At 46.5% G+C, this 144,179-nt stretch overlaps 2 protein-coding genes across 2 annotated transcripts; one reads left to right on the top strand and one right to left on the bottom strand.

Annotated features, from left to right (window-relative positions):
• The first annotated feature begins 25,619 nt into the window (after nt 1-25,619).
• On the top strand, nt 25,620-40,554 carry Nipal4 (NIPA like domain containing 4). Its single transcript, XM_051167840.1, has 6 exons — nt 25,620-25,847; nt 30,993-31,232; nt 35,360-35,416; nt 35,999-36,089; nt 39,192-39,352; nt 39,773-40,554. The coding sequence occupies exons 1-6, from the start codon at nt 25,805-25,807 to the stop codon at nt 40,399-40,401; spliced, it is 1,221 nt and encodes a 406-aa protein (XP_051023797.1). The 5' UTR covers nt 25,620-25,804; the 3' UTR covers nt 40,402-40,554.
• A 4,613-nt stretch (nt 40,555-45,167) lies between these two features.
• Nucleotides 45,168-133,342, bottom strand: Adam19 (ADAM metallopeptidase domain 19). Its single transcript, XM_051168237.1, is given in 24 exon segments — nt 45,168-47,540; nt 48,254-48,406; nt 51,721-51,903; nt 51,905-51,947; nt 52,184-52,279; nt 53,066-53,204; nt 54,633-54,741; nt 54,851-54,928; nt 55,593-55,806; nt 57,043-57,151; nt 59,796-59,991; nt 63,156-63,245; nt 64,719-64,896; nt 66,483-66,622; nt 68,285-68,369; nt 69,895-70,061; nt 74,091-74,162; nt 77,390-77,455; nt 78,295-78,487; nt 89,410-89,486; nt 96,054-96,132; nt 123,490-123,560; nt 128,810-128,898; nt 133,103-133,342. Coding segments are annotated over 24 exon segments (2,778 nt in total). The 5' UTR covers nt 133,200-133,342; the 3' UTR covers nt 45,168-47,486.
• Between the last annotated feature and the right edge of the window lie 10,837 nt (nt 133,343-144,179).

Below are 144,179 nucleotides of genomic sequence, written 5' to 3'. Positions count from 1 at the left end.
TAGTCCCAGTACTTGGGAGGCAGAGGCAGGCAGAGCTAGGTGAATTCAAGGCCAGCCTGGTCTACAGAGCAAGTTCTAGAACAGCCAAAGCTTCACAGAGAAACCCTATCTTAAAAAACCAAAGATAGATTAAATAATAGATATCTTGATGATAGATAGATAGATAGATAGATAGATAGATAGATAGATAGATAGATCGGTCTGATCTGGGGTCTGGAACATTACTCAGTGGTTAAAAATATTTCCTGAGCCAAGCATGAAGACTGGAGTTCAGATCCACAGAAACTCACAGAAATGCCAGCTGGGAAAAGCCCATCATCCATAATTCCAGCCTCAGGTTGAACAGAGGATCCCCAGAGGAAGGCAACTAGTCCATCTACCATGCCGCTGAGCTCTGGGTTTGATCGAGAGACTCTCTCTCAATAAAGAAGGTTGAAGAGCTATCAGGTATGGTTCCCCTATCAACTTCCGGCCCGCGTATGCACACACTTTTACACATGATCACAAACAATGCATGCATATACACATGCACACCACACACAGAAGTGCACAAAGAAAACAAACATGTGCTTTTTGCTGGGCAAGAGAGGACGTTAACTCCTGCTCTTGGGAAAGATTGTCTCTTTGCAGCTGTAGTTTTGAGAGGAAAGAATGGAAACTAATGTTTGGTGAAGCTTAGTGTATTTAGGTGCTATGCTAAAGCTAACCACTTCTTTAAGCATCTGCCATCACTGTGGGGCACATACTTTATGCACATTTTTTTTTTTTTACAGAAGTATGGGAAACTGTATTTCTTTTCACACAGATACCAAGTAGCGAAGCTGGAATTTTGAGAGAGATCCAAAGCCTGGGATAATCCTCAGACCAGATTCCCCCCAGATTAGATTTGGAAGTTTGTTCAGTGAGCATTCAGGGCTCTAGGGAAGTAAGAGTGACCAGAGTCATATCATGAGGCAGCCCAGCAAACAACTGCCAAGTCCCCAATGCAAGCAGGACTAATTTCTGGAAAGTCATTGCTTTCATCAGGAATGCACTAATTATATAGCAATTAGAAGGATGCGTTTAAACAAGCATCAGGGACTTGGGGACTCACATTTCACAGAGCCCCAGATTCTGGATTCCATAGTAACCATCTATGCCAGCTGCATACAAGAGCCATCAGTGATTGCTTTGTTGCCATGATCTGGGCCAACCTTCAAGCTCTGAGGACCCTGGTTTCCAATCTAGTCCCTTCCAGCTCTCATTCTTCTTTTTTAAAAAAATAATGTGTATAATGTTCGGCCTGCATGTGTGCCTGCAGGCCAGAAGAGGGCAGTAGATCTCATTACAGATGGTTTGAACCACAGTGTGTTTGCTGGGAATTGAACCCAGGTTCTCTGCAAGAGCAGCCAGCCCTCCTAAGCTCTGAGTCATCTCTCCAGCCCCCGGCTCTCGTTCTTAGTGACTTCCCATCCCTAATTCTAGATAGCTTCCCAACTATGTCCTTTGAGGGGGGTCTGGCTAAGAAACACAAAATCCTTCTCACAACTACCTCCAAAAATTGCCCATTTTGTATGGATGATGCCTCATACTGCCACATATTTGAACTAGCATGTTTCCTGCATGGTTATTCTCCAAGAGTTGCTTAGGAGAGGGTAGTTTTCTCAGACTTTCAGGTACCAGTGTAAGGATGCAAGGTTACAAACTCTCAGGAAATCAATGCCACCCACAAAAGAAACTAACGAAGCTCCCATAGATGACCCAAAGAAAGGGGTCAATATAAAGAATTTTTAAAATTCTCTCCAAGGAGTTCAGTGAGCTACAGGAATATACAAATAAAATCATTAAAACAAATGTTGAGAAATACATAAAAAAAAAAAAAAGAAATGGGTTGAAGAGAGAGAGAAAGAGGGAGGAAAGGAGGGAAAGAATGAATGAGAATGTTCTATAAACATTAGAGAAGAGGGGAGGACCCAGACTTCCCTAATCTGAAAAGAGGCAACACAGACACGAGAAATACAGATACCCAAACTGAGCCCCAAAAAGTAGTTCACCAAGACCTAGAACACTCTGTCAAAAATAAAAGCCAGGAAGGAAGAAGGGAGGTGACTTACTCAGCAAATGTTTGCCTCACATGCACGAGGATTTTTGTTCAGGTCTCAAGCATCCCTGTAAAAAGCCAAGCATGGCGGCATCTGCCATCCCCGGGCTGGGGAGGTGGAGACAAAGGGACCTCTAGAGCCTGAGAACTAACTGGCTGATCTGCAGGTTGGAAAGCTCTAGGCTCCATGAGACCTGTTTCAAAAACCATTATGGCCAAGCACGGTGGCACACACTTTTTTTCTTTTTCTTTTCTTTTTTTTTTTTTTTTTTTTGGTTTTATGAGACATGGTTTCTCTGTGTAGCTTTGGCTGTCCTAGACTCACTTTGTAGACCAGGGCTGGCCTCGAACTCACAGAATCCCAGCACTCAGCAGGCAGAGGTAGGTAGCTCTCTTAGTTCAAGGCCAGCCTCATCTACAGAGTGAGTTCCAGAACATCCAGGGCTACACAGAGAGAAAGATCCTGTCTCAAACCAAGGGGGTCGGGGCGGGGGGATGGTGGTTGGGGGAGGGAACTAAGATAAAACATAGCTAAGAAAAACACCTGATATTGCTGTCTGGCCTTCACATGCACATGAGCAAGCTCTCTCTCTCTCTCCCTCTCTCTCTCTCCCTCTCTCTCTCTCTCTCTCTCTCTCTCTCACACACACACACACACACACACACACAGAGAGAGAGAGAGAGAGAGAGAGAGAGAGAGAGAGAGAGAGAGAGATCAAAGCCAAAGGAAAAAAGCTGTGAACAGAAAGATAAGAGAAGCACTACATAAAAAGTCAACAGTTTAATCATCAACAGATTTCTCATCAGTAACTCCTCAGGCCAGAGACAGAGGGATAATATCTTCAATGTGCCAAAGCAAAAATATAATCCTGCTAGCCATAAATGTCTTATCAATTGAGGTTTAAAAGAGGGAAAAATTAATAACGACTCAGCTAAAGTCATCAAGGGCTATATATTGCAGAATGGTGGGAATTCTGATATCAAAGCCTATAGTGTGGGATCGGGGAAAAAACGTATCTAGACATAGGCAATCAATGTTAGGCTGTCCCCAGCTTGGAATAATTCTCACAAAATGATAACCACAAAGCAACAATCTCTACCAGAAACAGAAGAAAACTCAAAAGAATTTCAAAGCTACAAAATGCATCTAAGCACAAAAGAAAGAGAAATAAAGGACTTACAAAAGAACCAGAAAACAGCTAACAAAAGTTTTAGTAGGAAATATTTGCCTAATACTAATTTGTCTTGAATATGCACGGATTAAATTATCCAATAAAAACACAATAGGTGAGCAGAATCTTGTGTTTTGTTTTTTTGTTGTTGTTGTTTTGTTTTGTTTTGAGGCAGCATCTCACTGTGTTTTCCTGGCTAGCCTTGAACTCAAGGAGGCCTTCCTGACTCTCTAGTGCTTGTATTCAATGTAGCCATGTGCCACCATGCCCAGCCCATGGAAATGGATTTTTATTAAAGGCCCAAAGTTGTATGCGTACAAGAGACTCACTTTGCTCTTAAAGACACAGACAGAAAGTGTAGAGAGAAACACACCACACAAGTAGAAACCAAAGAGATCGGGGTAGCTTTATATGACAAAACACATGCACTGTTCAAAGAGATGCCTATTGATTTTACCATAGAGGAACTAGCTACTCAGGACTGTATGCCAATTGTAAATATGTATCCAGCCAACCTCTCAGCCTATAAATATAGAAGCATTAAAGGGCCTGATGGAGAGAGAGATCACAATGTGGCACTACTAAAGCATTGCAACAACCTACTTTTAATGTTTAGACTCCCAAAGAAAATGAAGGAAATATGGGAATTAGGCAATGCTTAAAAAACACCAGACAGATAGATGTTGAGTGTGCTCAGCTGAAAATAGAAAAGCCAACACTGAACAGCAATACAAATCCCCCAAACACATCTTTACAAAATTCTTGCAGCCTTCGATGCCAGAATTCATGAGGTGCCGGCTAGACCCTGAATGGTTGGGTGTGAGTATGCAAATAAGATGGAAAATGTAACCAATCAAGGAAGAGCTACTGAAGCTGGCAGAGGAGGGAAAGAACCCAGATCAGCTAAAAGTTCCTAAAAAGTCTATATCTCTGCAGCGGTAAAGAAACTTGTAAGAAAGTGTGGGTCTGTTACCTTGTTACCACTACTTTTGCAGGTTGACTGCACCCTGCTAGGGTGGAATAAGGGGGTGTGGTGGGGTTCTGCTCTGCAAACAGGCATTAGTCACCCACTGTCTGAAGCTCTTTTGACCTCTAGACTTGAGCCTTCTGGCTGTCACAAAACTAGGACTTGGGGTCACCTGCCCCAAGCAGATACATATACAAGGATGTTGATCAGGTATAGGATGTTTACCTAGTGTGCATGAAGCCCCTAAAGTTGAACCCCAATATTCATCTAAGCCTATGTGGAAGCAGGAGGACCAGAATTCCAAGGTCCTTGACTACTTAAAGAATTTAGGGGGGCTGGAGAGATGGCTCAGTGGTTAAGTGCACTGCCTGCTCTTCCAAAGGTCCTGAGTTCAATTCCCGGCAACCACATGGTGGCTCACAACCATCTATAATGTGATATGGTGCCCTCTTCTGGCTTGCAGGAGTACACGCAAGCAGAACACTGTATACATAATAATAAATAAATTTTTTTAAGAAAGAAAAAAAAAAGAATTTAAAGTTGCCTTTAATCCTAGCACTTGGGAGACAGAGGCAGGAGGATGTCTGAGTTTGAGGCCAACCTGGTCTACAGAGCATGTTCCCGGACAGCCAGGGCTTTACAGAAAAACCCTGTTTCAAAACAAAACAAACTTAAAAAACAACAACAACAACAAAAAAAAAAAACCCAAGAGTTTGAAGGAGATGGCTCTCCTGAACGCTGCCTGGGCAAGCCTGTAACCACAGCACTGACTTCAACCTGAACCCCAGGGTCATGTGTTGCCCACAGACAACAGCACACATCTCCGAATTACTAAGAGACATGGTCATGACTGTGCCTGGGGGTCAGGTGGAACAGGAAAAAAAAAAGACTCAGTAATTTGTGGATCTGCACAAACTTCTCAAACTTCAAACGATTAGTGAAACATGACATTTCACTGTCTGACAACTCTCAGATGCAAAGTGATTCTGCTGACAGCATGCTAACAGGATCAAATTTACACAAGACGGAAAACGCACTAGAAGGGTTAAGAAAACCAACAGACCGCATGCAGCTACATAGAAAAGTGTGGTCTTCAGAGAGAGGGGAATGTTGGGTAGTGATTACTTGGCATAAACTTTTACTCGCTATTGATATTACAAAAACCGAGGGGACACCTGAATGTATCAAATTTACTTTGAAGGGATTTAAACATTTTTAAAAAAAAAATACATACATTTTAGAAAACACCTTCTCTGAAGTGAAAGCAGGTGTGAAATTTACAGAAAGGATGTAGATGAGGGGATAATCTATATTGCCGTGAAATAACCAACAGATTAAGACTTCACTGTGTACAACCAAGAATTACCTTCAGTTCATGCTGCTATATAGACTAGCCTTAGCATAGTTTAATCCAAAACTTGCATGACTGAAAGGTGGCAAGGGAGCCGTTGAGCCCACTGCTGCCTTCCAGAATACATTATGATGTCCCAGAAATGACCATTTAAAAGAACAAGTCAAGAAATATCTATAATTTAGATACTTAAGGAATACTAAAAATTACATGTGCTATTTGTGTAATGCAATAGAAATATTTTGTAACATTTCTGTGATAACAATAGTTACATATGATCATGTCAGTGCAGTCAAATATCACGTGGATGGTCGGCTTGTGAAGCTAAGCACTGTTTTAAAAGTCTTACTGGAATTTGCGAAATTTGTGGACAAATGGACTGAACTAGAAATGATCATAATGAGTGAGTTCACCCAGAAGCAAAAAGGGTCAAGTGGTATATACTCATTTATATCTAGACACTAACCCAAGGGGCATGTCCCATGAAAGTCTTCACTTACCTGGAAAGTGGGTCAGAGAGGAGAACATTCTATTGGGACTTTAGGCAAGAGAAGCATGGGAGAATGGGGAAATAGAAGGATCCAGAGGGTCCTAGAAACCTACAAGAACATTATGACGTGTGGATCTGGGCTCAGGGGTCCTGCTCAGACTATGGCACCAGCCAAGGACAACACATGCAGTAAACTTTGAACCCCTTCCCAGATCTAGCCGATAGACAGGACATTCTCCACCGTTGAGTGGAGAGTGGGGACTGACTTTCACACGAACTCTGGTACACCATTTTTGACCACATCCCCTTGATGGGGAAGCCTGGTGGCACTCAGAGGAAGGATAGCAGGCTACCAAGAAGAGACTTGATACCCTATGAGCATACACGGGGGAGAAGGTCCCCCTCAGTCACAGACATAGGGGAGGAGAGTAAGGGGAAAATGGGAGGGAGGGAGGAATGGGAAGATACAAGGGATGGGCTGACAATTGAGATGTAATATGAATAAATTAATAAAATATTTTTTAAAAAGTCTTACTGGAAACTGTCCCTTATTAAAGCAGAGATTCTTGGAACTGAAATTAATTTTTTAAAAGTCATCCAAGGGCTACAATGACTCAAGGTTGCTCATAGACTATTTTAAAAATCTTAATTATGAGAATATTTGGTAGTGGCATACACCTTTACTCCGAGCACCCAAGAAGCAGAGGAGGGCAAATCTCTGAGCTCAAGGCCAGCCTGGTCTACAAAGTAAGTTCCAGGATAGCCAGGGCTATGCAGAGAAACCTGGTCAAATACAAAAACAAAAACAAAACCACTTGCTGTTCTGTCAACAAACTCAAGTTCAGTTCCCAGCACCCACATCAGATGACTCATAGCTTCCCATAATTCCAGCTCCAGGGGCTCTGACACCCTCTTCTGGTCTCCAAAGGTATTCACACACACACAGATGTGCATACATACACTTACACACTTAGACAAGCACACCCACACCCACATAATAGATTAAATCTCTTTTTTAAAAAACCATTACTAATGCTAACATTATGAAAGAAAACATAGAATGCATAGGAGAATGTAGAATGCATATTTTAAAAATCCAGCAACTCGGAAATATCTGAGGACTATTGTATTTAATTAGCTTGGATTTTTGCCTACTTTGTCGTATTAAAAATGCACGATTTTACATCTACTTCATTTAGTGTAATAAGGTGTCAAGTCTGAATGAAAGCATATTTTATAAATGTATTACTTATACGGAACTTTTAATTACCTAAGAGACTTTCTATATGTGCTACCTTTGCCCTAGTCGCTGGCCCATTGAACGGGATAGAGTCTGTGGTGGAAAACAGATGACACTGCTCACTCGATGTGTGTAGGAGGCAAGTCACCAACTCCCACAGCCAGCCGCCACTCATCCATATGGTTTGATTTATTCTGCTTTTCCTACACAGGCTCCCTCCTGTGTGATTCCCACTGGGTCCCAGATGCTCTGCTGTCTAGTTGGCCCAGGCTTCCTGCAGACAAGGGGAAAGCGGGTGGGATTTCCCTGGGAAAACATGTTGCAGAGTGCTATCAGAACAAAAAAAAAAGGCTGCCTGTGAACTCCACCCTCATTAGTCTGAATAAAAACCCAGGCGTTTCTGCCTTGTGGGGTTTCCGAAGGACAGGAAAAGGAGAAATCAAAGACAGCCAGCTGTATAGCTCTTAAAACACATTCTGGCAGGGAGCCAAGACTCTGGGTGAGCCTGAGAAAGTGAACCAGGTTCAATGCTGTCTGCTGAGCAGGGCTAGGGATGACTACATAAGACAGGGTGCAGCCACCAGCTCCCTACCATATATTCTCATTTATTCCCTGCCCCCCGCACAAATGTCAATACCATCACTCCATTTTATGTACAAGTACCCAAACTCAAAACACAATAGAAGTTTGGCAAGCTCACTACTGGCTTTTCCCAGCTCTTCCTTGCTCCCTGGACCCTCATTACCTGCCCCAGCCTACCAGAAATGTCACTTCTCCTCTCCTAATCTAGAGAGTGAAGTCTTCTGTCATCTGTCAATAACTTCCCTTTCCTTCTGCTGGTCCAAAAGAGGAGTGTCCCCAAGCTCTCTGTCCTTGGCCTTATTCAAATGGGAATTTCCACCCATTCAATAAAAAACAATTCACAAAAGAACCATGCGTCTCTGCCCTCAACACCATCATCATGCCCATGCCTTGGACACTGGGTGACATGGCGCAAAATTCCTCTTGTGTCTCATGAATCCATTTCCCTTGGCCTCCTGTCCCACTCACCCCTAATCAGAAGCTTGCCTTGTACTTGATATCAGGAAGGAACCTGCCTAGAACAGTAGTAGGTGCAAAAGAGAAGAGCAGAGTGGGCTATCTGGTATGCACAAAGGGACTCAGGAAGCAGGGACTGTGAGGAAGAAGATGGAGGCAGGATGGACAGAAACAAACAAGAAAGGAAAAGATGCAGGTGTGGAATCACAGGCCTTTAATTCCAGCACTTGGGAGCCAGGGGCAAGTGATCTCCGCAGATGAGTTACAGGCCACCCAAGGCTACACAGTGAGAGCCTGTCTCAAAAAATAAATAAATGATATAAACAAATATAAATGAATAAACTGGGAGAAGGGAACAGAGTTAGGGTTGAAAATGATGTTCATATTTATTTCTCTTGGAAATACATCCCAGCCAAGAACAAAAGCAATACAGAGCAACAAGCTAGGTTGTTAGAAATTAGTAAGAGTTTTAAATTAGGAAACACTTTTATATAATATATTTTGATAACATTTTCCCCCCTTCAGCCCCTCCCAGATATTCCTCAAACTTCTCTATTCACTCAATTTTGTTTTCTGTACAACAACAATGACTAAAACCAAAAATCGAAACAAAGTGGAAAAACATCAAAACAAAAAGAATTCATTTTGTTTGCTTGTTTTTTGTTTTTGTTTTTTCCAAGACAGGGTTTCTCTGTGTAACAACCCTGGCTGTCCTAGACTCTCTTTATAGAGCAGGCTGGCCTCAAACTCACAAAGATCCCCCTGCTTCCACCTCCAGAGTGCTAGTATTAAAGACATATGCCACTGCACCTGGCAAAAATTCATTTTGTGTTGCTCAGCTACTCCTGGGCAGCCAACCTTTCCTAGAGAGTGCTTAATGTACCCAGCAGCATTCCACTTCTAAAAACTGATTTCCCAAGCCAGGCATGATGGCACATGCCTTTAATCCCAGCGTTCGAGAGACAGAGGCAGAGGCAGGCAGACCTCTGTGGAGTCTACCAAAGCAAGTCCAGGACAGCCAGGGCTGCTACACAAGAAACCCTGTCTCCAGAAAACCAAAACCAAAACCAAAACAAACCCAAACAATTGATTTCCCCTTGGCCAAAGGGTATCTTGCAAATAGTTTCTTGGTTTGGAGTGGGAACCCATGGCCACTTCGCCCTCTCAGTACTGGGAACCCATCTGAGCTGAACTTCTGTATGCTGCCACAGTCTCTGTGTGTCAGTCCTATAGAAGACACTGCTTCTTGGAGTTAGCCATCACCTCTGGCTCTTATCATCTTTTCACCAGCTCTTCTACAGCTCTCTGAGCCTTCAGGTGAAGGGCTTTGATGAAGACTTGTTATGTAAGACTGAGTGCTCCAAAGTCTCTCACCCTCTGCACATTGTCTGGGTCTCTATGTTAATTAAAAAACAAGCTTTTCCAATGAGGCTTGAGTAAGGCCCTGACCCATTGGTATAGCAGTATGTCATTAGGAGTCATTTTATTACTTTTCTTTTAACATAATAATAGTATTAGGTTTCCCCCTAAGGCCCATGACTTATCCAGTCTCAGGTTCTTGGCCACTTTAGCAGCATCAGGTATGGGATCCATTTCATGGAGTGGGCCTTAAATCCAATCAAAATTGGTTGGTTATTCCCATAACATTTATGCCACTATTACAGGAGTGCGTCTTTCAGGAAAGTCACTGTTATAGGTTTCAGGGTTTGTATCTGGGTGATGTTTCTCCTCATGGTAGCATGTAGGTACCTACCAGCACTATGAAGGCTAGTCAGTAGAGAGTGACACTTCTAACTGGGCACCAACTTGCCTTCTCCATTTAGCCACAGGGCATTATCATCAGGTTATGGAGAGCAACCAATAGCCTTAGCAATACTGTGTAATGTCTGGTGGGTCCATGAACCCCCTTCGGCCAAGACTGAACAAGGTGTGACTATTCCTGGCGCTGGAGGTTTTATTTATGACATAGGATATCTAGTTGGTTCATTGCCCCCCACCCCACTGGATGGTGTCCCTATTTTAAAAATACCTTTCATAGCTGTATGTACTCTAGAATACTGCCACAATAGTGTTTTCCATGTGGTTTATTTGTTTGTTTTTTCCCCCAAAGACCTTTAGTGCTAATTGTCCCTCCCCATATTCCTCTCCTTTACTTGGCTCTCCACTCTCCGACCCCCTCCCCTCCTAATCCTCTTCCATTTTAGTCTAGTTTCTCCTTCATATCTCTGTAACCCTATATTCTATTTCACCTTCCTTGGGAGAGCCTTTTCTTTTTCCTGGTCGCTTATGAAGGATCCATTTAACATCTGCGGCTTTCAGACTATAGCACAAACTATGGAAATCTTAAAAGCTAACACAAGAAAAAACATCATTAGCAAGTTCTTATCCTGATGAGCATGTTTGTTTGTTTGTTTGAGATAGTGGGTTTTTTTTTTTCTGTGTAGCCCAGGCTATCCTGGACTTGATTTGTAGATCAGGCTAGCCTTGATCTCACAGAGATCCACCTGCATCCTCAGTGCTCATCTATTTTCTTATCAACAAAGAATAGTAAAGTGACAATAGCTACCTTGTGAGTTACCACAACATTTCAGTGGCACAGGTCTCCTCAAGTCCCTCTTCTCTTTGCAGCCAGGACTTGATGGTCTGTCTTCTTTTCTCCAAGCAGATATTCTACTCAGGACAGTCCAGGGAAGATAAAATTTATCTCTGATACTCTCACTCACTCCAAGATTCTATTCGGTTTGAAACTTTCCCAATAGACTCAAAGACCTATAAAAAAAAGAAACCAGTCAGAGAGTGAAATGGCTGGCCACAGGAGACAGCCTCAGAGAGGACTGTTCCAAGAAGCAGAAGACAGAGGGCAAGTTTCCCCATCCCAGCCTCTCCTTAGCACGCTCTCTTGCTAACAAAAAGGGTCCATATGTTGTTCTTGGGCTCCAAGGCCACTATTCCTTCATTGGACCTTTGGTAAGTACATTCTTGGCCAACAGGTAAGGCAAGCCCAAGCGGGATGAGTTGTTAAGAAAAATGGACTTACCTGTGACTTCAGGCATTTCCCACGCCCCAATTCAACCCAGACCTGGCTTTCTCATGCTTCCTGTCTTCCAGAGGAGGATGTGCAAAACACTAGGAGACAGGTGATGCTATTCCTAGCTGCCTTATCTCAGGTTTCATTTTTCTGTTCTCCCAGATGAGACTGGTACCCTAGATGCTCTGTAGAGATTTCTTGCCCAGACAGTCCAAGATTCCCCAAGCTGAGACTCTGTATGTCCTGGGGGATATGGTGAGATATTGAAAAGGAATTCTCTCAGTGCAGGAGGCCCAGAGCAAGGTTCCAATATCTGTGAACATTCAGAAATAGTAAGATGACAGCTTCTTTAGACAGTCATAGACAGCTTCAGACTCTCCAAGGAAATGCCTGGTGTGCCTGGAAGATTTAGGAAAACAGCATTCACCTACACACTGGGCTGGAGGAGTTGGTGGGGGGGAATGAGAGAAGGCACAGTGTTATACTAATCTCTGCAGCTGACTTATCACGTTACTTTGAATGGAGTCTCTTGAAGCAACACAAACTTACTATCTTATGAAGAGCAAAACAAACAAACAAACAAACAAACAAACAAACCCCATCATCTGGCACAGTCACCAGGCTAACATTGGGGTGTCAGGAAACCTGCTTTTTCTCTAAACGCGTTAGGACAATATCTGTACCTGCTTACTCTTGCTTATCCAGGCTGCTTGGCTGTGGCCACACCCCTTCAGTGAAGGCTTCCATCTTCCTTGACCTTCCCTGATCCTGACCCTTCTGCATCCTTCTTACAAGGATCCCTGTGATTATATTAGGGCCACCTGGAAAACCCAGGCTACTGGCCCATCTCAAGGTACTCAAGGTAAGTCTCACCAGCATGGCTGCTTAAATATGACCTGAATAAAGATGACACCAAGAGACAGGCAGCTCACTGGACAGGGAAAGCTCACAATGCCTCGGCCCTAGACAAGAACTATGTGCAGCAAGAAATGCTGAGAACAGGAGAAATTGTATTCTGAAGGGAAGAGCACATCTATTGGTTAGCCAGTACCCAATAGTCAGTCCTGAAACTATAGCCATGCAAGTAACAGACAGAAGATTGTTTTTATACAGTCAGAAATGTATAAACACACCCAAATATATATATAACAACAATTTAAAGGCCATGAATTTGAAAGAGAACTGGGCAATGAGCGGGTAACATGGGAGTGTTTATAGGGAAAAAGGGAAGGGAGAAATGATCTGATTACATAACAATATCAAATAATAAAAAATATTTTTCAAAGATATTCAACATAATCACACTTACAAAGCCTTTTCACAGTGTAAGGTAACAGGTTCCATCGGTTAAGATTTGGGCATGGGGGAGAGGAATGGTGACATTCTGCTGAACCACAAACCCTTTGGCAAGAATCCAATTTTTAGACAGTTATAGCTTTCAGCCTAGCAATTCCACGTCTAGAGTTTATCCTACGGATATAACTGTAGGCATGTGTAAAGATACACTGCCCAGAGGCTGGGGAGATGGCTCAGTGGATAAAATACTTGCTGAGCCACCATGAGAAGCAGAGTTCAGATGTGCACACTTGAGCACACACACACATGCGCGCGCGCGCGCGCACACGCACGCACGCACACACACGCACACACATACAACGGAGGATGCTTAGTGGCCTGCGGTAGCAGCAGCCATCTGAGACGGGGATCTCTGGGTCAGGCTGCCTAGCTTGTATAGGAGGACCAGTTTTCTCCTACACGTTCAGCCCTTCATGTTTTCCCTGCCTCAGCCCCTCCTGTCAATGAAAGAGGATAGTTAGTATTCAGTGGTAGAACCCTCTGGTCACACATAACTACGATTACCTCCAGGGCCATCAGTGACCAGCTCTGGGATCTGAGACAAGACTCTTACCTTTAGGAAACAAAAAAACCTGGGAAATAGTGAGACTACAACTTACTTATAATGTCCACATGATGGTTAAATTATATCAATACCAACACAATGCTTATCCCACAATGGCTTGGTTCTTATTAATAGCATCTTTTCAGAGAAACCACATGATCCAGAGGTGGTCCTTGACGTAAGCTCAACAGACACACCTCTTATTGGGTGTCTGGCACTTGTGTCAGCAGCATTGGTATTCCCTGCTCTTGGGACTTGTGTTAATAATGCAAGGATGATGAGGCCAGGTCGTAGTGGGGCACACCTTTAATCCCAGAACTCAGGAGGATCTTTGTGAGTTCAAGGCCAGCCTGGTCTACAGAGCCAGTTCCAGGACAGCCAGGACTACACAGAGAAACCGTGCCCCCCAAAACAAACAACAATATATATATATGTGTGTGTGTGTGTGTGTGTGTGTGTGTACACACACACACACACACATATATCAGGAATGAGCTTCCAAGGAGCCTGTCTGCAGTTTGAGAAAAAAAAAAAAGCCACAAAGGTAGTTACTACACAAAAATAAGTCCAAATTTTTTTTGTATGTGTGGGATGTTGATGATATTGCAAAGAATTTTCATGCCTTGCTACATCTTCAGCTACACAGTGAGGCCAAAGCCATCCTGAGCAAAAGGATACAATGCTTCAAACAAACAAATGAAAGAAATCAAATGTTCTTTATGCCATATGAAGGCTGGCAGGGAATTTTACCTGTTTAGTAGTTACAGTCTACACACCTGTGAAAACCCACTGAGCCTCACACTTAACACCTGTCACTGCGGCCTGTGAAGCCATGCCTCCATAAATGTACATTTAAAAATATACCATATGTTTCCCTTTGTCCAAAAGCCAAACAGGCTGAATAAGCTCGTGTTCCCCCATGTACAAAGTAGTGTGTGATGCATCCTTCTAGAGCAAGTGTGGTGATTTGTGTCTTAGAGCTAGGGCCTTCAAAAGGCTAACCTTAAACAGTGTGACTCACTTCCCCCAAATGAAGATGTGTCTCTGGCTCTACCAGAGTTTGGCCAAAGAATAAATAGGCTGTCTGAGAGTGGAAGGCAACAGACACAGAAACACTGATATTTAAATGGACCGCAGCAAATAAACAGTTGCTTTTTTTTTTTTTTTTTTTTTTTTTAAGAGCAAAGTGTAGGTAATTATCACTAGTTGAGTTGAACTGGGCTCGGCGAATGGTTTTTGATTGGTCCACAGCCTCGGTCTGCAGCCAGCCCTCAGGCAGAAGGCCCTTTGATTTGGCCTTGTTGGGGGAACTCTGTGGTCCTGGCCTCCCCCAAGCTGATATGCAGAAGCTTACACCTCACTACTCCCTCATCTGACAAGCCCCGAGGAACTCACGTTCTGGATTCCTGTGCGGTCTCTCACGAAGGTCTGGCATGCAAACCTGAATTTCCAGTGCTGTGACGATGTTAGATGGGTTACTCAGCAATCAGTCAGCCTGGAGTTCTTCCCACTGTGGATTGGCCCGGCGGGTATCTCTCTCCTTGGAGCACAGTAGGCAGAAGTAGACGCTTGGAGAGGAGCTCATCTGGAAAGGCAATCAGATCTCAGTTCAAGCGCCATCACTCCTGGGAGGCTTTTCCCAGCGATCCGGCCATATCTTTCTTTATGTCCCATTATTATATTTGGCTTTGTTTTCTATTTATTGCTCTGCCTAGTTATGTAGCATATCTACCCCTTCTAGAATGTAAGATCTATGAGATCAAGGACCATCCCCGTTGTGACATGAACTGCCCCACGGTTGCTACAACAGGGCCCATAGCACACTGAGTGAATGCCTATGAAATATTAACTAGTGATAACTTTGCCTGTCCCTGCAGGTTTCAGAAGTAGAATTACCCTTATGTAGCAAATGAGAAACGCAGACTAAAAGGAGTTAAGCGACTGGGTCAGAAGCAGACAATTTGGAAGAGTCATGGCCCGAGTCTGATGCCAGGGGCTTCTGGTCAAAAAGCTGATACCCTTGTATGAGCCAGTCTTGCCTACGCCCTGTCTGGTTTCCTAAGCTGGCAACTTCGGCATAGACTCCTCTGTACATAGATGAGGAGGAGAAAGAAGAAACGTGGTTCAGGAAGATGCTGAGGATGCTCTGCTGCCTTTCCATCTGAGGCTGTGGCCACAGAACAGGCCTCCCCAGAGCTGCCCCCTCCCTGCACACCCCAGTGTCTGGCCTCCCTCCATCATGACTCTAGTAGGGCTTGCAACCAAGCAGTAGCCCTGGTCCCCAGTGCCATGGTCATGCAGGTCAACTCCTCCGGGAGGCATGGTGACAATTAACTTCTTGTCTGGTGCCTGGTGCTGGTCTACATATTTCTTTTGTCATTTGCTTAATCAACACATGCGCCTTACTAGGTGTTTACTGTATTATCTGCATATACCTGATGAGCAAACTGAGGCCTGAGAACATTAAGGAAACTGCTCAGGTGCTTCTAACCCTTTACCCTAGTGAAGAATTAGGGATTTGTGTGCAAGAGTAGGTACCGCCAGGGGCCTAGATGGCTTTAAGCAATCCATATGAAATTCTTGGGTGTGGATGACCTCATGGGCATAAAGGGATAGGAATCAACTTCCTCTCAAATGTCTTCTGTAGAACAGGCTGTTGATAGTATGTGGTGACTGGGTGGAATTTCATGACCAATTGGATTTGATGTCATTAAACTAAATTAGCCAGCATTCTCATAGCAAACCAGTTCAGTGCCTTTAATACACCAGTGTGCACTGGGCCTGTTCAAGCCAGGGGAGGACTTTACTTAGCACAGAACGATGCTCTGTTCCTGTTGATAGGACTTCAACTGGGAAACACATTAAAGATACTTGGCTGGGGATGTAGCTGAGTTGTCTGGCAGTCACAAAGTCCTGGCTCCCACCCTTAGCAGCACTGTTGCTAGAATTCCTTCCCCTTGGCAGGGGGGAACAAAATATCTACCCTCTCTTATGGTCTCCACAGCAAAGCAAGGTACAGTTCAAGCAAAGGTTACTTACGAAATAATGCATCTTAAAGCTACCACACTGGAAGGTCTGTGCCTGGCTTAGGTAACAACTCCTCGTAGCTGAAGGTCTGTGCCTGGCTTAGGTAACAACTCCTCATAGCCTCACAAATGGAGTCCCCTCCAGCTCATCCTTTCCCCCTGCTTATATGCTCCAGCTTTCCCAGAGAGCAAGAGGCCACAGACAATTAGGGCAGAATTGCACACAGCTGATTGGGAGGGCTGGCTGAGTACTCAGGCCCTCCCCACCCCTTTCTTCCAACAGGGAATACCAGCAGTCAACAAGCCCAGCTGTGATGCTCTTCGGCAAGCCTAACCAAACGCCTGAAGATGGCGGCAGTTTGGCTCAGAGCTACATAAGTTGGCCATGATAGCAGCCAGGAGGCAAAGGCTGGAGGGTTAGAAGGTCAGTGCCATTCATGCCTACAGAATGAGTTCAACACCAGCCTTGGCTACATGAGACCTTGATCCCTGGAAATGAGATGGTTTTCTTCTTTTTCTCTATTTTTCCCTGCTGGGAATAAGGAGATTTGTAGATACTGGTGGACAGGTTCAGGCCTGTTAGAGCCTTTGTGTGCCTTTAGCATGGAGAGGAGGAAGGAGAACTCGCAGGCTGAACAGCTGTGTGTGTGCCTGTGACTGTAGTTGCCTGTAATTTTTTCTGCAGAATCTCTAGCCAGCCTTTGGGTCAGTTTTTAACTGTAAGAAATCTCAGTGCTGTGGCAGATGAGAGGGAGCCAAATAAACATCTTAGCTTGCCGTCTGATAGCTCTAGCTTTGGGAACATGTGCCCGTTGCCTAACCGTCCTGTGCCTCAGTTTCCCCATTTGTTAGGTTGATAATGTGACACCAACATCACAGAGTCATTGCAAGGAGCTGTTGTCATTAGTGCAGGGGAAGCACAAAGAAGGTACATGTCACTAATATTCAATAAGAGGCTTTTATGAAAATAATAATAATAATAATAATATTATATCATGACTGTCATCCTCATTGTGCAGATAAAACAGTTGGAGTCTTGAAATGGCAAATGACTTGCATAAGGTCATAAAGCAATTGTTAGCCACAAAGGGCTTGAGGCAAGCCCCTTTAGAAGGAAACCCCTATACAAACATGTCTTCAAAGAGTCCTTTTCCTTTCAGTTAAAACTTTTGGAAGAAATCTGAGCATGCTCAGAAGTGTGACTATCTGTGATCTTTATGATGCACACTGAGCATGCTCCCAGGGTGTTCCCATCAATCATTTTATCCTTTGGAACATGTGCTCCCTGACTCCCAATGTGTCCACCATCTTAACTTCTTAAACTGAGCATGTTCAGAAGTATGGCCTCCCACAGTGCCTTGAGCTCCCTATATGGATATATATATAGAGAGAGATTCTGAAATAAAACCTCCAAACTTCCTCTACCCAGGGAAGGAGCATAGCTTTGGAAATGATTTCCTGTGCTCTCCTTCCCTGCTACAGGCAATAATTGTCCACTCTCTTTATTTTTTGCCCAAGGTTGCTTTGGGCTTTGTATTCTGTAAGATGAAATCCTGATTCATTCTGGTTGCTATGAGTGGCTGAGGTGAGAGTCGCACACAGGCACAAGATTGCTCCTCCTCAGAATTCCTGAAGGTGGCTGAATTTGCAGTAAAACACTTTTCCCATAGCAGACCTCACCCCTCACATGCCATTGCAGAGTAAGGAGGAATTCTCCTTTGGGACTCAGACCTCACCACCCAGACAGGAGTATTCATACCCACTTAGTAGCACATATTGGGGTCTCAGGGCCCTGAAAACTGAACCTGGAGAAGTAAGGATGTCCTGAGCCTAAAGCACACTTTCATACACACCTTTCCATGCAGGAAGGCCCTTGGCCGTTCTTCCAAACCCAAACCTTAGAGCACTCCATAAGATCAGGGCCCATTGTGTATGCAGTAGCACACACAAGCCCAGGCATGTCAACCTAGAGGCTTCCAGCTTCCAACAAGCCCTAGCATGGCTAGCGTGTCCGGTCACTGCTGGGGGACAGGTAGTGGGCAGACAACATGGAAACACACGTAATGGTAAGGCCTCAGGGTCTTTTTCTGAAGCAACAAAAAGGCTGATATTGAAGGTTTGTTGTCTTTCCATGTGACTTTCTATTTAAGGGGGAGAATCTACTCTGATTTCACCAAAAAAGAAAGGGCTGACTTTGATAATTCTTCATCTCCCGTGGTCATATACGAGAAACCAAGACCCAATGGAAAGAAATTGCCATAGGTTCCACATGTTAGTGGCAAAGTAGAGACATCATGGTCCCTTTTATGTTCACCTCTCAGACTGCAGAGTCTGCAATGGGCTAAGAACGTGGTTGGAAAATAAAACCACTAATAATGGGAAAAATAATAACCGAAATCAAACTTACAGTTGCTGGTAGAATCTGTCAGATTCTTTCTGCCTCTTGTCTTTTCAAGAAAGCCGTTAAGCTCACTTTCTGTTTACCCAATAAATTGTTTTGTGGGAGAGGGAGCAAATCCTGAGGCAGGTTTGTCATTCCTCGCCAAGCTGGTCTCCTACTGTGGAGTCATTCTTACCCGGTCTGTGCTCAGAGCTCCCTGGGTCCAACATGGTAAGTCCAGCAGGTCCAAACAGGAGAGCAGAATGTGCTTACTGACGCCCACCATTCCCTACCCTGAAATTCCAGGTGACTCAGAAACAAATGGGAAGGAAGAGAAACACACAGGCATAGGCGTCCTGCGAGCCTGCCAAACCTGGGCTTAACTAGTTACCATCCATGCCCACTTTCGCAAGTTCTGCAGCCTCACAGAATCTCACTACCATCAGCTGTAAACATACAGATCACATCACGTAACAGCCAGGTGAGGTGGCTTAGTACGTAAAAGCACTTACTGCCAAGCCTGATGCCCCGGCTTCAAACCCCAGAGCCCATATGGTGAAAAGAGAGAACCAACTCCTGGCCGCCACACTTGCACCACAACATGTGCATCTAACCCCTAGAAAGTAAAACGCAGTTATGTTACCCTAATGTGGTATTAAATAAAGATTAGAGCAATATACACGAGACACCAGTAACAGACTAGTCACACAACAATAACACACTTAGTGACTGTAATGGAACTGCTTCTCCATAAAGTCTGATAGTCTTACGATCTTAAGTGCATTAGGCTCTTTGCACACCCACACTAAGACCAAGCAATGCCAAATTTACAGATGCATGCCTCAGAGTGAGCCCTGCCCTGGGCAGTGATGTCCAATCCTGTCCAATCCTGTAGGTAGATGTTGCAGGAAAGTAATGTGCTCGGCCTAAGAAGAGTGACCGAGAAACATGTTCTAGAACCTGTCTGCTGGTTTTCATCAGAGCTATTGTGTCACTGTAGGAAAGTGACTTCCTGTGAACCTCTGCTTTATTGTTTTTAAACTGACTCCAATAGCCACTCCCAGTGCAGAAGCCTATAGCTTTGAAATGGAATAAAGGGAATAAAAACTTAGCACACAGACTCATCCTTGGAAAATGAGCCCAAAATATTAACTCACAGTTTACCCTCAGCCCTTTGTATCCAAAAAGAAGGAACTGAGGGAAGCAAAAGTGACTGGGGTGGCTTTCAAGTGACTTTAGGTAAAGTGCAGATATTGGTATCAGTTACCCAGGGCATATTGATCATTCCTCGGCTTCTCTATTTGCAAAATAAAGAGGTTGGACTTAGTGAGCCCTTCCAGGAACCTAAGTAAGGTTTGATGAGAAGACAGGCTCTCCCACCACGGCTTCTGTGTGAGTCCTATCTCCCCAGACATCTGGCTCAGTGGATCAGGAAGGAGCTGGGAAAGAAAGAGCTAGCCTCATCAAACCAGTGCCTTCATTAAGAGAACTTTTGGAAGAGAGAAAAATATCCCAGCTCTCTGCATCACTACGCACCCTGGTTAAGTGACTTCGCCTCCCTGAGGTTTTTCTAAGTGAAACTTCAGAGGATACTCAGCTTGTCATAGCCACAAGAGCTAATGTCAGCCAAGGGTTTAGTCCACAGGCAAAGTGGTCAGTAATATAGGGTTGTTTTGATAACCATTATTGAGTACCAGTTGTATGTAGACCCCCATTGTTTGACATAGCCCTTCTTACAGCCGGACCGTGCACATGTGTGTCTATTCCAGGCAGTATTTCCAATGACAAAGTCCCTTTGAGAGCAGAAGCCATACGGTGGAAACAACTAAAAAACCATAGGCCAGTCTCAGCATTCCAAAAGTTTACCTTCCCGTGGTGACACCAGCCCTTGCCACGAAGACCAGCTTTGCAGAGCTGGTGAAGACTGAAGACTCTGTAAGAAGGAAAAGGCGAAGGCACCTTCCCATATCTCACTGGTTCTGGACCTAGAGCTCAAAGGCACTGTGCATTGGACTGAAGAATGTCTACATTTGAATCTCGACATCACAAGTCATGAACTGAGTGTCCTAGGTGAACCTCCATGTCCTGACCTGGGAAACGGAGCCAGACACAGACTCCTCTTCCCAAGGTAACTGCAAAGATGAAAGGTGTGCACACATGACCATATAGCAAGCATTAGCTATTCCTCCTCAGCTGTTATTTAACCACATGACACTGAAAACACCCCCAACAAAGGACACTTAGAAATATCCTTTCACTATGACATGTGTAGAATAGTAGAGGCAGTCTGGAGTGCCACTCTGGAAATCTGGCTTGATTCCTGCCTCTATCTCTCTGTGACCTTCCACTGGTCACTTTCCCTCCGTGGCCCAGGCTTTGCATCTCTAACAGCCCTGTCCAATAGAAACACTTGTAAGCAGCTGAAGCAACTTTAAACAGCTGTAGGTATTGTTTTTTATAAGTTAAAGGAAATAGAGTAATAGGAAATGAATTGAATACTTATTTCTTGCATTTCAGTGTTTTCCTCGTGTTATCATTTCATCCATTCTTTGGAATCATGGTGGTTCTTACATTGTGATCTGGCAGTATGTCTGGCACTGTTTGGGGGTTATTAAAACCAGGGTCAGAAGGTAGAGATGTGTGTTTTCTTGGTAACCTATCAGTAGAGACCAGATCTTGCTAAACAACTTACAGTGCACAGGAAAGACCCCTACATCAAAAGGATGTCTGGTCCAAAAACTTAACAGAAGCCATTTAGTGCTTCTAACAAACCCCTGCTTGGATTCGCTGCTTATCAAGGGCTCAGTAGGCACACGTGGTCGGTGGCTACCACCTCCATCTGTGCAGATCTTTAGTACCAGCCCTTGGACATGAACTTAGAAAAGACAAGGTTTTGGAAGACATCGTTTTAACAAATGTGTTTCCTGCTCATCCTTAAATAACTTGGCCAAAAGATTTATGGCTGATTTACCAGTCCCTGGTTGCCTAAGGACAGAGCCCATCTGTCCCTAGCTGGTCAGACTCTTTCAAAGCACCCACCCGCCCCAGGGAGACCAAGGCTGGGTCAAACAGTGAGCCCTGTTGTTCTTGATGGGAGAGACAATGCTGCAGGCCCTGCTACCTGCCTGACAGAGCCATTGTGGCTGGAGCAGAAAAGGGCTTTGTCAGGATGACAGCGGAGGAGCCTGCAGTTCAATAGGGCCCTTTATATGTGTCCTGATAAGATGCTCTGATGCCAGCCTTGAGAGGCCCTGCCCCCTCCTGGAGCACATGGGGAGCCTGAGGCCCCAAGGGTATGGAGGGCACTACTATGGGTCTCATTCCTCTCTCTCTCTCTCTCTCTCTCTCTCTCTCTCTCTCTCTCTCTCTCTCTCTCTCTCTCTCTGCAGCTGAAAACACACAAACCTTACCTGAGACTGGGAAGCCCTGTCACACCACAGGACAGGCTCAGGACCACCCTCCGCCCCATGCCAAAGGACATCTAGGCAGGACCCTCAAACACAGTAGCTCCTCAAAAGACAACCTAGAGAAAATTAGTCTCTTCACATCTGGTCACAGCTATGACAAGAATAATTCAAATATATTTTGTTGTGCTTTTTAAAAGACTACTAAGAGCTGGGCATAGTGGCACATACCTTTAATCTCAGCACTCTGGAGGCAGATGCAGGCAGTTCAAGGCCAGCCTGGCCTACAAAGAGAGTTCCAAGACAGCCAGGGCTATTACACAGAGAAACCCTGTGTCTTGGGGTAAAAAAAAAAAAAAGGGCGGGGGGGGGGGGGGAGGGCTACTGACAAAAGCCACTAGATCTTATGTGTTCTTAACACAAACATTTTCCCAACATACACACATGCACACAAAAACACACCAATGTGAAGTGATTATATTAATTAGTTTAATTGTGGTACTCAGACAATGTATGCACATATCAAATCATCACATTGCGGTCCATAAATACATGAAATTGAGTTGAGGAGCAGTATCGGTGCGTAAAGTGCTTGCTATGCAAGCATGAGCACCTGTGTTTGGCTCCTCAGCACCCACATAAAAATGGCACGTGTGCCAGTGCTTGTCTGTAAGCCCAGCATCGGCAGGAGGAAGGATGACCAGAGACAGAAGGATTACTGGGAGTCTGCTGCCTAGTCAGAGCAGCAGTCACAGCAAGCTCCGGGTTCAGAGAGACACTCTGACTGCAGAAATAAGAGAAGTGCGGTGGTGTGGACTGAGGAAGACACCAGAGGTGGACCTCTATCCTCCTGAGTAGGCTAAGGCACCCACACACAAAGGTGCATGCACATGCAGGTTCATATACACATACACACACATGACGTTTTTATTTGTCAATAATCGTTCAACACAAGTGGAAGAAAATCTGAAGTCTAACCGGAAGGAAACCATTTGTGTGAGCTTGCCTCTGGCCTTAAAACACAAGTGATTGAGTCTGAACGTGAGGAGGGTTTGGGGCTGTGCCATGGCCAGTGTCCCGGCTGGTCTGTACTGCAGAGATGGGGAAGCACAGGAAAAGAAACTCTGATGTCAATTCTTCTCTCTGGGGTAGTGCGATCCGATCACTTGATAGTTTCCCGCCCAGGCCAGTCATCCCAGTTCCTCAGTCAATATTCTGATACATGTTGGTCTAAAAGACACTCAGCCCTTTCTGGGCTCCCCATACAGACAGAGGGAGGCAGCGCGTAGGACCCATGGCTTTACATGCCCTGTTCTATCTGCAATGCCGTCTCTGTCCTTTCTCCTCCAGCCTCTGCCGCTCCATCCCAACCGTCCCCACAATGGCAGTTCACATACAGAGAAGGGACAAACAAGAAGCTGCGTTCCTGGACAGCAAAGGACTGACCCTTATAGAAAGCAAGAGGCCAACCCAGAAACTTAGAGAAAGGCATGTGCCTGGAGAATCCATCCTTCAGCGGCCAGATAGGAAGCCACAGCAAGACGGGGTGGGGGTGGGGTGCCTATGAAGGCCAAGGCTTGGGAGCCCAGTAGGCTCTGTCCTCATCTCACTCCTCACATGGACTAGAAAGGGAGCCCATTTTATAGGAGGCTCGATGAGGTAAAACTTGTGGACACTGTGTATCCAAAGATGACCCTGCTGCCGGAACGGACCCAGTGCGCCAGTGCCCATGGGTAGATGTTCATTTCAGTCTTGAGTGCCAGGTGGCTTAGTGTGGCTGCTGACATCACGAGTTTCATCCTGTGTGTCTCTCTCTCTTTTTAATTAATTAATTAACTTTACATCCTGACCACAGTTTCTCCTTCCTCCTTTCCTCTCAATCCTCCCCCCTCACACACACACACACACACACACACACACACACACATACACACACACCCCTTCCCACCTCCATCCACTCCTCCTCTCTTTTTCTTCAGAAAAGGGGAGGCCGCTTATGGATATCAACCAGCCTTGGCACATTAAGGAGAGGATGCAGGAAGACGCGGTGCATCCTCTCCTATTGAGGCTACAAGAGGCAGCCCACTAAGGGGAAAGTGTCCCAAAGGCAGGCAATAGAGTCAGAGACAGCCTCTGTATCTGATATTAGGAGTCCCACATGAAGACCAAGCTGCTACGCATGGGCAGAGGGCCTAGGTCAGTCCCGTGCATGCTCCCTGGTTGGTGGTTCAGTCTCTGTGAGAGTCTAATGGGCCTCATCCTGGCTCTCTTGGTTCCCAGCTGAGATCCAGAGCAAGTTACCTCTTCACCATGCTCCAGATGTGCTCTCTGTAGATAACGGAGGTATGTGCCCCGCATGGTTGACTTGGGGGTTAAACCAGCCTGGGTTCTGTCAGGGCTTAGAACGCTGCCTGCCCAGTGGTTTCATTCTTCAGGTCAGGGTTCTTCTGACTCAGTTTTACTGTCACCTGCAGAGTCGATACCTTTTGTGATTTTACTTTTAACATCAGCATCCTAGCATCATCACCATCATCATCATCACCACCACCATGAATTATAGCTGTGTTGAGGTATTTTTGGAAAAAAAAAAAACAAAACAAAAAAAAAACAAAAAAAAAAAAAAAAAACCATCACGGCGGGTGAGATGGCTCAGTGGGTAAAGGCACAAGCCTGCTAACCTGCGTTGAATCCCTAGGGACATGGCGGAAAGGGAGTTGTCCTCTGACTTCTTCATGAGTGCCATCGCATGTGTGCACACTCACACACACACTCACTCTCCCATGTAAGAAGACTGCATGTATTTAAAGTAGACAGTGTGATGATTTTATACATACATATATGATGAAATGATTAGCATAAACAAGCTAGCTAATATACCCACACACCCCACATATATATGCACTAGTACACACACATACATTCATCACCATGTATATGTATATTCCATCACTCTTGCATACTGTACATCCAGTCACAACTCTTTTTGTATAAATAAGTATGTTTATATAATTTTTTTGTATATGTGTAAAATGTATAAACAGTGATTTTGGAAAACATCTGCTTCCAAATGATTGGTCTTAATTTGTTTCTCCCAGAACTAGATAAAGAAAGATTAGCCTGTTCATTTGGATCACCAGTCACTTCATTTCCTTCTTCCATTCAGCCTACCAGCCCCCTGCCATCATCAATTCATGAGACCCAAATCTGTATATGTCACGACAGTGCTCAGCCAGGTCAGCCCTGCAGGTAATGCAATGACAAAGACAGAAGAGGAGGATAAAGGAAGGAGGGTGGAACCAGGTTCTCAGACCTTTCCTTGACACTTCCACCTCCCAAAGTGGCTTCCTCTGAGCCGTCCCGGGAGTGCATTCATCAATTCTGCCACGGAGAATGCTAGATGTGGGTGCTGGCATCCCGGATAGACAGGCTGGGGGACCCGCCCCCTCTGTCTTGCCCCTGGCACAGGCTGATGACTCGGTGGCTGGCACCTAGCTGCGGTCGCACCCCAGAAGGGCATGAGCCCCTGCCCCAGAGTTGTTTTCCCAGCGCCTGGTATTGCCCAAGGCACAGGGTGACTCCTCCCCGGGGACCCTCCCCTCCAGGGCGCGTCACTCTCCCCACCCCTGGGTCCGAACCCCAGCAGCTTCCCGTGCCTGAGCCACGCTGGGACAAGTCAGGGCCACCTGCCCAGGAGCCGCGGACCTCGGGCGCCTACAGCCCGGGTCCCCATGGAGCTGCGGGTCGCCAACGCCAATGGCAGCTGCGAGAACGGTGCGTGCTGCTGGGGGCGGGGGCGGGGGGGGGGGGGACCTGGGCGAGCGCTCCGCTTCTCACCTTGCCCCCACCATCCTCGCCACCTCCTCCTCACTTCCTGGGGCCACAAAGCTGGGGATGGGGAGGTCAGCATCAGATTCCTATCCGGTTCCCAAATTGTCCTAAAGATCCAGGACGGGCAGAGATGTCGCCTCCCCAGTGGCAGCGGCATGGAGCTGAGGCAGACTGAAAGAAGGACAACAGAGCGCACTAGAGCAGGTGGCCTGTGAAAAGGGTAGAGGTAGAGAATTCAGGGGTAGTGTTGGGTCGCTCCAGGCTTGGTACATTTCTGTCACCCAAACCAGAGAGTAAAGGAACAGAGAAGCGCCCCATCCCAAATCCACACAGTACTTTTGAAAAAGGAGAGAAAGAGCCTCAGGCAATGCTCAGGAAAGACACTTGATTTTCTGGAGCATTCTTAACTATGTAGACCTTGGTCCTTCCCTGAACTATCCCATTTAATGCCAGAAGCTAACTCGAATATGCAGGCAGTTATTTTTATCTTTATGTTGTTGTTGTTGTTGTTGTTGTTGTTGTTGTAATTAGACAAAGGCTTGCTAAATTGTCCAGAATAGCTTCAAGTGTGTGATCTTCCTGCCTCTGGCCCCCTCAGCCAGGGAATACAAGTGTGTGCCACCAGGTCTAGATTTTATTTTTAAGTTTACTTATTGCTAGTGTGCATATGTATATGCACACACATGTGTGTATGATCCATGATGTATATTTGTATGTGTATATAGTGCCATCCTGAGGTTATAGAGGTCAGAGGACAACTTTGTGAAGTGAGTTTTCTCCTTCTGCCTTTATGTAAGTTCCAGGGCTGAGACTCAGGAGCAAGGGACCTTACTCAAGGAACCATTCCCCCAGCCCTAAACATAGGTTTGTCAAGCATTTTGTTACTGTTTCTGTTCTTTTCCTTTTCCTTTTCTTTTTCACACTGTTGGAGATTGAACCTACGGCCTTGCACATGCTAGGAAAACATGCTAACACTGGCCTTTATCCCTAAGGCATATAGTTGTAATTCCACTGTGCCCATTAGAGAGACATACAAACAAAGGCAGGCCTCATAATTGGCTCCAGGAACCATAGTGGCGAATACGAACCACCTCCTGGGTTCAGACACCTGGACCTATGATGCTAATGCTGCTGGCTTTTGTTCTACCTGGAACCTTCTCCACTTTCCTCCTGTCTTAGAAGTGCAGCCTGTGTGGCTTTCTGAGGTCCCTAATTTCTGTCCTTCTTCAGTGAAGTGCTCAGAGCCAGTTCTTATGTGTTGACTGACCTCAGTCTCCTGAGCACCCAGGCAGGCCATTTCCAGCCTCACCTTTTATGATAAGACTTCAGGCATTCCTGGTTCTAGACCGTTGTAGAGAAAAGGACAAGGATTATTGGCCTGGTACCCATTTTCCAGATGTGCGCCCATGCTGAATTGGGTTCCCTTTGGCCATCCACTCTCTCTTTATCTCTTTACTTGTCCTGGTGAGAATTTGATTTCCACAGATGTGCTGGGCCATCAGGGGGCGGGCTGAAACGAGCCTTCTGACTCTACCCAGTAGCAGTGAGACTTGAAAAATCAGGGCAAAAGTGAGTGGTTTACTGCCTGTGTTTCCTGGGTTCGGGGAACTCCCCAGACAAGGATGCTCTGAGCTGGTGGAACAGGATGGAGCAATGCAGAACCAGTCTGATTAGGCCCAGAGATAATGACTTCTTTTCTCATCATCCAATGGTGGAAAGACAGATGTCTCATAGCAGTGTAGTCTCTTTATGGGACCTCAGTTTCCCTAGCAGAATATAAAAGGGTCAGACAGGCTATTTTGTTTTCCACTTTATTGCTTTTTCTTTTCTTTCTTTTTTTAATCTCAGCATATGGAATAGAGTGTTTCACTATGACAATTCTATACACATAGATAATTGTGCCTTGTTCATATATGCTCTCCCCCAACCCCGCTTTCTGCTATCCTTTCTCCCCCTCACTATTTTTTAATAAATGCCTCCTTTCCTCCACTTCTGGTACCTGGGTTGAAACTTAGGGCCTTTCTCATCACAGGCAAGTGTTGCTACATCCTAGACCAGCCAAGGTTTCTAAAGGGCTCTTCTACCTGTTCTCCGTGGCTCTGGGCCATGCTCCAAAGGCCAACTTTGCCCTTATTCTCCTCCACCAAGATGCTACTCTATTACAGGGGTGCCAAATCTCAAGCTCCCTGGCCTTGGATTTGAGGATTATCTAGGCACAGAGGAGAAACTCCAGCTTGGTCTGAGAGAGGCCTCTTGTAGGTTTAGGTCCTTGGCACTGAGGTCCAGACCTTTGTGATACATGCTAGAGATCATATGCTGAAACACCTAGAAAGGTCAATAGTAAACATGGCTTTGGGAGCTGGGCAAACTGAGGCATTTCAGGGGCAGGTCTGTCCAAGAGTGAACCAGCTTGCTGCCCCCAAGGCTGGCATGAGCAGAGAGGTAAACTGACCTTCTGAACTTCAGGTGCAACCCCCAAATCTGAATGCTCTTAGGAAAGCTCCCTGTTTTTGACTGTTTACAACAGGCTTTTGTCTTAACGCATAGGATGCAATGAAGCTGGATCTCCCACATTCCTGCCCCATGGGGCAACCTGTTCATCAAAGGGTGTGTGGTGGTTCTGAACATAGACTTGGCCATCATGTGGGCATGGGGTCTACTTTTGGCTTCACCTTTACTATTGGTCAAACAAAACCAGGGAGGGGGGTATAGCCATAGACACACCTTTATTACAGCTACCTCTTCAGGAAGATCATTGAACTCAATTTCTTCCACTAAGGACCTAGAAGTGGTCATTATGACTGTTTCATTGAATGGTTGTTAAGAGCCCTCAAGGAAAACTCTTGAACGGGGGTCATGTGCATGGTGGTGCTGGTGGAGTCTTGCTTATGTTTCCTTGTGCTTCACTGCCCTTATGTAGGTTTGTGTCTCACTGAGGGGCTGCCCTTTCTTCCCAGGACAGCCTGTGGCATCTGGGCCAGCGAGACAGTCAGGGGGCTGGCTCTGGGTCTTGAAGAAGGAATCAGACAAGAACAGACTGATGAGACAGATCTGTATGGGATGGCAGAAGCACCAATCCAATTGTGCCCTGAAAGAGTCCCCAGCCAGTGACCCATAAATAAGTCCTGGGATGGTAAAGTCCCACCCATAGGAAGCTTACTCCTCAGTTACCTTTAGGCTGCCTAGGGTCTGGGTGGACTATACGTCCAGTAACAGTCCCACTCTAGCTAGAGAGGAATGAAAGTGAAGAAGCCCTGAGTGACCTTATGAGTTACTGGAAAGCAAAAGCCCAAAGGCTGGGAAGGACACTGGGATGGATGCAATGACAGCTGAGAGCTTAGCTGGTCCCTATCTGGTGTGGGAGGCATTGGTACCACAGACTGGAATTCTTAAGTCAAGGTTTTAAAAAAAATTTTATTTGTTTATTTTATGTATGAATGCTCTATTTGCATGTTTACCTCTACACCAGAAGAGAGCACCATATTCTAGTATAGATGGTTATGAGCCATCACGTGGTTGCTGGGAATTGAACTCAGGACCTGTGGAATAGTAGACAGTGCTCTTATTCATTGTGTCATCTCTCCAGCCCAAAGGACTGTTCTTATAGAATGAATATATATTAAAAGAATATATTAAAGCAGCTTCTATTGCACTAGTAGCAACAGTTTCATTTCTCCTCAGGGGTTAAGAACTGGGTGGTTACTTGGTCCTTGAGGCTGGGTGCCTCAGCAGTCAGGGTACTGCACACTGGCTGTCTCACACTGGAGAGTCCCTTAACTTGCTACTTGCTCTGTCTATGAGGCTGGGTGCCTCCGCTGTCCTGATGTGCTGCTCAAATCCTGGAGGGTTCCTGGAGAGCACCTGGTCCTCAAGGATTGATAGAATCCCAGAAGTGCTGGTCTCCTCATCAGGGAAAGAATCAGCTATAGGAAAAGCAGGGTGAATTAACTCTAGGCATGAGGGGAGGCAAAGTGAGCAAAAGACGAGTAATCTTCCTTCTGCTGTGTCCTCTGTCCACCTGGGCTGCCACCCAGAGGTGCTGGCCAAAGTTGGGCTTAACATCAGTTAAGACAAACAGGACAAGTCCTCGGGTGAATTTCCATTCTTAGGTGATTTAATTCACCACAAGCTGACATCAAAACCAATCTCACAAGCTTTGTGTCCTGGAGCAAGTACCACAGCCTCATAGGCACAATTTCGTTCTGTGGAATGGGGATTAAAGACGCCACCTGTTCCTACAGAATCAACTAACCTGGGCCCATATGGGGCTCAGAGAGACTGAACCACCAACCAGAGAGCATGCATGGGATGGACCTAGCCTCCCTACACATACATAACAGATGTACAGCTTGGTCCTCATGTGGGACCCCTAACAGCAGGAGCAGAGGCTGTCTCCGACTCTGTTGCCTGCCTTTGGATTCCCTTTCCCCTAACTGGAAGGCCTTGTCCAGCCTCAATAGAAGAAAATGGACCTAGTCCTACTCCAACTTGATACCCATGGGAAGTCTCCCCTTCTCTGAGGAGAAAAGGAAAGTGAGTATGGGGTTAGGTGAGGTAAGGGGGAGAGACTGGGAGAAAGGGAGGGGGGAGAAGCTCCAATCAGGATGTAAAATTAATTAATTAATTGAAAAAAAAAAGAAATCACCTATTTGACAGGATGCCCTACAATTTGTTAAGTCCATGCAAATAAAGCCTTTGGTGAGAAAGCAGCCAAAAGCATAGAGAATTGGAAATAGACTTTTTTGGGTTGAGGTCTGCTGTGTGGGTGGAATCCCGGAGCAGTGGAAACATGAAATCTAAGTTAGCAGTCAATTCCAGTATATTTGAACCATGACCATGTCAACATGGCTCTTTTTTTTTCCTTTTTTTTTAATTCTTAATTTTGTGCATATATGTTATATGACCACATGAATGCAGGTGCTCTCAGAGACCAGAGAAGGTGTCTGAGTCCCTGGGGCTGGAGTTGCAGGCAACTGGAGGTGTTGGGAATTGAACTCAGATCCTCTGCAGGAGCAGTGCAAGCCCTTAACCACTGAGCAATCTCTCCAGCCCCTCTCAGCATGGTTCTTAATGTGCCTTTCCCTCCAGGTTCCATAGTCAGCCTCTACTGCTCCTCCCAAGAGGTCCTCTGTCAGATTGTAAGAGGCATAAGCCCCGACGAGCCTAACAATGCCACTGTGATCACCTGGCAAGAGAGGGTCAGGAAGAAGTATGGCTTCTACATCGGTGTGGGCTTCGCCTTTCTCTCCTGCTTCCTCATTGGCACCAGCGTCATCCTTAAGAAGAAGGGCCTCATTCGACTTGTGGCCACAGGGGCCACGAGAGCAGGTAGGCTCCTTGGGCAGGACGGGATGGCTAAGGGGCAGCAAAGCCCTTGGTAGATGACTTCCTTTCATAGGCACCCAGGCTGCAATCTGAGGCTGGGATCTCAGGTGGGCACTGCAAGCTCCTTGTCAACCCCGCTGAGAATCCCCACTGCCAACAGCTGGAAACCCTCCTTCACAATCCAGGGTTTCCTGAGAACTCCATGATGCATGCATTGGGGTAAAGACACAGCTAAGCCTCAGGGTAGAGGATCAGACACTCCGGGCTTAATCCTAGCTGGATTCTTACTAAGCCAGTCCAACTGGAAAGTCACAACTTCTCCCGTGAAAAGTGATCGCAGATGTCTCGGGCCACATCACGTGAGACTCTCAGGAACCCTTGCACATCCAGAAAAACTGCAGCACAAGCACCGAGGCTTGCTCGGTTGGAAACCTGGATATGATTCCCGGAAGTAATCCTCGGGAAAGGAAATCACACTTAAAGGAATTCGCATCGTTTATTGAGCTCACAAAGGTGCAGTGTGAGACCTGGGGACATAGGGTCCCTGTGGTACATCTGGTCAAGTAGGAGAGATGGACAGCCAACAGGAAGTAGTCCTGCAGTGTGCTGAGTACCTTCATGAGGAAAATACAGGTTGCCATGGGGGATATTTCGCAATATGTAAAGCTCAGATCCAGCTGCAGAAGGGAAGTTTTCTATGAAAGTTGATCCTTACACTGAGACCCAAATGATGAGGAGACAGCAGGGAAAGGGGAAAGGAGAAAGGGGAGGATTCAATAGGAAGAAGCAGCAAGTGCCAAGGCTCGGAAGTGAGACCTAGCTGGATGTGGCACTGAAAGTAGTTCAGGATGACCAGAGAGTGCAGGGGCAGATGAGCTAAGGGCCAGTACAACAGGATTATGTGCACTTGGCTATAGAGTTTGAGTGTGCTTACTAAGTGTTTTAGGTAGGGGAGTGACAGTCTCACTGACGATGCGAAAAGGGTCCCTGGTCGCTAAGTAGAGAATGGATTAGAGTCCCAGAGTAGAAGGTGTGTGAGGTCAATGAGTAGAGGATGGAAGTAGGGCACTGGGCACGGAGACACGCAGTAGATTCCAGAGATGGTTTGGGAAGGTGGCACTCATCCATCAGCTTTGATGTTTCCTGGCTCCCAGGGAGGGTCAAGGGAAGCCAAGGATGACTCAGGTTTCTGACTTGAGCAACTGGGAAGAGGATGGCTCAGTATTCTGCAGTGAATGCAGAGGGAGAAACAGGTTTTAGGATGATGATATGCTCATGTCTGGACCTGTTCATTGCCTAACTCTTTCCCACGAGACGCTGTGCTTTGGAAGTAGACCATTACAATTACAATTACAGTTCTGGTTTCTTGGTTGCTGTTAGTGAGGTTTTAGGCAAGAAATGTGTTTCCACATACCCCAATTTCCTCTTCTATAAAATAGACAAAGAACAATGTCAGTTTGGCAGGCATCGTGGCGCATGCTTCCTATCCCAGGTTGCATTTTATTGCTGTGGTTAAACACTGGGAGCAAAAGCAACTTGGGGGAAGAAACAGTCCACTATGAAGGGACGGCAGGCAGGAACTCAAGGCAGGAACCTGCAGGCAGGACCTGAAACAGTGGCCATGGGACAGGCTGCTTACTCGCTTGCTCCTCATGGCTAGCTCATCATGCTTTTTTTCACACAACCCAGGACCACCTTCCCAGGGACTGTATCAGATACAGTGGGCTGGGCTCTCAACAGCAAACACCAGTCAAGAATATGCTCCACAGATTTGCCTACAGACCAAGCTGCTGAAGGCAATTCCACTGATGAAGGTTCCTGTTCCCAGATCAGTCTAGCATCTCAAGTTGACAAAACACTAAGCGGCACAGCATCCCAGCAGAGATGAAGACAGAGGATTATGGGGTCAAAGCCAGCCTAGGCTACAGAATGAGCTCCAGATGGGAACCTCTAACCTACATAGTGAGATTCCCCCTTACAAAAAAATGAGAGGGGAGAGAGGGGCTCAACAGTTCAGTGGTACAATGCTTGCTTAGTGTGTGCAGGGTTCTGGGATGGGAGAAGAATGGTGTCCAAATAGTTACTCAGAAGCCATGTACAAGTGAGTCCGTCCCATCTTCTGTAAAATGCTCAGAAACAAAAGTGTTGGGATTTCAGATTTGTTGGTCCTATTTTGGGTTATTTGCATACACATGAGCTATCTTAAGGATGGGGGACTCAAGTGTGAAAGTAAAAATCATTATGTCTCCTGCATACCTTTCACAAAAAGTTGAAGGTCATTTTACGTGGCTAGCTAATAACCTTGTGTATGAAAATGAGTTTAATGGTATGGGATCTCTCTATTTCAGGTGTTATGTCAGTATTAAAAAAGATTGCAAATTTTGAGGCGTCTTAGTGTTGGGGGTTTTAGTCTAGGGATGCTCAGATGTAACTTCTTTAGAAAGAGCCATGTCCCACAGAATCATCTCTAGCACGTGGATCAGCATTACCTAGGCAGGTGGTTCTAGCAGGGCCCAGGTGTATCCTAAAATGGACAACTGGACTCAGAATATAGCTCAGTTGGCAGAGGGATAACCCTGGGTACCATCTCACCATCACATAAAACCAGGCATACATAGCATCTGCCTGTAATCTATGCACTTGAGAGGTAGAAGCTGAAGGATCAGGAATTTAGGGTTACCCTTGACTACATATGGAGTTCTAGGCCAGCCTAGACATAAGAGACTGTATCTCAAGGAGGAAAAGACAGGACAAAAAAAAAAAAAATACTGAGATGCAGCCATAAATTTTAGGCATGGGTCATTGCTGCCCTTCCTTCATTCTAGGTAAGAGTTTGCCAGACCAATGACCTTGAGAAAAAGTCTGTTTATGCTCATTGCAGAACAAAGCAAGTGTGCTTGACCAACCATTCAGAAAGATAGCTTCCATAGGAGCCACCCGACACCTATCTGCAATTTCATTGTATAGCCCTTAGGATAAGATGCATTTAATATTGGTGTTGGGAAGTCAGCCTTTTAGGGACCTGAGAAGATCAAAAGAACTTCTGTTTAGGAAAAAAATAAATCAGCACTCCAAAAATAGCAACTTCTTTCATAGAAAGGCCTCAGATCTTTCTACTACCATCATTATCATTGTGGTTGCTAAAATTGTGGGAGCACTGGCTATGCTGTGGGCTCTGAACAACACACACACACACACACACACACACACACACACACACACAGTTCTTGATGCTTCTATTGCAGTAGGGGAAAACAGCTAAAGGTAAGCAGATGATCTGCAATTATAAGTGACAAGAGCCATAAAGGAGAATGGCTATCTCAAGGGGAAATAATAGAAATTAGAGGCCAGACTGGGCACCTCTGGGAAACAGCAGAGACCTACAGAATGAGCATGAGCTCGGGCAAAGACTAGAGGAGGGCATTCTGCACACAGGAAGAAACATAGGCAAAGGCCTTGGGGGCAGCAAAGAGCTAATCACTCTGGAAGCGTATGAAGAGTGCAGCAGGGGGTGTTTTCGGAGGTGGGTAGGACCAAGCCTGTGCTTGACTCCAGAAGGACTGGGGCTTTGTCTCAAGAGTATTAAGAAGACACTGGGCGGCCATACGAAGAAAGGTAGTACAATTTGCATTTTTCAAAACCACTGGCTGCTGTGCAAGAAACAACATGCTACCGGGATAAAGATAGAGTCACCATATCTCATAGCAAAACCATGGCTTTCTCCTGGCCTGACATGGCGGAGTAGGAGGTGACAGGAGTGTGCTTTTTTTTTTTTTTTTTTTGTGACAAAACCAGCCATACAGACTAGATGCAGGAGGGGAGAGAGGCTCTCTGGTTTCTGGAGGTGTCACTTACTTAGTTTCATTTAGTAAGTAGCAGAGGTAAAAATTAATGTCAAGAGTCATGTTTAGGGCAGAGGTTGGGGGTGTCTATAAAAGACGGAAGAGATGCCAAGTGAGCAGTTAGGCACACAGCTGGAGTTCCTAAGATAAGTCTTAAACCATAGATACAAAACAGGGCCACTGGATATCGATGCTAAGAAGCAAGTTCTGGGGGACAGTTAAGGGAGTTGAAGTAGAATCCCACAGAGCGTTGGCAACTTCTAACTTTGTGTCTATTTCCTTCTATAGTGAATGGAGGCTATGGCTACCTGAAGGACCCAATGTGGTGGGCTGGATTTGCTACCAGTAAGTGGCTTCTTTGGCTACTAAGATCAGTGATTACCGATAGCTGGGTTGGAGATGAAGGGGAGGGCAGGTGGAATGGGTGTGTCTCTGTTATAGACACTGAGAGGCCAAGGCCAACTTCCAGGACAGCCAGGACCACACAGAGAAACCCTATCTCAAAAAACAAAAAAAAAAAAAAAAAAAAAAAAAAAAACCTCCCAAAAAATTCTATAACTGTAACTACTTAATAACTGATTTTCTAGAACGTACTTTAAAGATAAAGATGAAAAACATGACAGCCTTTGAGACACACTTAACTGAACTTGGACTGAAAGCCAAAGGACACATACACAAAACCATGGCTGCTTCTTAGGATCACTGTGAGCTCAGGACTTTGGCCTTGCCAACTTTACAGTGGGAAAACTGAGTCTGGGTCTGACCTTGTCTCCAAGGAGACGATGTCTGGATGGGATCTTAAGGAGTGCTGGTCTTGGGTTTTAGGTACAGTTGGACCCTGACTGAAGCCATCTCTGCCCAGATTCATCTGGAATGGACGTGGTGCCTTGGAGTCACACTGGCCTCTTTTCTCCTTTAATTTCCTAGTGTCTGCTGGAGAAGTTGCCAACTTCGGGGCCTATGCATTTGCACCTGCGACAGTGGTCACGCCGCTGGGAGCACTGAGCGTCCTCATAAGGTCACTGTTCCCTCTTTGGACATCTCTGGCTCTTTCCTGTTTTCAGTGTGTTGAGACTTGGATTTACCAAAGTGGGAGCCAGTCCAAGCCTTCGAAAAAGGGAACGTGCTATTCAGAGCTCTAGGCCCTTGGATTGCTGCCTGTCATGGGCCTCAGTGTCCCCTCAGTGAATTAAGAACATGAACCCTAGTGTTCTTTGTTTGCAGTGTGTATGTAGTGTATGTACATGTGAGTGTGTATACAGATGCATGTGTGTTTGCATACACCTCTGTGTAACCTGTCTGTAGAGGTCAGAGGTCAGAGTTCATTGTCTTCCTTGGTTTCCACCTTATTTTTTAGACAATGTCTCTCACTGCCTGGAGCTCATTAATTGGCTAGGTTAGAACTCACCAAGAGGCTAGGCTGGCTGGCCAATAAATGCAAGAATCCTCCAATCTCTGCCTCCACAGCACTAAGAGTAGAGGCATATACCACCAAACCTAGTTTTTAGGTGGGTGCTTGGGATTTGAACTCAGGTCCTCATGCTTGACATCTTCCCAGCCCCATCACTACCCAAGTACTAATCTAAACTCAAACCTTAGTAGTTATGGATTCATCTCTTAGCCAAGCCTCAATTCATACATACCCAGAAAACTAAATGAGATAATACATAGACTGGATGTAGAGTGATCTAGCTCCAAGCAACCATGGCTACAATTTATGGAGGAAATCTATGCATTATGCATTAAGCCATCTGAATGTGATCTGTGTACTAACTCACTTAATCCTTACATTTGTGCCCAAGACCCAGAGGGATGAAGCACTTTGGCTTGGGTAACTTTCCAGCAATTTCCACTTCTTGACTCATTTTTTTTCCTTGGGTGGTAGAGCAAACCTCCTTCTTCCACCTTTTTATGAGTCAATATGAAGACCCTGTTGCCAGGCCAGGGTCCACCCTGTGCAGTAGAATTCCAGGACCCAGTTGTTAGCAGCCATGCTGTGGTATGTTGATTCTCAGAAAACAACAACAACAACAACAACAACAACTTAGCAAACAACAGTTTTAAAAAGTAAAAGTGCTAACACCTGGTGATGTAGAAGTAGGGCACTTGCCTGGAATACTTGGGTTTAACTAACATCTCCAAACAACCAAATCCAACAATACAATAACATAAGTGATTTTAAGCATTTGTGCTTCTTAACACCCCCATTCTTCCCAAGTTATAAACATAGGTACTTCTGAGGGGGTTCCTTTTAAAGCTACCTCGGAGAGATGCTCTCATGTAGAGACTACCTCTGGAGTGCTGATAAAGCCCAGCCCAGTATAACTGTCACCCATAATCTCTTCTATGGTCGTTTTCCACTTGATGACAATGTTGCAATGTTTACGGTGATGAAGCACGTAGATGCCCCACTGTCAGTGCACCACTGGGCTGGCTGCGGCCACTGCTGAATAGAAGTGCTTCCCGAATCTGATGTGTTTACACATTCCCATTCCTGAGCCATTCTGAGAGGCATGGGATTCTCTACTGTTTGGCCCTGCCTGTGTAAAATGCCGTCAGAGTCTCTCAGATAGGACACTGTAGGTAAAACAGTTCGGGCTTGCTCAGTTTGCTTTCTTATGTGCCCCAGGACCACCTGGCCAGGGGAGGCACTGCTGAGCCACTCCTCATCAACCATCAATTGAGGACATAGTCCATAAGCTTGTCAATGCGCCAAGACTTTTTGAAGCCACCTAGGGCCCAGGGCAGCCAATACATTTCCAGTGTGGACTAATGCCACCTTCATAACGCAAGTGAGCTCAGGGCTCATTCCCAGCCTGCCCAGCCCCCTTTCCTTCTCTTACCAAGATCAGAAGAAAGAGAAATCATATCATCAAGGTGCTGGAAGGATCTTGCTCAGTGAAGACTCCGGAAAGCATAATCTTTAATGCAGAAGAAAACCCATTCATTAGCTTTGCAATAGGCCAAAGAAAGTATTGTTCCAAACCCACCTTTGCCACTTAACCAGTCAAAGCACATTGCTGAGTCATTTAACTTCTATGAGCCCAGTTTTCTCATCTGTAAACTGAGAGCAGTATATGTTAAATCACAGAGTTGTCAGATTAACTGATGCAGTACCTACTAGGAACTACATGCCCGAAGATATAGTGTCTATAAATATCATTGTGGTGATTTATATTACCATATGCAAGTGAAAGAGAAATAGATTTATTTTCTATGACCCAAGGGGCAGAAATGGAGCAAGGAATAGAAAGTGCCAGAAAATACAGTGTTTCCATTTGGCTTGTTCCCTGCTAGCAGACACATACAAGCCACGGTTAGAAAACATCCCCTAGCAATACCGTAGGACAATACGTTCCGTTGGTAGAGAGTCAGACAACGGGAGTTCGGGAGTTCGAAAGACTCTTTTAACCTCTCTTAGTTTGCTCTCTATTGCTGTGATGAGACACCATGACCAAAAGCAACTTGGGGAGGAGAGGGTTTATTGGGCTTACGAACTGCAGTCCATCATGAAGGGAAGCCAAGGCAGGAAGTCAGGCCAGAAACGTAGAGACAGGATCCAGAGCAGAAGCCACATGGGAGCTTGCTCCTCTTGGCTTGCTCAATTTGCTCATATGTCCCAGGACCACCTGTTCCAGGGATGGTACCACCCCCTGCTCACCTGCTCAATCATCAATCAAGAAAATGACCCACAGGCTTGCCTACAGGTCAATCTGATGGAGGCATTTGCTCAGCTGAGGTCACCTATCTCAGATGACTCTAGCTTGTGTGAAGTTGACAATAAACCAACCAGGAACCCTCGGTTTGAGAGTGGGTTCTGTTTCAAAAAGAGAGAGAGAGAGAGAGAGAGAGAGAGAGAGAGAGAGAGAGAGAGAGAGAGAGAGAGCGGGAGGGAGATCTACATGTATTTCTGCTCCTCCAGCACACGTTGCAATCCCCTAGAAATGTGCTTCTACTTTTTAAAGTTTTGCATTGGAGGGACTAAATCTAGAAAGGCTTCTACAGAGAGCAGTAGTTCTGGACCGTTGTTCTTCATAATTGTGTGCTCAGCCCCCATGTGTCTTTCAGGGGGCTGGGATGTGCACCCTCTTCAATCCCTTTTTCCTGTGCTCCTATACAGTGCCATCTTCTCCTCCTATTGCCTGGGAGAAAGCCTGAATCTACTGGGGAAGTTGGGCTGTGTGATCTGTATGGCTGGCAGCACAGTGATGGTCATACATGCCCCCAAGGAGGAGAAGATCACTACTGTCACAGAGATGGCTTCCAAGATGAAAGACACAGGTAGGCTTCAAGCACTCGGGCTGCAGAAAACACGAGGAGATGAACTGTGTGTAGAATGTCTAACTGGGCTCTGTCCATTTCCATGCTGCCCCCTTGAGGAAAAGGTGAACAACAGAAAGGAAATTGAGTGGTACCTGTTTATCAAGGCTTCCGGGATTGATGTAAATACAATACATAAACCATTCATTGTTCATTGTGTACCAAGAATTATCTCCTAAAACAGCTCTACAAGGGAAAAAAATCCCACTTTTGTTCCTTTTTTTTTTAACAAATGAGGAAACTAATGCCTTAAGAGTTTAATAACTTGCATGTGTTATTAAAAGGTCTGAAGCTGGGACTAGAACCCACAGACTATAACTCTGGGACCCTAGATACTGTCTGCGTCCTTCACTGAATAACTCATGTCCATCCTTCCTGAAGGGTTCATCGTGTTTGCTGTCCTTCTGGTGGTGTCCTGCCTCATCCTCATCTTCATTGTCGCCCCACGCTATGGACAGAGGAATATCCTTGTTTACATCGTCATCTGCTCTGTGATTGGATCCTTCTCTGTGATCGCCGTCAAGGGGCTGGGCGTCACCATTAGGAACTTCTTCCAGGGCTTACCCGTTGTTCGGCACCCCCTCCCCTACATCCTGTCCCTCATCCTGGGACTTTCCATCATCATTCAGGTCAACTTCCTCAACAGAGCCCTGGATATTTTTAACACCTCACTGGTCTTCCCCATCTACTATGTTTTCTTCACCACGGTGGTAGTGGTCTCCTCCATTGTCCTCTTCAAGGAGTGGTACACCATGTCTGCTGTGGACATTGTGGGCACCCTGTCTGGCTTTGTCACCATCATCTTAGGGGTTTTTATGCTTCACGCTTTCAAAGATTTGGACATCAACCAAATCAGCTTGCCACACACACACAAAAACACAACTCCAGCTCCTGCCCCAGAGCCCACGGTCATTAAACTAGAAGATAAGAATGTCCTTGTGGACAACATAGAACTTGCCAGCACACCATCTCCACAACAGAAGCCCAAAGTATTTATGATCCATTCTTAAAGCCTGGAGTATATGAATAAGAGGAGGCACCCGATGGTCCAGCCTGACCTCTCAAGTTCAAAACTACCTGGTTACTTTCAGCACATCTGTTGCCGAGGGCTATCTCTTTCTGAGATATTCATTTATACCTCACTGCTGTTCCTAGAAGAAGAAGAAGGAAAAAAATCCCTACCCAGTCAGGTAGGTGGCAGGACTGACTTCCTAGAGATACAGCCTTGGTGACTAAATCTACTAGTTTCTGTTGGAACCAGCAAGTCCCCAGAGCCTCTTCCCTCTGGCTCCCTCAGCACCATCGCTATGTTGCTGGGGACGAGAAAGATAGAAATTGACCTGCTGAATGTAGCCCAGTTCAAGACCTGCCCTCAGATATTGGTCATCAGGAAATCCTTCACTCCAATTGGTCTGTCAAGCTGGACTTCTCTCTTCTTACCCCAAGAATGGAGCTTGTGGAGAATTGCAGAGCAATCTGTATGCCTCGCCATGCCAAGGTGCATAGAAGGTGCCAAGTAGCTCAGTGTTTCTTAGAGACAGAAGAAGCAAGACTCCAGCTGACCTTCTTACTGTGAGTACCACCTGATGTCTCAGGGTAGCTTCAACGGGCAAAACGCTCCAAGCACACCAGCCTAGAGGTCACATCTTGCTGCCCATGCCCCCAGTGACACCGCCACCCTTCCGTCTCTCTCTGTCCATGCCAAGGCACCAGTCACTGACACATGCAGGCTGTAACCTTAGAAATCAACAGCAGGGGACACCTCCTAGTCCAACTTTAATGGTCATTTAGCCCCTTCTCTAGGAAAAGGACAGCATTGTGCTGTCACGCTGGAATTAACAGAATGCAATTTCCTTTGCATCAAGAAGTTGGCCATAATATATCTTGGGAAGGCGAGTGAGAGTACGGGGAAACAATGCTGTGGTTGTCAGGATGGAGTTGTGAGCTCTCTGGAAACCTGGATGGGACTTTTGCCCTGACTCAGACCCAAGCAAGAACCTAAACCAAAAAAGATGTGGAGAAGTTTCTGAGCTGGAGTTAGTGGAATTGCCTTTGAATCTCAGTGACCAGATGGGATTTCAGGCTTGGCACAGCCTTGTTGACTCATCTGGGACTGAGTCTATCTCTGCTGACAACATAGCTGCCCATGACTCTTCCACCATCACCTGCTCTGGGGCCACCTTTGGAGACCTCACATTTGGCCAGAAGCGTGCACAGAACAGCAGCTGGAGAGAGAGAATGGGGGCGGGATTCTTTTCTTCCCAGCTTCTTCCAGCTGTGGAAGGCAGGCTTGACACCAGGCCCATAAGAGAGTGAAGTTAGGAGCCAGCTGATTTGTGGGAAGGAGGAGAGACTTGATCTTTGGTGCAGTTAGCACTGGCGAGCTCCCTGCCTTTGTGCTGTATTCACATCTGATCCCCTAAGTACAACCTCACCAGGTCAAACTGTTTCTGGCCTTGGATAAGCTCTTAGGGCAGACTAATACTCTAGGCCCCTGTACCTTCCATCTCCAATCCCCAGGATTTTAATGAATGTGGATTTCTGACTGTAACTAAAATCAATGCAACACATTGGATCTTGGGCATGGCAGTCAACTGGGGTTCTGAGAGTGTGGGCTCTAGGGTCAAGAATAAAGACTTCAGAGTGTGTTTACTTGACAAATGCCCACATATTTCTTTCTTTTTCTCTTTTTATTAATTTATTCAGATTACATCTCAATTGTTATTCCTTCACTTGTATCCTCTCATTCCTCCCTCCCTCTTTCACGCTATTACCCTCTCCTAGGTCTGTGACAGAAGAGGACATCCTCCCCCACCATATGGTTACAGCCTATCAGGTCTCATCTTGGCAGCCTACTTATCCTTATTTCTTAAACACAGCAAATATACTCACTCTATTGCTCCCTCTCACATATTGAGAGGCCAGTCCCTGCTCTCCAACACACCTAGCAAAGCCCTCCTGTGTCTTTCACAGATCTGCCCTCACTCAAGTGGGGAAGGTTGCTGTTGGAATGAATGCTTCTAAAGATCATTCACTCTTAGTAAATGCCTGTGCCCTTACTAGGCACCAGGTATCTCAAAGAGTTTATGATATATGGAGAATACTTTCCTAGCATTCATGTGAGGGTTCAATGAGGTAACTGTCCTAGTTAGGGTTATATTGCTATGAAGAGACACAGTGACCATGGCAACTCCTATAAAAGAAAACATTAATAGGGGCTGGCTTACAGTTCAGAGGTTTAGTCCATTATCATCATGGGAGGACCATGGTGCCATACTGGCAGACATGATGCTGGAGAGGCAGCTGAGAGTTTTCCAACTGGATCCACAGGCAGCAGGAAGAGAGAGACACTGGGCCTGGCTTGAGCTTCTGAGACCTCAAAACCCGCCCCCAGTGACACCCTTCCATCCAGAAAGTCTACAGCTCCTCCAACAAGGTCACACCTCCAATAAACCCTTCTCCTTGAGTCTATGGAGGATCATTTTCAATCAGACCACTGCAGTAAACCTGTGACGACGATGACGACGACGATGATGATGATGATGATGACGATGACGACGATGATGATGATTTGCAGTTCACACAGGGTCTTTTTATTGAGCAAGCTCCGGAGCAAGGACCGGTGATTATTCCTAGAAAACCTTAAAACTGAGGTTGGGGGTAAATGAGTGTGATGATGAGAGGCGCCCGCAGTACGTGCTGTCTTCACCTAGGGCCAGGGAATCTGAAATGCACACATCCTGGCCTTCCTGCTCCTGCCCACCCAGCCCAACAGACCCCCACTAAGTCTCCTCCCTTCATTAAAGCACAGCCCTACAAAGAGAGGTGATAACAGCATCTCAGCTTCTTCTAAAAGTAAGAGTGTAGAACAATGTCCTATAATCTCAAGATCATTAAAGCCTCTGGTGATCCGAGATCTAACAAAGCCAGAGCATCTTCTGCACACGTACAAAGCAGGCAGCCCTCTTTACTGGCCGTGGGAAAACCTGGGGCGTCACTATGGTCCAGGTCATGGCCTACTGTGAAGACTGGTGGTCTCTGTGGGACCTCTCTGAGAAGTTCATGTGTCACATGTCTTAAGTGGTCCAAGAAGTGAGATACCAAAACAGCGCACACACAAACACAAAAGAGCTGTCCAAACAGGTAGCATTTCCTAATGACACTTTATTTTAATTAAATACAAACAAGGAGAAAAAAACAAAAACAAAAACAAAAAAAAACAAAACAAGGCACCATGGCCCATTCAAGTATTTTGCATAGATGTACAAAATATTGTAAACAATCAATAGGAGGACAAGAGAGGAGAGGACTATTTCCTGTGAACAATCTCCCAAATAAAAAGAAAATTCACATTTGCCCTGGATCCCAGACCTAGACGTACAGACAGTTGTACACGAGGACACTGGGAGTGTCACATAGCGGTAGTGGGCTTGGATTCTATAGAACCTCTCCCTAGCAGTCTTCTCTAGGGTAGGGGTACCTTTCCAGTTGGGGTTCCCTGGCTTGTGTGTGGAGTCCTTTGGGGCTGTCATTACATGAATTTAACAAAATGACTAGCCTTAGAATTAGCCTCCAATTTTAAGAATACAAGGCTCACACCCTCTTTGTCCAATAAGCAAATTAACTGATCTAGGAGAGACACTGTGGAGCAGGCTTACTGCAGAGGGGCAGGGGCCGACCAGGGAACTGTTGCACTGTAGAGAATATTTAGATCCTAAAATCTACAATGTCTTGGAGCAGGGGTAGAAATGGGCTTTTCTCCTATTGGCGGAAGTCACCATGTCTAAAGGGGACAGAAAGCAAGCAGGAAGTTGCAACTTGGAAGGAATTAGCCCAGGTTAAACCTCTTATAGAGATGAGGACCTGAGGTTTATAGGCGAGAAAATGGCTTTGGGGTTCTAAAGTGTGCAAGCAGCTCATTTACAGCCTGGGCTGGCAATGTAGCTTAGTTGGTAGGGTGATAGCCTATTTAAGCATGAACATCTGGCTTTGAACCCAGGACCACAGGTGGCACACACCTGCAGTCTTAGCACTCGGGAAAAAGCAGTCAGGAATTCAAAGGTCATCCTTGACTTTTTACTGAGTTGAAGGCCAACCTGGGATATACAAGATCCTGTCTTAATTTTTATTTGTTTTTGGGTGGTTTTTTTTGTTTGTTTGTTTGGTTTTTTTGGGTTTTTTAGTTTTTTTTGTTTTTTGTTTTCTTCAAGACAGGGTCCCTCTGTGTACCCTTGGCTGTCCTGGACTCGCTTTGGAGACCATGCTGGCCTCGAATTCACAGCAATCCACCTGCCTCTGCCTCCTGAATGCTGGGATAAAGGCGTGTACTACCACGTCCAGCTCTTTTGATTTTTTTGTTTTGTTTTTTGTAGACAGGGTTTCTCTGTGTTATCCTGGCTGTTCTAGAACTCCCTTTTTTTTTAGACCAGGCTGGCTTCTTACTCAGAGATCCACCTGCCTCTGTTGGGACTAAGGGTGTGTGCTACCAAACCCAGCTGCAAACTGAACTTCCCTCAGCCTACTAGAGCCTTGGCTTTGACCTGCTCCAGTGTTCGCTATCATCTCTACAATGGTCCAGCACAGACATGCCTTGGACAGTTATTTCTAGTCTTGTTTACTTTCTATGCCCAAGAAAAGGCTTTTTCAGCCATGGATGCCCCCACTGCAGACTTGGTGTAGGTTGACCTAAATGCTCTGCTACAAAACCCCCTCCTTTCCTTGTGGTTAATATTCTCTTTGCCCTCCTAAGTGACAATCCTTTGGGGGAAAAAACTCTGTCCTTGAAGACTAGATATATCTGTATGGGACACTTCACAGTGAAGAGGGGAAGAGGCGCCTACCTGTGGCAGCCACCCTGGCCCCTTGGAAACAAGGGTGAGGAACGGAGCTGTGAGTAGAGTAGCTGCCAACATCCCTACCAAGTTTTTTAAAATTCCGCCATCTTCCAGTTCACAGTATAACTATAAGATGGAGGTGCTATCAAAGCAATGAAAAAGAAAAAAAAGGAAGTGATTACCAAAGAGCAAGGAAATGGGTCTTTTTCTGGTAATGGTTCAACGGACAGAAAACTTCCGTTTCAGAAGGCTTATGTTGTTACTGTTTCTGTGGCGCTGTCAACTCAAGAGCCACCTGCCTCCTGAGCAGAGGGACAAAGGCTGCACTGCCCACAAGAACATCCGGGAGGTATGGGGTTGGGTTTAAGGAAAGTGTGTTCTAACTTTGTGGTGAGAGTCATCAGGGTGGTCACTGGCTTTAGGACCCAACCTGTAGTTGCTGGGCATCTGCTGAAGTATAGACACGGAAAGTTGATGGTAGGAGGTGGAACTAGGTCCAAAGAACCTTTTGGATCATGGCTCAGGGATCATCAGAGTGTGAACAGCATAGTCACCCCAAAGAGGAGAAGGTGTTTTCCTGAGATCTTTCTACCCTCAGCCATGCACTCAACATCTCCTGCTTGGCCATACTCCCAAGAGCTTACTCTGTGAAGAGCTATGAGGAGGCCTTGAGGTGGTGAGTGGGCAGTGAAAAGCTCGCCTCTTCCTCTGGAGGAGTCCAAGAGCTAACAACTGCTTGCTGCGGGTGGTGGGGAGGCCCCTAGAGGACCATCTGGAGTGCTAGCAGCACCTTTTTTGGGAGTGGAAGATGGCCTCTCTCGGAGGCCAGGCCCAGCAAACATGTAGGAACTGTTCTAAGCACAGAGCACCAAGCACAATGGGGTTCACCCAAGTCCCATCCCCACCTCCGCAGAGCTCTTTCCTTGAGGATCACATATGGGCTGTAACCAGGAGAAAACCAACGGAAGTGCACAGTAACACCCTGGTTGAAGAGAGTTGGAGACCCCTGCCCAGATCTCATTCACCATAGCTATTGACAGCTTCCAAAGAGGTGGGTGATCTGTTCAGAGTCAACAGTCCCATCTCAGAGCTGACACGGGGACTACTGCCCCTGTGTATACTTTCCTAATAGCTGGAGTTCTAAACATGTCTGCCCCTTCAGTATACCTGTGGGTTTCCTGGAGAATCTTATTTAGATATAGGTCAGATATAAGGAGGAGGCCCCTTATCCTGCTTGAAGCCATAAAACACAATTACATGCAGAGCTATCTCTCTCTCTCTCTCTCTCTCTCTCTCTCTCTCTCTCACACACACACACACACACACACACACACACACACACACACACACACAGCCCACTCAGCTCAATGCTCTTGAGATCCAGTGCAGGAAGTCCAGTGGCTACCCCATGAGGCAGGATCCTGATTTGTAGGTCACAAGCATATAGTCACCAGCAAGTCAGGACTGCTGTAGTTCACCACCAAAGCACCATAGGACAGGGAGGCTGGGAGAGGAGGAGAAGGTGACAACACATGGGACACTGGGGATTCTAAAAGTCCTAGCAACCTTTGGCATCATGGCTCAGAGGGGACACAGGCTGACCACTCCCCCCCTGCTGTCTACACTGCCTACAAATAGTACCTGTCTGAGTCAGAGCGTGACCCGTGTAAATATCGGAATGTGAAGAATGGCAGGGGAAGGGAGCATGGCTTGTCACATGCAGCCACATAGCCAGGAACAGGCACCTTGACCAAGCCCTGGGGCAGGAATGAAGCAGTGGATTCCTCAGTCCCTGAAAGCTAAGAGATAGGTAAGACCCCGCCTCTGTGCAGCCTGGGATCCCAGAGAGAGAAACCAATCCACAGAAGCTCTCGTGTGTACCCGGCAGCATGGGACCCAGGAGGATGCCTTCTCCAAGCTTGGCACAGAAGGGGGACCCCCCAGCTCGAGACTTCCCTGACCATCGTTGGTAGCTCTTGGCTAGTGGGCTGAGGAAGACTCTCCCCTGCCCTCCTCCGCACGCTTCCTTTTCCTACCCGGGTTGTCTATTGCACAGGACAACACTGGGAAGCCATCAGATAGATGTCCAACTGGGCCTCGGAGGAGAAGCAGGAGGTCCTAGGGCAAGAAAGGAGATGCTGGGGATGAGGGGGTTCCAGAAGGCTACAGAAGCTTGAAGGTGGCCAAGCAGGCTTCTTCCCTTTGGGCCTTCCATGGCATCCGGAGTCTTCAAGTGAAACAAGAAACTTGTGGACACAGTTCTAGATCTTGGAGCTGGTTACCCCTCCAGTCCTTTGGGATCTATACTCAGGAAGCTGGGAAGAAAGAGAAGGGAGGGGAAAGATGTGATCTCAGCGCTGGCCAGAGGGACTGTGGGCAACTCTCCTCTTGCTCTTGACATTCAAGAACATAAACATGACCTTCGAAAGTCTGTCCCTGTGGCTGCTTTCCAAGGCCATCAGCCCTCGCAGTGAAAGCAAAGTGGTGAGCCCACCCCCAAAGCTGGAAAGTCACCCCCTTTTCTATTTTGTCAAGATGGAGGACAACAGTCTCCCAGTGGTTCATGGGAATATGGGGCTGGCAGGCAGCTTTCCTGCCTCACCCCTTCTCCCCAGACCAAGCTGGGAACATGGCTGCTAGAGAGAAGCAGTAAGGAAAGGAACAAATGCTGGCAGGCTCATGTAAACTAATGGCTTTGACCTTCACAGTGACATCACAGAGTGGTCTCTGCTGCTTCTTACGCCCTTGCTGGCCCATCTTAAGCCTTATTAAGACAAGGACTCATGCAAGGTGGCCTAGCTGTTCAGGTGCCAAGGTAGTTGGAAGGTAGTTTTGCGTGACACCTTCGTCCTCAAATAAAGCCAAATCGCCCTTTGCCCATGTAAGTACAGCCAAGTGGACCTCTGAGCAAGGCTAAGTGTTTGTTCCTGCTTCTGTTCTAGTAGCTCAGCTAGGACCACGAGAGCACAAACTACTTTCTTAGCCACACACTTCCCCTCAGTCCTTCTAGGTCTTTCTGTGGACTCACCTTTGGAACAGACACTGCTGGAGGCCGTGGAGGCTGAGGACCGGCAGTAGGTGGCTGGAGCAGGGAGGTACCTCCTGGCCTAGGAACAGTCCTATGGCCCGGCACAGGGTTCGCTGGGAGTGCCTTCTGGGGTGGCTGAGGCCTGGAGAAATCCTGGGGAGAACAAGAAGTCTGACTTGAGAGGCTCCTTTCAAAAGAAAATATGCCTAACATCTTATGGATCAAAACCAAAATAATATACACACTGTACGGTCCCATCTTTAAAGGACTAGCTCATTTGTGGATATATAATGTATTTACATGTTAAGGAAAAAAACAAGATCTTTTTGAAAAACAAGTTGGCTATGTCTATTAAAATTAAAGATAAGAACATGGCATGACAGCACACACTTTTAATTTCAGCACTCAGGAGGTAGAAGCAGATGAATTTCTGTAAATTCAAAACCTTGTCTCAAAATTGGAAAAAAAAAAAAGAGGGAGGCATTTTCTGATGTGAAAATCCCACTTCCTATGAACCATGTTAGAGACTGTTTGCATAGGCACACAAGGATGATTTGCAAGGACATTATTCGTAACGTCAGAGAACCTAGAAACTTCCAAAATGTCCACGGTGAGAGAAAAATGTGAAATTATACAGCGACATGGGCTACAGCACGTACAAAGAGCAGAGCACTTGGCTGTGGGCTAATGAGGTCAGTCAGCTGCAAGAGAAGCTGAAATGGACTCAAGAGAGGAGCGCATTTACGAAACAGCCCACGGCAGCCCTGCCTGAGGCTGACAGAAATGAACAGAAACAGCCAGGAAGGAGCCAGAGCAAACTGACACAGAAGGTTACCCTGGGAGGGAGTCTAGGTGGGTAGGCATAAGCCAGGAAAACAGAAAAAAAATAATGAATGGTGTGTGTGAGTGTGTGTGTGCACGCGCGCGCACGCATGTGCAGCACCCTAAAGCCATTTTACTTTAATTTGCTTATTTCTTTACATATCCTTTATTCCTCCCAACATAAATAATTTATCAGGCTTTTATTTTCTCTCTTTAGCCATCACTGACTAGAATAAAAATGGAGTGTCTTCTCTGTATGGTTCATGGAGACATGACAGGCTTTTGGGCAGCTCAAGAACAGAAATAAATGAGCTAACCAATTTTCTCAGGAGAGATACATCTTCCTAATACTACTTGAATTTTTTTTAAATACAAAGAGTTGTTCTTGTTTTGAGTCAGGGTCTTTATACCTATAACTTTCCACATAGATCAGGCTGGCCTTGAACTCACAGCAACCCACCTGCCTTGGACTCTGGAATGCTGGGATTGAAGGTATATACTACCACACCTGGCTATTTGTATTATTTTTAATTATGTGTGTGGGGGTTTATGTGCTGTATGTTCAGGTTCCCACAGAGTGCAGAGGATTCCTTAGAACTTATTCGTGTGGGTGCTCGGAACCAAAGCCAGGTCCTCTTGGAGAGCAGCAAGTGCTTAGCCACTGAGCAAACATTCCAGCCCCACTACTCAATTTCTTTAAATGTGTGCTTCCTTTGTGACTGCAAAACAACATTTTAAGGGTAGGTCATGGCTTGCTCCCAAGCTGGTGAGACGTGAGAGAAGCCAGTTCCTTGACCTACCTAAGAGGGCCGCTAATGAGCTCCATGATGGGCACAGGGCGAGTGTGCAGTAGGCAGATACATTGCAGAGTTGGTTTTCCCAACAAGAATGACTTCTAAACTGAAGCTCAGAAAAGAGAAATCAAAAAATGCCTGAGACCAAAAAGCTGCACCTCATTCAGCACTACCCTTTTCAGGAGGGACACTGATTTTGGAGGGAGGACAGTATAGGATGGAACCCGGACTGCACCAGAAAACTCAGGCCTTCCAGGGAGAAACTGCAAAGTGAGCCCTTGGCAGGTGTTATCTGTGTGAGAAGCCTTATCAGAATGTCTGCCCTGGGCCTTCTAGCACTGGGCCTCCCCAAAAAGCCGGTCTGATACCGTTACCTAATTCTTGGTGAATGAATCAGCAGAGCCAAGACTTCACAGTACAGAGGAGGATTTATAGCCTGCTGCAAGCAAGGAGACCCTGAGGAGGAGCCACTAAACCTAACGCCTCCAAAGGCAGCAAGGCCAACTTTCTCCAGGAAGACCACACAGATTTATGAGGTGTACATCCCTGAGCATGCTCAATTTGAGCTCATAGTTTACAGAGATAATGAGAGCAGGCACATTTCATTTCGGGGCCTGCGTAGTTCAATGTCATGGAGTAGTGTTTCCAGCGAATGGGTAGGAATGAGTCTGGGCATGTCCACTGTGCACCGTAAAGTTTCAGAAGCAGTTGATCTGTCCCCTGCATGGATTTGTACGGCACACCCTGGTGCCCCCCCCACCCCCGCCCAGGAATTTGGGAGCGTCAGTTTTACTGCCCAGAAACCAGCCTGATGCCCTCAGCCCTGCCAAAACCCTCGCTGTCTCATGCCCTAGATGAGACTACCCTAAACCTGAAGCTGACCCTGTGGTGGCTGTGATCAGAGAAACCCAGATCCCGGGGATCCCTTTGGACCACACCAAAAGAAAGCAAACACAGTTCTAGAGGCTACTGTACTGGGCCACTGCCCAAGAAACACCCATGTCCTCACCAGGGAACTTGTACCAGAGTAAGCATGTTAAGCAAACAAGCCACTGGGCTATAGCTCCAAGTTGTAGGTACTAACTACAGAGAAGGTGACAATCTAGATCTGTCACCTCCCAGAGACGCCCCCCTCAGGTAAGCAAGGCATCGAGGTGCCCCCTTCACCTGTCACTGAGTGGGAGCTAAGTGGTGAGTATACTTTGTAGGGATGAACACAGGGAGAGAGATACAGGACACTAAGGTCAGCCTTCCTAGGTGAGAGAAGCTTCAAGAGGAGAGTTACTTAAGATCACAATGGAGGGGGAACAGGAGCTGGCCAAGCAAAGGGATGTGTATATGTATGAGGAAAAACAGCATCTGCAATGACTTGGAAAGGACATGAACTTGGGGAGCTAGAGAAGTTAATTTGGGGTACAAAGTGGGTAGAAATCAAATAGGAAAAAGGCATCATATAGCTTAGGAATTGTAGAGGGAAGATTTTTTATTATAATTTATTTATAGGGAAGATATTAGTATCACCATCATCATTATTACTATTATTATTATTATTATTGTGATTTTTTTTTTTTTAAAGACAGGGTTTCTTTGTAAGGCCTTAGCTGTCCTGGAACTAGCTCTGTAGACCAGGCTGGCCTCGAACTCAGAGATATCCCTGCCTTTGCCTGCTGAGTGCTGCAATTAAAGGTGTGCGCCACCACCACCCAACTGGGAGGATAGTTCTTATTCTTATTGCTAACCCTCTGAAAGCCCATTAGATTCACCAGAACAAAGAAAAGATGGTCAAATCTAACCAGTGCATAACCCTAGCCTCCAGTGTCCCCAGGCCAGGGCTGCTGAGAACCCACTTACCTGGGACAGTAGGCAGTTAGGTGCAGGGGGCATGGGCCGGCTTGGGGGAGGCCTCCTGGCCGACTCCTCCCTTTCTACTTGAGCCCCAGCTTCTGGGGAGGTCCCAGCAGTCCTGTTCAGATGTGCTGGCAATGGCACAGGTGGGGACTCAACACGTAAGTAGTCTGGAGGGGGCCGGGGAGGGAGGGTGGGAGGGCTTCCGGAGAGTTTCAGGTGTGTTGGTCACCCTGTATGGAGGAGACACAGAACAGCTGAGATGAGGAATCCTCTCTATGTGTGTGCCTCCATGAGGTGACCAGGCCCTCACTTGAAGGCAGGACAGACATGCTGGCCTTCAGATCCTAGGCTTCAGAACCAACTGACATGTCTCCTAGACCAATAAAATGGCTTTCATTACCAACCCCACGGGTACACTTAGGAAAGGCTATGGGGGATCCAGGGAAGTCAGTCATGTCTGTAGTGCCAAACCCTTACCTTTCGCTTGCCCTGTGGTGTCTGCAACTTGAAAGTTGGGTTGGCATGGCCAGTTCCACCACTCTGAGACACCCTGAAGGGGCAACTGGGAACAAGGAAGAGGGGACAGGAATGAGGAAAATGTTCAAGGCTGTGTGTGGACTGAGCTCCTCCGACCCAGACCAATGGAAGAATCTAACTAACCTTCTTCGAGAAAAAGTGGGGTGGTCCTCTGAAAACCATTTCCTAAATCATAACTAAGTAGCAGTGGGGCCAGTGGAGAAGCCTGAGAAAGGGACCGGCCTTGCACAAAGCAGACCCCCTCGCCCCCCTCCACTCCCCAATAAGGAGACAGAATGTCACTAGTCTTTATGCAATCCCACCCTCACCCCCAGACCTGGATCCTGAACGACTCAGGGCAGAAAAAAAAAAAATCCCTTCCCGGCACAAGTACATTTAACAGGACTCTTGAGAATATGCCCCATCAATATCTCAATGGATTAATCATTTGTCTTCTTGGCTTACAACTACTTATCCCTGTGACTGATTTAGCCTGTCATCCTTTCTCTGTTGCCTCAGCTTCCTGCTCTTTAAAGGATAATGTATAAATTAACGGGGTGGAGGAGGGTAAATAGATTTTATGTCATACCCCAATTTGAACAGGCTAAGGCCTTTCTACTGAGAAGAGCTTGCAAGTGATGAATAGGGTTAGTAGAAATCCTTTACAGCCATTACTTGAGGATGGTGACAGGGCATGACAGAAGGGTGAGGGTGGCACATTCCTTGCCTTCCTCTTCCCAGAATTAGACCCTTCACCACCATCCTTTCCACAAGGGCTCTATGATCTGGGAGGGACTGCCAAGTCCTTCTTGGCAATAGCACCCTGTCCTACCTGAACTGTTGACGCAACTTGAAAGGGAGGGCGGAGGGCTTGCCCAGCTTGTGGCTCTGTCTGTAGCAGTGGCACAACAGCACCAGGACTGCCAGCAGGAAGAGGGCTGAAAACACCCCAGCTACCACAGGACCCACACCTGGCGGAAGACAACGCAAGTGAGAGAATTAGAGGCAAGTCAGGCCGCAGGAGAATGACAGAGCCTTGGTTCTTCTTCAGATATGTGATTCTCACCTTATTTGTAGAACTTATTTTAAACAAACACAACTATATGCAACACACACACACACACACACACACACACACACACACACACACACACACACACATTATTGGGCACTAACATTAGCTTTGATAGGAACCTCCACTTTTAATTCAGTTGCAAAGATTCTCCCCAAAGCAGTTCAGACTCTGTCATTTATCATTAGGTCCCAGCTAATGGATTGTCATAAAATTAGCCTGCATCACGGTTTTCCCGGACACAGAGTGATGACCAGAAAATACTGGATCAGACACCTTAGGACTCTTACCCTTGACCCTCAACCTCACGTTTGGACCCAAAGCCACCTCAACAGTCCCACAAACCATACCTTTAACCTGTATACCTGTGGCAATGAAGCACCTTGCTCTATTTTATGTGTTCTGCTTCTTTCTTCTGGTTTGTTTGTTTGTTTATTTATTTATTTTTAAGACCAGGTGACATTAAATTCACAGAGATTCATCTGCCTCTGCCTCCCCTTACAGGCATTCCACCATGCTCAGCTATTTTTTCTTTCTTTTAAGACAGGGTCTCACTGTGTAGCCCAGATTGGCTTGGAACTCACTGTACAGCAAACTTAAGAGTAATTCTCCTGCCTCAACCTCCTGAGTGCAAGGATTACAGGCAGGAACTACCACATCCAGTTTTTAGCTTTGAACTTTTCTTAAGTGCTTTTGCCATTATTCAAAGACAAAAAATCTGGAAACCACAGGAGTCCTTGAGACTTCCCCTAAGAACTATAAGATGTGTCTGTTTTCTCATTTCTTCTCAACTTTTATTTAATAAGAGGCAGAATAACTAATAGAATGCACGCCAGGTTTGTGATTATTTCAAGTGTCCCTAAAAGGGCTAGTTACTAGTTACTGCTCCCAATAATTATGACCATCCAATAAACTGGAATCTCCCTTAATTAATTAATCAATCAATCAATCAATCAATCTCTCTCTCCCCCCCTCGCCCCCTCCCTCCCTCCCTCCCTCCCTCTCTCTCTTGTTCTCTCCCAGTAAAAGGACAGACAAGCAACTAACCCAGGCCCCATGGGAGCAACTGCTTTCCTCCCACTCATCTTCTTTGTCTTGGCTCCTCCTCGTAGAATTGGAAGAGTGAAGCCAACTTAGCTTGGCTTCTCTGCAACAGGCACATCCAATCTATGGCCCACAGGCCCCATGTACTCTAGTACAGCTACGCATGCTGCCCAACACATTTGTAGACAATAGTGCCATACTGCAATGCCAACATGTTGGAGGCTCCTGCCAACCAAGTACTTATTCCATGGTCTCTACATCTCTCACAAGGCAGATCACTTACTCTTGGGGGGCAAAGGACCACTGTCAATGCTGCCGCCATCTCCTGGGGTGTTACAGAAAGGTGGAGCCCAGCCATGGAAGCAATGACAGTTCTGGTTGTTGTTGCAGACCTAGAGTGAGGGGCCGCAGATGGATCAGCACCCAGGAGAGCTGTGACCTCCCACAGGGCATGCCCCCATTGACATCCACACCCAGGAACCCAGACCTCTACACACGTACCCCGTGACCGTTGCACTTCTTCCCACAGCCTAGGGTCTCAAAGAAGGAGGTGTTCCTGCATTGCCCCTCGAAGCAAATCTGCAACAAGGAAGATCAGCCATCAGTAGGGCAGCAGGGACATGGGGGAGGCTTAGGACGTGGGAGCTTTGTACTTAGGATGAATGGGGACCCCAAAATGTAGCTCTTTAAATTATATATCTTAGTTAAAAACATTAAGAGCCTCAAAAGAGAGGACAGTGGGTAACTGAATTCTACTATCACCTTTGTGATTAAGGAAGAAACAATACACACTACTAAAATATTATACACTCAACAATTATGACATGTTTATAGTCTAGCATCATGCTAATTATATGCTACCCAGCAATGAATATGCATGTATGAGTTTTAGTATTGTGGCTAAAAATAACAGTTACAGCAGGAGCATCCTCTGTGCTGGGCAGCGTGCCATGGGGTTTCCTATGTTTTTATCATTTTACTAACACAATTAAATACGTGGGATGCATGTCATTATTTTCCTTGGGTTTCCCTGACTCTTAGGATGCTTGTTTCATGTGATAGCTAATAATACAGATGGCAGCAATGACTGCGATTACTTGCCTAATCCACAGTCTATAAGGTGGGCGCCTATGGATGGGCTGCTATTACTTTGGGAGCCAAGCGTCTTTTCCTCCAGAGCCTGTACTTGTCAATCTCTGTTTCTGCATCTAGGGTTCTGAGGGAGGCAAGAGGAGGGACTCACGTGGTTGTGGCCACACTTGGTCCCAGTCATCACCAGGCCTGGGTCCAGCATGTCACCTTCCCCTTCCTCCTCCTCAGGACCCCGGTAGACGTGGGTGCCCCGACAATGGATCCGCCTCCCATTCAACGTAATGGTGGTGTCAATAGACACTGCGTTGGACTCCAGGGGCCGGGCCTGGGTGCTCTGACACTGGATCTTCCCACACTTTGCATCCCTAAGGCAGGAAAGAAGACAGGATCAAATGCTAGGGAGCATCCCAGAACTCCAGGCTTAACCAAGTTGGCAGCCGTTGGTAGAGTAAGACAATCTCTCCTACACATCTTCCCTGAATTTCATTACCCTTTCTTTCTTTTTCTTTTTCTTTTTTTAAGATTTATTTATTATTTATGTATACAGTGCTCTGCTTGCATGTACTCTTGCAAGCCAGAAGAGGGCGCCATATCACATTATAGATGGTTATGAGCCACCATGTGGTGGGAATTGAACTCAGGACCTTTGGAAGAGCAGGCAGTGCTCCTAACCACTGAGCCGTCTCTCCAGCCCCACTACCCCCTTTCTATCCTGGCCTGCAAGACACGGGTGCCCTGACTATGGTATCTTCCAGCAATGCATTTAAACCTCTCAGGATCTACCCTGCTTCCCTCTGTACACACTCATGTCTCATGGCCCTCTCTCCCTTACTCCCCACAGACTGTAGTATATTGTATGTTATCAGCTCTTCGAGGGCCAGCTTTACTGCCTAGAACACTGTTTTCTACACCGATGTGACTCCTCCTCCTGTTCGTTCAGATCATTGCTACAGAACTCAGCTAGAGAGCATCTCCAGGCAAGCCCCAGGCCATTAACTATCACACCGATTAGCACATTGCTCTGAGCACTCAATGCAGCATCTTGCATGCAGTAAACTGCAATAGTGGTGAGTTGATGAGCAGATGAACAGATGAACGAAAATGAGATCGGTCTTAGAAGAGGGCATAATTTTAGCTTTCTGCAAACTCCTGTTCTAAGTTCTTTCTTTCTTCCTTTCCTTCTTTCTTTCCTACTTTCTTTCTTTAATATAGGGTTTCTCTGTGTAACAGTCCTAGATGTCCAGAACATGCTTTGTAGCCCAGGCTGGCCTCAAACTCATGGAGATCCACCTGCACACATGCCTCTGCCTTTCCAGTGTTGAGATAAAAGCATGAGTTACCACACCCACACCCGGCTATCCTGCCCAAAGTCACCTTGTTCAACATCCTAGGAACCAATGTGGCCCACCCCTCTTTTTGACTGCCTTAGCGCCAACTGAACAGCGCATTATCAAGCAACAGGTAGTGAACAGACACAGGCTTTAGCTGATTCGTTTAAAAGCCAGTTGGAGGTCATCCACACTGAGTCAGGTGGAAGTGAAGAGGACAGAGCGGGGAACGCTGGGTCACTCTTCCTCCCATAGGGTCGGTGTGATCCTCACCTGGGGCTGCACTTCCTGTATTTGCCATTCAAGCCCTTGCCACAGTTTCCATAGGTGTCTCCAGCTGCATTCACCTTCTCAAAGCAGAGATCGACGGCAGGCCGGGCTCCTAGGCGAGCAAGAAACACCTATCAGTGCCCGAGCCTGCCAGAGGCTCCCAATGGAGAGAGAGCTAGCCTTGGGCAATGTCAGGCCACTTCCAGATCCATCTAGACTAACTCAGAGAAAACATTTAAATGTTAAAATGGTTTTTAACACTTCATGGAAGATTTGTATCTCTGCTAAACATGCTTGCTAATGAAGAAGGGCTGGCCTGCTTCTGGACTGGGAACAGATTACTAATCCACGCCCCCCCCCCCCCCAAACAAGAAAGAACTGAAATGTATCTGAAGAATTTTTCTTCATACCCACACTGTTTTCCCTCTCCTATATCATGGAAAAAGCAATCATATTTAGCAGTGTGTTTTCCAGGAAAAAAAAAATTGTCTTCTCTATCTTCTGCAGCCCTTGTATTTGATTCTGGGGCACCTTCTTGAGAGAATGAAATGAAGAATGGAGGTGTGGCCTCTTCTCTTTCTGCTCTGCACTTTGTGGTTTTACGTAGTTTGTTGTTGGCATTCAGTATAGAGAATTCAGCTGGGTGGCATTCAGTCTTATGACTTGACTGGGACACATATAATTGGCCCATACTACAGAGAATGCTGCTGCAATGACTAGCAAGAGTGTAATAAACATCTCTGAAAACATCTTCACATCCATAGGCAACTACAATTGGAGGCTGTTTCTAAGTAGTGCCATTCCCAGCTTCTCAAGATGGTGGCACACACAATCCCATACCTTGAAAGGGGTGGGGGTGGGGGGATTAGGGCGCTACTCAAAAATTTGGCAACACTAAAGAATTTCTGAATGTGAAATGACCAAAAATGAATTAAAAACAGAATGTGTATGAATTCAAGGTGTTCCTGGCAGAGCTCGCCCATGTTGCGTCGCATGACTTCAACACAGCTCTGGTTTTAAACACACCTGCACACTGCACAACGAATAAATGGATGGCACTGAAACTCTACGCCCAGGAGTGAGGCTGCTTTATATTATATGAGAGGTCATGTTTTACTGTATGTATGTTGTCTCTTATGCAATGGCTTAATTAAGGAAAGCAAAGACTTATTGTTTTCCCTACAGCAGACAGACATCAGATTAATGTTCATATTATATTTGAAGGTTTGATTTATACCGTTTCTATTCGAGTTGCTTTAAAGCAAAGAACAACAACAAAACTCTAGCTAAGTGTGGTACCTGCTTTTAATCTCAGCACTAGAGAGGAAAAAGCAGGTAAATTTCGGGGAGTTGGAGGTCAGCCTGGACTAGTCAGTTTCAAGGCAGCAGCCAATACACAATGAGACCCTGTCTCAAAAAATTACAAAATGAAAATCACTGAACCTGGCCGGGCGTGGTGGCGCACGCCTTTAATCCCAGCACTCAGGAGGCAGAGGCAGGTGGATCGCTGTGAGTTCGAGGCCAGCCTGGTCTACAAAGTGAGTCCAGGATGGCCAAGGCTACACAGAGAAACCCTGTCTCGAAAAACCAAAAAAAAAAAAAAAAAAAAAAAAAAAAAAATCACTGAACCACGATTTGAAGTCAGAATAGACTTTTCAACAATTCCTGGTAAAGCCCTAAACATACTTCTGTAATTTTTGTAGCACATATTGATGCGGGTTGGTGTTCCCATCATTGATAACTATAAAATGACAATGCCAGGCAATGCTGGCACTGCTAACGATGCTCTATGTCCTGCACAATCAGCTATTTAGCCAAGATTTAATTCTTTATGGAAAAGCAAACAAGCACACCCATTTATTAAAGTGTACATTTGCTCTGGTAAAACTATATATATATATATTAAAGGTTATGTTAAAATAAATTTATGATTTATTATCAATAAGTGTTTGCTGCATTACCTATTTTTATACACTCCTATACCTCATATCATGTCAGACCGAAAAAGTAAGTGGAAAAAAAATGTAAGCCTAATGTGATTCATGGAACCAGGAAGTGCATTAGGAGTTTTGCTATCTCCACACTGCTACCTACAGGGGTCCTATCTGTTGGCTCATACCCTCCACGATACACATCATGGTGGTGGTTGTTATTCTTGTATCGCTCACTGTCTTGGAGATGTGATACATGAAAAACACTCCACTTCGTGGTAGTTACAATTTGCTTCCCCTCAACAGACTGAGGTTAAACATCTTTTGTAGCGTAAGAGTCTCTTGCATTTTCTTTCTTTCTTTCTTTCTTTTTTCTTTTTTTGGTTTTTCAAGACAGGGTTTCTCTGTGTAGCCTTGGCCATCCTGGACTCACTTTGTAGACCAGGCTGGCCTCGAACTCACAGCGATCCGCCTGCCTCTGCCTCCCAAGTGCTGGGATTAAAAGCATGCGCCACCACGCCCGGCACTGCATTTTCTTATATTCTCCATTTCTGCTTCATTAGTGTGTGTGTGCAGGGGTGGGGGGTGGGGTACTGTTATCCATCTGCCCACTGTTAGAACTAAAACCTTCAAGGAACTGGGAACAATGCTGTCACCTGGCCGCCCCTGGATGTCTCCCTTGAGCTAAGAAGATGAGAGCTGTTATTTGAAGGCAATCCAAAGCCAAGCTGCTAGGCCATGCTAAGTCGCCAGTGGGGAAACTGGCTCAGAGGTGGGGGGGGCGCAGGGGGTAAGAGAGAACATACTCTCCAGGAGGGTCCTTACCAGGTCCCCACAGCTGCTGGCACTGCTCCTGGTACGTGAGGCACATGCCATTGTAGCAGTAGGCCTGGCCCCCCTCGCAGGGGGTGCCATCCATCTGATAGAAGTTGGTGGGGCAGTGGGGAGACTTGCCCGTGCAGAACTCAGGGAGGTCACACTGCCGCACCTGCTCCCGACACAAGGTTCCAGGAGCCACCAGCTGAGGTGAGGAATGAGAACAGTGGTCACTTCTTCCCGGACCACAATCCAAGCTCATTAGCATCCTGATCCATGTAACACGGTTTTCCATTACCTTGACACCACAGCACTTATCACATGTCACATGACTTCATTAGTTCAAGCCATCATTGGCCTTCCCATGTGAACAGTGACTGGGCACCTTCAACGTTGTATCCACAAAGGCTACAAATTCAACTCTCTTTTCATAGCAGGTGAGAAATAATGTTTCTGTAACAACGTATAGCTTCCTCCTCCATACCATTATAACCAATCTTTATGCAGTCTCACCTAACTGTCATTAGGATTTTTTTAGTATGCACGATAGTCCCACATAATTAAAGAAGTGAAACACAATGTATTTGAAGTCACATGGGATGTGGCAAGCCAGTGCCCTGATATGGGTATGTGCACACATGCCCACATACCCGTACCCATACGGAAAATTGGCATTTGTGTAAGTTTTCAATTCACAACATTCTTGTTTTGTCCTTAGAACTAGCCTCCAAACTCATTATTTAGCACAGACAGGCCTTGAACTCATGGCAATCCTCCTGCCTTAGCGTCTGAAGTGCCTTGCCACACCCAAACTCTTCAGTAACACATCCTCACGTGAGCCTGAGTGTTATTCTAATGCGTCTATCTCATCTGACCCTCACAATATCCATGAAATATACACAGCTGCTTCTATCAGTGTTTCTAATACTCATGCTGGTCTACAGACAGGGAGCTGAGATTCGGATAATTAACATATTCCCCAAATTCGCACAGGCAGGGCTTGAAGCCACGGAGTCCTTTGTGGGGCTCGACCTGAAGTCCTGGGGTGGAGTGAAAGGTCACTTCCTGCTTCTCCTTCAGCCTTGGCCCGACACTGGAAGGGCTCAGTCCAGCACAGCCTCCCTGGGGCCTTCCAGGTCAACACAGATGGTGTCCAAGTTCTCCTGAGCCAGGCAAGGACACCTATGACTCAGAGCAAAGCCGCCCGCCCCCTGGTTCTGGGTCACCATGCCACCCACCAGTTCTTCTCAGGACAAACCTCGGCTGGCCCCTTTACTAGCCACTCTTAGGCTGAGAAGCTTGCTGGAGGAGTGAATGAAGGCCAACTGCAAGGGTGAGCACGGCCAGCGGCAGAGGCAGAGGCCTCGGGACATGTGTGCACTTAGCCAGTACTAGAGAGCTAGCTGACCGGCTTAACCTTTTTGTTCTTGTTTACCCATAAGTCCAGCCCTCTCCCTGGCTGCTAAGAGCAAGCATGTTTGATTGAGGTTCTTGAACAATATGTGAACACATTGTGAACTCAGCATGCTGAGGTTAGGACAGGCCACAGCTCCATTCTAAAATTACTCTAGTGCTTAGGCTTCAGATTAATAATTTGAAAGTTAAAATATCATAATACTGTATGCATACGTGTATGCCTCACAATGTATATATACAAACTTTTATGAATATAATAGATGTGAATAATTATAACTATATATGTGCCACTATATGTATATTATATAACCTCCAGTTTTGTAACCAAAAATATTAATATATTTTGATGAAATAAAAATATTTACCTTAGGTAACTTTTTATAAAGACTATAATTAGTCTGATATCTATTTGGGTCAGCTTTTGTCACCAAATCTGTTAATTTTTGGGAAGGGTACTTCCTGAATTATCAGACTTAGATTTAAAAAGCTCTCGAGGGGCTGGAGAGATGGCTCAGTGGTTAAGAGCACTGACTGCTCTTCCAGAGGTCCTGAGTTCAATTCCCAGCACCTACGTGGTGGCTCACACCCATCTGTATTATGATCAGATGCCCTCTTCTGGTGTACATGAAGACAGCCTACTCATATACATAATAAATAAATAAATACCTTTTAAAAAATAAAAATAAATAAAAAGTTCTCAAATTCAGTACTATATGATCATTAATAGTCATAAATTATTTCCCATGTTGATATTAGGAATGCGTGCTCCAGAGTCAGGAAGAGCTGGGCTCAGGTCCTTGATGGAATCTAGTCACCCATCTCCTAATGACCCCAGCTTCTTCACCTTATGATGAAGACACTAATACATCCGCCTTGGGCTTTCGTGAAGACTGAATCAGGTAACCCATAGAAAGTACCCAGATACTTGACATTTACCAAGACAGCCATTTATATTAATCAAAATCATGGTTTGCTTTTTCATGCATTCAAATAAAAAGGACGCCTCATTGGGCCTGGTGGCTGAGGCCTACTATCCCTCCTGAGAGGTGATGTCAGGATTTTCCTGGACTCCAGAGAAAGCTCAAGGTCACCCTGAGCAATTTAGTGATATCTTGGCTCAAAAAAAAAAAAAAAAAAAAAAAAAAAAAAAAAAAATAAAAATTATATATATATATATATATATATATATATATGTACATAAATAGGTATATACAACAAACATTTACTGATAAAAAAATCATATATATAAGATATAAGATTTAGGGTGGCTGGAGAGATGGCTCAGTGATTAAGAGCACTGGTTGTTCTTGCAGAAGACCTGGGTTCAATTCCCAGTACCCACATGGCAGCTCACACCTGTCTGTAAACCCAGTTCGAAGGGATCTGATACCTTCACACAGACATACATGTAGGAAAAATACCATATGCACAAGCAATATCAATGCACATAAAATAAAAATAAGTAAATCATTTAAAAGATAATATATATAATATACATGTGTATATGTATATATATGCATATATCATTTTATTAATATATAATATATATTTCATATAGGTGTGTGTGTATGAGTGTGAGAGTGAATGTGTGTGTGAGTATGGGAGTGAGTGTGAGTGTGAGTGTGAGTGTGTGTGTGTGTGTATGGGGGGTGGTGATTTGAACACAGTGAGGTCCAGGATGGAAAAACAGTAGGCTTAGTTAAAGGGACAGTCTCAGTTCCAAAAATCTAACACACATACATCCTCTCTCCCTTCCCCTCCTCCCAATGTTGGGGTTGAATCCAGAGCCTGGAACAATAAAGCATAGGTTCTTCCACTGCCCCCCCCCCCACACCCCCTACTCCCCCATCCCCCACAGCCCTGTGTCTAGAACTTTTGATATAAGCCAAAACTTAGCCATCACCCACTAGGCTGTCATCTCAAAGCCTGAGGTAGGGGAAAGGGGACACTTACCTTACACTGGTGACAGCAGGAACCATGGGCACACTCGGCCCCTTCCTTCAGAGTGCAGTTGGAGGCATTGCAGCAAGGGTTAGTACATTCCTGCAAAGGCAACAGTCACTTTGGCCTCTGCAGCAGCAGGGCAAGGGGCAGAGCCCAGCAGGGGGCGCCCTTGCCACCTCAGTGGCTGTGGCCAGCCTGCCTGGCATGCCCTGCTGTCTGCACCCTAGAATGCCTCACTAGAACATCATTTGGCACCTCTTTATTAAGCTAATGAGTATTTTCCAGAAAAAGAAAGAAAGAAGGAAAGAAAGAAAGAAAGAAAGAAAGAAAGAAAGAAAGAAAGAAAGAAAGAAAGAAGGAAAGAAAGAAAGAAAGAAAGAAAGAAAGAAAGAAAGAAAGAAAGAAAGAAAGAAAGGAAAAAGGAAAAAGGAGAAAGACACAGGTGTCCTTGGAGATACCACAACTTAGACTGGACTACAAGGTGATTCTGGGTAGGTAATATCCCATAATTATGCAGTCATACCGAGCTTGTAAAATCCTAACATCCATACTGTTCCTATCAGAACTCCCTCTTTGCTGAAGGGCCAGGGCTGATCCTTGCCTTTAGTTCACGGTTCTCAGTCTTTTATTCTGAAAGTTTCAGGGTGACAATTTAAAAAGAAGGCCAGAAGACGGCTCGGTGGGTAAAGGCACTTGCTGCCACGCCTGACAACCTGCGTTTGGTCCCTGGGTTCCACGTGGTGAAAGGATGGGGTGGGAGGAAAACCACTCTGAGGTTATCCTCGAACCCAGACCTTCTCGACCTAGACAGTATCCTGCCGCCTCAGTCCCGCACCCCACACATCACTTAACTGCTCACCAACTGTCAAGCATGGGTTAACATACACTTTCTTATTCCTCAAAAAATAGACACGAAACAATATAGTTCTGCTTTTTGTTGCAGAAAAGCACGTTTCTGATAAAAAGGACAGAGCTAGGGTGTGTGCTCTTACACTCGATCTGGACCTCTGAAGGAGAAAGGGCCTATCCACAAAGAGTTCTGCTTCTCTCTCCTCAGCAGCCCTCCCCACACTTGACAGCACTTCCAACACCCCCTCTCAACTTTCTCCTCTCCAGGCTAAAGAGCACGAGCTTGTTATCTTAGGGTCCCCCCTGACACCCTCCTATTCCTGCTAAACCCCGCCCCCCGCACCAGGCCCAGGCGCATGAGCTCATCGAACTGTGTGGCCTCCAGAATAAAACCAGTGCAGCTGAAGGGAACCTACGTGGCCTGAGATCACGGGCTGCGGCTAGAACAGTTGCTCATGAGGGCTCCACCCAGATCCTGAGTGTGACTGTGCTGACTGCAGCTGCAGAGGCCACAGGGACGGTCCATCTGGGAGACTCACTGTCTATGTCTTACACGCACTGAGTCTTTAGCGGCCATGTGTAAGAAATGCTAGCAACTGGGAAACTCTCTGTCACGTTGTCCTTTCAATGTCCTGAAGCTCTAAAGATAAGGCGGATTCTTCCTCCCTCCCCATGCCCCCCCAGCTCCTCCCACCCAGCCTCTAGCATGGCCCACACACTCACCTCTTCTTCCCCACAGTCACATTCTTCTCCATCTTCCAGGTACCCGTTGCCACACCTCCGGCCTCCGTACAGCGTCCTTGTGTCTGGCATGTTGGAGAGACACATCCCACCTCCTGACTGCAGATACCTGTCCAGCTCCCTCCTGTTGCACCAGCTGAACACCTTGGGGAAAGGGTGCCTGGCCGAGAACAAAGAGGCATCAGCAGAGAGTCTGAGCCTGCCAAACAAGCTTGCTGCCTTGCCATCCATGAGGCTGACTTTACTGGAATAAGAACTCAACACATGCCCTCTGCCCCACCAGGACACTCATCAGCACATGAACTTAGAATTCTTTTTACCCTGAATCACGGGATAGCATGCGGAACACACGGTTACAGTTTGTCTTATTAACAATGAAAATGGCAGTTGGAAAACGGAACAGCAAAACACCAGCCAAGTCAATATCAGCTGGGTACTTATTTTCTCATGACAAAAAACAGAACCAGAAAGCTCAAGATCACGGGTTGAGTGTACTTATGGGCTAAAGGACTGGCCTTTGTTTTCCAGATGACCAACTGTACCAGCCAACACACGAATGTGTGATCTTTCTCACAACAGTATGTATAAAAGCTCCACAGTTGCCTGCTACTACAGAAATGAACCAAAAGTGCAGCTGGTCCCTTATCTGCAGCTTTGCCATCCATGGTTTTGGCTACCCACAGTCAACAGTGACCTGAAAATATTAAATAGAAAGTACCAGAAAGGGACAAGTCCTAACTGTGAAATAACTTTTATTATCATCACTGGTTTAAATGTTCTAGTTTATTATGAGTTAGTGTTTTTAACCCCTTATTGTGCCTACTTTATGAATTAAGTTCATCATAGGCGTATATAGGAACTGTCAGTATATAGGATCTATAGATGCTCTATTGGGATTGAAAGAGAAACGGGTGGGCTTAACCACAACCTCAAAGGGATTTGAATACGCCCATGAAGTTGAATCCCACGTGTCACCATCATCCTTTCAGTGTCATAGTAGCAAGCTACATTGAGTCACCATTCTCTGGGAAGCACGGGCAAACCCTAGTGGTTTGGAATGGAAGAGTGTACTGAGGAATCTACTACAGAGCCTTCCAGGGAGTGGCTTGAGTTCTGAAGAATATCACGATCCAAGTGTTCAGACACAAGAAGATAAGCCCTCCTCTTTCAGAAGCTCGCCTTTAGAAAATCCTTGCAATTGCTAGAGACTCGGGAGCCTTGCTTCATGGGTTCCCTGAGGAGTGGGGTGGATGCCTCCTTCTCCTCCTATTCTATAAACTACAAAGCTTCCAGAGAGGAAAGACTAAGGACTGTGGTTCTGATCAAAACAGGCTTTCATCAAAGCTTCGGGAAGACCTGGGCAAATACTTACAGCCCCAGATACTTTGGTAGCTGGCATGGGAGGATGGCTTAAATTTACGAGTTCAAAATTAGATTGAGCAAGACACTCAAAAACAAGCAAACAAGAAAACAACAACAAAAACACGTTGAAGCCATCTTTACAGCTGAAAACTACAACAAAATGGAAGTAGATCCAGGGTTCTACCAGCAGTAACCTGCTTTGAGGAAAGCAGTGTCCCACAACACATCTGCCCACTTCTTCTTCATCTAAACTTCATTCAAACTGTCCTCCTCAACAGTTTCCAAGTTTCATTAGGATCATCTAGGAGGACTGCTTGGGTCAGACTGACCCTGTATCTTTCACCTCACTCTTCTCCCCACTTGTCACCCTTCCGGTTGGCTCACCCAGTGGCGGCTGCCATGATGCACCCTCCATCGGCTGCGCTGGCAGAACAGCAGTGAGCAGAATCGTGGCTCATGCCAAAGTTGTGGCCAATCTCATGGGCCACAGTGGAAGCTACACCGATGGCATTCTCAGAGTGGTCCTGTGGAGAGAAGAATTCAATTCAAGGTCCTCTCTCTCTCCCTCTCTCTCTCTCTCTCTCTCTCTCTCTCTCTCTCTCTCTCTCTTTAAGACAACATTCCTCTGTGTAGTCCTGACTGTCCTGGAACTCACTCTGTAGACCAGATTAGCCTCAATTTCAGAGATTCACCTGCCTCTGCCTCCTGACTGCTGGGACTAAAAGGCATGCACCACCACGCCTGGCCTGCATGGCTTTTTCTTTACCTGAGCCTGAAAGCTCTCCATTGATTCCACTAACACATATTGGCTCTCCATTACTTGCTCTTATCAAGGCTAAAGCCACTGTCCACATTAGGATATCAAATGCTCAAAAAAAAACTGTTACCTGTGGTCTTAAAAAGCTGCAGACCATGAATGGCCTGTTGATGTCTCTCTGAATATCACTTTGAGTTGAGCAGTAGGTACAGTTGGCTCACTGTTTTCTGAAAGCGCCCCATAAGAAAGGGCCACCCAAGACACAACTGCGTATAGAGTGTGATCTTAACCGTCAGAACAAAAAAAACTTAAAACACCGAACAAGTAGAGCTGTTGTGGTGATCTAAACCTATAGTCCCTGCTACCTGAGAGGCTGAAGCTGGAGCCCTATCTAAGGCCAGATGTTTGAGACCAGCCTGGCAAGTGTAGTGAGACCCACCCCCAAAACCCAAACAGTAGAACAAAAGCAGCAAAAAGAATATTGACACTAAGAGTGGTGGTGCACTCCTTTACCCCTAGCACTTAGGAGGCAGAGGCAGGAGGATCTCTTAGAGGCCAGCCTGGTCTATATGGTGAGTTCTGGACTAGTCAGTGCTCTGTATTGAGGCCCTGCCTCAAAACACCAAAGTGTTTACTAAATATGTGTGTGTGTCCTTTTTATTGTCTCATTTAATTTCTAACAAATGAGAGCAGAGAATAGGCCGTGTTTACATCCAGGTTAGAAATGAATAGTCCAAGATGAGGCTGGGGATGCAATTCAACTTGGGAGAGTACTTGCCTAACATGCATGAAGCCTCAGGCTTGATGCCAGCCATGGCAAGCTTGGCATGCTAGCCAACATTTGCCATTCCAGTACTCAAGAGCAGAGATTCAAGGCCACCTTCAGCTGGATAGCAAGTCTGAGGCCAGCCTGATCTACACAGTGAGTTCCAGGCCAGCCACAGCTACATAGCCAAAGAAACAAAACAAAACAAAACCTATTCTTGCCAACTCAGAATTTCAAAAGGCAGCAATTTCCTAACTGTTACTCTTGAGACAGGCTCTCATTTTACAATGCAATACCTAAGGACTCAAGTCCTGGGCTAGAAGTACTTCTATCTCTGTGTGTTCCCCATGCCCCCCCCCACCCCAGTTTGTGTTCTCACTCCTCCAGTCCCTGTTGTGAAATAATACATCAAAGATAAAAAAAAAAAAAATCTAAAGGTCTATTCATACAATTGCTTACAAACCAATATAAACTGTGACAGATGAAAATTTACCCCTGGGTACTTCCACCCTGAGGACCTGATAACTTCATTTGAAACATTTGCCCTTTTTAATGTTTTTTTTTTTTTTTCTCCTGCAACTATAAATATCAAATTGGTTTTTCATAGCTGGCCTTCTATCTTGGGAGTCATTATGCAACTCCACTGTATTTTCTGAGACTCACCATGCTAACTCCTCCAGACTGGTACACAGAGCACATGGCCATGAGGGGGGCCAGGCCAATGGTGGTGCCCTGGAAGGACCTGCCCCTGCAGGAAGAAAGAAAAAAAAAAAAAGACATGTGATTCAGGCAAGGGCTGGGTGAGCTGCTCCCCTGAGACAGGAGTGAATAGCTACCATGCTGTGCACTAACCCCATTGACATTCCCAAAGGGACAAGCCTGGTAACTCGGCCAACCGAAAGGTCACTTTCCCCTCTTAATGTGCCCAAAGACTCGGAAAGGAAGGAGCGGGGCTAGAAAAGCTGTGCCCCTTCCTGATTCATAGACACTGGTCAGAGACAGGGGTCAGGGGGGAAGGGCGTGGCACAGGCTGTGATGCCCAAGTGAATCATGCCCACTTCCACCAGTAGCCAGGGGCTCAGGCCACCATCAGTGCCGTGTGTCTTAGAGGCAAGAGTGGGGATGCTGGACAGTAGCTGTGGGGCTGGTGCTTCATCCTCACATCACACAAGGACCAGGAAAACAGTAGTGTCTCTTGGGGAGCCTCACAAGTCACAGATGGGTGCAGGGAAATGCTGTTTCCACCTCCGCCTTGCAATGATGATCCTAACCTGTCGGTAGGCAGCTTCCGTTTCCCCCAGTTAACATAGCCCTCTCTCAGCTGCACCCATGCAGAGTTGGCAAGGAGGAATAAATGCATGATTAATAAATGTTTGCTTAATAAATTCAATATACGCCAATCAACGTGAAGCTTGCAATTGACCCTGGGGATGTGCTACCCACCCAAAAGTTTAAGCCAAATGTTTCTGTAAACAAAGACTTTGTCAGTGAGTGGATGGCCTTCTACTGACCAGGTTTTAGGGACAGGTAAATATTGAAAACCCCAGTTATTATGAAAAGAAAAATCAAGGTATCAAGGATGAAATGATTGTTGACTAGGCTGTGTTCAAGAAAAAGAAGTAGAAAATTTTATTATTTTTCTATGTGCCTTCCATTGTAACCACCTCGAACCACTCTGTAGGGCCAAGACTAAAATATACCGATCACCCTTAGGGGGCCATCACCTACCACCCTGACTCCACTAGTATGCTTTTCTCTCTGAGGCTGGTGAAAACTCAATGCAGAACTTGGCCAGTATTTCCTCTCACCAAGGATGAAGGTCCGTCCTCTAGTCCACCAGTATGCCCTTCCCAGGCACTCAGCCCTGAGTGAGGGACATGAGAACCTGCATCCTGCATCCTGCATCCTGTCAGGGGAGGTCAGCTGACTTGCTAGAACAATGCCTGTTTCAGGCTGTCAGCTGTGACCAAGAGCCATCCGCTCCCTTAACATACAGTCAAGTGCTTCAGCTGCGCAGATGATTACGGGCGAGGCTAATTTCCTCACACGGATGGAAAACACATCAGGGGACTATTATCATTCTTAGACTGTTTAACATTTTTTTCAAGGTGTGATGGGTCTGAAAATGCCTGGTTATCCAGCCCAGGGAACAGGGGAGGTCTTGACAACACAACACTCACTCCCAGAGGACAGAAAGGGTGAACTTAGCACCCCCATGGCCGGCAGAGGAACTCCAGCCAACGCTGATGCAACACTGGAAAAGGGCCACTTACGTGATTAGCTGCGCGTTGTCATGGCTCTTCTGGGCAAGCAGCTTGCGCCTCCAACTAAGAAAGGACCAAAGGGTAGAGTACGGATTCTCGGAAACTTCACACTTATCCCCATGTGTCCACACCTCCAAGCCCACAAGAGCAATCCGGATGTTCAGGGATCTGTAAAACTGAAAAGACGGAGAGGCCACTTTTTCTCACCACCCAGCTTAAGAGCTCAGAGTTCAGGCACTGGATTGCTCTCCAGCTGCTGGCTCCAGGGGACCCGGGGGGGGGGGGGGGGGGAATGAGATCGTCAGAGAGGCATTGTAGTGGTCAAACTGCAGTATCTTGGCTTAGGTAAACAGAGGTAAGAAATAGAAATAGAAGGAGCAGCTCCCCAACCATCTAGGGGTTCTTTGAAGGATGTGACCTTGATGCTACCACGTCCGTGATTGTGTGTTACACGTGTCCTGTGTATTCATATGTACACACGAAGCCCAAAGGTTGCTGTTGGGTGTCTTCCTCCATTTATTCTCCACATTATTTTTTTGAGACAGGGTCTCTCATTGATTCAATCTGACAGGCTGGATTGTATGGTCCAGGGATGGACTTGTCTCTGTCCCTAATCTCCCTCAGAAGCCGCATGGTTACAAGCTCATGCCACCGTGCCTGGCTTTTTACACGGGTGCTGGGAAATTAGGTTCTTCTCCTTCCCTAGCAGGTGCTTTACACACAGGGTGCTCTCACCAGCCCACTGGTGACTTTCAAGACAAAACAAAAACAAGACAACAACAACAACGAAAAAAGCTCTGATGTACACAGAGGCCACAAAAGGATAGATCACCTCAATCTGAAAGTGGCAGGTTCCTTCTCAGCTAAAAAATAATAAGTGGAACCTCACTGTTTATCAAGCACTTTTCATGAAGACAAGTACTGAGGGTAAGAAATTTGCCAGGCTGGGCTTGGTGGCGCATGCTTGTAATCCTAGCACTCAGGCAGATCTTTGTGAGTTCGAGGCCAGCCTGGTCTACAAAGTGAGTCCAGGACAGCCAAGGCTACACAGAGAAACTCTGTCTCAAAAAACACAAAACAAACAAACAAACAAAAGGAAGGAAGGAAGAAATTAATTTTCCCAAAATCTTAGCAGAAAGACTCTGGAGCTAGATGAACCAGATTATACCCTCAGGGCTTTTGGGGCCATCTGCTGCTGAAGAGCTGGGATCATATAACACATATACAGTAAAAACACACACACACACACACACACACACACACACACACACACACACACACACACACACACACACACACTTTCAGAACCTTCTCTTGCCCCCAAGAAACTACAGACTGGCTGGGCTCCCGGTTCTCTGTCTATGCCACACCAATCGTGACAGAAAACCCCCAAAGTGTCTGAACTTGCTTCACTAAGGAGCTTTTTAAGGAAGTCAATTTGGCTTTTCTTATAGTTAAAGCAAAATACTGTGGATCTGTGCCCCTGATTCAGCAAAACTCCTTCCAGTTTTAGTTCCAAAATGTTCAGTCCAACGTAGCCGGCTCAACAAGTTTCAGAGAAGGCGCCCTTAATCTCATGTGCCAGGAGGGGACTAAGAGGCTTCAGAGAACGGACCATGTAGCAAGGCTCGGGGCTCCCACCGTCACCTGAGCGCCATGCGATATTATCTTCTTTTCCCTCCACATCTTTTGCTTTTTGCTGTTGTTGCTGTTTACTCAACTACTGCAGAAGGGAAACCCCTAAAGCCAGCCAACCAAGCCCTCCATTTCCCTGCCCTCCAGGACAATGGTTCATGCACAGGTGACAGGAGGATCAGCTTCCTGTATTCCCCCAGGGAAACCATATTTTCCCAGATGTCGAGTATTTGGTTACAGGACGCCTGAGATGCTATTGCTGGAAACTAGAGACAGGACTCTACTGTGTTCCTAGAATCCTTCCCTTCAGAAATCTATTATATGCCAGTGGCCTGTTTCCACAGCTGTTGAGGACAGGGAGAAATTATATATATATACACACATGTATATATCCTGAAAAGTTAATTTCTATATTTTTATATTTATTTATTTGAGGTTTTCTTAGGGGGGAATATGGTTTTTCTGTATAGCTCTGGCTATCCTGGAACTCACTTTGTAGACCAGGCTGGTCTCACACTCAGAGATCCACCGGCCTCTGCCTCCCTAGTGCTTGTATTGAAGGCGTGTGTCACCACCACCCAGTTTGAGAGTTTTAAAATTCTATTCATTAATGGCTAAACCATATCTCCAGCCCGAGAGCTATATGATCCATAAGCCTCTAGCCGGCCAGAGTTGAGTCTTCGAAGTTCTCCAGTGTCCTGGAATGGTTATCAGAGACACATGACCCAAGGGCTGAGACTGGAAGGCAGTAGCAGAGCACTTGCCTTATAGGCTTAATCACCAATATTTCCCTTTCTCCAACTCTCCAACCCTCAAAAGGGGGCAGGCATGTGACCAAGGCATGTCAAAGCTTACTTGAAAAAAACAAAAGCAAATTTAATATTCTAATTAAGCAGAAACTTACAAAATTACCTGTACAAGTTGCAAAAATGATATTGGTGGCACACAAAAGTGTCCTTACTTAACAAACCAAGCAAACAAGGCTCAAAGAACCATTATGCACAGAGTTAAGAGCAAAGCAATATGGGTATCTAAATAGCACAGTTCCTCGTCTCTTACTGGTATACTTATTCCTGTAAGCCATAATTCCTGGTCTGACACTTTGGCTTCAGCTTCTTATGTGAAGACATAGTAGCTTCTTTTCTTCAGTTGTTCGGTTTTCCCTTTTCCTCATTCTGTGAGACTCATGAGAGGCTATGTGTTTTTCATTCCAGGAGCACTGTGTCTAGAAAACCTATAGAATCAACTAAACTGGGTCCATAGGGGTTCACAGAGACTGAACCACCAACCAAAGAAGGACCAGTGTTCAATTATCAGCACCCACATCCAGTAGCTCACAACCACCTTTTTACCCCAGTTCCAGGGGACTCAGTGCCCTTTTTGAGCCTCCGTGGATGACAGGCATGAGTGTGGTGCACATACACAGCCTCTGATGAGATTCTGTACCAGGGCTTCTTTATCTGTCACACATCAGCAGTTATTCCTTCTGGATGTTCAGCACACACAGATATATGGCACCATGATTCTTGCTCATGCTAGACAGAGCGTATGTTTCAAAGTCCACACTGCTAGCCTGTGGAGAGGGGCTGCCATTGCACAGTCACCTTCTCTGCGGTTTGTGCTGGAACTTGCTTTTACATAGAATATTTCTGGGTCTGAGGACATCCCATTAAGTGCAGCTCAAACCTCTGTGATTTTCCTTAGTGCATGCTTTAAATGACCCTAAGGACACTTAGCCATTTGTAGTCTTCCTAGAAGATCCTCAGGCAGTTTAATACATCAGCTCCAGACAGACACCTTCTGATCCCAACCCACTTCAATCCCTCCCAAGTCAAAGAATCAGTTGACTTTCACTTGGAAGGAACCCTTAAATACCTCCTCAAAGCTTTCTTTTTCTTTTTAAAAAATTTTATTTATTTGTTTGTTTGTTTTGTTTTTTGAGACAGGGTTTCTTTGTGTAGCCCTGGCTGTCCTGGACTTGCTCTGTAGACCAGGCTAGCCTCAAACTCACAGAAATCTGCCTGCCTCTGCCTCCGGACTGCTGGGATTAAAGGTGGGTGCCACCTCTGCCCAGCCTTCCTCAAAACTTTCTTAAATTGGGGTCTTCTTTGCCCAGTGTTCCTCAAGAGGCACTTCAGATGTGAGAAAAGTCAGAGGGACAGAGCTGTGGGTACTCCGCTTACAGCCATTTGTATCCATGTGACTTTACACAGGCAGGGGCACAAGTTCTCATTTTAAAAAAGGAATTCCATCAGAAAACTATAAAAATAACTGAAAACCACTGATTTAAGCCAATGCTTACACTTTATCAAGTAAAACAAAGCCCTTAAAACACTCACACAAGCCAACGAAAAACAAAACCCACCAAGAAGCTGAGTCACTTGCCTCGGGTTTACAGTTTGAGGTTTTATCATGCTCCCCTCCCCAGACTACAGCACAGACCATTCCTCCAAGGACCATCTGCGGGTGCCCAGCTCAGCAACAAGAGCTCCAGTACATGTGACCTCCTGTCCTGCAGGCCCTCTGAGGTGCTGCAACCTCCCCTGGAGAGTGCACACCTGGTCTCTCACCTTATCAACATAGTTGGCGATCTCCATAAGCTTGTGTTTGGTGGCATCCTGGTCATGTCGATTCTTCTGAAACTGAACGGGACAAACAGAACCAGGTGAGACGCCTCCCCACAGCTCTCATCCAAAGGCCTTCCTGGGGCCCCAAGCTCTTCTAACTGAATGTGCTCTTACTCTCCTTAGTCTTTGGTGTGTAGTCATTTTCAGGCAATGGTCCTTCCCATAGCTCACAGGAGGAGGACCTGACTGAGATCCATCTTGGTACCTCCATCTCCTGGCTCAAGGCAGCAAACAGGGAAGACACAGTTTTCTTCTAGCCCTGCAAGTAGGTCTTATTTTCCTGTCATCTGAAGTACGATGCCTCTGGCAGAAGAGGTTAGTCAGAAGAGGGACTGATCTCTTTGCTTTGCTCATCAACCCAGTAGGAAACCACTGTCACACATCTTGCAAAGCTCTCTTGCACGTGGTCAGTTATCACTGATCTAACAGTTATTGAAATACTCTCCAGACAAGCTATTGAGCTTAGCACAAAAAGACGCATACAAATCTTGATGCCAGACCACAGCAGCTTCAGTTACAATGGTGGGAGAGCCAGAAATAACTATAATGATAAATCCTCTACTTAAGAAGCACACAATGTAAAAGAGCTTAAGAAGCCCACTGAGAACTTGTACAAAATAACTGCAGTGGAGGGCCATGCAAATGTCACATAGAGTGCTGCCAAAAAGACCATGTGGCATCAGCAACTAGGTTTTGCCTTCCACAGGATTCCAACTGGTAGTGCCTTCTGTTGTGAGAAAGATTTCTGAGACTTCATCATTGTGAAGTCAGACATTGCCAATCAAGCATAGGAGAGGAGATTGTGGTGTACTTGATTGGAATGTCTGCCTAAAGACCCATGAGGAAGCTTCATATTTTCCACCCTGGCCCAAATAATGGACATATCCTGTCTGGTGCCATTTTTACACAGAATCTGAGTACCTAGTGAAATTACTTTCAGGTAGGTACTCCGTTTGTGCAGTTTCAAGCCATCACATGTTTCCTCCCTCCCAAACCACTAGAATACACCCAAACACAAACAAGAAGAAACAGCCAACTAAAATGCTCTGGAGTATTTGTTTGGCAAGGGCCGAGTCCCAGCTCTGGTACAGAGAAGGGTACCATTTCCTTTCTCTTATAGATTCTGAAACATTCCTTGACTTCCTTGGAATCATCATTTACTTGCCAGAAAAGAACCGCACTGCAATCCTTACCTCCTGCAAATGCTAGGACCTTGTTGCATAGACCTTTGCAAAGTGTTTAATCTAGAAGTTTCCATCATAAAGACTCCCGACTTCTAAACTAGTCTTTGTGGCAGAGTGTTTCCATTCACTTAGTAAATATTTATTACAGCACTGGGATGAGATTTCAGGCTTCTAAATACATTAATCCTACCCTCAAACAGTAAGGCCCAATAAGGCCACCATAGTTGATGCAGTGCATCATGCTTTCCAGAAGATTCTGAAGCAGGAGTTGGTAAGCTTACTCTGCAGAGCACTACAGAGTAAACATCCTTAGGCTTGGTAGACCACATGGCTGTGGTCCATAACTGTCCATCTGCCTTGATAGCTTAGAAGCTTCCAGGGTACCATAAGCCAAAGTGTGTGCCTCTATGCCAGTGTAGTACACACAGAATTGTGTAGTAGGTTCACATGGCTTTGGCTGTAGTTTACAACCCCTGGTTTTAACGAAAACTGTGTCCAGCGTCTCCCAGCAACTTTTACAGTACAGAGAGGTAAAGGTGCCGCACTGGAGGCAGGGCTAAGTTGGGAGCCTGGCTGGGAAAGCAACCTTTGTTACTGCTCTCTCGCCTACACATCTGTAGAGAGAAAACAAAAACCCTAGAGTCTGCCCATGCCCAGCTGCTGGACGGAAAACAACACCACATCGGCTAAAAGGCTCAACTCTTCTGGAAGTGCACACAATGTTCCCTCCCTAGAAACCCCTTCAGCCCTCTCCTCTGCCTGGTATACACCTCCTGTCTTTAAGGAGCTCAAGGGCCTTCTCTTCCGGCCCCCGGCACTCAAAATCAGCTCTCAAACCTGAGCTTGAACTCTCCCAGCCCCCTGGCACTGCCCCTGATCCACACTGTGGGGCTGTGGAAAAGGCAGAGCTGCCTAGAAGGAGGCCTTTTGGGAAGCTGGTGGCGCCAACTGAAGAGGACATGAGACAGTGACACAGGGATGAGCTGCACCTTCATGGAGGACAGGCAGTTCTGGTTCAGTGTTCAGCCTGGGCACAGGAATGGGTACTCAGCTGTGGTTAGGCCACTGCACAATGTGGGACTTGAAAGTAACACCTGGTTAATGAACAGGAGTGTGGAGGGCAGCTAGACTCCAGGATAATTCTCCATTAAAGCTTTCTTTACATGTGACCTGCCATCTTCCACATCACCACATCAGAGAAGCTCTCCCAAGCCCCCCAAACCATACCAGATCCTCTGTGTGCATGCAAAGCCTCACCGAGGGCCCATTGAACCTTTGCTGCAAACCCAAACCTGGCTTAGGGCCACATCCTGATACCGAACACTGTGCTGATACATCACAGAAAAACCAAAAAGTCTCCCAAGAAACTGAAACAAATGATCGAGCCAGGTGGGTGGGTGTTTATGAAATCTTAGGGCCTGTCCAATTTGAGGAGTATGAATGAAGGAGCCATATTCTCTTTTAGGCCAGTGGTTCCCAAGCTCACCTGCTATGCATCAAAACTGATGTCTTATTAAAGCATGGACTGTGGGACCCCCACCCTGATGATCTGGGGTTCAATAGATCTGGAGTAAGGCTCAGAGATTTGCATTTTTCACAGTTCCCAGGTGCCACATATGCTGCTGCTGCTCTGGGGGATATTTGGGGAGCACCAAAATGGTTATAAAAATAGATAGACACATGAGAAAATGGTATCTAATGAACGTCAAAGGCACTTGGCTGCCATTGTAAAACAGAAGTCTGAAAGATTCTCTAAAGAGCTACAGACAGTCCTAAACACAAGTATCAGAACTGTAGGACTATGAGACCCCACTGAGTACTGGCCATGCTTATGTGTCCACCCTAGGAAAGGCTTTCCATGGTTTGCTGTTGTTGCTATTTTCCTTTTTCCTGACTGTTTAAAATGGCTAGAAGAGCCCTTGATTGGATTTAAGGTCAAATTTATAAACTAGAAAAAGATGAATATTGTCCACACTTCCCCCCAAAGCAGCCAGAAGCCTAGATGGAGGCTCTCAAGAGAGAAAGCTTTTCTGCTGAGATCCATCGCTGACCCCGTACCTCTGAGTAATCAGCCACCAGGTAAAGCTCCACGTACTTCATAGAGTGTAAATCTTCCCGTTTCATCTAAGGGAGAGACAGAAACAGGTCAGCGCAGTAGAAATGGCTGACTCTAGCTCATTCTAAAAAGCCGCTGAGAAATCATGCTGGTTAATAAGCTGTGGCCCTATTACTTCTCTTAAACGTAGGTGTTAGGGACAGCCCTGGCTGCAGCCTGTCACCCTCATCTGCAACTGGTTATTGCTGGAGGCCTGAGCCATGGGATCTACTCCTTTACTCCCAAACCACCAACAACAACAAAGCCAAACTGGCTAGTACAGGCAAATTTGAGGCCCGCATGCCACAAGGGAACGCACTAACAACTTAGTTCCCAAATGACCTTGAGACCACAGACTTCAGTTTTCACTGTGAACAAAAACCATTTTGTCCACTGGATGAGGTGGCTACTCTAAGAAGGGAAGTGGACTTTTTTTTTTAACCTTATACAATTCTTGAAATCAGTATCTTAGAGTATTTTGAATACAAACAGTGGTTCTCTTATGAAGGTGTCTCAATCAACGATCCCAAGGAAAGAAAAAAGGAAGGAAGGAATAAAGGAGGAAAGAGGGAGGGAGGGAAGGAGAGAGAGAAAGAGAGGGGGAGAGAAAGAGAGGGAGAGGGAGGGAGGGGGAGGAAGACGGAGAGGGGGAGAGAGACAGAGACAGGGAGAGGGAGAAGGAGAGGAAGAGGGGAGAGAGAGAGAGAGAGAGAGAGAGAGAGAGAGAGAGAGAGAGAGAGAGAGAGAGTTTCCTCTTTCTTACCCATTCTCCCTCAATTTAGAAATACTCCTGGAATCAAAGAGAGGGTGCACAGAGGGGACAAGCCCAGCCCAGTCTGCCAGGTCCGATGGGAACCTAAAAACTCACTCTGCGAGGTTGTTTTTTGGTCTGATGTGTAAACTGAAGGGCCCAGTCCTTAGAGGTGGGCTTGGAGTGCTCGAACCCACAGTTCCCCGGGGGCAGCTTGAGATGTTCAGATCTGTAAATACGGTGTTGGCTGTCGTTGTTAGGGACGGGCTCGATGATGTAGCTGAGGTTACTGCTCACAATAATCAGTCCTCTGTGGATAAGGGAAATGGAATCTCTGGTCAGTGCTCACAGTTCTGGAAATGCCCCTGGCATAGGTTCAGATGTTCGATGGTTCCTCACTTGATAGTGGGTCATGAGCCCTCTGTGGAGGACTGATGCAAGTTCAGACTCTATAGCGAAACACAGTGTGGATGAAATGGACCCAGAATCCCAGAGCACTTTGACCTCCCCAAGTCCACTGTGGGGCTTTGGACTGAGACTCCCGAGGGCTTCCAAATCAAGCATGACACGTGACAACCATAGGTTAACACTTTACGGACACATAAAAGGTAACACAATGGTCCAAGAGAGCACACTGGCCTGTCGGTGAGGCAGCCAGGCTCTGGATTTAGTTCTAACACTCAACGGTCACGCGCTCTTCAAGAAACATCTCATGACACTCTGAGCCTCTGGTAATGTACTAACTCATCGGGGCCCTTGAGTGATTAGAAGAAAGACACGTACGTGTCCTTGTGCCTGGAAGCCAAGCAGCACTTCACAGCCAGCATTCCTACCCACCAGCTGCCCCATGCCAATGAGGCAGCTAGCTGGTGAGGTGACACCCACAACTGAGCCTATATGACAATCTTTCACCCAGTACTGAACTCAATGGTATCTGCTGAGTTACAGAGTTTCTTCCCTCACTGACGTTTCACTGTGTTCTAGATGGCCTCTAACACACACAATTCTTGTTGGTATCCACAGGAAATTGGATCCAGACTTCCAAGGAAACAAAAATCACAAACACTCCAGATGTAGTTGAAATGGTCTGCTATTGGTATGTAACTCTTCATGTCCTTCTGGATATTTTATATTGCCTCTCATATATTGGTATTACTTATAATACCAAATAAAATGTAAATGCTGAACAAGCCCATGGTGGCGAGTGCCTTAAATTACAACAATCAGGAGGAAGAGGCAGGTGGATCTCTGTGAGTTCGAAGCCAGTCTGGTCTACAGAGTAAATTCCAGGACAGCCAGGGCTATACAGAGAAACCCTTCAATTGGTTTTCAGCACACGCCCTTAATCCCAGCACTCGGGAGGCAGAGGCAGGTGGAACGCTATGAGTTCTAGGCCAGCCTGGTCTACAAAGCAAGTTCAGGACAGCCAAGGCTACACAGAGACCCTGTCTCAAAACAAACAAACAAACAAACAAACAAAAAACAAAACAACAACAAGTAAATGCCGAGTCTGGGGAGATGGCTCAGCAGTTAAGAGCACTTGCTCTTTCAGAAAACCTGGGTTTGGTCCCAGCACCCATGTCAGACAGTTCACAAAATGTATATAACTCCAGATCCAGAGTATCTGATGTTCTCTCATAGCCTCTACAGGCACTGCACAGACATGGTACACATACTTACATTCATGTGCACACATACACACACAAGATAGATAGATAGATAGATAGATAGATAGATAGATAGATAGATAGATAGATAGACAGACAGACAGGCAGATAGATACACTTATCTTTTAAAATGTAAAGAAGTGTTATGTATACTATATTGTTAAGGGAATAATGGGAAGAAAATAATTCTATGCTTAAGAAAACTTTTTTTTTTAAATATGTGATTTGCAGTTGGCTGATTCTACAGAAGTGGAATGCCTGAGCACAGAAACGCCTGCATGGTCGTTCTTCACGGTTGGCAGAAGACAGCTGTTGTAGCTATGCATCTGGAACCATGGTAGTTGCTGAAGATGTAGACATGAGCAAGCCATGAGCAAGCGCCCACCCTGGTAGAGAACAGAGTCTGAGCATGGGAGTAGTCACTGTGGTCTATGAGCACTGTCATCAGCCTGGCAGACACCCACAGTTTAGATGCAGCTGCTGGGAGTGCTACATCCATGGCGCCTCTGGGGCTGTCTCCACTCAGCGAGCACTTACTGCCCATGGCCTCATGCCTATCAGTGGAGGTGGGAAATTTCCATAGGACAGCTCGCTGTGATCCCATATATTGAGATGTAGGATGTGCCAACTTTACACTCTGATGCAAGAATGAAAAGAGAATAATGCCTGCAAACTGTGTGTGACATGGTTAATTATCTCTCAGTAAACTGTGTCTAAGAATGGAATGGGGCCAAATGCCTCCTCTGTCATCTTATCTCCTAGGGGACCGGTATCCTGCTACAGTCAGGCCAGTCAGGTCGTGACTAGTCACACTTCTAAAGAATGCGGCTGGCATGATCAACCGTGGTCATGAGTAAGTGTGGTATGTCCTTCTGACCCACTCTCCAAACTGCCACCTTCCATACAGAGAGATAAGCAAGACAGCCAGGCAATGGGTTTCAGACTCTGGGAAAGATGAGGCCAGGACTGAACCCCCAAGACCCTGGCAACATGTCACTCAAGCTCTCATCCTTTCAAGCACTCCTAAACCAAAGGCATTCTTGGCTCCGCCTCTGGCACCATGAGTGGCAGGCAAGGCTTCTCTCTTGGGTCACTCAACCTCCACCCACCACTGTCCTCGCAGAGTGCTCACCCAGGGTTTGTCCTTTAGTAAGAGCCCATGACCCCATCCCTCACTGACCTCATCCCAGTACCAGGACAACTGCCAACTTCCTGGCTGCCTCCTGGCTGACACAGCAGCAGCCACCTGGCCTATGGTGAGACACCTAAGGCGTTCCCTTAACAGCTAGGATAGAGGGCAAAGAGCAGGGATTGTAGTCACTTCCCTACTCCACACAGGAAAGAGCAGAGACCAGGCATTGTGGGCATCCGGTTCCCAAGCTATTTTCTCCATCCCAGCTGATCAGGGCCTCTCCCACCACCCTAGTTTCTAAGCTGGTCACACAATGAGATGGGCTGTAAACCAGCTGGTGGTGATCCTGTGTGCACCAATATTTCACCCTGTAGGTGGAAAGTCTTCCCCAGGAATCTGTGAAAACCTGAACCCAGAGCAACATGGTGTAGTTGGCTTGGTGTGATATGAACAAGCCCTTGGCCAAAGAGGTCAATGATCAAGCAGAACTTGGCAGCAGGAAGGATAATAATTATCATAGTGGCTATAACTTATTGAGCTTTTCTATGGACCAGGCACCAAGCTGAGAGCTGTTTCATTTCTCATATCCACTTCTCTGGTCCTTACAAATATTTTTCCTGTGGTACAAATGGAAAAAGTAGGTTCAGAATTAACTGACCAGCCCAGATTCACACGAGTAGTAAAGAGTTAAAACAGGGGTGAACCTCAGCATTCTGGTTCCACACCCCACAACCTTAACCTTGACCTTTTACTGTCTTTCATAATGGCCCCGGACAATGGTTCAGAAAGAAATGGCCCATGCGCATAAGGCTATAGGTGATGGTGCCAGTGACTCTCTGAAGTGAGACCAGCCAGGATGCAACTGGCCTGTCTGTGGAATCCCAGTTCCCTGGGAAATGACAGAGCAGGCGTCCACCCTCCCTCATCCTCAGACACTGTTTGCTGACAGCCAGCTAACCACATGCCACATAAGATTGCAGATGTGGCTGTCTTTTCATTTCCACATCACACTGTAAGGCTGGCAGAGCCAGAGCTCATGTTTATTAATGCGGAAACTGAGGCTCAGAGGCTAAAATCAGAAGCTTTCACCTAGGGCAAAGGATTTCACAGACACGCTCTGTCCCTATGGGTTCTCTGCAGTTTCGTCTATTGGTGAGCTCTAAGCCTGTGCTCAGAGAACCCAGGAGAAGCAGAGCTTCCAAGTTGTCCACTGATCTACAGAAGGTTCCCAGGCTATCCCAGAAGACTCGGGAACTGCAGGCCCATGTGTCTATACTAAGTCTCAGGCAGTGTCCTGCAGAGCCAGGAACCCATGCTCTTGACTGTGTTTCCATGGCAACTTGAGCAATTGTCTCAAGCTTCAGCTATCTCTTCCAGCAGCAGGACTTGGGTCCCTTCCCTCTTCCTTACCTTCAACTATAGTCCTTGGAGACTCACCCCGTCCCAGGGACCAGAGACCAGGGACCAGAGACCAGGGACCCTCCTCTGGGATTACTTGGAGGTGGAAAAGAGGTGGCACAAACCTAGCACTTTACAGTGGCTTTGTTGGTGGGGCCTTTCTGAGAATGAGGTTCTGAGGGCTCTCCCTTGCCACCACCCGCAAGTCACCTTGATGCCTTCCCCTGCACAGTCACCCATCATTTACCCTAAAAGCCTCAGCTCATTCAATTTGCTAAATGTTAGCTCTGGCAGAGGCAGAGATCAGAGGTGGCGACAGAGGACCCAGGAGGCGAAGGGCCAGGATGCGACTCTCCAACCTATCCCTCATCATTAAGAGAACAAGAAAAATAAATCATAAAATAAGAACATATAGAGGAATCCAGGCAGGCCAGCCAGCCAGCCAGCCAGCCAGCCAGCCAGCCAGCCAGCCAGGAAGCCAGCAGTTCGTTCACACTTAACCCACAAATGACTGAAGGACTCAGTCAAATGTGTCCTTCAAGACTTGATAAAGGTGCTGCCCCCAGGGAATCTGTCCATTAAAGGCACAGCTGCCCATCCATCTCCCCTACACCAGGAGAGACCCCAAGGAGTTGGATCCCTGGCTTCCTTCTCCCTACCACTTGCCCAACCTGCACCCAGAGAATTTGCAAGGCAGTGCAGAAAGTAGGAAGGCATATGGCAACGCATTCCTGCTGGGACTGAGCACAGGCAGAGAGCACAGGCTTGGGAAGGAGACATCCGGGATTAGAATCCTGGCTCTGCTGTCCCCTGACACCACCCTCTCACAGAGCAGCCATGTTAATAGTCTAAAGCACTGAATCTCAACCAGTGAGTCACGACCTCCTTGCGACTTCATATCTGATATTTACATTATGATTCATAACTGTGGCAAAATTACAGTTAGAAAATAGCAAGGAAATTGTATTAAAGCAATTGTATTAAAGGGCCATAGCATTAGGAAGATTGAGAACCAGCCCAGAGTAGGGAGGGTGATGGCCTACGCCTTTAATCTCAGCACTTGGGAGGCCGAAACAGGTGGATCTCTGTGAGTTCAAGGCCAGCCTGGTCTACAAAGTGAGTCCAGGATAGCCACAGCTACACAGAGAAACCCTGTCTCGAAAACAAAAAACAAAACAAAACAAACAAATAAACAAACAAACAAGAAAGCAAGGTTGAGAAACACTGCTCTAAAGTAACTAGGCAATGCTCACTGACAACGAGGGAACATTCTCCAGCAAAGCTAGCAGTCATGGAAGCATACTGTACAAGTGAGGCACAAAGCACTTTGTTGGGGAACCATTCAGCAGAGCACCAGCCATGTGACAGGGCTGTCCTAGCTCTTGGGGATACAACGACCCAATCAAAGACCTTACAGTCAAGAAGGTAGAGCAAATCCCCTAATGTGAGTGCCCACCTCCCCTTGCCCCAATATATCCCATCTTATAGGGCAGAAAACTGAGATTTCAGGAGAGTATCAGCACCAGTTGGGGCCAGTAAAATGACCAAGCAAGTGAAGGCTTTAGACACACAGTCCTGGGTTCGATCCCTGGAACCCATGTTAAGCTAGAAGGAGAGAACAGACTACATAGAGTTGTCCTGTGACCTTAACGTGCTCACTGTGGCACATATGCCTTTCCCTACAGTCACACACACTATATAACGCATACAACACATATACAATAATGATGAATAAAGTCTTTTTTCAAGGACTGTGTTAGTTGGCAGGCTGTGTGCGCGTGTGGGGAGCATATTGTCCATTTTGGTTTGTTTGGTTTTTTTTAAAGAATAGGCTTCTCCTTGGAATATACCCAGAAGATGCTCCAGCACACAACAAGAAAATTTGCTCAACCATGTTCATAGCAGCCTTATTCATAATAGCCAGAACATGGAAACAGCCTAAGTGTCCCTCAGTAGAAGAATGGATAAAGAAACTGTGGTACATATACGCTATGGAATACTACTCAGCTATTAAAAACAAGGAATTCCCAAAATTTGTGGACAAATGGATTGAGCAAGAAATGATCATAATGAGTGAGTTAACCCAGAAGCAGAAAGACTCAAATGGTATATACTCACTTATATCTGCATACTAGCCCAAGGGGCATGTCCCACGAAAGCCTTCACTTACCAGGAAACTGAGACAGAGGGGAGGACATCCTACTGGGACTCTAGATGAGAGAAGCATGGGAGAATAGCAAAATAGAAGGATCCAGAGGGTCCTAGAAACCTACAAGTAGAACATTATGATAGGCAGATTTGAGCCCAGGGGTCCCGCTCAAACTAAGGCACCAGCCAAGGACAATACAGGCGGTAATCTTTAAACCCCTACCCAGATCTAGCCAATGGACAGGACATTCTCCACAGTTGACTGGAGAATGGGGTATGACTTTCACACGTACTCCGGTGCCTCATATTTGACCATGTCCCCTGGAGGGGGAGACCTGGTGGCACTCAGAGGAAGGACAGCAGGTTACCAAGAAGAGACTTGATACCCTATGAGCATATACAGGGGGAGGAAATCCCCCTCAGGAACAGTCATAAGGGAGGGGACTCAGGGGAAAATGGGAGGGAGGGAAGAATGGGAGGATACAAGGGATGGGATAACCATTGAGATGTAACAAGAATAAATTAATAAAATTTTTTTTTAAAATTTAAAAAAAATAAAAAGAATAGGCTTCTCAAGAGCTAGTTGCTTACCAAGTAAGTGAGGATGGCTGACCAGCAAGCCGCAGAGATCCTCCTGTCTGTCTCTCAAGCACTGGAATTACAAGCCTGCGCCATCATGCTCAGCTGTTAGAAGGGTGCATCCTAGGGCCTGAACTCAGATCTTTGCATTTGGGTGATAAATAATTTACCAACCAAGCAATCTCCCTGGCCCCAGTTGCCAGCTTTGAAACCACAAATTGCCTGCCTCTAGAATCTAAACTTGTCGAAGCACAATGGTCCTGCCATCTGACGGCTTACTCCACACAGGACCTGAAAGTTGGGATTTATTATGAAGCATCCAGAAGGAAAGCATAGCTTTCAGGGGAGGATCACCTGCCCCCACCCCCACCTCCATCCAAGACTCTGTTTCTTCTTCCCACTCAGCTCCTGCTTGTAGCGTAGGGCTTCATAAGCTAAAGGATCCTTTTCACAGTCAGTCTACTCAGGTTTTGTAGAAATCTTAGTGTGCGTAGAGGGGAACTTGCTTCAAGAGTCACTATGTAAGTTAACACAAAGCCAGAGGCAGATTCCAGGTTGTTAATTTCCAGAGTCATGATTCTGGAGCCAGCATCTCACCAGCCCCACTACTCACAACCTCCCCGAAAGCACTTAGTTTATATAGATCTAGGACTGTGTAAGGCCCAGGGGAAAGCCAGTTGGGCCAAGACAAGGGCAAAACCAAGTGCAGAGAAGCACAGAGGTCACACCACCAGGAAGTGTAGAGTCGGAGCACAAATTCAGGGCCCCAGAATGGCAGTTCTAAACCCATCCCAGTCCATGGTGTGGACGTTTGGACACATTCTCCAGTGCTCAATCTCAGATTCTCTCCCAGGAACAAAGGATCAGAGTCCAGGAGCCAGTCCATTAATAAAAGTAGAATGGCTGTGAGAGGCCCAGATTTTGAGAGAGAGAAAACTGCTGTGACAGAATGCTGATCCATCAAGTAGATCAGTAAGAGTTATTTATTGTATCTCATTGAGAGACCGTCTCTATAATTCAATTCACAGGCCTTAGTAGCTAAGAGTTTAAGGACCCATTAAAGTAATTTGTCAGATTCCTGTGCACCTAAGACTTAGTCCTAAGTTGGAAACACATCACAAAACTGACCTGTGTGCATGGGATGACATCACATCTCAATTACATGTACCCCAACAGTGACCCAGATGAGAAGTGGGTTTGGGTGGAACCATAGTGGGGGACAGAGAACCTTCACTACTTTTTAGCTTACCTTTCTGTATGGCTTGGATGTTTAACTCTAAAACTGTATCAGCTACATAATGACAATTTTCTTTTCTTTCTTTTTTTTTTTAAAGATTTATTTATTATGTATACAGTGTTTTGCCTGCATGTATGCCTGCATGCCAGAAGAGGCCACCAGATCTCATTATAGATGGTTGGGAGCCACCATATGGTTGCTGGGAATTGAACTCAGGACATTTGGAAGAGCAGGCAGTGCTCTTAATCTCTGAGCCATCTCTCCAGGCCCCACAGAGACAATTCTCAATAAGCATTGTCTTAAGAATTAAAAACAGGGGCCTTCTTTAATGATTAACTGATCTGTAGAGTCCATGGAAAGAAGAGACCCTCACACCATCTAGCACAACGGTTCTCAACCCCCTTTGTGTGTGTGTGTGGCGGAGGGGGGAGGGACTGTCAAACAGCCCGTTCACAGGAGTCACCTAAGACCACCGGAGAAACAGATATTTACATTATGATTTGTAAAAGTAGCAAAATTACAGTTATGAAGTAACAAGAGAATAATTTTATGGTTTGGGATCGCCACAACATGAGGGACTGTATTAAAGGGTCACAGCCTTAGGAGAGTTGAGAACCACTGGTCTAGGGGCTCTCTTGATTCCTTTTATGATCAGCCTGAAGAGGCCCCCTCACATAAATCCTATCCATTTTCTCCAAGCACAGGAGTACCTCACCAGGAGAGATGAACGGTTGCCATGGAGACCTTCCATGGAAATATGAGGCTTCCGGAGCCTCAGGAAGCTATTTTGTGTTTGAACACAGTTGTCATTCCTGCCTCTGCTCCAGGGACCCAAATGCAGCCATCTTGCACGTCTCCAGCTCTTAAATCAGCCTGGCCATAGCCTTGGCTTCTTAGCATGTGGAGGGAGGAGAGGGCTGGGAAAGGAAGCCATGTGGTCATCAGCAGATGGAAGCTTGCAGAACAGAAACACATGGGCAGCTTAGTGAGCTTCCCCCATTGGCCTGACCGCTGGAATGATTTACAAGAGGCCAAGCCAAGTGCTTCACATCCAGAAGGGACAAAGGAGGAGGCAGAGAGAAGCAGGTTACACTTGCTTGTTCCCTTTCCTCCTTCCTGGGACAGCCTTTTGTTTACTTGTGGCCACAGGTGGCGGTGGCTGAGCCTATACACAGCGAGGAGAAGCCAGTTGCCTTGGCTGGAGGAAGCCACTTGAGTGGAGGATAGGAGGCCGCTGTTAATCACCTCCCAGCCCAAACCGATTTCCTGCCTAATTCCCTAAGGCAGCTCGCCACAGGATCTTTCAGGGCTATGAACCAACTCATAAACAGACATGCAGCCAGTAGGGCCCTCAGTTATATTTGAGGCAGTGGTAAGCTAGTTAAGTCTGAAAGGGAACAACTTTCGTATGCTGGTAGAGTGCTGCAGAATTAATGAAACACTTAGACAGTTCTATACCATATCTGTTCTTGATGCCCCTGCTAAGATGAGGATCCAAAAATTACAATGCTTGTTAGCCTCCACCAGTGTAGGGCATAGGCAGACAGCAGACACCCAGTTGGTAAATGAGAGAAGCAGCTACCTCCTACCAGCTCATGAGAGCCAATAGTGAACCTATATTCCTAACTCTGCCTTTGATAAATACTGCATGGGTAGCTTAACATTAGTAGTGGTGAGAGTCTTGTTCTCAGCATACAGTTGACTACCACCAAGCAGAACTTTTGCTCTTATTTCTAGAGTCGGGCACCATCCTGAGCTCAGGTGACATCAGTACAATTTGTGTAGATAAGGGCCCAGAGCTGGCTCAGCAGTTAGGAACTTTCTGCCCTTGCATAGGACCCAGGTTTGGTTCCCAACATCCACATGGTGGCTCACAACCACGTGTAACTCTATTTCCATGGAATCTGATGCCTTCTTCCAGCTCCCTGAAGGCATGCACCATTCCTGGCTCAAACTCAGGTGGTTTTGGTTTAGAGACTGAAGGGTCACCCTTTCCCCAAGCATCGCCTTGTTGGAACTTCCCAGTTGACTTTCTGTCTTGAAAGTTATCCTCTCCTTTCTCTCCACATCTCTCTTCCCTAACTTCCCATGTCCTGCTACCCAACCCAAAAACCCTTCTACCATAGAGTGAAGATGTGGGAGGAACGCTGAAACTCAGCTTGGAGTCTACTGGCAGGGCACTTGTGCTCTGTCTCTTGTTGCTTTTGTTTCTCAGATCTCACAGACCCTGGAGAAACATGGCTACCCAACTCCTAGAGATGGCAAACATTTCGCCAGCTGTTGCCTTTCAGTACAAGCCAACCAATAGCCCAGGATCCAGCCACCAACTGTCTTGGCTTCTCCTACTCCTGGACCACTATCCACCTAGCCATGGTGATGAATACCAGACAACTTAGTGGGTGCTGTGTCCCAGTGCCTACTCAAGACAATCATACTAGCTCAGCCCCCCAGACTGCTCTTCAAACTCATCCACCCCTCCCTGCACTAGCCCACATGCCCCAGCTTCCTGTCTCTCCCTCACATTTCTGTGCTTTCCCACACTGCCCCTCATGGATTAGCACACCTCTTTTGACTATGGCTTGTAGCCTGCCAGTTACATCTGACAGATAGCTCTTTATTAATGCTGATCTGTCAGTAATGGTTGTCTCTTGATTTGTTGGCCTTATTATTCCTAAATAATGTAACTCATATTTTGTTTGTTTGTTTTTAAGACAATATTTCTCTTTGTGTAGCCCTGGCTGTCCTAGGACTCTATCTGTAGACCAGGATGGCCTCGATTCACAGAGCTCCACCTGCTTCTGCTTCCCAAGTGCTGGGATTAAAAACATGTGCCACCAATGCCCGGCCAACAACTCATATCTTAACACATCAAATTTGTCAGGAAAAGAAAACTCAAACTCATTGTGTGTGTGTGGATTATCGGGCTTTCCCTGGTACCTCACAAGCTTGACCTCTCTCAGAATATAAACACATACCCAGTGGCTTCCTTTCTAAGGCCCTTGCCTTGGGTTAGCCCTGCTCATCTCCGGGAGAGGGTATCGGTTGTCCCCAGCAGCTTCAGAGTCTCTTACCTAATTCCCCGGCAGGTGCTGAGCGTGACGCTGGACTCTTCTGCTTTCCTCACAGTCCCATGGTAAAAGCAGTGATCCTAGCAAACAAAAAGGAAGTGCTCATGTCAAACGGCACTGATAAACATGGCAATGTTAAGGTCTCATTGACTGACAGGTGACAGGTGACGGATGAGTTCCTCACCAACCCTGACCTTGCAGCATCTTACAAACTGCAAAACGCTTCCAAGCTACCACTCTGTTTGGTTCTTATAGTAACCCACAATAGTTCAGGGCAGACATCACCAGTTATACTGAACAGAAGGTGTTGTTGCCCTTTGCCAAAGATCTTCCTGCTAGGTTGGAGAACCCAGGACTTTCAGATCTGACATGTCAGCCTCAGGAAACAATCTTCTGAAAGAGCCAATCTCTCACTGATATCACCTCTGCAAACTCCCTACAGCGGGTTAAATAGTGTCCTCCTAAAATTCTTATGTCCACCCAGAAGCTCAGAATTTGACTTCATTTGTAAACAGAGTTTTGATCATGTCATTAAATTAAGATAGGGTCACATAGATTAGAGTAGGTCATAAGTCAAATGCCCCATATACTTCCTGGATAAAATGACATAAACGCTATAAGGGGAGAAGCCACCTGAAGACAGAGAGAAAGACTGGAGTGATGTAACACAAGCCAGGAAGCACCAAAGAATTAGGAAAGGGAGGGAACTCTTCCCTGGAGGTCGTTCAGAGTAGACGCCCTTCCAACACCTGGGTTGTGGGCTTTAGACTTTAAAACGGAGAGAGAATTATTAATTCCTGATTTAACCCCCAAGTCCACAGTGCTTTGGTAGGGTAGCCTCAAGATATAAATATAGCTCAAGATATTCTTCCTCCCATGAGGTCCTCCATACCTGGACTCTATGTAGTCATAGTGCCTCAAAGCATCTGGTACTCCAAACCCAGCTACAACCCTCCATCTTTATAAGTACCATGAAGCACTACCTCTGGGCAAGGCTTCAAAGACTCAATGAGAAAATGGGCATAGACATCCAGTCCCTGGGGCTTATAGTCCTGTGAAAGCTAGTCATTGATAATTAGGAGGCTGCTGCGGTGCTTCAAATAAGAAATGCTACCCACCCAACCTCAGGCCCAAGTATTTGAACACTTGGTGATCCTCAGTGATGCTACTTAGGTGGGCAGTACAGCCTTGATGGTGGAGTAGGTCACTGGAGGACGGGATTTGAGATTTTACAGGCTCACCCATGGTGTTTTATCCCAATAACAAAAAGCAATCAGTGTAGAAGTCAAAGGAGCACAGCTACACATAAAAGTTCATAGTGCCAGGGAAGTGGTTCTTCACTAGGCTAACCATAGCAATTAGGGAACAAACACAGGGCTTCTGACAGTACCTATGTGCCAAGCTAAACCACTGCTCTTCCCAAAACAGGTTAGCAATAATGATAAAACGTTTTTCCTAAAGAGGTCAGAATTGGTGCATTGGCTAGAACAGAGAACAGGTAAACCTGAGAGTAAAGTCAGCCTCTCCCTTCTTCCCTCCCTCCCTCCCTCCTTCCCTCCCTTCCTCCCTCCTTTCCTTCTTTTTGTTTTTTTGAGACAGGGTCTCTCTGTGTAATCACTCTGGTTGTCCTGGACTCACTTTGTAGACCAGGCCAGCCTCGAACTCACAGAGATTCACCTGCCTCTGCCTCCGGAGTGCTAGGATCAAAAGCATGCACCACCAGGCCCAGCCCTAATGTCAGTGTCTTAAACCGACTTCCCAAACACCCTAAGACTGAGCAGCAATCATAAATGCTCAGGCTTTCCCTACATGGCAAACAGCCTAACAGTCTCGCCTCCAGACGGTGCTGTTTCCAGTTGTTCCCTTGGGGGGGGGGGGGGATCCAGAAGGCAAACCCATGTGACTGAGTCTACTTCTCTCCCAGCTCCAGTCCTGAAGACAGCCTGGGAATTATTTTGTCCCCCCCCCCCCCCCGCCCCAGAGCTGAGGACTGAACCCAGGGCCTTGCGCTTGCTACGCAAGCACTCTACCACTGAGCTAAATCCCCAACCCCTCAGCCTGGAAATTAAACTGAGGCATTTTGGCATAGCCAGGCCAGCCTTAAAGCCAGGTTCCCACATCTGCCAGCAGGATAAATGATTTCTCTGCCTTTCCACATCTTTAGCTTCCAACCTCAGAGTGGCCATGAGAGTCCTGTACACAAAGGAGCTAGCTAGACTGTCCCCAAGCCCAGAATGATAGACAATAAACCTCAGTGGCCATGTTTTCATTAAATTCTTTCACTAACAATAAAACATGGCCTTGGGAGACCCAAAAGCCCACCAAAAGGGCTGACCCAAATCCACCTCTATGGTTTCTGCTCTGCATCTTATTTATGTGAGCCTTGCAGCTGTAACAAGAAGCCCAAGCAAAGCCCCATTCAACCTGGCCTACTTCTCTGGACCACAGGTGCCCTTTCACGTACCAAAGATCTGTTGGCAAGCAGTGGTGGGCATCTACCCATTCATTCGGACACAGGAATGAAGAGGGACGGCAGCAGCCTCCTCTTGGCATCAAAGTCTCCTGGACTTTAAACAGGTCAGACTTTGAGCTTCATGTGAGTACAAAGGAAAACCACTGGGATAGGAGGTCATTCCCCGGCAACTAGGAAGACAGGTGACATACGCAGTCCGACTTCTAGCCAAAGGCCATTACTGCTTTCCAGCACACCTAGGAAGGCAGGCAATGTATGCACAGCCCAGCTTCTAGCCAAGGGTCCCACTGCTTTCAAAGGCCAGCACCTGTCATGTGGCTTCCCCATCTGTCCCTGGGCCAGGGGAACTAAAGGCAGATCGTCAACAATCAAGTTCTGACACTGGTCCTTAGAACTCGGCAGAGCACTGACAATGAGTGGGGCCAGTTCTCCCTGGGAGAGGGGCCAGGCCTTCGTAAGGAGAACAGGGCTCATTGACAGTGGAATGACAGAGAGTCAAGCATTGAGAAGTGTAGGTCAAGCCGGGCATGGTGGCGCACATCTTTAATCCCAGCACTCAGGAGGCAGAGGCAGGCTGATCACTGTGAGTTCAAGGCTAGCCTGGTCTACAAAGTGAGTCCAGGACAGCCAAGGCTACACAGAGAGACCCTGTCTCAAAAAAACCAAAGAGAGAGTGGGGGGGGGGTAGATGAAACAGTTTTAAAATGCTAGTTCCTTCACAAGCAGTGAGAAATTAGACCCAGAAGTGGCTAGGAAGACACCGCACACCTCTTTGGTTCTCTGGTTGATGGCTGCAATGTGCACACCCCCTGTGCTCTCAGCAATGGCATGCTCTACAACTGTCACATGCTCTGTAATTTACAGAGGCCACTAGCACATGTGACCAGGGTACCTACCACTTACTCTTAGTAACTAGGAGCCAGTAGGCTCTTACTAGTTTTTATTTTAATCCTGGCCACAGCCCTATGAGGCAGTTATGACTCACAGGTTACAAGGGAAACTAAAGGTTAGTTGAAAGGATCTCAGCTTTTGGGCTAAGATAGGCTGTAAAGAACTTTAGTGACACAGTGAAGCGAAGACGTGTAGCCCAGCAACTTGGCCCTGTACCCCATCTTCTTCTATTCCTAACCAAGGCAGATAGGTACTTGACTGAATTCTCTTTTACCCTCTAGCAACCAAGGGGCAAAGCTCTAGGCTGAGCCTTGCCACTTAAGCATAGGCAGGTTACTTTCCCCCTTTTGAATCCCCTCATCCGTAAAGCATGGGGTTAGAAATGGAATTTAGAAGTCCCCATGAAAGCCAAGGGATCATCTTACCCTTCCATAGCACTGAGTCAGTGATCAGCATATCTAATTTTTGAGATTAAAAAAAAAAAAAAAAAGAATGTGGTATGGTCCTAAGGGTTGATTAAGGTCACACAGCTAGTGAGAGCCAAGACCGCAGCCCTGGCTTCAGATCCCAAACCCTGTAAGTCTTGCTGTTGGAACATACTCCGAGACCTGTTCCCCCAGTAACTTGACCTAGATTAGAGCTGTCACCTACAGGCCTGGCTAACAAGTCTTGATGAGAGTCCCAGAACGCCTGCTAAGTTTGAAGACAGGGTACAGTCCTCAGCATTTAGGCCAAAGGCAGCTACGGGTTATTCCAGTCTCATTTCTCCTTGATTTCTTAGTTTCCAAATGAGAAAACTGACTGGGAGCCCCCTGGGCCTGGGTGGGGACTTTGCAAGAATCCAGCAGTGGTGGATGGAAGAAAACAATGCTCTTGGCCCATGGCTCAGTAAGGATGTGCTTTAGCCAGCAAGGCCTTCAGGAAGGAGGAGGATCCAGGAGGCCAAGGGACATTGCCTCCCACAGTTCTTCTCTGAAAGATCCTTCTTAACACATCTCTGCTTGGTGCACAGTGCTTGGTGCACAGCTTAGAGCACAAAGAAAAAGTCAGGATCAGCCATGAAGTCATGGCATTCTGCAGCGTTTCCGGCTGAGGGGGCCACCCGGAGGCTTTCACAGCAGGAAGCATGAGCTCATAGTAAACTTGTGCACTGAGACCCATTCTAGAGTTGTGGGTATGGCGGTGGGAGGGGCTGAGCTCGGAGGAGGCTGATTCGGTGAAACTGTGATGGCCCTGGGCCTTCTCCAACATGGCACTTACCCAGCCCCCCCCCCCCCCCCCCCCCCCCCCGCCCCCCCCCCCCCCCGCAACCGTTCCTATTCCCAAGCAGATGTCTGCAGAAGGGAGAAGCCTGGAACAAGGGGCTTTGAGGAGATGTGGGTCGAAGCTGGACAGTTTCCCTGACCCAGCCCAGTTTGCCCACTGCTGTCCCCGGCCACACTTCCAACTTCTTTCCCACCCAGGAAAGCCTTGGGAAGAAGTTCCATTGACCTTCGCATCCAGCAGCCCAACAGAGCATCCTCGACTCCCTCCAGCTACCCAGCTACTCCGCTGTAGACCTCTTGAGAGCTGTGGTACTTCCTAATGCTGCGACCCTTTAATACAATTCCTCACGTCGTGGGGACCCCAGCCATAGAATTTATTTTCCTTGCTACTTCATGACTGCAACTTTGCTACTCTCATAAATCACAATGTAAATATCTCTGAAGACAAGGGTTTGCCAAAGGGGTTGCCACCCACAGGTTGAAAGCCACTGTCTAAGATGAATGCAAAATTAAAAGACCCATCCTTTCCCAATTCCAGGGAGTCTAATAAACTTAGCTAGCCTGCTAGTAACTGACAGTGGCTATCTTATTAGATATTTGAAGCGTGGGTTACATGGCGATCTAATCCATGGGTACTCTTAGAGGAACTCTCCAGTTCTCCCCCGCGTCATACATCAGATTTCTTGCCTCTTAGAAGCACAAACACAATGTAGTTCATGCGCGCCCCCGTCCTATGCTGTCTCATGAGCCCAGGTTCAGAAGCCTCGGTCTGGTACAGGGTTTCTCCACTGAGGCACTTCTGGCTTGACTAGGTCTGGATAAGTCTATTGTGAGGTTGTGCCCTGTGTACTAAAGGATGCTTTCACAGCATCCCTGGCCTCTGCCCATGAGATGCTAGCAGCATGCAACAAGCAGCATTGCCTCCAAACATTTCTAAGTGCACCCTGAAGGCAAAGAAAAAAAAAAAAAAAAGAATCACTCCTTCTGCTTTAGATCCGCTGCTCTGAGCCTGTGAGTTCTAACAGAAATCACTGTGGGAAGGGCTGACAAATCCTGCCACAGGTAGGACTTACTCCCTTAAATGTCCACCAGTAGGATATGATGAAATAAATTAAGATGTAAAACTATTTTCAAAGTAATAACCCTTTGATGATGTGCAAAACTTTCCTACTATAAACAACACTGAAGGGGAAATGTCCAGCAATAAGACAAGAGGAAAAAAATTTTAAAGCTTGATAGAGCATAGAGGTGGTGGCACACACCTTTAATCCCAGCACTCAGTAGGCAAAGGCAGGCTAATCTTGAGTTCAAGACCAGCCTGGCCTACAGAGCAAGTTCCAGGACAGCCAGGGCTGCACAGAGAAACCCTGTCTCGAAAAACCAAAACCAACAAACAAAAACAACAGCAACAAAGCGCAGTTGCATTAAAAAGATATAATGTTAATACAAATGTGTGAGCACAATGATTAAAACCTTACATTTAAAAAAATATATTTGAGCCGGGCATGGTGACGCATGCCTTTAATCCCAGCACTCGGGAGGCAGAGGCAGGCGAATCTCTAAGTTTGAGGCCAGCCTGGTCTACAAAGCGAGTCCAGGACAGCCAGGGCTGTTACACAGAGATACCCTGTCTCGAAAAACCAAAAATAAATAAATAAATAAATAACTTTAGCACCATCTAATTGGGCAAGATGACAGGATGATGAGTAAATTATTCCTTTTAAAGCTTTTTAATATATGAGTAGTTAACATAGGCGTAATCATATGTGCACTTCCTAATGATTTACATAGATTTTAATCAAGGCTATTTACCCTAACCCTCAAACGTTCCGTATCTGTTTGCTTCGCCATTTTCACTGGCAAAGAACAAGGGACAGCCATGAGACAACAGAGTTTGCTTTTGCTTTGGGTCTTCAGTGAGGGGAAGCAAGCCCTTCAGAGAAGGGACCACCTCAACCACATATTTATTTCCACCCAGCCAGGGCAGCCGATGTAGGACATGCATCTATGTGACTGACCTCAGATTTCAGCGTGGTGGTCTGAGGGCTGCCACTTGCATTGTAGCAGGTTTCTGTGTAGGCCGGAGCAAAGAGGTGCCTGAAAAATAAAATAAGAGCAGACATTTGCACCTTTATTGATAGATTCCACCCACCTGGAGATGGTGGCCAGTGACTTTAACTGAGCCAGGAGATGCTACCCTGATTAGAATAAACTGGTGGTCACTAAGGAACAAAGGAACAGAAAGAAAACCAGGAAGAAGCTTGTCATTGATTACTCCAACCAGATAGATGGAGCTGACGATACCAAAATCAATTATCTCGATTTTTTTTTTTTTTCTGGGTCCTGAGAAAATGTACATGCAAACACATTCACAATATCTCAGGGTCTGGGGACCCTATTGAGAAATTCAACTTATCTTTCCAGTGTTGTATATACTAACTTTTTAGCATGGGCACCTCAATTTTGCTTTAGGAGAATAACCTCTGCTGAATGTTTTTGGTAGGGTTGTCAATCAAGGGGTCCCACCTGGCCCTGGCCTATGCTTTAGGCAAAGCCAATGGAGTGACATTGCAAGGGTCTGGACAGTTGACAGGAATATTTGTAGTTCACAGAGCTGCTGATGCCAGCGCTTAGCCTTTCTGTGGGTCACATCTCCTGAGATCCCATAGTTGTCTCTGTCATCATTCCAACAAATTCCCTTTTTCTTTTCTAAATGTAGATATTGTTTTCTCTCTTGTCAAAGGCCCTTTGAAGCTGAGATTAAGAATCCCTCACCAAAGGCTAGGAGATACAGGAAAGGTTCCTAGAATTTCTCTAAAATGAAAATAGAAAAAAAGAAAAATGAAAGAACCGAACAGCTGTTTCAACTGACAGAACCGATCCCCAGAAAGGCAAGATCAGGGAGTGAAGTTATTTCTGAGTTTTAATGGAACAAAACATCAGAATTCAAGTCTGGCAGAAAGAAATGCATATTTATATGTAAGTGTGAAAAACTAAAGAGGAATTAGTTGCGGGTATTTCAGAAATATATGTATTCTCAAGTCCATTTTAATGAAAAAACTGAGTGATGTGCCCTAAGTCCATGCATTGAAAACAACTGGCAAGGCAGGAGTCCACTGTAAATGGCAATGTTCCCAGAGAAAGGCAGATGTTCCCAACGCAGGTTACATACTGCTGCAATTAAGAAAGACAGAAAACAAAAAAACAAAACAAAACAAAAAACAAATTTATCAAATACTCATTTTGAAAACAGGAAACCTAATTCAAAACTGCGTTTTTAGAAGAAAAACAGGCTGAGGGTAGAAGGACTATCAAAGGAGTCTGGAGAGACAATAGGTTTTGGAAGAGGTGGCATATCCCAGAGGAAGGGACATGGATCCAAAGTCTAGGCTGGACTCTTCCCACCCCAGGATGCAGTCAGGCAGCAGATGCCTCAAGAATTAACATTCAGTGTTGAGGAAAAACAGAGAAACCCAAGAGAGATGTGTAAAGCCAGAAAAATGCAAAGTCCAGCTGGCCCAGAGAAGCACTTAGCTACATGGAAACTTTGGGTCAGCTGCTAACTTGCAGAATGCATCTCCAAATCCATTTCCCTTAGGATCCAGAGATTCCAAGGAGTCATTCATAAGTTTGAAGGGATTCAACAGGAAATCTCACGAGGGCACAGGCCCCACAGCTATGTGTGCTTGTGTCTTCCAGCACTTGCAAGCTTACTAAATACAAGATATAGTTAACTATGGATGGAATTAGTGAGTAAGTCAGCATACCAGGGGCTTGAGGCACGGTCTGGGACAAACGCTTTGATTCCAGCTCTGACCAGCCACTAGCTGGTGTGGGATCCTGGCATCAAGGTCAAAGTCTGGCATTTCCAGATAGCCTCTGAGCTCAGTACAAGATGATGACTCCCTTTCTGAGCTGAGTTCCCTCTCTGCCTGATCTAGGGAACCTCGGATCCTCTAAAGAGGGCCATATAACCCCTCAGGAAGATTACAAGGCCAACCCTTTCCCAGTGCAACTGAGCATGCTAATGAGCTACCTTGGTGTCTTGGCTTTCATCCAATGACTTTGGCCCAAACCTGGAGTTCTTTCCCCGCGCCTATAGGATAATTAAGTACTGATTTTCCCCCTCCTCTCTTATGACAGGGCTGTGTTGTTACATCCATATAAAGTACCCCCAATATCTCTAGCCCCAACACATCAAACACATTCACAGTCAAAACCCCTCCTATTGGCCAAAGTTTTTTAAGTCCCTGGTTTCATGTAGCATGTACCATCACATTTTCACCATGGTCAGCTAAGCGTTGTCATTTATTCTGTGGAAAGAAGACTCCTCTCCTCCCTCAAGAATTCACTGCTGGACCCTCAGGGCTTGACTGCTGCTGGTCAGTCAGCCAGGTGCTGCAGGCTACTTGAGCTTCCCCCATTCATCGGTGTGTCAGCACAGATCCTTGCTGCCTTTTTTCTAATGCCACCCTGCCCACTATAGAGCTGTCTGTGGGAGCAAGTGTTGGCTGTTCCAAAGCAACCATTTTGTCTGCCCAGACTAAATCCAGCTCCGGCCTCTGCCTCTCTCAGAGTCACGGACTCAACCAGGGCAGGGCTTTGTTGCTGCCTGGCTTGGGTTTCTGGGTCCTGAGAGCCATTGGCCCTGTATTTTACCCTTTTCCACCTGGAGCATGCATTTCCAGTTTGGAGTTGGGGGTGTAGGGGGGGGTTGCAGGGGAAGGCAAGCTAAATGCAAATGACAAACTGGGTAGTCTCCCTTTCCTCAGTTTCCCCTTCCCATGAGTAAGGACAATACACCTCCTGAATCAAACAATATAATAATACAGGAAGCAAGCTGAACCTTAATTATGATGGAGTGGACCTGGATAGAAATTAATGGCTATCATCATTGCTTTTACATTATTCTAACTTTCAGAAACAGGGTCTCATGTAGCCCAGGATGGTCATGAACTCATTATATAGCCTAAGATGAGCCCTGAACTTCTGGTCCTTCCATTGCCCCTGCCCAAATGCTAGGATTACAGGTATAGATGTATTACAGCACACCCTGTTTTATAGGGTGCTAAGCCCAGGGCTTCATGAGCACCAGGCAGTAGTCTTAGCAATGGAGCCACATTCCCTAGCTCCTCACTATTGCTTTTAACAAGGTTTAAGAAAAATGAATGGATTTTACGTGTGTCTCTAACTCTCCTCAGCTATTAATTCACTCCATATATCACTTAAGGGAAAAGATGAAAAGCAATTAGCTCATTCCTATGGTCTATTTCCTGGGTCATTTCTGCAGACTGCATAATGGATGGTTGGTTGAGAGTTCAGAGTTTAATGGTGTACCCTGGGTGTCAGTGAAGAGATGTAAATTTTCCCACAGGAAATACACTTGAGGTAAATACACTCTAAGCTTATTCGGGGTCTTAACGGGGGGTGGGGGGGTGGGGATGGAGGAGTGGGGGATGGATTCACTTATCCAGCAGCAGCATTAAAATGAACCAAAGTGGGTAGGGTGGCGGGTGAGCCAAAAAGAGCAATTCAAACTGAGCCTTTGAGGTGTCCACATGCTTACAGGCTCCTAAGCACACATGCTCAGAAGACAGCTTTTCTGCAGCTTATTTGGGCACCTGCCCTCATTAGCTTGGGGATTCTTGGAGCCTCAGCATTTTAAGAACCTTAAAAAAAAATCAAATAGATTTCTCACCAGACTACATATTCCCTTGAAAGCAGGGACCACAAATGTCTTTAAAAGCTCCTTCTAGTTCCCAAAGCAGGCAAGACACATGTATTCCGAATAAATGGAGGCAAGAATTAATGAGTTAATGAATTAATGAAACTTCGAGAGATCAGCAGCTCCTAAATCTATCCACTCCACTTCTGACCACACGTCCTCTGTAGTTAAAATTCTCACCCTCAATTAAAAATGACCTCTCTGCATCCAGCACCCACTGGCTTCACTCTGTCCATTGAATCTGAATCTCAGCAGAACTGTGGTGATGCAGCCCTTGGGAGGCAGAAGCAGGCAGATCTCTGTGAGTTCAAGGCCAGCCTAGTCTACATAGTGAATTCCAGGACATCCAGGGCTGTTAACCAGAAAAAAGAAACTGTCTCTAAAAACAATTCAAGCTGGGTGTGGTAGCTCATGTCTTTAATCTCAGCACTGGGGAGGCAGAGGCAGGCAGATCACTGTGAGTTCGAGGCCAGCCTGGTCTACAAAGCAAGTCCAGGACAGCCAAGGCTAACAGAGAGACCTTGTCTCGAAAAAACAAAAAACAAAACAAAACAAAAAGGAGAGAAAAGAAAAAGGGAGAGATAAAGAAAAGAAAAAAGAAAAAAAAGAAAGAAACAAAAAATTTAAATGTAAGTTAGAATCCAAGAAGATGGCTCAGGAAGTAACAGGCTCCTTGTGGAAGAGTGAAGGCCTGATTCCTAGCAGTCAAGTAAAGAAAGTCTGACATAGCAGCACGTGTCTGCTAACCTTAGGGCTACAGAAAACGAGACACGAGGATCCCTGGAACTTGCAAGCCAGCCAGTATAACAGAAATCAGTGAGCGACTCCATGAACAGTCCTGTCTCAAAAACTAAGGTGGAGACCAATAGAGAAAAATCCTGACCTCTGGTACCACACAAACAGGTACGCAAGCATACACCACACCCAAAATGCACCACACCGCAGACCTACTGCATCAAAAAGAAACTGAGGCTGGAGCCCAGCCTCCTGTCTCAACAAGTCTCCCCTCCAGGTAATCCTGATGCAAGGGCAAACCCTGAACCAACACCATAAACCACAACTTACAGAGAAAACTTCAGAAATGTGTGTGCATGCGTGACTGTCCAAGTCCCCTCACCTTCCTGCCTCCCCCACATCCTGGACTGATGCAAGCCTACTACCCACCCACGTCAACGCTAGCTCACACTGCTTTTGCATATTCACAGCATACCCAAAAGAAGCCAGGTCACTGTAAGTGAACACAAGGCTGGTGGAGCCACGCTCCGTGTCACGTCTGCGAGCTGGACCCTTAGAACTGGGTCACTGCCTTGACTCTGTGGGATGAACACATGATACTAAACCACTGCCTGGAACTTGTACATCAAATGCAATTTGGCGATGATGACAATGGCCCTGACCTGATATACTTCGTCATGATCAGGGCAATTCTGCCCTCTTGGATATGAATGTCTGCAGAGAAGAGCCATAGAATAAGCTAAGCCCAGGGCAGGAGCAAGGCAGTAGCTAAGTGAGAGCTTCTGGGCTAGTTCTACCCAAATAACTCTTTCCCTGCATGGGCTATGTATGGGTGAGGGCCAGGAAGGTCCCTCCTACTTGAAGCAAAGGGGACTTGTTTCATCGCCATCTGTACAATTTTACCAAGGGGGAGAAAGCATTGCTTTCAGAGGCTCTCCCCTGGTCCCAGAGAAGGCTGAATATGCCCATGTGCCCAGGCAGGGAGACCCCAGCACTGCTCTCAGGACAAACGTTGCTGTTCATCTTCCCAGAGATGAGACCACATACATGGATGCTGAGTGGCCAGATGTCCCTTCTCCATCTACTTCTTTCTTTCATCTCTCTGATAGGGGGCGGGCTCAGCATGGTGGCAGGAAGCGGTCTCTTACCACTGGCATGCATTAGGGTTTTCAGGAAATGATTTGTGAGTGGAGATCCAGGAAGAGGGAAAGCCTATCCAAGATTCCCACCCTCCCCTCCCCCACTGGCTCTGATAGATAAAACGTTTCTGCTGTACTCTCTTGTCTCGGTACTGTCCATCCTGACCACGGGCAGGCAGGGAGTAGGAGAAGGGGCTCAACTGTGTCACATCATCGTGATCATGGTGACACTAGCAGCTGGCACTGCAGCCTAGAAATAGGGGAAAGCCATCGTCACCAGAGGTCAAAGTCCCTAAACAAAACCTCCATTTTGGGACTAGAGAGATGGCTAAGTGCTTCAAGTCACTTGCTGCTCTTGTAGAAGACATAGGTTAGGTTCCCAGCACCCACATGGTGCCTCACAACGGTCTGAGACTCCAGTTCCAGGAGGATCAGACACCCTGTCCTGGCCTCTGCAGGCACCAGGCATGCAGATTGTGAACATGTAAAATAGACAGGCAAATACTCATCCACATAAAAAAGAAAAACAAACAACAACAAAAAGAATTTTGGAGGAAGGTCCAACTGTGTTTTCAAATGCTGATTTCATTGGCTTGAGATCCAGTTACCTACCGCCCTGCCATGGGCATTGTTTGAATGTTGAACTGTCTCCTATAACCATATGATGATAAGGAATGTTCCCCAATTATGCCTGGTTGGCTAAATAAAGATGCTGAAGCCTATGACTGAGTAGAAGAGAAAGAGGTGGAATTTTAGGTGCCTGGGCTTGGGTTTAAGGGCGGAGGAAACGTAAGAGAAGAAGGAGGAGGAGGAAGGTGTAGAGAGAAAGGGTCAGGAGAAATAAGATGGCTATAGGAAGAGACTGATGGAGCAGAAGTTGCCAGGGAGCCATCAGATTGGCAAGTGGCTGGCTTTTGTATGAGTTTTTTGTTTGGTTGGTTTTTGGTTTTTCAAGACAGGGTTTCTCTGTGTAGTCTTGGCTGTCCTAGACTCGTTTTGTAGAACAGGCTGGCCTCGAACTCACAGAGATCCACCTGCCTCTGCCTCCCCAGTGCTGGGATGAAAGGCATGTGTCACCACCACCCTGCTTTTATGTGGGTTTTAAAGGTACTAGGATTAGAATAGCTCAGAATTTGCCCAACATAGTGCTTACAGCTTAAAATTAAATCATAGACTCTCTGTGTCAGTCATTGGGGAACTAGCTGGTAAAAGAAAACTACTGCCTTAATAATTTACTGTATTGATTAACATAGAAAGAATAATTCTTCTTTCTACAACAAAAGAACCTTCTGAAGCCAACCGAAGAAATTAAGCTATACGCCGCACCTCATCATTTCTAGGCACTCTCTTGGGAAGAACAGAATTCGCCATGGCAACCTGAAACCACTAGAGTAGCCAAGCCCCAAAGCTTGTAGCTTGCAAACAGCTCTAATGAGACATCCCTAAGGCTCATGGCCTTCACAAGCCTGCCACCACTCTTACAGAATTAGTTCATCTCAGTTCCAGAACTATTTGTGGACATTAGTTTCAAATGATTCTCTTAGCTAAAACAAACAAACAAACCAACCCTCTCTGGAGGGTAGAGCAGAGCCTGAGATAAGTCTACACAGCACCCTCTTGGTGCTCAGCTCAGCTCAGCCTTCCTCTAGCATCGGATAAGCAAACTGGTACAAAGCAATAACAGTTCCCAAACTACCCTGAAGATAGCCTCTTCCCATGCGCTCAGCACACAGTTCTTTGCTCCCTCCCAGTCTATTTTTACTGCTGCCCTCCCCCCTTGTGTCTCTAGTCCTTTCTGACAGTATTCAAGTGTCTGTCTGTACACACAGAGTTGCAGACTTGATTCTCCCCATCACTTGACATTGGGGGGATGGGGGGTGGGGACAGTCCTCACCCTGTCCGAGTTTGTCATGTGGCTGCCTTTCTTTTTTTTCCCCTCACACTCTTTTAAGTCACTGACTCTGGCCCAATCACTCTACAACACCAGGAAAAGCTGTGAAAAAGAAAATACAGATGCCCAGAATCCACCTGGCCCCACGGAGAATGATATTCTCTAAGCAGCCAGTAAGAAATCTGCATCTTTTTTTTTTTTTTAAATCTGCATCTTTAATGGGTTTTCCAAGTGATGCTTTTTTTTTCAGGCTCTGGGAGCTTTCCTGCTCTGCTAGGTTTCTGTTTAACTTTTTAACCTTCTGACTTCCCTTCCCAGCCTTCTACTCACCTCCCTACGAACAACCTAGAAATAAATAGGTATTGCTTTATGTGAGGGTTTAAAAAAAAAAATCTATCGATGGTAGCATACCAGCCCACCAGAGAGGGAACCAATAATGACCTTGCTTTTGACACTGCACTAGGACATCGTCTACATGTGTGTCCAGCTGTATTCCTAGCTATGTGGCCAGAAGAGTGCTGAATGTGCACGCCTTGTCTGCACCCAGAAGCCTTTGGGTTGAGTCCCAGCTGCACTGGACTGTCCTTCCAAGTCATGAAACAAGGGCAAGGATGACTGTGGTTCCTTTTAATCTCACACTAGGACTGTGGGGGAAGGGAGAACCTCTGTCCAGACTCAGACTCTAGGAGGCCTACCTAAGCTTCTCTGGACTCCACAAAATGCCCTAGCTTCAGTGTGCTACTCACAGTGAATTAGGGTGGCTCTCACACAGCCCTGTAAAACCAGACGCTCATGCGTAAAGGCTTTAGTGAAAGACTAGAACTGCAAATATTTCCATGCAGTAGAAAAAATAACCCCAGGTATCCATTAAATGTAAATAGTGTCACCCAGGCCTCCCAGGTACAGGACATATGGCTGAAAATCAGAAAGAAAATACAGATGCCTGTGCTAGTTCTTATTTTGGACAAAATAAAAAAAAAATCATATTTATTATTTTCTTTTATTTTGGGTTTCTAAAAGGGTACTGGTTTTGGTCTCCAAAAGCAAGTTACTGTTTTATCGTCCTTCAAGTGTAACCAGTTTGTATCCAATTTAACAACTGTAGCTCAGCAATCCTTTTCCACCGCACATTGAATATCTCTAATCCAAAATGTTTGGGAACTAAGTGTCCTGGGTAGCAGACATATCGATTGCAATGATGGGAGTGAAAGCCCAGGTGTCATAGATATTGGGCAAGTGCTCTACCATCAAGCTACGGCCACAGCACCCCAGGTTTCCATTAAGGGGAAACGATGTGCCTAGGGTTCCCTGGCACAGGAAGTATGGCTGAAAAGCAGAAAGTTTTATCCTAATGAAATGGCCTGTGCTAGCTCACATTTCGGAAAAAAATGAAATATTCTTATGTATTCTTTTTGTTTGCTTCTCCACAAGGGTAAAAGTACGGAGGAAAAGACAACTAAGAGATGTTTCAGAACCAAGTTTTCCAAACCAGCACTCTGCGTGGTCTCCCTCTGACTCTCAGGGAATGGAAACAGATTTGCAAAGGGCTCAGCCCCACTGCCAAATAAGGCACTGATGCGTCCAGGGGCACACAAGCACCAGCATTCCTTTGTGAGGGAGCAGAAGGTCCCCCCCCCCCCCAAGGCTGGGTTGCTCCTATGGTAAAAGAGCTGAGCCCTTCTCCCAGCCAAGGACTTCCTTGAGTGAGGCTCCTGTTGGCTAAGGGACCAAGTTCCAAAGTAACCCTAAGAAACAAGATGGTGACACCCACCAGCCCGGCTCTCAAAAAGCCAGAATTATGGGTACGTTGTCTTTAGCTTCCTGTTAAGGACATCTCTAAACGAGGCACTAAAACAACAGTCCTCCTCACCACCTGCTTCCCACCATGTCTTCTGGTTTCCTCTGACTAGCTCCCAGTCCTCCGGGTTGTTTTTATGCTGTGCTTAAGGGACGTCTGGATAATCACTGTTTATCCATTAGCCAGCAGGATCTTTATTTAATCCTCTCCATGCCTCTCTCTCATCTGTGGTGATGAGGACGAGTGTCCATCTACAAAAATAGGGCCAACGTCTCAGAATCAGGCAAGCTCGGCTGGCAAGAGACCTGAGGAGCCCAGGAAATGGCTGACTGATAAGAGTCTGTGGGTTTGTTTAACGGTGACCTACATAGCCCATCCTGGATGTTTACTGGACTTGGTTAAGAATGGTTTGGGGGGGATGGGGGGGGAGGAAATTATATTTTCTCAGAAATACAAAATTTTAAAGAGCAAGAAATAGTCCCTGACAGCACCTGCATGGTAACCAGTATTTGGTAAATAATCACAATAGTTGTTCATCAGATTAGCTGAAACCACGGGGGCCCGGATGGGAGTATCAGGGAGTCCGTGGAAGTAGAAGTTCAGGGGTACAAATGGGGGAGGGAAGAAGGCTAGGCTGCCATACAATGAAGAAAGACTTTAAGAATGAGTCTCAGGGGTGTAAGGAAAGCTGTCTCCAAGAGATCACCAGACCAGACCTTTGAAGAAATTCGGAAGAGGGGACCAAGCGTATCTGACCCTGAAAAAATAAAGTAGGTCTCTGAAGACCACAAACCCACCTGCCTCAAAGGTGGGTGCCTCTGGTTAAACACTCTAAGCCTGCCTGGGTTTCTTAGCATCTCAGAACAAAAGTGAGTAGCATCAAAACTTGAAAAGCCCTCATGGACCACAGTAAACTACTATCCCAACCTGCCTAGCCACTGGGCCAAGTTCTAAAGATGACAGTGGCCTAATTTGCATTTAGTGAAATCTTCCCACCTCACTGCACTGCTGGCTGGGGGTCCTGGGTATCGATCGGGTCAAGGCACTTGTTCTTAATTAGCCAAATGACTGAGTCATAAGCCAGGACTGGCAGCTCTCACCTCTGATTGTCATAGTTAAGTGACACCTGCATGCACATCACAGGCCCCACCCAGCAGAAGCTCCCAAAGGGCCTATCATCCCTGGATCCTGCCGTCCACACCTTTTCCACTTTTGCATGGGACAGAATTAATACGTACGTCAGGGCGTCTACCACACCAAAACAATCGTGATGGCCTACCCTCTCTGCTCAAGGCTTTCACAAATCAATAATCTGAAAAGAGTAAAAGCAACACACGCACACAGAAGTTTTATTTGCAAGCCAGCAATCTCAGTACACAAGAGTATGTGACACATTGATGGTAGCTAAATCAGAGGAAGGGTGCTCGCCCAGCCTCCTACCTGTTGTGTACGAGAGGCGACGTAAGAGGGTGTAGAAAGCCTGTGTTCTTCACATCCTGATTTCATCAGACACTTACTTTTAAGTGCGTGGGTGTATTCCAGCACCCATATCTGAAACACCACTCATACCACAAATATTGACTAAAGCCAATTATGTGCTAGGGGATTTGTGAGACTTAGCCCTGTGGGGGACCTGCCTCTCTCCCAGGATGAAGATCAGAGGAGGATATCCACAAAAGCACCCGAAAACAGTTGAGCACCCACTGAGGAGCTGACAGGCCTTGTGAAGGCGGGCTTTACCAGCAAGTGCCTGGGTCAGTCCCCATTTCATAACCCACCTTCCTTCCTTCTTAGAATTGGTATGATAACCAATTTCCAGTTTCCTCTAAAAAGCTGTTTATAAAATTATGATGAAGGACTGCATATATGTGTGTCCCTGTGTGTAAGTGGATGGGTGTGGTTATGCGAGTGCTAGCAAATTGGTATGTGTGTGTGCGCACGCGCGCACGCCAAAGGCAAAGCTGGCCTAGACACCGGGAGCTGAGAATCCCTCACTCCACTTTTCTATGCTATGCCACATACCTAAGAATGTACTCTGACCTTTGTATTCATAGGATTTGGTTAAGTCAAGCAATAAAGAGCTTACAGAAACAGGACTCCTGTTAGCCCTCCTAAGCTTAGATAATTCTTTCCTTCGTGACTCAATGTCTCTCCAAAGAAACTCTTTGTCCCAGAATTCCCTTCTCCAGAAAGAAGGATTTGAAAAAAGAAACCATGCTTGACATGATGCAGCTGCTGTAGCCACATAGCCAGCCCATCTGGATCTCTCTCCAGGGAGGCTGATGCAAGAGGAGACTATGAGGCCTCTGCCAGTTTTCTGCAAACAGGCTACCTGGCGGGTGGGGGTAGGGAAGGAATCCATAGGGACACGAGGAAGTCATGGAAGGGACTGGAAAATAGCCTTAAGCCCTTAAGTCACAAAGACAGCAAAAGACCTAGCTTCCATTCAGCTTCCTCAAAAAGCTCAGGACCCTGTAGCCAAGCTCCACCCACTCAATGGTGTTGAGTATTTGGGGGCAATTGTTTGCAACAGTGCCCATATGAGAGACCCAAAAAGGCCCCCAAGTGAAGTCTCTGCTGCTGGATAGGCAGAGGCTGAGCACACGCCTGCTCCAAAAAATGGAGTACTTAGAATTTTAGAAGAGAAAGGGCTGGGGAGATGGCACAGTAGGTAACCGGCTTGCTATGCAAGCACAAGGGCCTGAGTTCAGGTCCCAACATTCACCGAGAGACAGGGAGACAGAAGGATGTCTGGGGCTTGCTGGCCAGGCAGTCTAAACAACTGGCGAGGTCCCAACTTGGTGAGACTCATACAGAAAGACAACTGATGCCAGCCTCTGGCCGCTACATGTGCACAGGCACATGCAATTCCACCCTTCCCCCATGAATACAGACCAAACAAACACACCCTCCCCCGAAATTCACATAAATCAGAGACAACTGGGGTGAGGCAAGTGGTGACGGAAACCCAGGACACGTTTTTCACAACAATTTCCTAAGCAGATCTCACTATGATCCCACGGAAGTGGTGACTATCCAAATGAGGCCGTCATGACCTTCATCTACTGAGGAAACCAAGAGCTGAGTAAGGACTTGGCCTATTCAAGGTCCCACCAAAAGCTAAGGGCAAACCTAGGGACCTGACACCACTGTCCTATTCGCTACTCACACAGAAAATCACATGACGGTTGTTGAACCCATCCACCCTCTCAGCCCATATCTGCCCCATGGCCCAGTCTCCATGACCCCATCTTACAAATCTCTCAACAATCCATCCATCTCTCTCCATATGGGCCACCTTGTCCCCATATCAGACCTAAAACGCACTTGGAGATGCCCTATCTGCCTCTTCTATCATCTTCCACAGCTCTCAAGATAAAAGCCTGCAATGCAAGGCCCTTTGAGAACTCATCCCTATGTCATCCCCACCCCCACCCATGGGCCTGTCTTCATTTCCTTCCTCCTGCTCTGTCCTAACCACAGAGACTATCTTCGCATCTTCCACCTAGTCTTTGGGCCTCTGCTTCTCTTACAAGGACTACATTACATACACTTAACCATCATTGAGCAGACAACATACATCCATATACACCCCACCCACCCAAGCTGTGAGGATGCCATTTTAGCCTGGTGCTCAGACACCTGTAATCCTTGGACTCCCCAGATGTGGGGGACGGTCATTCTAAGACCCCTGAGCTCATAGAAAGAGCTACTCCTTTCTGGCTATAAACTACCTTTTCTAGTAAGACTACTGGTAAAATCAGATTAAAGGCCAGCTGCTTACAAGCAGCAGTTCTGGGAACTTTTTCCTGGCTAACCAGATCTTTTATAACTTCTCTCTCTCTCTCTGGAATTTCTACCCCTTCTGTGATTATAGCAGCTGTAAAGGTAGACACCTGCTGGAGCATTGCACAGTTAGGTATCCATAGCAACCCTCACTTATGCAAATACCCATGCCTGTCCCCCTCCCCCCGTGCCTATAAAAACCCTGTGAAATTTTTCAATAAATGGGGCTTGATCAGAATCCAGACTTGCCCTCATTTCTTCATGTCTCCTGTCCCCCCACTTGTCCGCCCCCTCCACAGGTACCCGTTGAAGACCCTGCGGGCCGGGATACCCAGATACATAGCCAGCTCCCCTTAGATCAGTCCAAGTTCAAAAGATGGAGAGGAAAACGCTTCCCACTCAAGGTACACAGAACAGAGCCAAGTTGTCAAAGATTCCTCAAGCATTTTCTAGATGGTCCACCTGCCTCCCTGGCTGTATGTTTTGCATAAGGCAAGAGAACTCAACTCAAAGGCAAAAGTGGAAGAGTGAAATATTGGGCTGTCTATCACTTGAATCTTCTGGAAGCCCAGATGTAGAAGGAGAAACCAGCTTTCCCTTCCTTAACTTTGACATATCACTAATGAGTTCAAACAATATGGCTACTTAGGGATGCTGGATTCCTAACAGATGATGAAGACTTGCATTCTCCTTGATCCAGCCCAAATATTTATATAGTATCTTCTCATCTGAATTCCTCTCTCTTACCCCGCCCCATTCATCCCTTCTCCCTGTGTCATCCAAGGCTGGCCCTCATCCTCAAAGATTCCCTCTGAGGACCCCATTACAGAGACGCCCTCTCTCCTCTCACTTCTTCAGCATTTTACTCAACTCTGTTTTGTTATTTTTCTCTCCTACAGAGAGCAAAAATACCTGTTCTCATCCCTACACAGCTCCCAACCAACAGCCCTTGAGGAACAGAAAGTTAGCCAAGGCTCAAAGGGGAAATCTAGCAACTGGGTAGAGAAGTGGAGCATTATAAAGTGGTATATACCATATAATACTTTAAAAATACCAACCAAAACATACCACGCCATGGATAAACCTCAAAAACATTAACCTTAGTGAAAGACTCAATTGGGAAAGAGCACAGAGGGCAGACGTGATGGTACATTCTGGTAGTTTTTGCACTTAGCAGTGGAGGCAAGGAGGATTTGGAGCCCACGGCGAGTCCAGCCTGGGCTCCATGAGAAATCACTTCAAAGGGGTGGGTGGGAATAAACAGGAGGAGGAGAAAAGCAAAGGGAGGAGGGAGAACAGGAAAGAGGAGTAGGGGAAGAACAGAGGAAGAGGCAGGCACGTTGCCTAACAATCCTATAAAGCACCCAGATTAGGCAAATCTAGAAACAGCAAGTTGAGGTCTGTGACTTACAGACTGGTGAGGGGAAGAAGGACTGCCTCAGCAGAGCATCTCAAACCAAATGACTCAAAAGCCGGAAGTTTATCATCATAGTGTGGTGCTGGCAGGACCATGTTTCCTCTGATGGCAGCAGACAGAGGGAGGTAGCCATTCCCTGCCTGTTTCCTGGCTTCTGACTTCTCGGTTTACGGCACTGGAACTCTGTTCCTTGCGCGTCTGTATGCCGCCGACTCCCTTTCTATTAGGAATCCAGCTACATTGCATTAGGAGACCACCTGATTAGTCTTAACGACATGCATCTGTGACTCAATTGCCAAATAAGATTATTCTGAGTAACTGGGGATTCGGGCGCCAACGTGGAGATGCAGGCGGATTAACAACTCAATTCAATCTGCAACACTACTAATGGGTTCTTCCTGGAATGACAGAAATGACTCTGGGCTAGAGTGTACTGGTTGCTGCCCAGCTTTAAAAAACAAAACAAAACAAAACCACCAAACTAGGTGCTTTAAATGGGTAAAGTAAACAGGTGCATACAGTAGGTGTCAATGAAGCTATATGAAATAATGGTAAGATTGCTTAGGTTTCAAAGGATCCCATGGGTGGGAGTGTGTGCAAAAGCAATTTTCCTTCATGTATGCACGTGTTACCTGTAAGCTCCCTGGACTTGACTCTTATCCGTTGTTGTTTTGTTTTTCGAGACAGGGTTTCTCTGTTTAGCCTTGGCTGCCTTGGACTCATCTTGTAGAGACCAGGCTGGCCTCGAACTCACAGCGATCCACCTGTCTCTGCCTCCCGAGTGCTAGGATTAAAGGCGTGCGCCACCACGCCCAGTCACCTAAAGACTCTTACACATATTATTACTGCAGTGTTATTTGTAGTAACAAGAAATCTGAAACCTGATTCTCCCTTAATAGAAAAACAGTAACTTTTTGTTTTTAAGTCAGGGTTTCCCTGTATAGCATTGGCTGTCCTGGACTCGCCTTGTAGAGACCAGGCTGGCCTGGAACTCACAGTAATCTACCTGCCTCTGCCTCCTGAGTGCTAGGATTAAAGGTGTGCAAACAAATAGTAACTTTTGAGCTGTCATAGTCACCATGGAATTCTATGTCTTCTTAAAAAGAATAAAACAGGGCTGGGGGGTGGGGGGAGTAGGTAGTAGGTTACAGCAATTGTTCTGCAAGCACGAGGATATGAATTCAAACTCCTAATACCCATGCAAAAAAGAGGCATAGATATGCATGCCTGCAAACCCAACAGTGTGGGTTAGAGACAGGAGGATCCCACAAGTTCACTGGGCAGCCAGCCTAGCCTGAACAGCGAGCTTCCAGTTCAGCAACAGACCCCGCAAAGTGTAAGACATAGAAGATGACACCCAACATAGAGCTCAGGCCTTTTCATTTGTATACACAGGTTCACCTACCCATACACTCACACATAAACATACCACACACACAACACATACCAATACATAAAACACACACACACACATACACACACACACACACACACACACACACACACACACACACACACACACCACTACAAGCAGACTAATGTGGGAAAATACTGAGGATAAATGTCTTAGTTTGCTATCTATTGCTGTGATAAACAGCAGTTAAAAAGAAAATAAAAAAAGGAACCTGGGAAGAAAAATGTTTATTTCAGCTAACACTTTTACAATCTACTATGAAGGGAAGTCAGGGCGTGAACTTCAAGCAGGAGCCTAAAGGCAAGAACAGAAGCAGAGCTGGGCGTAGTGGCACTCGCCTTTAATCTCGGCGCTCAGGAGGCAGAGGCAGAAGGTTCTCTATGAGTTCTAGGTCAGACTGGTCTACAAAGAGAGTCCAAGACAACCAGGACAACAAGAGAATCCCTGTCTTGAAAAAAAAAACCAAAAAGAAAAAGGAAAGAAAGAAAGAAAAGAAAGGAAAGGAAAGAAAGAAAAAAACAAAGCAGAGACCATGGATGGATGGATGCTGCTTACTGGCTTGCTCTTCTTGGACTTGTTAATTTGCTTTCTGGTACAGACCAGGACCATCTCCCTGGGGCGGCACTGCCCTCTCACATCAGTTATCAGTCAACAAAATGCTCCACAGGCCAATCTGAAGGAGTCGAGTCCTCAATCAAGGTTCCCTTTTCCCGAGTGACTCTAGTTTTTACCAGGTACACAGAAAACAGCCAGCAGAACAAATAGTTTTAAGGTTCAAAATTAGACATGCAGTATGGTCTCATTTTTTTAAAACCCTGTAACTTTAATATTTACATAGTTTTGGCCTCAAAGTAACATTAAATGCTTTGATAATGCCCATGTTACATTTCCAAGTGATATAAAAATAGGTCATAAAATTCAGAGCCTACTGGGACTCCGTTTCCGTAAATGCGCAGAGTTAAAGAAGTCTATGTAATACATGGAGCTCATGGTAAGTGCTCACTCCCTGGGCCGCTGTTATCTCTAAGGTCAACAGCCTGCTCATGAAGGGATGGATCCTCGCAGTCCACACCAGTTTCCAACTTCTTCCAAGTCCCCAGGTTCCCTTAGCTCTGCAAGGGTCCATCTGAGGCCACTGGGGCAGCACACAGCTTCCTCCCACTCATCTCTCCCTGGCTCCCAATGAAGGGCAGCCTGAAGAAATAAGCTGGAGACAAAAGACAGGCGTACGCCTTCCTAGCTATGCCAGGCAACCCTGGCTGCAGGCCCAGGGAAGAGATAGGGCTGGAACTGGTAAACCAATCCCAACTGCCTTATCGGGTGGGTTCAGGCCTGATAAGGGGACTGATTCCACAGCCCCAGAAAGAGGTACAGTTAGGCCCATATGGGAGACGCTGCTACTCTGCATACTTGAGACACAGTTAGGTCAAACTGGGCATGGCTGGAGAGTGGAAGTGAGTGAGTTTCCTCCCTGAGTTGTTGGGTTTTTTTTTTTTTTTTCCGGGGGGAGGGGAGAGGACAGCAGGGGTAGCTTAGCTGTCTGAGACCCTCTTTGTAGGCCAGGCTGGCCTCGAACTCACAGTGATCTGCCTCCCTGGGAGCTGGGATTAAACGTAAGCGCCACCAGGCCTGGTTTAGAGACAGTAGGTTTTAAGGTCAACTTTTCTTATTACATTTGGGAATCAACTCTGGGAAATTCCCTCTTACATCATTCCTCACTGTTTTTCTGACCCTGCAAAATTACAAATAATAGCAGCTATTTATTGCACTCTCACAGCATGCCAGGCCCAGAAAGTTCCTTAAAGTCATCATGTTACTGAATTCTATGCATGGTCAGTGAGACTTGCAAAGGTTATGGGACTTGGCAAAGCTTACACCTTGTGTTGGTTCCTCTTACTGTTGCTGTGGTTTGAAAACAAACAAACAAAAAAACCCTAGAAAGAGCAACCTCAGGGAGAAAATATTTTTGGTTGGTTTTTTGGTTTTTTTGAGACAGGGTTTCTCTGTGTAGCCTTGGCTGTCCTGGACTCACTTTGTAGACCAGGCTGGCCTGGAACTCACATAGATCGACCAGCCTCTGCCTCCCAAGTGCAGGGATTAGTTTGAAAAGATTTTATTTTAGCTCACAATGCAATGGTACGTCCATCATGGCTGAGACTGATTCAAGGCACGGGGAGCTAGAAGCCACTGGTCACATCACATTCAAGAAATAAGCTGGAGGCAAAGGAAATTGTCTATGAATGCATCGAGTTGCTTATCTGACAACATGTCACAGTCACAATCTACACAAAATAGGAGGAGGAGTCCAAGTCTGGTCTCTGACAGTCTGGATTACCCATTACATTACACTGGCATTCTAATTCTGATCAGGGCTTGGGAAGGGAGTTGTGGCATTCTGAATGACAACGGCCTCCACCGGCTCATATATTTGAATGTGCATCTCCCACCCTCAGCAGAACTATTGGGGAAGGATTTGGAGGTGTGGCCTTGTTGGGGAAGGCGTGTCATGGGGGTGGGCTTTGAGGTTTCAGAAGCTCACACCAGGCTTTGGGTTGCTCCGGCTTGTTCTCTGCTCTCTCTGCCGGCTGCCTGGGGCTCAGATGTGAACTCTCAGCTACTGCTCCAGCACCATTGCCTGCCCCGCTACCAATTCAATCAAATCCCCCGATATGATGACTACAGCGTAACCCTCTGAAGTTGTAAGCAAGCTTCCAATTAAATGCTGTTTTTTTGGTTTTTTTTATAAGTTGCCTTGGTCATGGTGTTTCATCACAGCAATGGGACAGTAACTAAGACAGAAGGAGAGGGGAAAGACTTGGTGAAAGTGCTGTGCCAGTGTTGACGAAGAAGAGCTCAAACCCAGGGTAGGTAAAATAATTCCTTGGGGAAGAGGCTTGGACTTTGGCAATGGGGCAATGGTTTAGAGAGTAAAGCTCTTGCTGGACAAGCATAAAGCCTTGAGGTCAGTCCCCAGAAACCATGCTTTTAGCAGCCACACATGGGGCCACATGCTTGCAAGCCCAGTGCTGGGGAAGTGGAGGCAGGTGGATGCCTGGGGCTCTCTGGCCAACCTGCCCAACTTGGTGAGCTCCAGATCTTACCTCAAACGGCACACGTACTACTTGAATGTGCACAAATGTTATCTGTACACAGAGAGAGAGAGAGAGAGAGAGAGAGAGAGAGAGAGAGAGAGAGAGAGGGAGAGAGAGAGAGAGAATGCCAAGGCAAAGACAGAGAGACAGAAACAGATGTACTGACTTAGACCAATTTGGACTTTGGGGTCAACCAGACTAGGCTCACATCTATCTCTTTGCCTCGCACCCTGGTGAACTTCCAAAAAGTATAATATTTTAGAGACCCCCTTTTGCAAACAGACCTACATAGGTCCCTATATCTCCCAGTGACTGTGGTGACGACATTAACCAGCTACCTTAGGGCTGTAAGCCGGGCCTATTATGGAGGCAAGCATCTGCAGCATCATAGAGACTGATGTTACCACTGACACCATAAGCAGCATCCAGCCACCCACCATTCCTAGTTATCCTTGGCCTGAAGTTCTCTAGCAGAGTTGACATTGGAAGGGTTGTCACAGAACTTAGGTACGATTGGCAAGCAACAACCACACAGGTTTCTCAATTGTTTTGTTCTTGTCATTCCCTGCCCCCCACCCCCTTTACTGGTAATGCTTTGCATCATCAAGATTCTCAGAAAGTATGTTCTAGAAGGAAGTGGTAGATTAAGGCCTGGAAGCTCAGCTACCAGAGAGGCTGACGTAGGAATATCAGTCAATCAAGAACATTCTGGACAATTTAGCAGAAGTCTGAAGACATAGCTCAGTGGCTGAATGCTGGACTGGCAGGTGAGGCTCTCAGTTCAATTCCCAGTAACACACACACACACACACACACACACACACAGAGAGAGAGAGAGAGAGAGAGAGAGAGAGAGAGAGAGCGCGCTAGGGATGTCTCCAGCAATAAAAAGCACTGGCTGCTCTTCCCAAAGATCCAGGCTCCCTTCTCAGGACCCACATGGCCCTTCACAGCTGTCTATAATTTCAATTCCAGGGGATCTGACAATTCTCTTCTAGCTCCACGGGTGCCAGGTATACAGGTGGTGCACAAATATGCATGCAGGCAAAACACCCACACACATAAAACCCAGTAACAAATAATTTAAAAATAAAGTTAACACACACTGAAAACCTGCTTGACATATAGCAGACATTGGACTAAGCAGATATTACAACACAGCATCTCCAAGCCATAAACACTGTTATGTTTGTTTCTGAGGTTTGCTGGGTTGGGACCACAGAAGCTTGTTTTTTCACAGCTCCGGATGCCAAAAGAATGAAATCAGTATTACAGTGCCAAAAATCAAGGCTCCCACCAGAGAAACTGCCTCTTCCAGTACTGGTGGTTGCCACTGTCCCTTGGCTTAGGCATCGCTCCACGACACCTATGTGGTCCCAGCACCATCCCTGCCTAGGATCAAATCTCCCTCTGCTTAGTTCTTAATAGCAGAGCCTCTGTGGCCTCACTATCAGCACATCTTGGTTACTTCCATTTTGGAGGCTGCCTGACATTTTGGGTGATTTTGCAGCCACATGCTTTTGGAAGACCACTCTTAATCATTAATACAGGGACCAACTTTGAACAATGGACCCTGAAAAGGCATTGTTTCCAGTAATTTGGAAATGATGCTGCCTTACTCTGCTCAGATTGATGTAACAAAATACCACAAGTGGAACGGCTTATAAACAACAGAAATTAACATCTCACAATTCTCAAATAGCTGGTATCAGCCAAGAGCCACTGTACTACAGAGAAGCTAGTTCTAGCTGCATCTTCATAAAGCAAGAGTGTTCTAGCTTCCCGGGGACTCTTAAAGGCCACCTAACTCAAACATGAAGGCAGAGATGCCATGACCCAATCACTCTACAAAACTATGCCTAACGTAGCACCTTAAGGGGTTGGGATTTCAATACACGGACGTGAAAGAGACGGCAAACCTCCAGCCCATGGCAATCAGACAGCTGCTTATGCACAACTGTGGTTGAGATCCCATCAGACACTCTGATATTCCATTCATCCTACAACATCAGGCCTTCTGTACAACATGGGAACTGTAAAGTGATACAAATCTGTCTCCAAGCCTCAGTGGGAAACTACATCTCAAGCAGAGCTTTCAGGTAGCGCTAGGACAAGCCACCTAACAGCACTCAGAACTCATAGTCACTCATGCATTCATTCATTGCCTTCGGTGGAATAGGGCTGGTTCTGTTCTTCCTATTTCCCACCCCACCCCCCCCCCAAAAAAAAATGTCTGCGGAAATTTTCGGATACTCACAGGCAGCTCTCATCAAATTCTGTTGTCCCCACCCATCCATCCAGCTGCTTCCTTGGCACTAAATCTCACAGGATTAACGGCAGGGAACCAGGAGCCCAGCTGCATGCAGGCTTTGCAAAAACATTTTGAATAGTTGAGATCTGCCAAATACTTGGTTAAAGTATGATATCCTTTAATTTCTCGGGCCATGTGTTATTTTAAGTGAAATGTAATCCATATGCCTGTGATTCATTTAAATGCGACTCGGCAAAGTGAGGTCTGCTAAGGGCACTGGGACGCCAGCTAAGCCTTTCCCAGTGTCTCTTTGACCCAGGAAATTAAATTTTCCAACAACCAATGAAATTTCTGGCCAGGGAGGGCCAAAGAGAGGTATCCTCAGCTCTAGGTAAAATGTTGAACTTTGTCCCCATCTGAGGGTGCCTGGGTGGAGCATGGCAGCTGGAGTGCTATGCTTGCCTCTTGTCGGAAGTGGCTGAGCAATTTCTACAAGAACTCCGTGTAAGAAAAATGTGGAAATGAGAGGAAGTAATTCGAGTTGTCTGTAGCAAACCCTCTGCCTGATGATTCCCCACGCCTCTGTTCCTCTAACGTTAAACAAGCCAACTAGGGCTAAGGGGAAGGAAGAGTAAGATTAGAAAGATGTGGCTGGTGCTGGCTCCTGCTTGTAATCTCATTATTTGGGAAGCACAGACCAGAGGATTGCCATGAGTTTGGTGACATCCTGAGCTATAGAGTAAGACCCTGTCTTTAAGAAAAGGAAGGAAGGAAGGAAGGAAGGAAGGAAGGAAGGAAGGAAGGAAACAACAACAAAAACCAAACAAACAAACAAACCAATGGTGAATGACTTAATTTTCTAGGCTGACTCTAAAGTTTCACAACAATAAAATCAATCTTCTCTCCTATAACAGCTGAGACGGGGAGAAAGCTTATTGACAAAAGTCATACTGAATATTAACAATCCTATAACTCTAACCCATCAAAAGCTATAATGGGTATTTAAACTCCTAAAGCTCCAAATGTCCAAGTCTGCCTTAATAATAATGACAGCATAAAATAGCACAAATATCCATTGTTATTGATGAGCCTTGTACCTTGAGATCAAAGGCTCTCTCTGTCTCTGGTCTCTCTGTCTCTCTCTCTGTCTGCCTGACTGTCTGTCTGTCTGTCTGTCTCTCTCTTTTATATAGGGTTTCTCTATGTAGCCCTGGCAGCTCTAGAACTTGCTCTGTAGACCTGACTGGCCTTGAACTCACAAAGATCGACCTGCCTCTAGCTCCCAAGTGTACAGACTAAAGGCGTGTGCCAGCAATAGTGTGGGCCACCACAAACTGACTGTGAGACAAATCCTGTCTTAAGACGAAACATAAATGTCACTATGGTTTGGAGTCGAGGCAGGAGAGGACTCTCAAAAGAGGAGTTTCAGGGTGTGCTCCGAGTGGAGAAAAAGACACCTCCACAGGTCCTTCTGTCCTGGCACTGTTTCTCATTTGCTTGTTTTGTTTGTTTTTAAGACAGGGTCTCCCGTAGCCCAGCTGGCCTCAAAACCCAAAGCATACGTGAGGATAACCTTGAACTGATGACCCTCCCTCCTCCATCTCTGGAATGCTGGGATTACAGGCACGCACCATCATGGCCAATTTACATCCTGGCCTGATGCATGCTAGGCAAGCATGTGAACTGAGCGCCACCCCCAGTCTTCACTTGTTTTTGAAGGTGACCTTATTGGTTGCCCATTGGTTCAGAAAGTCAGTCTTAAGAGTCAGGTTGAACAGGTCAGTGGACCCTTCTCTTAGAAAAAGTAACCATGGGTGAATACGGATAGGGCCCACAGCGCCATGTCTCCTGTGATGCCTTCAACACAAGAAGAGCCCGTCTAATTGTCAGACACAGCCCCCAGGTTAATGGCAGTCCTCAGGAGAGGGAGTAAGTCACAGAGGAAAAATATTACCGATGTACGCCACCAAATTACAGGCTGTGAGTAGCAGCCTGTAATTTCTACCCTGCAATTCCCGTCCTGTTCTTTCTGCTGCCTAAACTGGTGAGACCTAAACTAACAGTTCACCCCAACTTCAAGGACAGGGCTGGAGGCATGGCTGGAGGCATGGCTGGAGGCATGGCTGGAGGCGTGGCTTCTCTCTTCATCCTGCCACCCACTGTTTGGTGGAGGGAGGAGGGGGGAGGGACACGACACTTCACATTTCCACTTACACAATGTCCTTTAAATAGGTAATACAAGAAGAGTCTTAAATCCCAACTCAAACAAAAGCCTTATTTTGCAGAAGAGAAGGCTGAGGTTTGGGAGGATGGGCTGGTGTATCCATCAACTCCACATCATCTCTCTGAGCTTAGGGCTATATCCACCAGACTGCAAGCCTGGATCCCAAGTGACTGTCTCCTGACAGCTATGCAACACTCTAGAAGTGTGCAGAGTGTTAAGTGTTTGCTGTCATAGGACGTAACATCATGACACTCTCCTGAGGCTCTGCAGTACAGTTTTCATGACACTCAGGTGTATGTAAAAATGTTTCACAGAATAGTTTATATGGTAAAAAAAAAAAAATAAAAAAAAAAAAAAATCTCCTTCCCGGAGCCTAGGGAGATGGCTTAGAGGTTAAGAGCATTGGCTGAGCTTTCAGAGGACTCGGTTTCTATTCCTAGCAACCACATGGCAGTTGACAATCATTTGTAACTGCAGTTCCAGGAGACTCTGAAACCACTGCAGGTAGCAGGCATACACACGGTGCTTATATATACATGCAGGCAAAATACCCATGCACATAAAATAAAAATATTTTTTAATCTTTTTTTTTTTGTCTTTCTTCCCAGCGACCCTAGAAGTCTGTATCAGCTTCCCTGATACAGCACATGACAGTTACCATGTTCTCAAAGACACAGGAAAAGTCTAGAAAATCCCCTCCCCCCACCCCCCACCCCCCACCCCAGGCAGCAGTGAACTCTCCCCCTGTGGGCAGGAAGCCTTCACCATTCTGTTTACTTGGCACTGCTGTGCTGTCTGTTTTACAATGAATATGCCCCACTTGTGCGATTTGCAAACTGGAGCGAGAAATAATAACAGCTGCCCTTTGCTGAGAGTGCAATGCAAGCTAGACACTGGGTTGGGTCCCTTATACACTCGGGCAGCATCTCAGCCTCCTCAATGGCTCTGTGACGCAGGACTCTGATTATAGTCCCAGGTGACGGGACTGAGACTTAGAAGAGAACTTGTGGCTGTTAAATAGTGGAGCCAATGTCTGAACGCAAGACCCACCGTGAAGCCACGTGCTCATTTTCTCACAGGGGTCATTTCTTTTTCCGCCAGCCCCCGGCAGAAAAGGGGCAGCTGACTCCGCTAAAGCTCTGCCTGCCCTGTCCCATCTCCTGGCCCCTCCCCCCCCCCCCCCCCCCCCCCCCCCCCCGCTCCTCTGTCCGCACCATTCTTGGCAATGATGTCTCCATGTGTGAATTCCATTAAAGGCCCGCTCACTGCTATTTCGGGTTGTGCATTAGCTCGAGGACTTTGATTTGGATGGGAAAAAGCCAGACACCTCAGAGCAATGAAAAACAAATTTCAGTATCCTTCCCTTCACCGTTGCCCCAGAAGCCCTTGTCTGTGGCTCCTGGGTAGCCGGAGGGTCCAATGGATGGGCAAACTTCAGGGAGTGATGAATCATAAGAGATGACTTAGGGATGCTGAGATCTTGACAATCTACAGTGTCCTCTGAACTTGGCTGCCTCCCATCCCCGCCCTTGAAACCGTCTTCCTCAGCTTTCTCCACATCTCCCTCCTTCAGGTCTCCACTTGAATTCATTCCCCAAGGTCATTCCTGACTACTGTTTGTCAACATGGGCTGCTCCCACACCCCCTCCCCCCTCCCACCCCCTGCTCTTCCTGAGCCCACAGTGTTTGGCTTCCTGTATAGGGTTCTCATGATTTGATACAGTCTACACTAACTTCACTTACTGTTTTCCTTCTCACCACAATAAGAGCTCCACGCTAGCAACTCTTTTTTTCTCCAGAGTTCAACTCTCAAGTACCCACACTGGTGCATGGAACAGAACAGGAGGAAACAGCCGGGGAATGCTGAGGGAAGCTACCAAGAGGGTAAAAGCAAAAAAGTTTGGGGAGTTTCTGAGCACAAGGCCTAGACTCCTTAGCTACCACTGGAAAAAAAAATGTTAGAAAACTCAGAAGAAGAAAAAAACAAAAACAAAAACAAAAAACATTCATCTCTGAACCTCAGAGCTGTTTTGAATCTGGGCTCGCTGGCCCTATGAATGGGAGGACTTGGAGGAAATACACACATCAGGAAGCTGTGTGCAGTTGGAGTGAATTCAGCTCTAACATGTGTGCAAAAACAAAAAGCCCAATTTGGATGAAAATAGCAGGAAGTCCTTCCTCAGGGACACCTGGTGAGATCATGCTGTTTGCCTCTGCCACTTCCATTCTGGTCAAATCTCCAGCCTTCGATCGGTTGGTTGGTCCAACTCAAGGAGTCTGGGACCAGCATCTAGACCCACGGGCCCTCAATGGGAGTTACAGGTCAGGCGCAAACAATGCGCTGCACCTGTAAGAAATCCCTAGCATTTTCGAGGAGTATTAAAAATCAGAACAGAGCCCTGTGTTACGTAGCAATGTCCTTCATGATAAATGCCAGCTCTTTAAGTCACAGGGTGGCTTGCTTGAGGGAGATAGAACATTCCATTCTGCTGGGAAACTCACTAAACTCAGGAACTGGGCAACTCAAGACTTCTACGAAGTCCCTGAAAAATGACTAGAATCACTAGGTCCCTCCCAACCTCAACAGTACATAAACAATGAGGACTACCTTCTCTCCCAGAGGTTCAGCCCAGCCCAGCCACCTTGACCAGGCTCACACTACCTGAGCTGCAATGCAGTGAACTCCAGGCTTCCAGCTTTCATGAGCTGTCACCCATGCTGGGTGGGTCTTGGTGTGGTCACTATCTTATGAGTCACTTCTGTGCCTGTAGGTAACTAACCCTTACCCCTATTACTGTAAGCAACCCCAATAAAAATTACTGTTTCACATAGTTGGGACTTTGGTGGCATCCTCACTTTGATCTGTCATCCGTAAGCAGATGTTTGCTCACACCTCTCCAAGAGAAATGTCACCAAACACCCTGTCCCTCTAGCGGTGGGTGTGCTCCCCTTTCACCATACTGGAGACTCCACTGTTCCTTTTCTGCAAGTGTCCAAAGAGCCCAAATTTGGAATAAACCCTTCTTCTCCATTTCTCCCCAAGCCAAGTAGCCATTCCCACCCTTTTGGATGGGGAAGGCCTTGCTCTAGCCCTCTCTTGGCAGTGAGGCTTTCATTACTCATCAACTTCCAGGGTGTTCTGGAGGCTGCCAAGAGCAGACGGGCAACTCTCCAAACCAAGCATCCTTATCTACAACGTCTACATGGATGACAGAAGTGGGACCACTGGTGGGGAAATTATAAAAGCATTCAGAGTCCCTGGCCAAGTGGGAAGAGCTCTGGGAGGTCAGGTGGACCAGGGCTGAAGCCATAGAATGGGTAATCGATGGAGAGACATAGCCAGGCAGTGTTGTCTATTCATCCGTGAATTGAGGCGGTTACGCAGGAAGGCAAATCAATGGAGATATTTCTGAACCAGGCCACTGCCCAGCATGAATGAGGTTAGGGAAAAACTGGACCCGTGGAAGCCAGGAGGCTTCGAGCAATGCACTTCTCAGCAGAATCTTGGGTAGATGAAAGAATGAGGGTCAGAGGTGCCAAATCCCCTGCCCAGCCTCCTGTTTCTCCCTCTCGCCCTCTGATTGCCTCCACTTCCTGCCACACACTGGGCTAGAGCTGGGACGGCAGCTGCTTCCAGTCCCTTCCCGCCCTTACACACACACACACACACACACACACACACACACACACACACACACACACACACACACACGCCGGCAGTGAACTCCACGAAGCACCGGAAACACAGCCGAAGGAAATCCAAGCAGGATGTGAAACGTCCCGGCAATCTCCCAGCAGCCAAGAGACGGAGGAAAAGCTCTATCTTGGCAAGACGTCCCACAAAGGGACCAAGGACGGTGAGTTTGGGGGGGGGGGCACTAAACTTCTTCCTTTCCAACTGTGACACCTGTGTTAGACCAGGCATTGACTCCCATGAGTTAACTGTCTTGTGTCAGGCAAAAGAAGGGAGAAATGTACTTACTCATTCTTCTGCAGGTCCAGGATGAGCTCTCGCCCTTCGGCTGTGACCCTGAGCTCCGCTGTGAGTGGATGCTAAAAACAACAATGAAAGGATGTCAGTTCCTGGAAGCAGGGTCCTAGGCTCCCAGGGCTCCACCAGATCTGACACGATGTCAGCAGCACAGGGATCCTCCGGAAGCAAGGGGGGAAAGGTCATCAGCCTTTCCAGCCCCCAAACAACCTGAAGCTTTCTCATCTGCTTTCTCCGAAGGAGCAAAGGAGAGAAACTCAAGCTGAGGCTCAAGGCTGAGCCTTGGGACATCCTGGGGAGAGTCAGATGGCAGACTGGGTGTGCAGGGTGACCCCTATGGGGTTTGTGAGCCTGGATGTGTTCCCAAGTCTCCCTACATGCCTGTTTAATAGTTCCTGATGTGTGGTGGTAATAACCAAACTTAAGGACCAGATGAGAAAATGAACGTAAATGATATCACAGTGCCTGCTTTAAAGAAAGCTTTCAGTTTTTCTTATATTAGCTATTATCTTAAAAAAAAAAAAAAGACTGAGTTATTTTAATTTTTACTTTGGTTTATTTTATTTGGGCCTTCAATTTGGAAACTCCAATCCTCTCAGGGGTGACAACAGAAAACACTACAAATTAGAGCTATATAAGTCCAGAATCAAATGTATTTTACTGATTAATAATTGGCCAATGGCCAAGCATGACATATACCCAGCACAGATCACCTAAGACATGCAAATGGCCAATAAGCTTGAAGAATGTGCTTCTTATCCTGGGTAAACTCCCTTCCTCTCCCCATGACAAAAAAAGGATATACTAAACAAAATCAAAAGTCAGGAAGACCATCTGAAACAGTAAATCACATACCGAGCATGATGGTACACACCTGTAATCCCAGCACTCAGGGAGGCAGAGGCAGGCAGATCGCTGTGAGCTCAAGGCCAGCCTGCTCTACAAAGTGAGTACAGCCAAGGCTACACAAAGAAACTTGGTCTCAAAAAAACAAAAAATCTAATTTAGCTGGGTGTGGTGGCACACATGCCTCCAATCCCAGCATTTGGGAGACAGATGGATATCTATCTGAGTTCAAGGTCAGCTTAGTCTACAAAGCTAGTCCAGGACTGTCAAGGCTACATGGAGAAACCCTGTCTCGAAAAACCAAATAAATAAATGAAAAATTTAAAAAACAAACAGTAAATCACAATGCTGTGGCACGTACTGTAAAATGGGCACCCTCAGCTCATATCTTTGAGAATTTGAACTGAAACCAACTGTGTGGAAAATAATCAACAATATGGACCAAGACTATTTTTTAATAATGTACTTTTATTTTATGTACATTGGTATTTTGCCTGCATGTATGCCTGTTTGTGGATGTCGTATCCCCTGGAACTGGAGTTACAGACAGTTGTAAGCTGTCATGTGGGTGCTCTGGAAAAACAATCTGTGCTCTTAACCTCTGAGCTACCTCTCCAGTCCCTGGACCAAGACTTTTTAAATCTTTTCTTTTCTTTCTTTCTTTTTTTTCTTTCTTTTTCTTTTCTTTTCCTTTTTTTTTTTTTTTTGTTGTTGTTGTTGTTTTTGTTTTGTTTTGTTTTGTTTTTTGAGACAGGGTTTCTCTGTGTAGCCTTGGCTCTGCCTCCCTAATGCTCAGATTAAAGGCGTGCACCACCACGCCTGGCTCCGAGTTTTTAAATCTTTAAACTAACTCAGCAATATAAGACTGTCTGAAATGAACCAATGATACTTACTACTTCCATTTTCTTTTTTTCTTTTTTACTAAGTATGTGTGTATTGTATGCATGTGTGTGTGACAGTGCTGGGAAGAAACTCGGGGCCTCAGGCAAGCTCGACACAAACTGAGCCACACCCACAGCCCAATCCCTGAGCCACACCCACAGCCCAATCCCTGAGCCACACCCATAGCCCAATCCCTGAGCCACACCCACAGCCCAATCCCTGAGCCACACCCATAGCCCAATCCCTGAGCCACACCCACAGCCCAATCCCTGAGCCACACCTACAGCCCAATCCCTGAGCCACACCCACAGCCCAATCCCTGAGCCACACCCACAGCCCAATCCCTGAGCCACACCCACAGCCCAATCCCTGAGCCACACCCACAGCCCAATCCCTGAGCCACACCCACGGCCCAATCCCTGAGCCACACCCACGGCCCAATCCCTGAGCCACACCTATGGCCTAATCCCTGAGCCACACCCACAGCCCAATCCCTGAGCCACACCCATGGCCTAATCCCTGAGCCACACCCACAGCCAATCCCTGAGCCACACCCACAGCCCAATCCCTGAGCCACACCCACAGCCCAATCCCTGAGCCACACCTATGGCCTAATCCCCGAGCCACACCCACAGCCAATCCCTGAGCCACACCCACAGCCCAATCCCATTTCCTTTCTTAACTCCTGCTCCGCTTGTTTCCCAACTAGAATCTGCGCTTGGGACGACTCTGAGATAACCAGGGCCTTGGAAGAGATCTGACCTTTCCAACCAAGTACCTTGCACATTGCCTAATTAAACCTGTCACCTCATCTCAAGAGGGGAGCATTTGAGACCCCGGAAGCAGAGAGACAGATGGGTGCCACGGCATTTTCACTAAGAGACTCGCGTCCCGGATTCTGTAGTGCTGACTCAGCACATGGCCAGTACCCACAGTGATTGCCGTCCACTTGTGATTTTTGCCCCAGAGATGTCTGGAATGACAGCCCTGCCCAGTCACATTGAGAATCAAGGACACACAGCCCCAGTGGGCATTCGAGTACATAGCAACAGAACCCCAGCAAGAGGCAGGCGCCCCGTGTGACAGGAAGAATGTTGGCACAGCGCAAGGGATCCCATGCACATCCCCCCCGCCCCCCCGCAGAGACACAACCTGCCACATGAGAACTCAGCTTTATTTTTATGTAGGTAATCCAAAAATACTTCTGTTTCTGGAGGGTGCTCAGACACTGGAGATTTAAAATGAGATGTTCCCTGTTTCCAGGGAACTGTTCAAGCAAAACAGTGAAACTGCATCTCACAGCTCTATGGTACTTCCCTGTCCTGGGCTACTACAGACAGCTTTCCTCCTGGAACTCCAACCCTGCCTGAGGGACAACATCAGCACCAGAAGGTGGCCCACTGTTTGTACTTCCATGAAGGAAGGACCTTTCTGTTTAGGGCAAAAATGAGGCATCACCTCCAGCTACACAGCACCTGACAAGCTTGCCCTGTGTATAAGCATCACCGGAAACAATCTCGATTAGAATTCATATACAGTCAGTGTTTAAGTAGCGCCTAATAAGCCAATTCACTCAAACGCAAGTAAGAATCATAGCAAACTAACTGCTCCCTTCTATTCTTTCCTCTCCTCTTCTAGCTCTCTCTCATTCAACAAATACTTATGGTGCCAGGCACTGGGCTGACTGGTCCCTGCAAAATACAATGAGCCCCGTTCTGGGCAGACAGTGGCTCAGAACAAAGACAGGATCTTGTCCTCCACTCTGTTTCTCAGGCCCTTCCTGAGGATGCCCAGCATCCAACATGTGGAGGGAACAAAGCAGCCGCTATAAAAAGTATATCCATTCTTCAGTAATAATGGCGGTGGATGAAATATCCAAGACCTTAAATTTAAAAAAAAAAAAAAAAAATCTGCCTGAAAATGGCCATCCATTAATTTGTCTAACTTTCCCTGCGGCTATTTTCAGCCTTTCCTAGTTTGGATGAAATGAGTTCATGCTTTTTTTTTTTTTTTTTTTTTTTTTTTTTGTCTTTGCTTTTAGGGTAAAATGTTCCCTGTTTTTATTGTCCTTTTTTTCCTGTAAGTTCTCTTACTAAGCCCAAGCTGGCAAACTGGGGGACATGTCTCTTTGAGTCTACAGTAACTTAAGGAATTCTGGGTGTTTCTCATCTGTTTATCTTTCCAGATTCCAAGGCCACAATTGTCTGAAGTCTTTCCTGACACTTCTTTCCCCACCGGCTTTAATCTTGCTCCTATGTATTGCCCAATAAAAATCACAGGCCATTTGGCCCCTAAGAGATCACAGAAACCAGTCCTTCCAAGTGGGCATGGTAGCGTATCCCTGCATCCTAGCACTGGGGAGACGAAGCAGGGGATGTCTCAGGTCAGAGGCCAGAGTAGGAGATGTAGCAAGACCCTGCCAAAAAAGAACGGCGGCCATGCCCCACAACTCAGTTCCTCTTTATTCCCACTAAAACCAATGCTGGAAATGAGGAAGCACAAATAAAGCAGAAGGTCACACAACAGGTTACTGTCACGCAACAACTCCATTTCCCTTTCTAGTCATTTCTAACTTATTCAGTTAGTCATTCAGAACCAGAAGCAAGAACACCGCTGCCTACCGATCCTCTCTACAGAAGAAAAGACCATTTCTCAGCCATGTCCAGATTGCCCTCGTAATGTCCGTGCATTTTGCTAGTGTTCTGGCCAAGGAGCCTGTAGGGTAATTTTTGAGATTTATAACCTAATCCTAGATCCCTATATTGCCTCTCATTTAAAAAAATAAAATAAAATAATAAAATAGCTGGGTTCAGTGGCATATGCTGTCATCTCAGCATTTGAGAAATAGAGGCAGGAAGGTAGAGAAATTACAGGTCAGCCTAAGGTACAACTGAGACGTAGCCGCAAAAGAGAGAACTGGGCATGGCCCATGATGGCACCCTGGTATATGCCTATAACCCAAGATCCAAGAGATGGAGCCAGGAGTTTGAAGTCATTCTCAGCTATTTATTGAGTTAGAAGCCAACCAGGGCTACAGGAGACCCTGCCTCAGAAAACAAAAGGGCAGAAACATAAACAAAACAAAAATTCCAATCAAGATCTATGACAAAATCACACTGGCTCTCAATCTGTGTTAGTATTGTTTTTTAAGACTTATTATTTTTTGTGTACACCAGTGTTTTGCCTGAGTATATGTGTGAGCATCATGTTTGCCTACCCGCTATCTCCTAGAAGTGGAGCTACATATGGCTGTGAGCTAACATGTGGGTGCTCGGAACTGAAGCCCAGTTCTCTAGAAGAACAGCAAGTGCTCTTCTTAACCACTGAGCCATCTCTCCAGGCCCAATTTATGTCAGTATTACTGAGTTTTCATTTCCTCAACTAAAGGGACTTGGGAATGGTCTACAGATTTGTCATATACTGAAGGAAAAGTCCCCGCTAAGATATCCCAAGTTGACACAGCAAGAGGTTAGGGCCAGAAGCAGAAGCGAGAAGCCATGGTGGTGGTGCTCGGGGTAGCCCCAGGCCTCAGGAAGGGAACTGCCACTCTTGCTTCTCCAACAGAGGAGCTTGGGCATCTTACCTTTCCTCTCCTGGGGCTTTCTGAAGTCCACCACTGAGGTATTATGAGATCATGCTGCAGCTGGGGGCCGCCTTCTTCACTTCCTCCTCCTGCCAACACAAGACAGCATGACCATAAGAATGCCAGACCTCCACACCCCAGGTACTCAGGAGAAGGCACACTGTGCAAGCCTAGGTGCTGCTCCAGACCACTTCTGAGGCCTGCAAAGTACTCAGCCCAGAGGTGTCAGAAGACCTGCTGGGCTCTACTGGGCCTTGGTGACAAAGTGATAAAGACAAGGCAAACAAGGTCTGTGTCCCTGCCAAGAGACAGGAAATGAACAGACATTCTCAGGTGGTGCTTAACTGCCCTGAAGAGAAAAAAAAAAAAAAAAGATCATGCCACAGGATGAAGGGACGCTTAGCTGGTTGCCTATTTCTGTTGGTGGTGGTGGTGGTTGGTTGGTTGGGTTTTTTTGTTTTGTTTTGTTTTTGTGTGTGTGTGTGGTTTTTTGTTTGTTTGTTTGTTTTTGTTTTTGTTTTTTGAGACAGGTTTCTCTGTGTAGTTTTGGCTGTCCTGGACTCCCTCTGTAGGCCAGGCTGGCCTTGAACTCACGTCGATCCGCCTGCCTCTGCCTCCCCAGTGCTGGGATTAAAAGCATGCACCACCACACCCAGATGGCTTTAAACCTGTTTTAAACCTAAGGAACCATAGGAAGACAGTTGCTCAAAAATCTGGGAGAAGAGCACAGAATGACACACACAGAAATGGGCTTGGCCTCACTTAGGAACACGTAGGAAGAGGGCAAATAGTCTAGGAAGTCAGAGGACATTGGTAAATATGCTAAGCACGGTAGGTAGAGAGTCTACTAAACCAGGGGCTGTAGGTAAGAAATGTGCTAAGTGCGAGACGCCTGTGGGTGTAAGTAACACAAAGGCATGAAGGTGGTCTGGATTTCATTATGAGTAGACTTGGAAGATTCTGGGTGTCTTTTAAAAAAAAATGCAAGAGCAATATGATCTGTGTTAGTTTTGTTTTGTTTTTGAAAGATGACTCTGCCTGCTGGGTGGAGAATGGGAGGGGGGAGACGGGGACAGAGTAGAAGCAGCAAAGCCCTAGTGTGAGATGTGTGAGATGACGGTGGCTCTCACTGGAACAGCATCAAGGAGAATGAAGTGCTGAGACTGGGTATAATCAGAAGGCTGAGCTCACGCTTGTCACCCCTGAGCTTTAATTTTCTCTTTGGAGATGACAGTCACCTCCCCGGGAGTTCTGGGCCACAGGTAAGAGTACAGGTGAAGTTGCCTCCCAACTTGCAAACCATCACCATTAACTTGGAAATCATTAACCTTAGCTTGACCTTTTTTCTTACAGGCAACTCTGCAGCTGTATTTCCAGACCTTCTTACCTCCGGGTGCCCTTCTCACAACCCTTGGAAGAAGGCAATAAGTTCCCAAGAGAAGAGGCCAAAACCACAGGAGAGCCATGTTCAAGGATAGGAGACTTCAACACTCCTTACAGATTATCTTTTTAAAAACCGAGAGATGGAGAGATGGCACAGCAGTTAATAGCACTGCTTGCTCTTCCAGAGGTCCGGAGTTCAATTCTCAGCAACCACATGGTGGCTCACAGCCATCTGTAATGTGATCTGATGCCCTCTTCTGGCACGCAGGTGTATGTACAGTTAAAGCACTCATATACAACATATAAAGACTTAAGAATTTCCAGGTTCCTAAGCAAATTAGGTCTCTGAAACAGAGTCAATCCAGACTCCCAGAGATGTCACCGTGAACCCAAATATTCTGTTCCATCTAACCCAACCACACCAATCGCTTCAGTGGTACTAAAGATGGCTGTGCACATATTGTGGCATACCTCAGTTATCCCAGCAAGATGATGAGGCATTCCAAGGCCATCTTGGCTATACAGTGAGTTCTTAGATAGCCTAGGGCTACATAGCATCCTGTCTCAGAGAAGAAAATACTAAAGGTAGCTGGAGTGGTCGAATTACCACTGCTTAAATGCCTTTTTAAAATGGCTAATGTGATAACACTGCAGTCAAAAAAGTAACCTAAAAAAACGCCTCTTTGGTTTCATTTATGCTGGTACAGAGCAGAAGAGGTAGATGCATTCACATATTCACCGAATACGTTCTAAGTTTTAACCCTATGCTACTATGCTGGTATGTTCATGGGAGATGAAGTCAGGCATGGTCCCTGGTGTAAGGACTGATGAACTCATAAACAAAAGGAGCTGTGTGATGTCTGAGATGAAAGATCTCAGGGTCCTGGTAAGTACTGAAAGCAACTTCAAGTCTAAAGAAACACAGCACAGCTTAAGAACACACTGCAGCTTGAGAAGGGTTGCTCACAACTTGGAAAAAAGGCAAGAGGCACGCGGGGTCATCTTTTCGGCATCAGATCTGAAGCACTGTTTAACAAAGGGATGTCTTGAATGCTATCTCTGGCTTTCTTATTTGCTTTCGGTGGACGGCTTATATTAGGTGATGTTTAACATCAGCCGTGACACACAAAGATGTGAGTGATTTCAGGGGAGTTGAGAGATAGACCACAATTGCATTACTCTCAGTCTCAACTAAGGGACTTGACCACACCAATCCCCATTGTCACCAGAGTCCTGCTAATGCTTTTAACCAGCTTTAGCAGCTGCCTCTGCCACCTCAGGAATGAAGAAAAATCTCTGTCGCGTTAGTATGAGAGTCAGGAGTTTAACTCTGGGGAAAGTGTGCTTCTGTGATCTAATTGGTAGAATTCACAGTCATTTAAAATCATGGTTTTAAAAAACTTCATGATTTGGGAAATACCTCTAAAGTGGATGCATGGTATGTTTCCAAAGTCATCAGGATATAGTCATTGGAAGACGGGAAGGGGAAAGGAAAATATTAATAGCAACTGCTCATTTGGGGACCGTAGGTCATTTTACTACCTGTAGGTTTTTATTTCTTCCCAGGTCTACAGTGTGTCTGCCTCACTCCCTCCCGGGTGTGTGTTCTGGGGCCTCAGGATCCAGTGGAGCTTGCTTTCCTTGCCTTTCTTCTGTCACGTGTTAGGCTAGAAAATCAGCCTTGAACAGGACCTGGCTCCCTCTTCTCCGAAGAACCCCAGTCCCCAACGAAAAGGACGAACTTCCTCTTTCCTCTGTGAAGCCCCGTGTGCCTCAGTTTCCCTTTTGATACAAGAGCTTTCAAAGAAGGCTTCATCTGCCAACTGGAGCACGGGGTGGGGATTGGGACCCTTGGGTTAAGTTCTCACAAGTGTCGGAGGTGCAGCCTGCCCAGCCCTGTATCCGGGGGTCACTAGCTGGATTTGAAAACGCTGATGGTTGGCACAGCAAGCACCCCTCTGGAGTCAATCCGGCCCTCAGCTGCTGCAGAGCTAAAGCTTTCCCAGGTCAAAATGACAGAAGCCAGGCACTGTCCCTCCGGGACCGTCCCTTCCGCGAAATCCTATGAGAGCCTCTGAGGGATGCGGCCCGGGAGGGAGTGGTGTCTGGGAAAACAGTTGTGAGAAACAGACATTACCCAGTGTCCAAACTGGAAGTGCAGAGCCCACCCCGTTTTCTTCACAGATGGGGAAACTGAGGCCAAGAGGAGGGGCGCGCTGGGTATCAGGAGGTCTTTCTTCAATGTGGGGCGTACCTCTAAACACATCTGTTTTCTCGGTAATGAACTTCAGCTTACGGTCTGCATAAACGGTGTGCGTCGCCCTTTTATGGTCTTTCAGTAGGGTCGCTGCCAATGCAGGGTTGCTAAGTGTACAGCCAGAGATACCCAGTAAACCACCCTACCTTAATCTCTTGGAAGGCTTTGGTTTTCTACCCCACTGGCATGCATTTGGCCCCCAGCAAGATCCAGGGAGTGGCTCCCCCACCGATTGTGCATAGGATGCTAGGGGTGCTCCTCTGGGATGCTCTGGGGTTGTTAGAACAGCGGGCGCAAAACAGCGATGAGAGACGGATCGGAGATGAGAATTCAGAGCAAAGACTGGGAGAGCAACGGAAAAAAGAAGCCCCAAGCAGGAAAGAGGGAAGGAGATGGAGAAAGGAAGGCAAGCAGTGAGGATCCATGGCTTTGATTGCTCAGTAAGCGCACCAGATCCACGAGCTCACCGCTTGAGAACAAAGCCTGGGCTCCTAGGCTTAGGGGTGGCGGTACCCACGCCCCGGAGAGTGGCAGAGCGCGCTGGGATAGCGGTCCTGGAGCTCCAGGCCTGCAGGAGCGACTCCCAGACCCCTCAGGCCACCATCACCACCGCTCCAGCCACCCACGACCCTGCTGCGCGCGCTGCCACTTACTTGTAGTCCGTCCGGGTTCGCACGCCGCCAGCGGCCAATGTAGCTGCAGAGTGAGAGCCAGCAAGCAGAACCGGGCGGCGCCCGCGCGCCCGGGCATGATAGCAATGGCCCTCTCACTGTCCACGATCACACGTCCCCTGCCATTGCCTGCTTGCCACCGGCCTAGCGGCGGCGGCGTTTTTCAAGCAACCGCTAGCCTAAAAGCCACCCTGCCCACTGCTCAGACGCTCCGCCCCCAGCCCCTCAGGGCTCAGCCTGGAGTTGGAGGAGGAGAGGCGCCACGCGGATGGGGGGCGGGCGGTGGCTGGAGGGATAGGACAGCAGTAGGAGGGGCAAGCAAGGACCCCTGGAAGAGCAGCTGACTCAGGTGATGGGCACTCAGGATGATCCGAATTTCTGGAGTAATCCCCATGAGGCCTGGGGAAAGTACAGGGTTGGGATTGAAAGGGTTAATCCAGACATTGCTCCCCCCGCCCCGCCGCAGCCCCTTCTGTTGCACTGAAGCTAGTTTACTCCGTCCCGCTTTGTGCTAAACGCTTTGGGCGACTGAGGCAACACTTCCAGCGCTGCCTCCCGGGGCTGTCCACTCTTGGAAGCAGGCTCTGAAAGAGTTAATTCCAAGGCAAAGAATTAAATGCTAAAAGAAGTTGTTTTCTTATCAGGACTCCAATCTGGGCCTTTAGTCCATTCCTTCTGACTAGGGGGAGGGGTGGGAGGAAGGGGAGTTGCGGATCCAGCATCCCAGAGGACAAGACTTGAGTACGCCATAAGAGCAGAAACCGAACACCAACCAGGCCTAAGAAACACAGCCTAGACACAATTTCGGAGGAGGAAAGCCTTGGGCTGTATGTTGTGGGGGCAGGCGGGGGCAGAATTTGGAATGGTGAGGGCTTAGGGTTTGGGACGGAATGGAAGATGAAACCTGCAAAAAGTGTCACTAAGGAAATTACAGTAGCAAACACTTAGGATTTCCTTGTGTTGCCATTCCCCAGGTGCTAGGGCCTCTGATACATGATCTTGTAATGAGTCCGCAGTGGCTGGAACTAAATCTCTGCTGGGAATGTGTCTCACACTCACCGGAGCCACCCCTAGCACCCCCAGCACCTCGTAATCCCAGTAGTGCTGCTGTGCACCACTGTAATTCCAGCATTTAGGATCAAAAGTTCAAAGTTATCCTTTGTGGAGAAGGAAGATCATACAGCCAATGTCTGGGTTTCTCTTCTGTTCCACATCTGAATCATTACAAAGCCTGATGCCACATACCTTACTTGAAGGATGGTGAACAGAAACCTCGTAACCCAGAAGTAATCTCTATAAGACTGCCTAGCAAAATTTCGAGGGGGAGGGGTGGGTTGAGGGTGGGGCTGGGTGTATGAAAGCTGAGTCTGGCCCTACTCTTGTCAGTTCCTTTCTCTGAACCTCTGGCCAAAGCTAGATAGACTAACTGAAGATGTCCAGGCTGGGAACTCCCGAAAACGAAGCCTGGGTGGGTGAGCAAGGATATCACTGGGAGGATAAAACCATTCTTCCCTTTGATTGGGACAGGAACCCTATGAATGCTCGGCTCTCCTTCTGCTGCGATGGAATAGCAGATGGTGGCTTAGTGGGTTGCTTTTGTAACCCCAGGCAACAAGTGGTCTGACTAGTGTGAGGCATTAAGGAGGCAGCTGTTGGTCCTGGAAGCCGGAATTTCAAGCCTGACTTGTGGCCAGGTCAGCAAACCGCTGTGTCTTCACCTACCTCCTTCGCTGTATGTCCAGAGAGCAAGCTCTGCTGTCTTTCTCTTGCGAGGATGTCAATGCTGTGTGTGAACCCATCCTCATGAGCTCATTTAACCTGCGTCTCTTCCTTGTAGGCATCTTGCACATAAAGCGGTACCAGGGCTAGGGTCCCAACAAATGGATGGTTGGGAGGCAGGAAACTTAGTCCATCACATACCATCTTCTCATCCCTAAAGATTATGCTTTCACATGCAAAAATGCAAAAAAAAAAAAAAAAAGCTCACCTACCCACAGCAGCCCTCAACATCAGTTCACACTGGCACCTATTGAAAGTCCAAAAGCTCATCTGAAGAGCATCTAATTTAGGGATGCCTGAGAAGGGAGTGGCTCATCCTTAAGCCAAACTCCCGCCCGCCCCCCCCCCCCCCCCCCCAGCCCATGGAACCTGACAAGGTATGAGCTTCCAAATGATAATATTTCTTTTTTGTTGTTTTTTTTTTTCTTATTTGTTTTGTTGGTTGATGTTTTTGTTTGTTTTGTTTTGTTTTTTCTCCCAGAGACAGGGTTTCTCTGTGTAGCCCTGGCTGTCCTGGAACTCTCCTTTAGACCAAGCTAGCCTCAGACTCACAGAGCTCCACCTGCCTCTGCCTCCTGAATGCTGGGATTAAAGGCGTGTGCCGTCACGCTCGCCTTTGGTTGGTTGGTTTTTAAGACAGGGTTTCTCTGTGTAGCCCTGGCTGCCTTAGAGCTCATCCTGTATGCCAAGCTGGCCTCGAACTCACAGAGATCTGCCTGCCTCTGTGTCCTGAGTGCTGGGCTTAAAGGTATGTGCCACCACTGCCTGGCCAAATGATAGCATCTCAAAGAGGGGTAATCAAAGAGAATGGAACAGCCGATACCGAGGAGTCCAACACTTTAGCCAGGCCAAATGTATTATGTGGCCTGTAGGTCACCTGACACAACTGCGTCATCCTTCAACCCCACAGATCTCTGTCAGAGCCAAAGTGGGGGTGGGGGGCAGAAGGAGGGGTGGATCCTGCCTCCTAAAGCACCCTTGGCCTGCATTTGTGGTAGGAGTGGAAGTCCTGATCAACTCGGGAAAGCCTTTAGGGTTCTTCTTCCCGTTTCTCCAAGGAGACGCAGGCAGCTGACAGCCTTCTTTCACCTCATGACTGTATCCTACAATCCCTTCTGCATCCTCGGCTTCTAGTAAACTGGCTGATCAAGACTGAGGGATTGTCCAGTCACAGGCTTTCAAGTTCCCTCTACCACACTTCCCGCTACTTCCTGAGAATGGGCCAAGTCCAGTAAGCTCAAGTCCCTACTACAATTCCTTTCATTTGTCTCTTTTTATTTGTCTCTTTCTTGCATTTAAATAAGCAACACTGAGAAGTCAGGATGCTTCAGCTAGGAATTTCCACAGCCAAATGGAGTCCTCCCATCCCTCTCCCCCGCACAAAAGGGCCACATTTGAGGAAGGCTAGATCCCCAGCTGCTGGCACAATGCAGAGGTGACTGCATCATAAGAAGGCTAACTTCATTGCGGGTTAATCTTCCTGAATGGGAGGTCCATCCTGCTTAGAGGAGATAGCCCCTGGAGGCCTGCCTTTGCCAACCATCTTCTCCACCAAGACCTCTCGCTGCTCTCCGGCTGCTAGGAGGTGAGACTCTAAGCCCTACACTCCCCCCATAGTTCTGTTTTGCTCCAGTCCTCAGTGCAATGAGGCCAAGTGACCATGGAGAGAAACCAGGAACCCAAATAATTCTTTCTCCCTTTCAGTTGTTTCTTCCAGGTATTTTGTCATAGCAACTTAAGTCTAACACCCTACCCAAGTTTGTTGTTTGCAGTTTCTATTTTGCACAGAATGCTAGAGCACAATTCAGTATAACATGTACCTGGTTGCCAACACTAGTTCCTAAGACCTCCCCAGGATCACCTTGGTTTTTATTGGATGGATGGATGGATGGATGAATGGAAACAGTCAAAGCTGGCTTTAAACTCCTGGCTATCCTTCTGCCCCAGGACCCCCTTGGTTTTTATTGGATGGATGGATGGATGGATGGAAACGGTCAAAGCTGGCTTTAAACACCTGGCTATCCTTCTGCCCCAGCCTCCTAAGTATTGGCGTTACAGGCATGGGGTACCACACTCATCTTGACTCACCATTAATGCTTATATTTCTATCAGCTCACATTCATGATAATATAAGCAGTCCCTGACACCAAGACACTTTCAACGCACTCTTTTCTGACTGAGCCCTTGCTAGAGTCACCTAACGTTTGCATCTCTGCACTCCTCAAGGCATGGTTGGCTCTTTATAAACATATTCTTCACAGCTCTCGAAGCTTCCACCCATTTCTCAGCTCCAGAGTCACTGCCGCATTGTTACGAGGCCTCAGCACCTAAATCTGTATTACTTTGCTAAGGGCACTATACCAAAATAACAGATCAGAGCCTTGTGTAATGCAGTTTACTGTCTCTATCAAGGTGCCATCACGGCTGGTTTCTGGTTAGCCCTCTCCAGCCTGTGATGACCACCATCTTTCAATGTCCTATGTTTATACCCTCATCTCCCCTTATGCTTGGGGGTTGAGGGGCAGAAGGGAGGGGGACTCTGATGTCTCTCACAGAGGATGAGTCTTGTCATACAGTGAGGAAATTCCATTTGCGGACACTGGTCGGCTGCCTACTTCATGAGCAGGTGCCCTTAGATAGAAGGGACCCGACAAGGTGGTCCAGCAGGTAAAGGCACTGACCTCCAAGCCTGGCAACCTGAGTTTGATTCCCAGGACCCATGTGGTAAAAGGAGAAAACTGACTCCCTGTCATGTGATCCTATACACACACACATACACACACATACAGAATAATAAATTGTATGTCTGGTTTTTTTGGTTTGGTTTTTTTTGAGACAGGGTTTCTCTGTGTAGCCTTGACATTCCTGGACTTGCTTTGTAGACCAGGCTGGCCTCGAACTCACAGAGATCCACGTGCCTCTGCCTCCCAAGTGCTGGGATTAAAGGCGTGCACCACCAATACGCACCAATGCGCAGTCTGTATGAGGCTGTCAGATCTTGGAGTTACAGACAGTTGTGGCTTCGCTCAGAAGAGAGAAAACCTTTGCTCTGTGAGCAGGAAGACCCGAGTTCAAATTCCGGGGCAGGAGAACTGGAAAGACCACTTGGTGCTTAAGAACACTTGCTGCTTTTCACAATTCAATTCCTGAGTTCTAATGGCTGGTAACTGTCTGTAGCTCCAGTTCCAGGAGACCTGACGCCCTCTTCTGGCCTCCACAAGTACATACCCATTCCTGCATTTTCCCACACAAACACATGGACATAAATAAAAATAAATCTTTAAAAAAGAAAGAAAGAAAGCAGGCATAGCTGCGCATGCCTGTAACCCCAGTGTTGGGGTTGGGAGGAATGTGGAGACAGGTTGGTCCCTGAAGCCCACTGGCCGGCCAGCACAGTCACAGTTCAATGAGAAACCCTGCCTAAAAAGAATAGAGGAAGAGGGTTGACGCTTCCTCTGGTCTACCTATGGCCATGTGCGCGTGCGCACACACACACACACACACACACACACGCACGCACGCACGCACGCACGCACGCACGCACGCACGCACGCATACCACAAAAGAAATAAACAAAATAATAGTACCACCAACACCCTGCTCCACCAAGTACATACAGCACTTGTTAATTTTTAAAACATTTGAACTATAATAGTTCAAAAAGAGAAACCAAATTGAGAAGTAGCTCGTAGGAGAGAAAGCGCAGTGGTTCTTGTACAAGCTCGGAGACAGAAATTGTGTGCCTTAGAGCCATCCTGTGCCACACTGACACAAGGACCAGCAGCCGGCTTACAACTTCTACACCTGGAAGGCCTACCATTTCTTTGTGCAGAATGTGTGTGCTGGAACTGGAGAGATGGAAAGGGTTAGGGCAGAGGACCTGGGTCCGGTGCCCAGCACCCACATGATGGCTCACAACTATCTGGAAGGAGTTCCACACCCTCTTCCTGTCCTCCAGAGACACCAGGCTTCTGCAAGTGAAGCACATACATAAATGTAGGCAAAATACCTTATGCACATAAAGAAATAAACTGTAAAAATCGAATATTCTTTATCTTTAAAAAAGAATGTATTGGCATCTATCAGGAACACCACTTCATGTAATCTTTGAAATATCTGTGACACTTCATAATTATATTTCTGGGAAAAGAGCCTACAAGCAACATACCCTACAGTTCACTCAAAGATTTATGGGCTAACATGCTCACAGTGGGTTATTTATAATAGCAAAAATATTGGAAACAACCTAAAGATCCAACCGTGAAGGAAGAGGCCATAAATTACATAATTTTCATATGATGGATTATTACCGAGCTACCTAAAACTGTTGAGAGGGTTTATGCTCTGCTGTTCAGGAAGAGAAAAATGAGAGACCCAAAATTACATCTAAGCAGAATCTCAGCTAGGCAAAAGAACAACACTTGTTAAAAGGCTCGAAAGAAGTGTGCTGAGGTTTAGCAGCAGTCTGTGTGGTAAGAGTGTGGAAGTATAGAAGCTTTTGCTCTGGCTTTCTAAAAATCTCTCTCTCTCTCTCTCTCTCTCTCTCTCTCTCTCTCTCAGTCTCCTAAATAATACAACTTTAGTTATTAGGGTACAGGTAGGTTGTAAATATAGAAAGAAACACAAGGAAAAGGTCAACCTACCATTTCTCATTTTGGTTTTTTTAGTTTAGTTTTTAGGTTTTTGAGACAGAGTTTCTCTGTGTTACCTTGGCTGTCCTGGACTCGCTTTGCAGACCAGGCTGGCCTAGAACTTACAGTGAACCACCTGCCTCTGCCTCCCTAGTGCTGGGAGTGCTGGGATTACAGGAGTGTGCCACCACGCCCTGGCTATCATTTTGTTTTTGCTTTTGTTTTGAGACAGGGTCTCTCATAGGGCAGACTAGCTTCAAACTCACTAGGTAGCCAAGGATAACCTTGGGACTTCTCATCCTCCTGTCTCTATCTCCTTCCCAAGTTACACCACATGCACATCTCTCTGTCTTCAGCAAGATTTGCACTTGCCACCTCTCTCTGAATGGCTGGCTTCCTCTTGCTGCCGTTGAGAACACTGAGCTCTAGGTAGACCTGTTGCTCTCCCATTGATATCTTTCTATTATGGTTCAAAGACAGTATTATGTGAAGCCTTTCCGCCAGGGGTTAAATCCCTTCTCTATAAAAGCTGTGTGGCCTTGGGCAGAGCCGCCAACTTTTCTGTGTCTCTGCTGCTTCGTCTGCAAAGGAGGGTGGTGTCTGAGCGTTACACATGGTTGCTATGGCACCTGAACTAAGGTCGCAAGATAACTAAAGCCTCTCATGCCCAGTCCTTCCTGTGCTCTCCTGCAATCTTATTCATCTCACACCTTGATTTCAAAATGGTTTACCCAAAAGCTGTTTCTGTCCTACTCTTGACTAGGATTTTCAGACCCTGCATGGTCCATCCTCCTGTAGCCTTGGGTACCAAGCTGCAGCGTCTGAGGCTTGCCAGTCTCTCAGACCAATAAAAGTCTGCTGGCCACTGAGGTTGACCTGAATGTGCATTCTTTATTGCAATCCAGTAAAGTCAGATTCTTACATTAATTAGTGCTGAAATTTAGGAAGGGCTTCCCAGAAGGTCCATCGTGACCAGGCCTCTTCCTCTACCAGGCTCCTTCTCCATCCTCTGTTTCCTAGCATTACTTTATCTTTCTTTCTAGGAGACCCTTGGCCTCCATTACTTGCATGAATGATAACCCCACTCTTTTTTCTTAGCTTCTAACTCAGCGGTTCTCAACCCGTGGGTCTTGACCCCTTTGTGAGTCTACCGAACCTTACCAAACTTTTTCACAGGGGTCACCTAAGACCAAAGGAAAACCAGAGAGATTTACATTACAATTCATAATAGTAGCAGAATTACAGTTGTAAAGAAGCAATGAAACTAATTTTACGGTTGGGGGTCACCACCACACGAGGAACTTTATCAAAGGGCTGCAGCATTAGGAAAACTACTGTTCTAACCCAACCTCTGGTGCTTGAGAGGGACACAACACCTGCCATTTTTTTCTGCAGACACATTAGTAGGTAGAGAGGGCCTGTCACGCTTCCTGATCACTGATCCCTTGAGAAATGGTCAGGAACTGTGCAGGGGACATGTCAAGTAAGAAACTAGCTTCAGCCCATCCAAAACCTACAATAGGGGACAATGACCCTATGTCCCTAAAGAGGGCCCTTTGGCCTGTCTCCTAGACCATCTAAACAACTGGGCATCAAGTTGGATCCTTGTTCTGTCCCTAATATGATCTTGACAACCAAAACTTCTGGCCTAAATTTGGCATGTTGGAACCTACCATCTTATGGGACTTTGACAAAATTCCTCCATTGAAATTGCAAATGGTCCCAGGTTCCCTATCTTCAATGTCCTTTCCTTTGCTCCTCTATATATAAGTGGTTTTTTGGTGTTGTTGTTGTTTGTTTGTTTGTTCTACATATAAGTGGTTGTTTGTTCATTTGTTTTTTAGCTCAAATGTCTAAACAGAATTTCCCAGATCTTCTCTCACATGTCCAAGATGAACCCTGCCAAACTTCCTCAAGGGGCTTTTCCCACACTGCCGCTCTGCACCCTCAACCCAATGACAGTCTACCCACCACTGCCCTTTCTTTCCCTCATCCCCTAAAGTTTGCCCTCTCAGTGCCTTAGAGATGAACTGCTGGCCCATGGAGCTCTTTTTCCTTTGACGCAAAAAGTCTTGTTGAGATCCAGGGGCCTCTTCCCTCCTGGGGACCCCCTAAATCTTGCCTACAATAAGATGACGATTCTAGTCCATATGGTTACTGATGTTTTTTTACTCATCCAAGTGTGCTACAGTAGAATTTTATCTGCACTATGCTGCCAAATGGGAGCTGCCAAAATAAAAGTGGTGGCAGCAGGCTCCTGTAGCTGGGTAGGAGTTCTATAACTCACTGAGAAACTGTCTCTGAACATGGGATTTGGTCCTTCCACATCAGACTTTTGCTTGTTCATCTCAAAATGTCTTCCAGAATCCCTGTCCTGGATCAGGTTGGCCCCGACTCTCTGACAAAGAAAAAGGGAACAACGAACCAGCCCAAAAGTGAAGCCCTTATGCTCTTATTATGCCCAGATAGCGAGGACCCAAAAACAAAAACAAACAAAGCAAACAAACAAGCAAACAAAACAAACAAACACCAGGAGTCCGAAGTCATATATAAAAGCAAAGAGCCTTTATTCCAGCACGCTGGGATCGACTGCTCAAAGAAAATAGTGACAGCCCGGTCCAGAGCGGCACATGCAGGCTTCTTTCAAAGACCAGAAAGGGGAATTCCCAGGTGGGTTAGGTAATCTTTACTTCTATTGGTACCGATTAGGGGCAAGAGTACAAGCACATCTGGGATTGGCTAGGGCTCTGGTCCAGGGTTAGGGGGCTTTCTGAACTGGTTCAAACCGGCCCAAATTGGTAAGTGTTTTTGAGGTGTTCTGGTCAGGAATTGGGGGCCTTTTCAAGCTGGTAGCTAAGCAACCCTATCTTTCTCAGGCCCGGAGTCCTGGCTGTCCCTGATTGGCTGTCCATTGCTAGGGGTGATGGTTAAACATTATCAGAGGTGAATTGATGGGAAGCACATTCTTGTGGGTTTTTTGAAAGTGGAGTTCATGGTCAGGCCACTTTCCCTTAAAAACAGAGTTTCCTTTTCAGAAATGGGGTTAGAGAGGCCTCACACTCTCAAGACAGCGAGTGGGTAAACTATTTCTGACATGTTATTTATCTCATCATATAAAGGTGTCTATAATAAAAACAGCTAATGGGATACTCATCCGTGGAAAAGACAGAGAGGACGCTCTGCCCAGAAGCCTTTCAACCAATAATTTAAATATAATAGTTTTGTTGGGGTTCCTTAGTTGGTTTTTAGGGGAGGTTGTAACATAGATTAAGGATGTTTTGGTTAGATGATTCTGCATGTTGTAAAAATACTGTCTTGTTTTTTCTATGAGATTTATGTAGACATATACAAAGCCTCTTAGTTTAACAGTATAGACACTGGTAATGTTAATTTATTATATTATCCTATGTGTGTAGTTTGGATTCAGCTTCCTTTTTATTATTACTATGAGCTGTTGCTCATAAGCCAGGTGTATAATCACATTTTATCTTACTAAACAAGACATATTAATCATTGGTTAAAATATTCTCCACAAGATTGTGATAGAGGAGACCTGATGACTGGCTTCCAACTTTATGCTGGCCAATGAAAAATACCTTGAGCTCTTGAGCCAAACCAATGGCCTTACATCTTGTAATGGGCAATGGGTGACCAAAAATTCAGTTTTACCAATCCAGACCCCAAGACTCCAAGAGACATCCCTTCTCCTAACAAGGACCCCCCCAAATGGTGCCCCTAATCCCTTACATATATAAAGAGTCTGGAATAAAGCAAACCCTATTACCACAGCAGGCCCTGTGTTTCAGGAAATCTGCCATCTCTGGAATTCCGGAAAGCAGCTAACACACACAGTGGAGCTCAGGGTTGTAGGAGCAGGCAGGCCATCTCACCTATCTCCCTCTCACCCAGCAGTTCTGAAAGGCAGTCCATCCAGAAAAGCAGTTGCTGGGACTGGGAAGCGACAACCTCTCATCTCCCTTTTCTGAACTCGAAAATGATTCTTAGCTCTGTTCTATGTAGTGCCTAAATGCTGGGCGTCAACCTCTCATGTCAAGAAAAGTCTGCTTTCGCCACGTGACATCAAACCAAATCTTATTCTTTCATTCTTCTCCTTTGACTTATGCCTTACAATATTTATTAGAAATTATTGATCTGACTAATCAAAGTTTATTTTTATACTGTGGTCCTTGTCATTGTTTGTTTCCCTCACTTTTTATGTCTTTTGCAGTTTTGTTCATGTATCACTATATAATCCCACTTTGTTTCTTTTTTTTTTAGTATATTAACTAAGTTACTTTTTAAAGTAGTTACCTTAAGCTTTGAAAAATACATTTACACGGGGGTGGCAGAGGCAGGCAGATAGCTGTGAGTTCAAGGCCAGCCTGGTCTACAAAGCAAGTCCCGGACAATCAAGGCTAACACAGAGAGACACTGTCTTGAAAACCCAGAAAAGAAAAATACATTTACACTTAATGTAAGTTCATTTTCAAATAGCACTATACCATTTAGCAAGCACTATGAGAACCTTATAGTAATAAAATACCCAAGCTGGTAAGGTGGTTGAAATTGCTGACTACTCTTATAAGGGACCTGAGTTTGGTTTCTAGCACCCACATGGCAGCTAACAACCATCTATAACTCCACTTCTA

Source organism: Acomys russatus, chromosome 25 (assembly GCF_903995435.1).
Source record: "Acomys russatus chromosome 25, mAcoRus1.1, whole genome shotgun sequence".
NCBI classification, from domain to species: domain Eukaryota; kingdom Metazoa; phylum Chordata; class Mammalia; order Rodentia; family Muridae; genus Acomys; species Acomys russatus.
Note: the sequence above shows the minus strand (reverse complement) of the source record. Positions and strands in the feature narration are given on the sequence as shown.

What these genes read in the sequence shown, in the direction of transcription:
- Nipal4 (XM_051167840.1), top strand. Translation starts at nt 25,805, where the DNA reads ATGGAGCTGCGGGTCGCCAACGCCAATGGCAGCTGCGAGAACG. An exon ending in CAATGGCAGCTGCGAGAACG is followed by an intron (nt 25,848 to 30,992) that starts GTGCGTGCTGCT and finishes CTTTCCCTCCAG; the next exon opens with GTTCCATAGTCAGCCTCTAC. An exon ending in GCACTGAGCGTCCTCATAAG is followed by an intron (nt 36,090 to 39,191) that starts GTCACTGTTCCC and finishes GCTCCTATACAG; the next exon opens with TGCCATCTTCTCCTCCTATT.